The sequence below is a fragment of the Tympanuchus pallidicinctus genome, unplaced genomic scaffold (assembly GCF_026119805.1).
Source record: "Tympanuchus pallidicinctus isolate F22 unplaced genomic scaffold, pur_lepc_1.0 scaffold99, whole genome shotgun sequence".
NCBI classification, from domain to species: Eukaryota; Metazoa; Chordata; class Aves; order Galliformes; family Phasianidae; genus Tympanuchus; species Tympanuchus pallidicinctus.
The window spans coordinates 1-106,867 of record NW_026294823.1 but is presented as its reverse complement, the minus strand read 5'-3'; the positions used below and the strand labels follow the sequence as shown (position 1 = coordinate 106,867).

Here is a 106,867-nt window from a genome sequence, read left to right as displayed (position 1 = left end):
GTTTTGTGGGGTTATGGGGTTATGGGGGAGGTTATGGGGTCATGGGGTTTTTGGGGGTTATGGGGTCATGGGGGTTTATGGGGTTATAGGGGGTTTAGGGGTTATGGGGTCATGGGGGGGTTATGGGGTTTGTTGGGGGGTTTGTGGGGTTTATTGGGTTTGGGGGGCTTATAGGGTTTGGGGGGTTATGGGGGATTTGTGGGGTTATGGGGTTATGGGGTTTGGGGGGGGTTGTGGGGTCATGGGGGGTTATGAGGTTTGGGGGGGTTATGGGGTGTGGGGGGGGTTATGGGGTCATGGGGGGTTATGGGGGATTTGTGGGGTTATGGGGTCATGGGGGGTTATGGGGTTTGGGGGTGTTATGGGGTCATGGGGGGGTTTATGGGGTCATGGGGGTTTATGGGGTTTGGGGGGGGTTATGGGGTTTTGGGGGGGGTTTATGGGGTTTGGGGGGGGTTATGGGGTTTTATGGGGTAATGTGGTTTGGGGTGGGTTATGGGGTTTGGGGGGTTATGGGGTCATGGGGGGTTATGGGGTTTGCAGGGCATTATGGGGGGTTATGGGGTTATGGGGTTATGGGGTTATGGGGGGTTATGGGGTTTGGGGGGGTTATGGGATTTTGAGGGTTATGGGGTTTTGTGGGGTCATGGGGTTATGGGTGATTTGTGGGGTTATGGGGTTTTGGGGGGTTTTGGGTTTTGGGGGCTTGGGGGGGGGTTATGGGGTTTTCTGTGGGTTTATGGGGTTTTTGTGGTTATGAGGTTATGGGGGGATTATGGGGTTATGGGGGTTTATGGGGTTTGGGGGGGGTTATGGGGTCGGGGGGGGTGTGGAATCATAGGGGGTTATGGGGTCATGGGGGTTTATGGGGTTATAGGGGGTTATGGGGGGTTATGGGGTTTGGGGGGTTATGGGGTCATGGGGGGGTTATGGGGTTTGGGGGGTTATGGGGTCATGGGGGGGTTATGGGGTTTGGGGGGTTATGGGGTCATGGGGGGTTGTGGGGTTTGGGGGGTTATGGGGTCATGGGGGGTTGTGGGGTCATAGGGGGTTATGGGGTTTGTTGGGGGGTTTTTGGGGTTTATGGGGTTTGGGGGGGGGTTATGGGGTTTTTAGGGGTTTATGGGGTTTTTGGGGTTATGAGGTTATGGGGGGGTTATGGGGTTTGGGGGGGGTTATGGGGTTTGGGGGGGGTTACGGGGTTATGGGGGGTTATGGGGTCATGGGGGGGTTATGGGGTTTGGGGGGGGTTATGCGGTCATGGGGGGGGTTATGGGGTTTGGGGGGGGTTACGGGGTTATGGGGGGTTATGGGGTCATGGGGGGGTTATGGGGTCATGCGGGGGGTTATGGGGTTTTGGGGTTATGGGGTTTTGGGGGGGGTTATGGGGTTATAGGTGGTTATGGGGTTTTATGGGGTTATGGGGTTTTATGGGGTTATGGGGGGTTATGGGGTTTGGGGGGTTATAGGGGGTCATGGGGGGTTATGGGGTTATGGGGGTTTATGGGGTTTTTAGGGGGTTATGGGGTCATGGGGGGTTTTGGGGTTTGGGGGGAGTTATGGGGTCATGCGGGGGGTTATGGGGTTTTGGGGGGTTATGGGGTTTGGGGGGGGGTTATGGGGTTTGTGGGGTTATGGGGTCAGGGGGGGGTGTGGAGTCATAGGGGGAGGTTATGGGGTTTGGGGGGTTATGGGGTCATGGGGGGGGTTATGGGGTTTGCGGGCGGTTATGGGGTCATGGGGGGTTATGGGGTCATGGGGGGGGTTATGGGGTTTGGGGGGGGTTATGGGGTTTGGGGGGGGTTATGGGGTTTGGGGGGTTATGGGGTTATGGGGGGTTGTCGGGTCATGGGGGGTTATGGGGTTTTCTGTGGGGTTATGGGGTTTTTGGGGTTATGGGGTTTGGGGGTGTTATGGGGTCATGGGGGGTTGTGGGGTCATAGGGGGTTATGGGGTTTGTTGGGGGATTTGTGGGGTTTATGGGGTTTGGGGGGGTTTTGGGGTTTGGGGGCTTGGGGGGGGTTATGGGGTTTGGCAGTGGTTATGGGGTTATGGGGGGTTGTGGGGTCATGGGGGGTTATGGGGTTTTGGGGTTATGGGGTTATGGGGTTTTGGGGGGCCTTATGGGGTCATGGGGGGTTATGGGGTCATGGGGGGGTTATGGGGTCATGGGGGGTTATGGGGTTTGTTGGGGGGTTTGTGGGGTTTATTGGGTTTGGGGGGCTTATGGGGTTTGGGGGGTTTTGGGGGATTTGTGGGGTTATGGGGTTATGGGGTTTGGGGGGGGTTATGGGGTCATGGGGGGTTATGGGGGATTTGTGGGGTTATGGGGTCATGGGGGGTTATGGGGGATTTGTGGGGTTATGGGGTCATGGGGGGTTATGGGGTTTGGGGGGGTTATGGGGTGTGGGGGGTTATGGGGTCATGGGGGGTTATGGGGATTTGTGGGGTTATGGGGTCATGGGGGGTTATGGGGTTTGGGGGGGTTATGGGGTTTGGGGGGGGGTTATGGGGTCATGGGGGGTTATGGGGGATTTGTGCGGTTATGGGGTCATGGGGGGTTATGGGGTTTGGGGGGGTTATGGGGTGTGGGGGGTTATGGGGTCATGGGGGGGGTTATGGCGTTATGGGGTCATGGGGTTTTATGGGGTTATGGGGTTTTGGGGGGGTTATGGGGTCATGGGGGGTTATGGGGGATTTGTGCGGTTATGGGGTCATGGGGGGTTATGGGGTTTGGGGGGTTATGGGGTTGGGGGGTCATATGGGGTTTATGGGGTTTTGGGGGGGTTATCGGGTTATGGGGGGTTATGGGGTTATGGGAGGCTATGAGATTTGGGGGGGTTATGGGGTTTTTGGGATTATGGGGTTTGGGGGGGGGTTATGGGGCGTTATGGGGTTTTTGGGGGTTATGGGGTCATGGGGTTTATGGGGTTATGGGGGGTTGTGGGGTCATGGGGGTTTATGGGGGGTTATGGGGTTTGGGGGGTTATGGGGATTTGCGGGGGTTATGGGGTTATGCGGTATTATAGGGTTATGGGGTTTTGGGGGGGTTAAGGGGTTTTGGGGGGTATGAGGTTATGGGGGATTTGTGGGGTTATGGAGTAGGAGGCGGTTTGTGGGGTCTATGGGGTTATAGGGGATTTATGGGTTATGGGGCAGGGGTGATTTGTGGGGTCTGTGGGGTTATGGGGCTTTTGTGGGGATATGGGGCAGGGGGGGGTCTGTGAGGTTATGGGGGATTTATGGGGTTATGGGGCGGGGGGGGGGCTTGGGGTTATGGGGGATTTGTGGGGTTATGGGGTGCAGATCTGTGGGGTTTGTGGGGCTCTGTGGGGCGCTATGGGGTGGCGGGGGGGGGGGGGGTGGGGTGGGGATGTGGGGCAGGAATGGGCGAATATCAGCAGGCCCCCCCCAGCCCCACAGCACCCCATAGCACCCCATAGCACCCCATAGCCACCCCATAGCCACCCCATAGCCACCCCATAGCACCCCATAACCACCCCATAGCACCCCATAGCCACCCCATAGCCACCCCATAGCACCCCATAGCCACCCCATACCCACCCCATACCCACCCCACAGCACCCCATAGCACCCCATAGCCACCCCATAGCCACGCCATAGCACCCCATAGCCACCCTATAGCACCCATAGCCACCCCATAGCACCCCATAGCCACCCCATAGCCACGCCATAGCCACCCCATAGCCACCCTATAGCACCCCATAGCCACCCCATAGCACCCCATAGCACCCCATAGCACCCCATAGCACCCCACAGCCACCCCATAGCCCCCCATAGCCACCCCATAGCACCCCATAGCACCCCATCACCCCCATCACCCCATAACCCCCTACAGCCCCCCATCACCCCCCATCTCTCCATCACCCCACAGCCCCACATCTCCCCATAACCCCATAACCCCCCATAACCCCACAACCCCATCACCCCCCATCTCCCCCCCACCCCACATCTCCCCATCACCCCACAGCCCCACATCTCCCCATCACCCCATAACGCCCCATAACCCCACAACCCCATCACCCCCCATCACCCCACAGCCCCACATCTCCCCACATTTCCCCATCACCCCATAACACCCCATAACCCCACAACCCCATCACCCCACATCTCCCCATAACCCCATCACCCCCCACCACCCCACAGCCCCCCATCACCCCATAACCCCACAGCCCCACAACTCCATCTCCCCATAACTCCCCATCACCCCCCATCTCCCCATCGCCCCATAACCCCACAGCCCCACATCACCCCACATCTCTCCATAACCCCCCATCACCCCATCACCCCATCACCCCCCATCTCCCCCCCACCCCACATCTCCCCATAACCCCCCATAGCCCCCCATCTCCCCATCACCCCACAGCCCCCCACCACCCCACATCTCCCCATAACCTCCCACCACCCCCCAGCCCCACAAGTGACCCCACACCCCGCTGTGCCCCACAGACGTTTCGGTGCCGCTGCCGGATTCCTACAGCCCCACATCACCCCATAACCCCCCATAACCCCATCACCCCCCATCTCCCCATCACCCCATAACCCCACATCTCCCCATAGCCCCCATAACCCCATAGCACCCCATAACCCCATCACTCCCCATCTCCCCATCACCCCACAACCCCACATCTCCCCATAACCCCATAACACCCCATAACCCCATCATCCCCCATCTCCCCATAACCCCCCATCTCCCCATAACCCCCCATTGCCCCATCACCCCACATCTCCCCATCTCCCCATAACCCCCCATAACCCTACAACCCCATCACCCCACATCTCCCCATAACTCCCATAACCCCATAACCCCCATCACCCCATAACCCCCTACAGCCCCCCATCACCCCCCATCTCCCCGCCACCCCACATCTCCCCATCACCCCACAGCCCCCCCCCACCCCACATCTCCCCATAACCCCACATCTCCCCCCCACCCCACATCTCCCCATAACCCCCCACCACCCCCCAGCCCCACAAGTGACCCCACGCCCCGCTGTGCCCCACAGACGTTTCGGTGCCGCTGCCGGATTCCCACAGCCCCACATCACCCCACATCTCCCCATAGCCCCCATAACCCCATAGCACCCCATAACCCCATAGCACCCCATAACCCCATCACTCCCCATCTCCCCATCACCCCACAACCCCACATCTCCCCATAACCCCATAACACCCCATAACCCCATCATCCCCCATCTCCCCATCACCCCACATCTCCCCATAACCCCCCATTGCCCCATAACCCCACATCTCCCCATCTCCCCATAACCCCCCATAACCCTACAACCCCATCACCCCACATCTCCCCATAACTCCCATAACCCCATAACCCCATCACCCCACATCTCCCCATCACCCCACAACCCCATAGCACCCCATAGCACCCCTTAACCCCCCATAGCACCCCATAACCCCCATCATCCCATAACCCCCTACAGCCCCCCATCACCCCCCATCTCCCCCCCACCCCACATCTCCCCATCACCCCACAGCCCCCCCCCACCCCACATCTCTCCATCACCCCATAACCCCCCATCTCCCCCCCACCCCACATCTCCCCATAAGCCCCCATGACCCCACATCTCTCCATAACCCCCCATCACCCCATAACCCCCCCATGACCCCATAACCCCCCCCAAACCCCATAACCTCCCCCCATGACCCCATAACCCCACAAATCCCCCATAACCCCCCATGACCACATAAGGCCCCATAACCCCAGTTTGGGGGGGGTTATGGGGTCATGGGGGGGGTTATGGGGTTTGGGGGGGGTTATGGGGTTTTGGGGGGGTTAAGGGGTTTTGGGGGGTATGAGGTTATGGGGGATTTGTGGGGTTATGGGGTAGGAGGCAGTTTGTGGGGTCTATGGGGTTATAGGGGATTTATGGGTTATGGGGCAGGGGTGATTTGTGGGGTCTGTGGGGTTATGGGGCTTTTGTGGGGATATGGGGCAGGGGGGGGTCTGTGAGGTTATGGGGGATTTATGGGGTTATGGGGCTGGGGGGGGCTTGGGGTTATGGGGGATTTGTGGGGTTATGGGGTGCAGATCTGTGGGGTTTGTGGGGCTCTGTGGGGCGCTCTGGGGTGGCGGGGTGGGGATGTGGGGCAGGAATGGGCGAATATCAGCAGCCCCCCCCCAGCCCCTCAGCACCCCATAGCACCCCATAGCACCCCATAGCCACCCCATAGCACCCCATAGCACCCCATAGCACCCCATAGCACCCCATAGCCACCCCATAGCCACCCCATAGCCACCCCATAGCACCCCATCACCCCCATCACCCCATAACCCCCTACAGCCCCCCATCACCCCCCATCTCTCCATAACCCCACAGCCCCACATCTCCCCATAACGCCCCATAGCCCCACAGCCTCCATCACCCCCCATCTCCCCATAACCCCCCAAAGCCCCATAACCCCACAAGCCCATCACCCCACATCTCCCCATAACCCCACAGCCCCCCATCACCCCACATCTCCCCATAACCCCCACAGCCCCATAACCCCACAACCCCATCACCCCCCATCTCCCCATCACCCCCCATCACCCCATAACTCCCCACAACCCCATCAACCCACAACCCCACATCACCCCATAACCCCCCATCTCCCCACATCACCCCATAACCCCCATAACCCCACAGCCCCCCATCACCCCACATCTCCCCATCACCCCATAACACCCCATAACCCCATAACCCCCCATCACCCCACAACCCCATAGCACCCCATAGCACCCCATAGCACCCCATAACCCCCTACAGCCCCCCATCACCCCCCATCTCCCCATCACCCCACAGCCCCACATCTCCCCACATCTCCCCATCACCCCACAACCCCCCATAACCCCACAACCCCACCACCCCATATCACCCCATAACCCCCCTTCACCCCCCATCTCCCCATAACCCCATAACCCCCCACCACCCCCCAGCCCCACAAGTGACCCCACACCCCGCTGTGCCCCACAGACGTTTCGGTGCCGCTGCCGGATTCCTACAGCCCCACATCACCCCATAACCCCCCATAACCCCACAACCCCATAACCCCCCATCTCCCCCCCACCCCACATCACCCCATAACCCCCCATCACCCCACATCTCCCCATAACCCCCCATCACCCCATAACTCCCCACAACCCCATCACCCCATAACCCCCCATTGCCCCATAACCCCACATCTCCCCATCACCCCATCACCCCCCATAACCCTACAACCCCATCACCCCACATCTCCCCATCACCCCACAGCCCCACATCTCCCCATAACCCCCCATCACCCCACAGCCCCCCATCACCCCACATCTCCCCACAGCCCCCCATAACCCCACATCTCCCCATAACCCCACATCTCCCCCCCACCCCCCATCACCCCATCACCCCCCATCTCGCCCCCACCCCACATCTCCCCATAACCCCATCACCCCACATCTCCCCATAACCCCACAGCCCCCCATCACCCCACATCTCCCCATAACCCCATAACCCCCCACCACCCCGCAGCCCCACAAGTGACCCCACGCCCCGCTGTGCCCCACAGACGTTTCGGTGCCGCTGCCGGATTCCTACAGCCCCACATCACCCCACATCTCCCCATAACCCCCCATAACCCCACAACCCCACAACCCCATCACCCCCCATCACCCCACAGCCCCACATCTCCCCACATTTCCCCATCACCCCATAACACCCCATAACCCCACAACCCCATCACCCCACATCTCCCCATAACCCCATCACCTCCCACCACCCCACAGCCCCCCATCACCCCATAACCCCACAGCCCCACAACTCCATCTCCCCATAACTCCCCATCACCCCACATCTCCCCATCGCCCCATAACCCCACAGCCCCACATCACCCCACATCTCCCCATCGCCCCATAACCCCACAGCCCCACATCACCCCACATCTCCCCATCACCCCCCATCACCCCCATCTCCCCATCACCCCCCATCACCCCATAACTCCCCACAACCCCATCAACCCACAACCCCACATCACCCCATAACCCCCCATCTCCCCACATCACCCCATAACCCCCATAACCCCACAGCCCCCCATCACCCCACATCTCCCCATAACCCCCCATAGCCCCCCATCTCCCCATCACCCCACAGCCCCCCATCACCCCACATCTCCCCATAACCCCCCATCACCCCAACTCCATCACCCCCCATCTCCCCCCCACCCCACATCTCCCCATAACCCCACAGCCCCACATCTCCCCTCATCACCCCATAACGCCCCATAACCCCACAACCCCATCACCCCCCCATCTCTCCACAGCCCCCCATCACCCCATAACTCCCCACAACCCCATCACCCCCCATCTCCCCCCCACCCCACATCTCCCCATAACCCCCCATCACCCCACAGCCCCACATCTCCCCACATCTCCCCATCACCCCATAACCCCCCTTCACCCCCCATCTCCCCATAACCCCACAGCCCCCCTCCACCCCACATCTCCCCATAACCCCCCACCACCCCCCAGCCCCACAAGTGACCCCACACCCCGCTGTGCCCCACAGACGTTTCGGTGCCGCTGCCGGATTCCTACAGCCCCACATCACCCCATAACCCCCCATAACCCCACAACCCCATCATCCCCCATCTCCCCATCACCCCACATCTCCCCATAACCCCCCATCACCCCATAACCCCCCATTGCCCCATCACCCCACATCTCCCCCCCACCCCACATCTCCCCATCACCCCACAGCCCCCCCCCACCCCACATCTCCCCATAACCCCACATCTCCCCCCCAACCCCATCACCCCATAACCCCCCATCTGCCCCCCACCCCACATCTCCCCATAACCCCCCCCCACCCCACATCTCCCCATAACCCCATAACCCCCCACCACCCCCAGCCCCACAAGTGACCCCACACCCCGCTGTGCCCCACAGACGTTTCGGTGCCGCTGCCGGATTCCTACAGCCCCACGTCACCCCATAAGCCCCCATACCCCCCGGAACCCCACATCTCCCCATAACCCCCCATCACCCCACAACCCCCCACAGCCCCATAACCCCACAGCCCCACATCTCCCCACATCTCCCCATAACGCCCCATAACCCCACAACCCCATCACCCCCCATCTCCCCACAGCCCCCCATCACCCCATAACTCCCCACAACCTCATCACCCTCCATCTCCCCCCCACCCCACATCTCCCCATCACCCCATAACCCCCCATCTGCCCCCCATCTCCCCATCACCCCACAGCCCCACATCTCCCCATAACCCCCCATCACCCCACAGCCCCCCATCACCCCACATCTCCCCACAGCCCCCCATAACCCCACATCTCCCCATAACCCCACATCTCCCCCCCACCCCCCATCTCCCCATCACCCCACAGCCCCCCACCACCCCACATCTCCCCATAACCCCCCACCACCCCCCAGCCCCACAAGTGACCCCACGCCCCGCTGTGCCCCACAGACGTTTCGGTGCCGCTGCCGGATTCCTACAGCCCGCGTTACGTGGAGGCGGCCTGGTACAGCTGGTGGGAGAAGGAGGGATTCTTCAAGCCGGAGTATGGGGTCAGCGCCTGCCCCACGGCTGCCCCATACATGACCTATAGCTGCCCCATACATGACCCATAGCTGCCCCATAGCTGCCCCATACAGGACCCATAGCTGCCCCATAGCTGTCCCATAGATGACCCATAGCTGCCCCATTGAAACCCCACGGCTGCCCCATAGAAACCCCACGGCTGCCCCATACATGACCCATAGCTGCCCCATAGATGACCCATAGCTGCCCCATAGAAACCCCACGGCTGCCCCATAGAAACCCCATAGCTGCCCCATAGATGACCCATAGCTGCCCCATAGAAACCCCATAGCTGCCCCATAGAAACCCCACGGCTGCCCCACAGATGACCCATAGCTGCCCCATAGAAACCCTACGGCTGCCCCATAGAGACCCTATGGCTGCCCCATAGAAACCCCATAGAAACCCCATAGAAACCCTATGGCTGCCCCATAGATGCCCCATAGAAACCCCATGGCTGCCCCATAGAAACCCCACAGCTGCCCCATAGGAACCCCATAGCTGCCCCATAGAGGCCCTATGGCTGCCCCATAGAAACCCCACGGCTGCCCCACAGATGACCCATAGCTGCCCCATAGATGACCCATAGCTGCCCCATAGAAACCCTACGGCTGCCCCATAGAGACCCTATGGCTGCCCCATAGATGACCCATAGCTGCCCCATAGATGACCCATAGCTGCCCCATAGAAACCCTACGGCTGCCCCATAGAAACCCCACGGCTGCCCCATAGATGACCCATAGCTGCCCCATAGAAACCCCATAGCTGCCCCATAGAGACCCTATGGCTGCCCCATAGAAACCCCATAGCTGCCCCATAGATGACCCATAGCTGCCCCATAGAAACCCCATAGCTGCCCCATAGATGACCCATAGCTGCCACATAGATGACCCATAGCTGCCCCATAGATGACCCATAGCTGCCCCATAGAAACCCCATAGCTGCCCCATAGATGACCCATAGCAGCCCCATAGAAACCCCACGGCTGCCCCATAGATGACCCATAGCTGCCCCATAGAAACCCCATGGCTGCCCCATAGATGACCCATAGCTGCCACATAGATGACCCATAGCTGCCCCATAGAAACCCCACGGCTGCCCCATACATGACCCATAGCTGCCCCATAGCTGCCCCATAGAAACCCCATAGCTGCCCCATAGAAACCCCACGGCTGCCCCATAGATGACCCATAGCTGCCCCATAGATGACCCATAGCAGCCCCATAGCTGCCCCATAGAAACCCCATAGCTGCCCCATAGATGACCCATAGCTGCCCCATAGAAACCCCACGGCTGCCCCATAGATGACCCATAGCTGCCCCATAGAAACCCCATAGCTGCCCCATAGATGACCCATAGCTGCCCCATAGATGACCCATAGCAGCCCCATAGCTGTCCCATAGATGACCCATAGCTGCCCCATTGAAACCCCACGGCTGCCCCATAGAAACCCCACGGCTGCCCCATACATGACCCATAGCTGCCCCATAGAAACCCCATAGCTGCCCCATAGAAACCCCACGGCTGCCCCATAGATGACCCATAGCTGCCCCATAGATGACCCATAGCACCCCATAGCCACCCCACAGCCACCCCACAGCCACCCCATAGCACCCTATAACCACCCCATAGCCACCCCATAGCCATCCCACAGCACCCCATAGCACCCCATAGCACCCCATAGCCACCCCCTAGCACCCCATAGCACCTCATAGCCACCCCATAGCCACCCCACACCCCCCCCATTTCCCCCCCCGCTCAGCCCCATTTCTCTCCCTCTGCCCCACAGCGCAGTGGCATCTCGGAGCCGAACCCCCACGGCCCCATAGCACCCCATAGCACCCCATAGCACCCCAAAGCATCCCATAGCCTCCCCATAGCATCCCATAGCATCCTATAGCCACCCCCCTGTGCCCCATAGCCACCCCATAGCACCCCATAACCACCCCATAGCAACCCCATAGCACCCCATAGCACCCCATAGCACCCCATAACCACCCCCCTGTGCCCCATATCACCCCATATCACCCCATAGCACCCCATAGCACCCCATAGCCTCCCCATAGCCACCCCACAGCCACCCCATAGCCACCCCATAGCCACCCCACAGCCACCTCACAGCCACCCCATAGCCACCCCACACCCCCCCCCCGTTTTCCCCCCCTGCTCAGCCCCATATTTCGCCCTCTGCCCCACAGCGCAGCGCCATCTCGGAGCCGAACCCCCACGGCCCCATAGCACCCCATAGCCACCCCATAGCCACCCCATAGCCACCCCATAACCACCCCATAGCACCCCATATCACCCCATACCCACCCCATAGCACCCCATAGCCACCCCACAGCCACCCCATAGCCACCCCGTAGCACCCCATAGCCACTCCATAGCACCCCATAGCACCCCACAGCCACCCCATAGCACCCCACAGCCACCCCATAGCCACCCCATAGCACCCCATATCACCCCATAGCACCTCATAGCCACCCCGTAGCACCCCATAGCACCCCATAGCCGCCCCATAGCACCCCATAGCACCCCATAGCCACCCCATAGCCACCCCGTAGCACCCCATAGCCACTCCATAGCACCCCATAGCACCCCACAGCCACCCCATAGCACCCCATAGCCACCCCCTAGCACCCCATAGCACCCCATAACCACCCCCCTGTGCCCCATATCACCCCATAGCACCCCATAGCGCCCCATAGCCTCCCCATAGCACCCCAAAGCATCCCATAGCCTCCCCATAGCATCCCATAGCATCCTATAGCCACCCCCCTGTGCCCCATAGCCACCCCATAGCACCCCATAACCACCCCATAGCCACCCCACAGCCACCCCACATCCCCCCCGTTTTCCCCCCCGCTCAGCCCCATATTTCGCCCTCTGCCCCACAGCGCAGCGCCATCTCGGAGCCGAACCCCCACGGCCCCATAGCACCCCATAGCACCCCATAGCCTCCCCATAGCACCCCATAGCCACCCCATAGCACCCCATAGCACCCCATAGCCACCCCATAGCACCACATAGCCACCCCACAGCCACCCCACCCCCCCACCATTTCCCCCCCCCCCGCTCAGCCCCATATTTCGCCCTCTGCCCCACAGCGCAGCGCCATCTCGGAGCCGAACCCCCACGGCCCCATAGCACCCCATAGCACCCCATAGCACCCCATAGCCTCCCCATAGCACCCCAAAGCACCCCATAGCCTCCCCATAGCACCCCATAGCCACCCCATAGCCACCCCACAGCCACCCCACCCCCCCCACCTTTTCCCCCCCCCCGCTCAGCCCCATATTTCGCCCTCTGCCCCACAGCGCAGTGCCATCTCGAAGTTGAACCCCCACAGCCCCATAGCACCCCATAGCACCCCATAGCACCCCATAACCACCCCCCTGTGCCCCATAGCACCCCATAGCACCCCCTAGCACCCCATAGCGCCCCATAGCCACCCTATAGCACCCCATAGCACCCCATAACCACCTCCCCGTGCCCTATAGCCACCCCATAGCCACCCCACACCCCCCTCCATTTCCCCCCCCACACTCAGCCCCATATTTCGCCCTCTGCCCCACAGCGCAGCGCCATCTCGGGGCCAAACCCCCACAGCCCCATAGCACCCCATAGCCACCCCATAGCACCCCATAACCACCCCATAGCCACCCCATAGCACCTCATAGCACCCCATAGCCACCCCATAGCACCACATAGCCACCCCATAGCCACCCCCACACCCCCCTCCATTTCCCCCCCCCCCCTCAGCCCCATATTTCTCCCTCTGCCCCACAGCGCAGCGCCATCTCGAAGTTGAACCCCCACAGCCCCATAGCACCCCATAGCCACCCCATAGCACCCCATAGCACCCCATAGCACCCCATAGCACCCCATAACCACCCCCCTGTGCCCCATATCACCCCATAGCACCCCCTAGCACCCCATAGCGCCCCATAGCCCCCCCATAGCCACCCCATAGCCACCCCATAGCACCCCATAGCACCTCATAGCCACCCCATAGCACCCCATAGCACCCCCCTATGCCCCATAGCGCCCCATAGCCACCCCATAGCACCCCATAGCCTCCCCATAGCCACCCCACAGCCACCCCATAGCCACCCCATAGCCTCCCCATAGCCACCCCATAGCACCACATAGCACCCCATTGCCACCCCACAGCCACCCCCCCCCCCCCCCCCTTTTTCCCCCTCCTGCTCAGCCCCATATTTCGCCCTCTGCCCCACAGCGCAGCGCCATCTCGGAGCCGAACCCCCACGGCCCCATAGCACCCCATAGCACCCCATAGCCACCCCATAGCCACCCCATAGCACCCCATAGCCACCCCATAGCACCCCATAGCACCCCATAACCACCCCCCTGTGCCCCATATCACCCCATAGCACCCCATAGCGCCCCATAGCCTCCCCATAGCACCCCATAGCCTCCCCATAGCATCCCATAGCATCCTATAGCCACCCCCCTGTGCCCCATAGCCACCCCGTATCACCCCATAGCGCCCCATAGCCTCCCCATAGCACCCCAAAGCATCCCATAGCCTCCCCATAGCATCCCATAGCATCCTATAGCCACCCCCCTGTGCCCCATAGCCACCCCATAGCACCCCATAACTACCCCATAACCACCCCACAGCCACCCCACATCCCCCCCGTTTTCCCCCCCGCTCAGCCCCATATTTCGCCCTCTGCCCCACAGCGCAGCGCCATCTCGGAGCCGAGCCCCCACAGCCCCATAGCACCCCATAGCCACCCCATAGCACCCCAAAGCACCCCATAGCCTCCCCATAGCACCCCATAGCCACCCCATAGCACCCCATAGCACCCCATAGCCACCCCATAGCCACCCCACAGCCACCCCACCCCCCCCACCTTTTCCCCCCCCCGCTCAGCCCCATATTTCGCCCTCTGCCCCACAGCGCAGTGCCATCTCGAAGTTGAACCCCCACAGCCCCATAGCACCCCATAGCACCCCATAGCACCCCATAACCACCCCCCTGTGCCCCATAGCACCCCATAGCACCCCCTAGCACCCCATAGCGCCCCATAGCCACCCTATAGCACCCCATAGCACCCCATAACCACCTCCCCGTGCCCTATAGCCACCCCACAGCCACCCCACACCCCCCCCCGTTTTTCCCCCCCCCCCTCAGCCCCATATTTCGCCCTCTGCCCCACAGCGCAGCGCCATCTCGGAGCCGAACCCTCTGGGGGTGTTCATGATGTGCGTCCCCCCCCCCAACGTCACCGGGACGCTGCACCTCGGCCACGCGCTCACCAGCGCCATCCAGGACGCCCTGACCCGATGGTGAGCCCACGGCTGCCCCATAGCTGCCCCATAGCTGCCCTATAGCTGCCCTATGGCTGCCCTATAACTGCCCTATGGATGCCCTATAGCTGCCCTATGATTGCCCTATACTTGCTTTATGGATGCCCTATGATTGCCCTATGGATGCCCTATAGCTGCCCTATAAGTGCCCTATAGCTGCCACATAGCTGCCCCATAGCTGCCCTATAGCTGCCCTATAACTGCCCTATAGGTGCCCCATAGCTGCCCCATAGCTGCCCTATAGCTGCCCTATAACTGCCCTATTACTGCCCTATGATTGCCCTATAGCTGCCCCACATCTGCCCCATAGCTGCCCTATGGCTGCCCTATAGCTGCCCTATAATTGCCCTTCAACTGCCCTATAGCTGCCCTAAGATTGCCCTATACTTGCCCTATAGCTGCCCTATAGCTGCCCCATAGCTGCCCTATAGCTGCCCTATGGATGCCCTATAACTGCCCTATGGATGCCCTATGGCTGCCCTATAGCTGCCCTATAGCTGCCCTATGGCTGCCCTATAGCTGCCCTATGGATGCCCTATAGCTGCCCTATGATTGCCCTATAGCTGCCCTATAGCTGCCCCATAGCTGCCCTATAACTGCCCTATGGATGCTTTATAGCTGCCCTATGATTGCCCTATACTTGCCCTATGGATGCCCTATAGCTGCCCTATAGCTGCCCTATGGATGCCCTATAACTGCCCTATGGATGCCCTATAGCTGCCCTATGATTGCCCTATACTTGCTTTATGGATGCCCTATGATTGCCCTATGGATGCCCTATAGCTGCCCTATAACTGCCCTATAGCTGCCCCATAGCTGCCCCATAGCTGCCCTAAGATTGCCCTATAACTGCCCTATTACTGCCCTATGATTGCCCTATAGCTGCCCCACATCTGCCCCATAGCTGCCCTATGGCTGCCCTATAGCTGCCCTATAATTGCCCTTCAACTGCCCTATAGCTGCCCTAAGATTGCCCTATACTTGCCCTATGGCTGCCCTATAGCTGCCCCATAGCTGCCCTATAGCTGCCCTATGGATGCCCTATAACTGCCCTATGGATGCCCTATGGCTGCCCTATAATTGCCCTTCAACTGCCCTATAGCTGCCCTAAGATTGCCCTATAGCTGCCCTATGGCTGCCCTATAGCTGCCCTATGATTGCCCTATAGCTGCCCATAGCTGCCCTATAACTGCCCTATGATTGCCCTATAGGTGCCCTATGATTGCCCTATAATTGCCCTATGGCTGCTCTATAGCTGCCCCATAGCTGCCCTATGGCTGCCCCATAGCTGCCCCATAGCTGCCCTATAGCTGCCCTATGGATGCCCTATGGATGCCCTATAGCTGCCCTATGATTGCCCTATAGCTGCCCTATAGCTGCCCTATGGATGCCCTATAACTGCCCTATGGATGCCCTATAGCTGCCCTATAGCTGCCCTATAGCTGCCCTATGATTGCCCTATAGCTGCCCTATGATTGCCCTATACTTGCCCTATAGCTGCCCTATAACTGCCCTATGGATGCCCTATAGCTGCCTTATGATTGCCCTATACTTGCCCTATGGCTGCCCTATAGCTGCCCTATAGCTGCCCTATAACTGCCCTATAGCTGCCCTATGGATGCCCTATAACTGCCCTATAGCTGCCCTATGGCTGCCCTATGATTGCCCTATACTTGCCCTATAATTGCCCTATGGCTGCCTGATAGCTGCCCTATAGCTGCCCCATAGCTGCCCTATGGCTGCCCTATAGCTGCCCCATAACTGCCCTATATCCCACCCCATAACTGCCCCATATCCCACCCCATAGCGCCCCATATCCAACCCCATAACTGCCCCATATCCCACCCCATAACTGCCCCATATCCCACCCCATAGTGCGCCATATCCCACCCCAAATCCCACCCCATATCCACCCCATATCCCACCCCATAACTGCCCCATATCCCACCCCATAGTGCCCCATATCCCACCCCATATCCCACCCCATAGCGCCCCATATCCCACCCCATAGTGCCCCATATCCCACCCATAGTGCCCCATATCCCACCCCATAACTGCCCCATATCCCACCCCATAGTGCCCCATATCCCACCCCATAACTGCCCCATATCCCACCCCATAACTGCCCCACATCCTCTCCATAGCGCCCCATATCCCACCCCAAATCCCACCCCATATCCACCCCATATCTGCCCCATATCCCACCCCATATCCACCCCATATCCACCCCATATCCCACCCCATAGTGCCCCATATCCCACCCCAAATCCCACCCCATATCCACCCCATATCCCACCCCATAGTGCCCCAAATCCCACCCCATAACTGCCCCATATCCCACACCAAATCCCACCCCATATCCACCCCATATCCCACCCCATATCCCACCCCATATCCACCCCATATCCCACCCCATGACTGCCCCATATCCCACCCCATAGCACCCCATATCCCACCCCATAACTGCCCCATATCCCACCCCATATCCCACCCATAGCGCCCCATATCCCGCCCCATAACTGCCCCATATCCCACCCCATGACTGCCCCATATCCCACCCCATAGTGCCCCATATCCCACCCCATAACTACCCCCATATCCCACCCCATAGCGCCCCATATCCCACCACATAACTACCCCATATCCCACCCCATAGTGCCCCATATCCCACCCCATAACTGCCCCATATCCTACCCCATAGCGCCCCATATCCCACCCCATAGCGCCCCATATCCCGCCCCATAACTACTCCATATCCCACCCCATAGTGCCCCATATCCCACCCCATAAATACCCCATATCCCACCCCATAGTGCCCCATATCCCACCCCATATCCCACCCCATAGCGCCCCATATCCCACCCCATAGTGCTCCATATCCCGCCCCAAATCCCACCCCATATCTACCCCATAGCACCCCATATCCCACCCCATAAATACCCCATATCCCACCCCATAGTGCCCCATATCCCACCCCATATCCCACCCCATAGCGCCCCATATCCCACCCCATAGTGCGCCATATCCCACCCCAAATCCCACCCCATATCCACCCCATATCCCACCCCATAACTGCCCCATATCCCACCCCATAGTGCCCCATATCCCACCCCATATCCCACCCCATAGCGCCCCATATCCCACCCCATAGTGCCCCATATCCCACCCCATAGTGCCCCATATCCCACCCCATAACTGCCCCATATCCCACCCCATAGTGCCCCATATCCCACCCCATAACTACCCCATATCCCACCCCATAACTGCCCCATATCCCACCCCATAGCGCCCCATATCCCACCCTATGTTGCCCCACACCCTGCCCCACATCTCGCCCCCCAGGCACCGGATGTGCGGGCAGACGACGCTGTGGAACCCCATAGTGCCCCATAGTGCCCCATATCCCACCCGAAATCCCACCCCATATCCCACCCCATAACTGCCCCATATCCCACCCCATGGCACCCCATATCCCACCCCATAACTGCTCCATATCCCACCCCATAGTGCCCCATATCCCACCCCATATCCCACCCCATAACTGCCCCATATCCCACCCCATAGCACCCCATATCCCACCCTATGTTGCCCCCACACCCTGCCCCACATCTCGCCCCCCAGGCACCGGATGTGCGGGCAGACGACGCTGTGGAACCCCATAGTGCCCCATAACTGCCCCATATCCCACCCCATAGTGCCCCATATCCCACCCCATATCCCACCCCATAACTGCCCCATATCCCACCCCATAGCTGCCCCATATCCCACCCCAAATCCCACCCCATAACTGCCCCATATCCCACCCCATAGCACCCCATGTCCCACCCTATGATGCCCCACACCCTGCCCCACATCTCGCCCCCCAGGCACCGGATGTGCGGGCAGACGACGCTGTGGAACCCCATAGTGCCCCATAACTGCCCCATATCCCACCCCATAACTGCCCCATATCCCACCCCATAGTGCGCCATATCCCACCCCAAATCCCACCCCATATCCACCCCATATCCCACCCCATAACTGCCCCATATCCCACCCCATAGTGCCCCATATCCCACCCCATAACTGCCCCATATCCCACCCCATAACTGCCCCACATCCTCTCCATAGCGCCCCATATCCCACCCCAAATCCCACCCCATATCCACCCCATATCTGCCCCATATCCCACCCCATATCCACCCCATATCCACCCCATATCCCACCCCATAGTGCCCCATATCCCACCCCAAATCCCACCCCATATCCACCGCATATCCCACCCCAAATCCCACCCCATATCCACCCCATATCCCACCCCATAGTGCCCCAAATCCCACCCCATAACTGCCCCATATCCACACCAAATCCCACCCCATATCCACCCCATATCCCACCCCATATCCACCCCATATCCCACCCCATGACTGCCCCATATCCCACCCCATAGCACCCCATATCCCACCCCATAACTGCCCCATATCCCACCCCATATCCCACCCCATAGCGCCCCATATCCCGCCCCATAACTGCCCCATATCCCACCCCATAGTGCCCCATATCCCACCCCATATCCCACCCCATAGCGCCCCATATCCCACCCCATAGCGCCCCATATCCCACCCCATAACTGCCCCATATCCCACCCCATAGCGCCCCATATCCCACCCCATATCCCCCCCCACACCCCCACCCCATATCCCACCCCAAATCCCACCCCATATCCACCCCATATCGCACCCCATATCCCACCCCATAGCACCCCGTATCCCACCCTATGTTGCCCCACACCCTGCCCCACATCTCGCCCCCCAGGCACCGGATGTGCGGGCAGACGACGCTGTGGAACCCCATAGTGCCCCCATATCCACCCCAAATCCCACCCATAGCACCCCATATCCCACCCTATGTTGCCCCACACCCTGCCCCACATCTCGCCCCCCAGGCACCGGATGTGCGGGCAGACGACGCTGTGGAACCCCATAGTGCCCCATAACTGCCCCATATCCCACCCCATAGTGCCCCATATCCCACCCCATATCCCACCCCATAACTGCCCCATATCCCACCCCATAGCTGCCCCATATCCCACCCCAAATCCCACCCCATAACTGCCCCATATCCCACCCCATAGCACCCCATGTCCCACCCTATGATGCCCCACACCCTGCCCCACATCTCGCCCCCCAGGCACCGGATGTGCGGGCAGACGACGCTGTGGAACCCCATAGTGCCCCATAACTGCCCCATATCCCACCCCATAACTGCCCCATATCCCAACCCATAGTGCGCCATATCCCACCCCAAATCCCACCCCATATCCACCCCATATCCCACCCCATAACTGCCCCATATCCCACCCCATAGTGCCCCATATCCCACCCCAAATCCGACCCCATATCCACCCCATATCCCACCCTATGGTGCCCCATATCCCACCCCAAATCCCACCCCATATCCCAACCCATAGTGCCCCATATCCCGCCCCAAATCCCACCCCATATCTACCCCATATCCCACCCCATAACTGCCCCATATCCCACCCCATGGCACCCCATATCCCACCCCATATCCACCCCATATCCCACCTCATGACTGCCCCATATCCCACCCCATAGCACCCCATATCCCACCCCATAACTGCCCCATATCCCACCCCATAGCGCCCCATATCCCACCCCATAACTACCCCATATCCCACCCCATAGTGCCCCATATCCACCCCATAACTGCCCCATATCCCACCCCATAGCGCCCCATATCCCACCCCATATCCCCCCCACACCCCACCCCATATCCCACCCCATAACTACCCCATAGCACCCCATATCCCACCCTATGGTGCCCCACACCCTGCCCCACATCTCGCCCCCCAGGCACCGGATGTGCGGGCAGACGACGCTGTGGAACCCGGGCTGCGACCACGCTGGCATCGCCACGCAGGTGGTGGTGGAGCGGAAGCTGCAGAGGGAGCGAGGAGTGGGGAGGCTGCAGATGGGCAGGGAGCGATTCCTGCACGAGGTCTGGAGATGGAAGGAGGAGTGAGTGACCCATAGAGACCCATAGATACCCCATAGAGACCCATAGGGACCCATAGATACCCCATAGATACCCCATAGGGACACATAGGGACACATAGGGACCCATAGGGACCCCACAGAGCAGTTCCTGCACGAGGTCTGGAGGTGGAAGGAGGAGTGAGTGACCCATAGCGACCCATAGATACCCCATAGATACCCCATAGATACCCCATAGATACCCCATAGGGACACATACATCCCATGGAGATCCATATGGACCCATAGATACCCCATAGAGACCCATAGGGACCCATAGGGACCCCACAGAGCAGTTCCTGCACGAGGTCTGGAGCTGGAAGGAGGAGTGAGTGACCCATAGCGACCCATAGCGACCCATAGAGACCCATAGGGACACATAGGTACACATAGGGACCCATAGGGACCCATAGGGACCCCACAGAGCAGTTCCTGCACGAGGTCTGGAGATGGAAAGAGGAGTGAGTGACCCACAAGTACCCCATAGGGACCCATAGGGACCCATAGAGACCCATAGGGACCCATAGGGACCCATAGGGACCCATAGATACCCCATAGGGACCCATAGGGACCCCACAGAGCAGTTCCTGCACGAGGTCTGGAGCTGGAAGGAGGAGTGAGTGACCCATAGCGACCCATAGAGACCCATAGGGACCCATAGGGACACATAGTGACCCATAGGGACACATAGGGACACATAGGGACCCATAGGGACCCATAGGGACCCCACAGAGCAGTTCCTGCACGAGGTCTGGAGGTGGAAAGAGGAGTGAGTGACCCATAGCGACCCATAGATACCCCATAGGGACCCATAGCGACCCATAGCGACCCATAGAGACCCATAGGGACCCATAGGGACCCATAGAGACCCATAGGGACCCCACAGAGCAGTTCCTGCACGAGGTCTGGAGCTGGAAGGAGGAGTGAGTGACCCATAGCGACCCATAGAGACCCATAGGGACCCATAGGGACCCATAGAGACCCTTAGAGACACATAGGGACCCATAGGGACACATAGGGACCCATAGGGACCCCATAGGGACCCCACAGAGCAGTTCCTGCATGAGGTCTGGAGCTGGAAGGAGGAGTGAGTGACCCATAGATACCCCATAGAGACCCATAGGGACCCCATAGAGACCCATAGATACCCCATAGAGACCCATAGGGACCCATAGAGACCCATAGGGACCCATAGGGACCCCACAGAGCAGTTCCTGCACGAGGTCTGGAGCTGGAAGGAGGAGTGAGTGACCCACAAGTACCCCATAGGGACACATAGGGACCCCATAAGTACCCCATAGGGACACATAGATACCCCATAAGTACCCCATAGGGACCCACAGAGACCCATAGGGACACATAGGGACCCATAGAGACCCATTGGAACCCCATAGGAGCCCACAGAGACCCATAGGGACACATAGGGATACATAGGGGCACATCATGACTATAGGGATCCATAGGGACCCATAGGGATCCATTGGGACCATAGAGACCCATAGAGACCCATAGCGACCCATAGGGACCCATAGAGACCATAGAGACCCATTGGAACCCCATAGGGACCCACAGAGACCCATAGGGACCCATAGGGACCCATAGGGACCCATAGGGACCCCATAGTGACCATAGAGACACACAGGAACCCCATAGACACACATAGGAACCCCATAGGGACCCCATAGATACCCCATAGGGACCTATTGCGACCCATAGAGACCCATGGGGACCCATAGGGACCCATAGGGACACATAGGGACCCCATAGTGACCCATAGGGACCCATAGGGACACATAGCGACCCATAGGGGACCCCCACAGAGCTGTTCCTGCACAAGGTCTGGAGGTGGAAGGAGGAGTGAGTGACCCATAGATACCCCATAAGTACCCCATAGGGACCCCATAGTGTTTCACAGTGCCCCATAGACACCTATAGTGCCCCATAGACATCCCATAGCGCCCCACATTGCCCCATAGACACCCTATGGTGCTCCATAGGTACCCATGGTATCCCATAGGTACCCCCACTCTGTTGCACCCTATAGAAACCCCATAACGCCCCCACAGTGCCCCATAGACACACAAGAGTGCCCCATAGGTGCCCCACAACGGCTCCCCCAGCTGCCCCCACATCTCCCCACAGGAAGGGCGACCGCATCTACCAGCAGCTGCGCCGCCTGGGAGCCTCCATGGACTGGGACCGAGCCTGCTTCACCATGGACCCGGTGTGTGGGGCGCTATGGGGTGCTATGGGGTGGCTGTGGGGCTGTAAGGGGTGCTATGGGGTGGGTATGGGGCAGCTATGGGGTGCTATGGGGTGGCTGTGGGGCTGTAGGGGGTGCTATGGGGTGGCTATGGGGCAGCTATGGGGTGCTATGGGGTGGCTGTGGGGGCTGTAGGGGGTGCTATGGGGTGGCTATGGGGTGCTATGGGGTGGCTGTGGGGCTGTATGGGCATTATGAGGTGCTGTGGGGTGGCTATGGGGCACTATGGGGTGCTATGGGGTGGCTATGGGGTGCTCTGGGGTGGCTGTGGGGCTGTATGGGCATTATGGGGTGCTGTGGGGCAGCTATGAGGCTGTATGGGGTGCTATGGGGTGGCTGTAGGGCAGTATGGGGCTCTATGGGGTGCTATGGGGTGGCTGTGGGGTTGTATGGGGCATAATGGGACACTATGGGGTGGTTTGTGGGGCAGCTATGGGGTGCTATGGGGTGGCTGTGGGGCTGTATGGACATTATGGGGTGCTGTGTGGTGGCTATGAGGCTGTAGGGGGTGCTATGGGGTGCTGTGGGGCTGTATGGGGCAGCTATGGGGTGCTATGGGGTGGGCTGTGGGGCACTATGGGGTGCTATGGGGTGGCTGTGGGGCTGTAGGGGGTGCTATGGGGTGGGTATGGGGCAGCTATGGGGTGCTATGGGGTGGCTGTGGGGCTGTATGGGCATTATGGGGTGCTGTGGGGTGGATATGAGGCTGTAGGGGGTGCTATGGGGTGCTGTGGGGCTGTATGGGGCAGCTATGGGGTGCTATGGGCTGGCTGTGGGGCAGCTATGGGGTGCTATGGGGTGGCTATGGGGCTGTATGGACATTATGGGGTGCTGTGGGGCGGCTATGAGGCTGTATGGGGCACTATGGGGTGGCTATGGGGCTGTACGGGGCAGCTATGGGGTGCTATGGGGTGGCTGTGGGGCTGAATGGGCATTATGGGGTGCTGTGGGGCGGCTATGAGGCTGTATGGGGCACTATGGGTGGCTGTAGGGCTGTATGGGGCATCTATGGGGTGCTATGGGGGTGGCTATGGGGCACTATGGGGTGCTATGGGGTGGCTGTGGGGTTGTATGGGGCACTATGGGGTGCTATGGGGTGACTGTGGGGCACTATGGGGTGCTATGGGGTGGCTGTAGGGCGGGTATGGGGCACTATGGGGTGCTATGGGGTGGCTATGGGGCACTATGGGGTGCTATGGGGTGGCTGTGGGGGCACTATGGGGTGCTATGGGGTGGCTGTGGGGCTGTAGGGGGTGCTATGGGGTGGGTATGGGGCAGCTATGGGGTGCTATGGGGTGGCTGTGGGGCTGTATGGGCATTATGGGTGCTGTGGGGTGGATATGAGGCTGTAGGGGGTGCTATGGGGTGCTGTGGGGCTGTATGGGGCAGCTATGGGGGTGCTATGGGCTGGCTGTGGGGCAGCTATGGGGTGCTATGGGGTGGCTATGGGGCTGTATGGACATTATGGGGTGCTGTGTGGGGCGGCTATGAGGCTGTATGGGGCACTATGGGGTGGCTATGGGGCTGTACGGGGCAGCTATGGGGTGCTATGGGGTGGCTGTGGGGCTGAATGGGCATTATGGGGTGCTGTGGGGCGGCTATGAGGCTGTATGGGGCACTATGGGGTGGCTGTAGGGCTGTATGGGGCATCTATGGGGTGCTATGGGGTGGCTATGGGGCACTATGGGGTGCTATGGGGTGGCTGTGGGGTTGTATGGGGCACTATGGGGTGCTATGGGGTGACTGTGGGGCACTATGGGGTGCTATGGGGTGGCTGTAGGGCGGTATGGGGCACTATGGGGTGCTATGGGGTGGCTATGGGGCACTATGGGGTGCTATGGGGTGGCTGTGGGGTTGTATGGGGCATTATGGGACGCTATGGGGTGGCTGTGGGGCTGTATGGGGCGCTATGGGGTGGCTATGGGGCACTATGGGGCACTATGGGGTGGCTGTGGGGCTGTATGGGGCGCTGTGGGGCAGCTATGGGGTGTCTGTGGGGCTGTATGGGTTTCTATGGGTCCCTGTGGGTCCCTGTGGGGGTCCCTATGGGTCTCTGTGGGTTCCTATGGGGACCCTAAGGGTCCCTATGGGTCCCTATTGGTCTTTAAGGGTCCCTATGGGGTCACTTGGGTCCCCTATGTGTCCCTGTAGGTCCCTATGGGGTCCCTATTGGTCTCTTGGGTCCCTATGGGGTCCCTATGGGTCCCTATGGGGTCCCTATTGGTCTCTAAGGGTCCCGGTGGGTCCCTATGGGTCCCTATGGGTCCTTGTGGGTCTCTATGGGGTCCCTATTGGTCTTCAAGGGTCCCTATGGGGTCTCTTGGGTCTTTATGGGTCTCTGTAGGGCTCTGTGGGTCCCTATGAGTCCCTATGGCTTTCTGAGGGTCCCTGTGGGTCCCTATTGGTATCTAAGGGTCCCTATGGGTCTCTATGGGGTCTCTTGGGTTCCTATGTGTCCCTGTAGGTCCCTATGGGGTCCCTATTGGTCTCTAAGGGTCTCTGTGGGTCCCTGTGGGTCCCTATGGGTCTCTGTGGGGGTCTCTGTGTGTCCCTATAGGGTCCCTATTGGTCTCTGTGGGTCCCTATGGGGTCTCTGTGGGTCCCTATGGGTCTCTGTAGGTCTCTGTGGGTCCCTATGGCTCTCTAGGGACCCCGATGGCTTTCTTGGGGTCCCTATGCGTCTCTGTGGGTCCCTATGGGGTCCCTATGTGTCTCTGTGGGTCCCTATGGGTCCCTATTGGTCTTTAAGGCTCCCTATGGGGTCTCTTGGGTCCCTATGTGTACCTGCAGGTCCCTATGGGGTCTCTAAGGGTCCCTATGGGTCTCTGTAGGCCTCTGTGGGTCCCTATGAGTCCCTATGGCTCTCTGGGGATCCCTATGGCTTTCTATGGGTCTCTATGGGTCCCTGTGGGTCCCTATAGGGTCCCTATTGGTCTTTAAGGGTCCCTATGGGGTCTCTTGGGTTCCTATGTGTCCCTGTAGTCCCTATGGGTCCCTATTGGTGTCTAAGGGTCTCTGTGGGTCCCTGTGGGGTCCCTATGGGGTCCCTGTGGGTCCCTATGGGTCTCTATGGGGTCTCTGTGTGTCCCTATAGGGTCTCTATTGGTCTCTAAGGGTCCCTATGGGTCTCTGTAGGGCTCTGTGGGTCCCTATGGCTCTCTAGGGACCCCTATGGCTTTCTTGGGGTCCTTATGGGTCTCTACGGGTGCCTATGGGTCCCTATTGGTCTCTAAGGGTCCCAGTGGGTCCTATGGGTCCCTATGGGTCCTTGTGGGTCTCTATGGGGTCCCTATTGGTCTTCAAGGGTCCCTATGGGGTCTCTTGGGTCTTTATGGGTCTCTGTAGGGCTCTGTGGGTCCCTATGAGTCCCTATGGCTTTCTGGGGGTCCCTATGGGTCCCTATTGGTATCTAAGGGTCCCTATGGGTCTCTATGGGGTCTCTTGGGTTCCTATGTGTCTCTGTTGGTCCCTATGGGGTCCCTATTGGTCTCTGTGGGTCTTTGTGGGTCCTTTTGGGTCCCTGTGGGTCTCTGTGGGGTCTCTGTGTGTCCCTATGGGGTCCCTATTGGTCTTGAAGTGTCCCTATGGGTCTCTAGGGATCCCTATGGCTTTCTAGGGTCCCTATGGGGTCTCTGTGTGTCCCTATGGGTCCCTATGGGGTCCCTATTGGTCTTTAAGGGTCCCTATGGGTCTCTGTAGGTCCCTGTGGGTCCCTATGGCTCTCTAGGGATCCCTATGGCTTTCTATGGGTCCCTATGGGTCCCTATTGGTATCTAAAGGTCCCTGTGGGTCCCTATGGGGTCCCTATGGGTCCCTATGGGTCCCTGTGGCTTTCTAGAGGTCTCTATGGGTCCCTGTGGGTCTCTGTAGGTCCCTATGGGGTCACTTGGGTCCCTATGTGTCCCTGTGGGTCCCTATGTGTCCCTATTGGTCTCTAAGGGTCCCTATGGGTCTCTGTAGGTCTCTGTGGGTCCCTATGGGTCTCTATGGTTCTCTAGGGATCCCTATGGCTTTCTAGGGGTCCCTATGGGTCCCTATGGGGTCCCTATTGGTCTCTGTGGCTCCCTATGGATCCCTATGGCTTTCTAGGGGTCTCTATGGGGTCTCTGTGTGTCCCTATGGGTCCCTATGGGTCCCTATGGGGTCCCTATGGGGTTCGTGTGGGTCTGAGCCCCCTGTGTGCCGGCAGAAAATGTGCCGCGCCGTGACGGAGGCGTTTGTGCGGCTCCACGAGATGGGGCAGCTGTGGGGCACTATGGGTCGCTGTGGGTCTCTGTGGGTCCCTGTGGGGTCCCTGTGGGTCCCTATGGGTCTCTATGGGGTCTCTTGAGTTCCTATGTGTCCCTGTAGGTCCCTATGGGGTCCCTATTGGTCTCTAAGGGTCTCTGTGGGTCCCTGTGGGGTCCCTATGGGGTTCCTGTGGGTCCCTATGGGTCTCTATTGGTCTCTAAGGCTCCCTATAGGGTCTCTTGGGTCCCTATGTGTCCCTGTAGGTCCCTATGGGGTCTCTAAGGGTCCTTATGGGTCTCTGTAGGGCTCTGTGGGTCCCTATGAGTCCCTATGGCTTTCTAGGGGTCCCTATGGGTCCCTATGGGGTCCCTATTGGTCTTTAAGGGTCCCTATGGGTCTCTGTAGGTCCCTGTGGGTCCCTGTGGCTCTCTAGGGATCCCTATGGCTTTCTATGGGTCCCTATGGGTCCCTATTGGTATCTAAAGGTCCCTGTGGGTCCCTATGGGGTCCCTATGGGTCCCTATGGGTCCCTGTGGCTTTCTAGAGGTCTCTATGGGTCCCTGTGGGTCTCTGTAGGTCCCTATGGGGTCACTTGGGTCCCTATGTGTCCCTGTGGGTCCCTATGTGTCCCTATTGGTCTCTAAGGGTCCCTATGGGTCTCTGTAGGTCTCTGTGGGTCCCTGTGAGTCCCTATGGCTTTCTACGGGTCTCTATGGTTCCCTATTGGTCACTAAGGGTCTCTGTGGGTCCCTATGGGTCCCTATGGGTCCCTATGGGGTCCCTATTGGTCCCTATGGGGTTCGTGTGGGTCTGAGCCCCCCGTGTGCCGGCAGAAAATGTGTCGCGCCGTGACGGAGGCGTTTGTGCGGCTCCACGAGATGGGGCAGCTGTGGGGCACTATGGGTCGCTGTGGGTCTCTGTGGGTCCCTGTGGGGTCCCTGTGGGTCCCTATGGGTCTCTATGGGGTCTCTTGGGTTCCTATGTGTCCCTGTAGGTCCCTATGGGGTCCCTATTGGTCTCTAAGGGTCTCTGTGGGTCCCTGTGGGGTCCCTATGGGGTTCCTGTGGGTCCCTATGGGTCTCTATTGGTCTCTAAGGCTCCCTATAGGGTCTCTTGGGTCCCTATGTGTCCCTGTAGGTCCCTATGGGGTCTCTAAGGGTCCTTATGGGTCTCTGTAGGGCTCTGTGGGTCCCTATGAGTCCCTATGGCTTTCTAGGGGTCCCTATGGGTCCCTGTGGGTCCCTATTGGTCTCTAAGGGTCCCTGTGGTTCCCTATGGAGTCTCTGTGGGTCCCTATGGGTCCCTATGGGGTCCCTATTGATTTTTAAGGGTCCCTATGGGGTCTCTTGGGTCCCTATGGGTCCCTGTAGGTCCCTATGGGGTCTGTGTGGGTCCCTATGGGTCTCTGTATCTGTGGGTCCCTATGGGGTCCTTATGGGTCTTTTTGGGTCCCTGTCGGTCCCCTATGGGGTCTCTAAGGGTCCCTATAGGTCTCTATGGGTCCCTATGAGTCCCTATGGCTTTCTGGGGGTCCCTGTGGGTACCTATTGGTATCTAAGGGTCTCTGTGGGTCCCTATGGGGTCCCTATTGGTCTCTGTGGGTCCCTATTGGTCTCTAAGGGTCCCAATGGGTCCCTGTAGGTCCCTATGGGGTCTCTAAGGGTCCCTATGGGTCTCTGTAGGGCTCTGTGGGTCCCTATGAGTCCCTATGGCTTTCTAGGGGTCCCTATGGGTCCCTATGGGGTCCCTATTGGTCTTTAAGGGTCCCTATGGGTCTCTGTAGGTCCCTGTGGGTCCCTATGGCTCTCTAGGGATCCCTATGGCTTTCTATGGGTCCCTATGGGTCCCTATTGGTATCTAAAGGTCCCTGTGGGTCCCTATGGGGTCCCTATGGGTCCCTATGGGTCCCTGTGGCTTTCTAGAGGTCTCTATGGGTCCCTGTGGGTCTCTGTAGGTCCCTATGGGGTCACTTGGGTCCCTATGTGTCCCTGTGGGTCCCTATGTGTCCCTATTGGTCTCTAAGGGTCCCTATGGGTCTCTGTAGGTCTCTGTGGGTCCCTGTGAGTCCCTATGGCTTTCTACGGGTCTCTATGGTTCCCTATTGGTCACTAAGGGTCTCTGTGGGTCCCTATGGGTCCCTATGGGTCCCTATGAGGTCCCTATGGGGTCCCTATGGGGTTCGTGTGGGTCTGAGCCCCCTGTGTGCCGGCAGAAAATGTGCCGCGCCGTGACGGAGGCGTTTGTGCGGCTCCACGAGATGGGGCTCATCTACCGCAGCACCAGGCTGGTGAACTGGTCCTGCGCTCTGAGATCCGCCATCTCCGACATCGAGGTGAGAGGAGGGGGGATTGGGGGGGGTTATGAGGGGATAAGGGGAGATATGGGTGAGATATGGGGAGATATGGGGGGATATGGGGTGGTTTTGGGGGGATATGGGGGGATATGGGGTGGTTTTGGGGGGATATGGGGTGGTTATGGGGGGTTATGGGGTGGTTTTGGGGGTATATGGAGGGATATGGGGTGGTTTTGGGGGGATATGGGGGGATATGGGGTGGTTATGGGGGGATATGGGGTGGTTTTGGGGGGATATGGGGGGATATGGGGTGGTTATGGGGGGATATGGGGGGGTATGGAGGGGTTAGGGGGGGATATGGGGAGATATGGGGTGGTTATGGGGGGATGTGGGGGGATATAGGGTGGTTATGGGGGGATATGGGGTAGTTATGGGGGGATATGGGGTAGTTATGGGGGGATATGGGGAGATATGGGGGGGATATGGGGGGATATGGGGGGGATATGAGGGAATATAGGGGGGTTATGGGGTGGGTATGGGGGGTTATGGGGGGATATGGAGTGGTTTTGGGGGGATATGGGGTGGTTATGGGGGGATATGGGGTGGTTTTGGGGGGATATGGGGTGGTTGTGGGGGGATATGGGGGGATATGGGGGGATATGGGGTGGTTATGGGGGGATATGGGGGGGATATGGGGGGATATGGGGTGGTTATGGGGGGATATGGGGGGATATGGGGGGGATATGGGGGGATATGGGGGGATATGGGTGGTTATGGGGGGATATGGGGTGATTATGGGGAGATATGGGGGGGTATGGAGGGGTTAGGGGGGGATATGGGGAGATATGGGGTGGTTATGGGGGGATATGGGGAGATATGGTGGGGATGTGGGGGGATATGGGGTGGTTATGGGGGGATGTGGGGGGATATGGGTGGTTATGGGGGGATATGGGGTGGGTATGGGGGGGTATGGGGGGATATGGGGTGGTTGTGGGGGGATATGGGGGGGATATGGGGGGATATGGGGTGGTTTTGGGGGGATATGGGGTGGTTTTGGGGGTATATGGGGGGATATGGGGTGGATTTGGGGGCTATGGGGGAATATGGGGTGGTTGTGGGGGGATATGGGGGGATATGGGGGGATATGGAGTGGGTATGGGGGGATATGGAGTGGTTTTGGGGGTATATGGGGGGATATGGGGAGTTATGGGGTGATATGGGGGATATGGGGTGGTTATGGGGGGGTATGGGGGGATATGGGGTGGTTGTGGGGGGATATGGGGGGGATATGGGGGGATATGGGGTGGTTTTGGGGGGATATGGGGTGGTTTTGGGGGTATATGGGGGGATATGGGGAGTTATGGGGTGATATGGGGGATATGGGGTGGTTATGGGGGGATATGGGGGGATATGGGGTGGTTATGGGGGGATATGGGGTGGTTATGGGGGGATATGAGGGGGATATGGGGTGGTTGTGGGGGGATATGGGGGGATATGGGGTGGTTTTGGGGGGATATGGGGTGGTTATGGGGGGTTATGGGGTGGTTTTGGGAGGATATGGGGTGGTTATAGGGGCATTTGGGGGGATATGGGGGGGATATCAGGGAATATAGGGGGGTTATGGGGTGGGTATGGGGGGTTATGGGGGGATATGGTGGGGATGTGGGGGGTTAGGGGGGGATATGGGGTGGTTATGGGGGGATATGGGGTGGTTATGGGGGGATATGGGGTGGTTGTGGGGGGATATGGGGGGGTATGGAGGGGTTAGGGGGGGATATGGGAAGATATGGGGTGGTTATGGGGTGATATGGGGGGGATATGGCTGTGATATGGGGAGATATGGGGGGATATGGGGGGATATGGTGGGGATGTGGGGGATTAGGGGGGGATATGGGGTGGTTATGGGGGGATATGGGGGGATATGGGGTGGTTATGGGGAATATGGGGGGATATGGCGTGGTTGTGGGTGGTTGTGGGGGGATATGGGGGGGATATGGGGTGGTTATGGGGGTATATGGGGGGATATGGGGTGGTTATGGGGGGATATGGGGTGGTTATGGGGGGATATGGGGGGATATGGGGTGGTTATGGGGGGATATGGGGTGGTTATGGGGGGATATGGGGGGGATATGGGGTGGTTATGGGGGGATATGGGGGGATATGGGGGGGATATGGGGGGATATGGGGTGGTTGTGGGGGGATATGGGGGGATATGGGTGGTTATGGGGGGATATGGGGTGATTATGGGGGGATATGGGGGGGTATGGAGGGGTTAGGGGGGGATATGGGGAGATATGGGGTGGTTATGGGGGGATGTGGGGGGATATAGGGTGGTTATGGGGGGATATGGGGTGGTTATGGGGGGATATGGGGGGATATGGGGTGGTTATGGGGGGATATGGGGGGATATGGGGGGGATATGGGGGGATATGGGGTGGTTGTGGGGGGATATGGGGGGATATGGGTGGTTTTGGGGGGATATGGGGTGGTTATGGGGGGATATGGGGGGATATGGGGTGGTTATGGGGGGATATGGGGGGGTATGGAGGGGTTAGGGGGGGATATGGGGAGATATGGGGTTGTTATGGGGTGATATGGGGGGGATATGGGTGTGATATGGGGAGATATGGGGGGATATGGGGGGATATGGTGGGGATGTGGGGGATTAGGGGGGGATATGGGGTGGTTATGGGGGGATATGGGGTGGTTATGGGGGGGATATGGGGGGATATGGGGTGGTTTTGGGGGGGTATGGGGTGGTTTTGGGGGGATATGGGGGGATATGGGGTGGTTATGGGGGGATATGGGGGGATATGGGGTGGTTATGGGGGGATATGGGGTGGTTTTGGGGGGATATGGGGTGGTTATGGGGGGATATGGGGTGGTTATGGGGGGATATGGGGTAGTTATGGGGGGATATGGGGAGATATGGGGGGATATGGGGGGATATGAGGGAATACAGGGGGGTTATGGGGTGGGTATGGGGGGTTATGGGGGGATATGGGGTGGTTATGGGGGGATATGGGGTGGTTGTGGGTGGTTTTGGGGGTATATGGGGGGATATGGGGTGGTTTTGGGGGGATATGGGGTGATATGGGGGATATTGGGTGGTTTTGGGGGTATATGGAGGGATATGGGGTGGTTTTGGGGGGATATGGGTGGTTTTGGGGGGATATGGGGTGGTTTTGGGGGGATGTGGGGTGGTTATGGGGGGATATGGGGAGATATGGGGGGGGTGGGGGGTTAGGGGGGGATATGGGGGGGATATGAGGGAATACAGGGGGGTTATGGGGTGGGTATGGGGGGGATATTGGGGGATATGGGGTGGTTATGGGGGATATGGGGGGATATGGGGGGGATATGGGGGGATATGCGGTGGTTATGGGGGGATATGGGGAGATATGGGGTGGTTATGGGGGGATATGGGGTGGTTATGGGGGGATACGGGGTGGGTATGGGGGGATATGGGGGGGATATGGGGGGATATGGGGTGGTTATGGGGGGATACGGGGTGGGTATGGGGTGATATGGGGTGGGTATGAGGGGATATGGGGGGATATTGGTCTCCATGTATTCTGTGGGTCCCTATGGGTCTCCATGTGTCCCTATGGGTCCCTATGGGTCTCCATGTGTCCCTATGGGTCGCTATGGGTCTCCATGTGTCCCTATGGGTCTCCATGGGTCCTTGTGGGTCCCTGTGGGTCTCCATGTGTCCCTATGTGTGCCTATGGGTCCCTATGGGTCCTTATGGGTCGATGTGGGTCCCTATGGGTCCCTGTGTGTCCCTATGGGTCCCTATGGGGCTCTATGGGTCCCTATGGGTCTCCATGGGTCCCTATGGGTCCCTATGGCTCCCTGTGGGTCGCTGTGGGTCTCCACGTGTCCCTATGCGTCCCTATGGGTCCCTATGGGTCGCTATGGGTCGCTGTGGGTTTCAATGGGTCCCTGTGGGTCTCCATGTGTCCCTATGGGTCCCTATGGGTCTCCATGTGTCCCTATGGGTCCCTATGGGTCCCTATGGGTCTCCATGTGTCCCTATGGCTCCCTATGGCTCCCTATGGCTCCCTGTGGGTCGCTGTGGGTCTCCATGTGTTCCTATGGGTCCCTATGGGGCTCTATGGGTCCCTATGGGTCCCTATGGGTCTCCATGTGTCCCTATGGCTCCCTATGGCTCCCTATGGCTCCCTATGGCTCCCTGTGGGTCGCTGTGGGTCTCCATGTGTCCCAGTGGCTCCCTATGGGTCGCTATGGGTCTCCATGTGTCCCTATGTGTCCCTATGGGTCGCAGTGGGTCGCTATGGGTCGCTGTGGGTCGCAGGTGGAGAAGCGGGAGCTGCGGGGCCGGACGCTGCTGCGGGTGCCGGGCTACGAGCAGCCCGTGGAGTTTGGGGTCCTGGTGGCCTTCGCGTATCCACTGGAGGGGGCCGGTATGTGGGGGGGGGTGGGGGGCAGGGGTGGGGGGCTGGGGGGTGGGGGGTGTGGGATGGGGGGCAAGGAGGGGTGTGGGGCTGGGGGGGAGTGGGGGATGGGGGGTTGGGGTTGTGGGTTGTGGGGCTGGGGGTGTGTGGGGCTGGGGAGGTGTGGGGTTGGGGGGGTGTGGGGCTGGGGCAGCTGGGGCTGGGGGGGCTGGGGGTGGGGTGTGAGTTGTGGGGCTGGGGGGGGTGTGAGGCTGAAGGATGTGGGGTGTGTGGGGTGGGATGTGGGGCTGGGGGGGGTGGGGTTGGGGGACTGGGAGGATGGGGGGCTGGGGGGGTTGGGGGGTGTGGGATGTGGGGCAAGGGGGGGTGTGGGGCTGGGGGTCTGGAAGTGGGGGGTGTGGGGCTGGGGGGGGCTGGGGGACTGGGGGGGTGTGGGGCTGGGGGAGGTTGTGGGGCTGGGGGGGGTGTGGGGCTGAGGGATGTGGGGTGTGCGGGGTGGGATGTGGGGCTGGGGGGGGTGTGGGGCTGGGGGGGGCTGGGGGACTGGGGGGGTGTGGGGCTGAGGGATGTTGTGGGGCTGGGGGCGGTGTGGGGCTGAGGGATGTGGGGTGTGCGGGGTGGGATGTGGGGCTGGGGGGGGTGTGGGGCTGGGGGTCTGGGGGTAGGGGGTGTGGGGCTGGGGGGGGACTGGGGGGCTGGGGGGGTGTGGGGCTGGGGGAGGTTGTGGGGCTGGGGGGGGTGTGGGGCTGAGGGATGTGGGGTGCGCAGGGTGGGATGTGGGGCTGGGGGGGGTGTGGGGCTGGGGGCGCTGGGGGGTGGGGGGTGTTGGTCTGGGGGGGGCTGGGGGACTGGGGGTGTGGGGCTGGGGGAGGTTGTGGGGCTGGGGGGGTGTGGGGCTGAGGGATGTGGGGTGTGCGGGGTGGGATGTGGGGCTGGGGGGGTGTGGGGCTGGGGGTCTGGGGGTGGGGGGTGTGGGGCTGGGGGGGGCTGGGGGACTGGGGGGGTGTGGGGCTGGGGGAGGTTGTGGGGCTGGGGGTCTGGGGGGTGGGGGGGTGTGGGGCTGGGGGGGACAGGGGGGGTGGGGGGGTGTGGGGCTGGGGGAGGTTGTGGGGCTGGGGGTCTGGGGGGTGGAGGGTGTGGGGCTGGGGGGGCTGGGGGGCAAGGGGGGGGGTGGGGGGCTGGGGGGGTGGGGGTGTGGGATGTGGGGCAAGGGGGGGTGTGGGGTGGGGGGTGTGGGGCTGGGGGTCTGGGCGGTGGGGGGTGTTGGTCTGGGGGACGCTGGGGGCTGGGTGGGGGGTGGGAGGAGTGGGGGGCTGGGGGTGATGGAGTGTGGGGCTGCAGGTTATGGGGTGTGGGGCTGCAGGTTATGGGGTGTGGGGCTGGAGGTTGTGGGGCTGCAGGTTATGGGGTGTGGGGCTGGAGGTTATGGGGTGTGGGGCTGCAGGTTGTGGGGTGTGGGGCTGGAGGTTGTGGGGTGTGGGGCTGCAGGTTGTGGGGTGTGGGGCTGCAGGTTGTGGGGTGTGGGGCTGCAGGTTATGGGGTGTGGGGCTGCAGGTTATGGGGTGTGGGGCTGCAGGTTGTGGGGTGTGGGGCTGCAGGTTATGGGGTGTGGGGCTGCAGGTTGTGGGGTGTGGGGCTGGAGGTTATGGGGTGTGGGGCTGGAGGTTGTGGGGTGTGGGGCTGGAGGTTATGGGGTGTGGGGCTGGAGGTTATGGGGTGTGGGGCTGCAGGTTGTGGGGTGTGGGGCTGCAGGTTATGGGGTGTGGGGCTGGAGGTTATGGGGTGTGGGGCTGCAGGTTGTGGGGTGTGGGGCTGCAGGTTGTGGGGTGTGGGGCTGCAGGTTGTGGGGTGTGGGGCTGCAGGTTGTGGGGCTGGAGGTTATGGGGTGTGGGGCTGCAGGTTGTGGGGTGTGGGGCTGCAGGTTGTGGGGTGTGGGGCTGCAGGTTGTGGGGCTGCAGGTTATGGGGTGTGGGGCTGGAGGTTATGGGGTGTGGGGCTGCAGGTTGTGGGGCTGCAGGTTGTGGGGTGTGGGGCTGCAGGTTGTGGGGTGTGGGGCTGCAGGTTGTGGGGCTGCAGGTTGTGGGGTGTGGGGCTGGAGGTTGTGGGGTGTGGGGCTGGAGGTTGTGGGGCTGCAGGTTGTGGGGTGTGGGGCTGGAGGTTATGGGTTGTGGGGCTGGAGGTTGTGGGGTGTGGGGCTGGAGGTTGTGGGGCTGGAGGTTGTGGGGTGTGGGGCTGCAGGTTATGGGGTGTGGGGCTGCAGGTTGTGGGGTGTGGGGCTGCAGGTTATGGGGTGTGGGGCTGCAGGTTGTGGGGCTGCAGGTTATGGGGTGTGGGGCTGGAGGTTGTGGGGTGTGGGGCTGCAGGTTGTGGGGTGTGGGGCTGCAGGTTGTGGGGTGTGGGGCTGCAGGTTATGGGGTGTGGGGCTGCAGGTTGTGGGGCTGCAGGTTGTGGGGTGTGGGGCTGGAGGTTATGGGGTGTGGGGCTGCAGGTTGTGGGGTGTGGGGCTGCAGGTTGTGGGGCTGCAGGTTATGGGGTGTGGGGCTGCAGGTTGTGGGGTGTGGGGCTGCAGGTTGTGGGGTGTGGGGCTGCAGGTTGTGGGGTGTGGGGCTGGAGGTTATGGGGTGTGGGGCTGCAGGTTGTGGGGCTGCAGGTTGTGGGGTGTGGGGCTGGAGGTTGTGGGGTGTGGGGCTGCAGGTTGTGGGGCTGGAGGTTGTGGGGTGTGGGGCTGCAGGTTATGGGGTGTGGGGCTGCAGGTTGTGGGGCTGCAGGTTGTGGGGTGTGGGGCTGGAGGTTGTGGGGTGTGGGGCTGGAGGTTGTGAGGTGTGGGGCTGGAGGTTGTGGGGTGTGGGGCTGCAGGTTGTGGGGTTTGGGGCTGCAGGTTGTGGGGCTGCAGGTTGTGGGGTGTGGGGCTGGAGGTTGTGGGGTGTGGGGCTGCAGGTTATGGGGTGTGGGGCTGCAGGTTGTGGGGTGTGGGGCTGGAGGTTGTGGGGTGTGGGGCTGCAGGTTGTGGGGTGTGGGGCTGGAGGTTGTGGGGTGTGGGGCTGCAGGTTGTGGGGTGTGGGGCTGCAGGTTGTGGGGCTGCAGGTTGTGGGGTGTGGGGCTGCAGGTTGTGGGGTGTGGGGCTGCAGGTTGTGGGGTGTGGGGCTGCAGGTTATGGGGTGTGGGGCTGGAGGTTGTGGGGTGTGGGGCTGGAGGTTATGGGGTGTGGGGCTGCAGGTTGTGGGGCTGCAGGTTGTGGGGTGTGGGGCTGGAGGTTGTGGGGTGTGGGGCTGCAGGTTGTGGGGCTGGAGGTTATGGGGTGTGGGGCTGCAGGTTGTGGGGCTGGAGGTTGTGGGGTGTGGGGCTGCAGGTTGTGGGGCTGGAGGTTGTGGGGTGTGGGGCTGCAGGTTGTGGGGTGTGGGGCTGCAGGTTGTGGGGCTGCAGGTTATGGGGTGTGGGGCTGCAGGTTGTGGGGTGTGGGGCTGCAGGTTGTGGGGTGTGGGGCTGCAGGTTGTGGGGCTGGAGGTTATGGGGTGTGGGGCTGCAGGTTGTGGGGTGTGGGGCTGCAGGTTGTGGGGCTGCAGGTTATGGGGTGTGGGGCTGCAGGTTGTGGGGTGTGGGGCTGGAGGTTGTGGGGTGTGGGGCTGCAGGTTGTGGGGCTGCAGGTTGTGGGGTGTGGGGCTGGAGGTTGTGGGGTGTGGGGCTGGAGGTTGTGGGGTGTGGGGCTGCAGGTTGTGGGGCTGGAGGTTATGGGGTGTGGGGCTGCAGGTTGTGGGGTGTGGGGCTGGAGGTTATGGGGTGTGGGGCTGCAGGTTGTGGGGCTGCAGGTTATGGGGTGTGGGGCTGCAGGTTGTGGGGCTGGAGGTTATGGGGTGTGGGGCTGCAGGTTGTGGGGTGTGGGGCTGCAGGTTATGGGGTGTGGGGCTGGAAGTTGTGGGGTGTGGGGCTGCAGGTTGTGGGGTGTGGGGCTGCAGGTTATGGGGTGTGGGGCTGCAGGTTGTGGGGTGTGGGGCTGGAGGTTGTGGGGTGTGGGGCTGCAGGTTATGGGGTGTGGGGCTGGAGGTTGTGGGGTGTGGGGCTGCAGGTTATGGGGTGTGGGGCTGCAGGTTATGGGGTGTGGGGCTGGAGGTGTGGGGTGTGGGGCTGCAGGTTGTGGGGGCTGCAGGTTATGGGGTGTGGGGCTGGAGGTTGTGGGGTGTGGGGCTGCAGGTTGTGGGGCTGGAGGTTATGGGGTGTGGGGCTGGAGGTTATGGGGTGTGGGGCTGCAGGTTGTGGGGTGTGGGGCTGCAGGTTGTGGGGCTGGAGGTTGTGGGGTGTGGGGCTGGAGGTTGTGGGGTGTGGGGCTGCAGGTTGTGGGGTGTGGGGCTGCAGGTTGTGGGGCTGGAGGTTGTGGGGTGTGGGGCTGCAGGTTATGGGGTGTGGGGCTGCAGGTTGTGGGGCTGGAGGTTGTGGGGTGTGGGGCTGCAGGTTGTGGGGTGTGGGGCTGCAGGTTGTGGGGTGTGGGGCTGCAGGTTGTGGGGTGTGGGGCTGCAGGTTGTGGGGTGTGGGGCTGGAGGTTGTGGGGCTGCAGGTTGTGGGGTGTGGGGCTGCAGGTTATGGGGTGTGGGGCTGCAGGTTGTGGGGCTGCAGGTTATGGGGTGTGGGGCTGCAGGTTGTGGGGTGTGGGGCTGCAGGTTATGGGGTGTGGGGCTGGAGGTTGTGGGGTGTGGGGCTGCAGGTTGTGGGGTGTGGGGCTGCAGGTTGTGGGGTGTGGGGCTGCAGGTTATGGGGTGTGGGGCTGCAGGTTATGGGGTGTGGGGCTGCAGGTTGTGGGGCTGCAGGTTGTGGGGTGTGGGGCTGCAGGTTATGGGGTGTGGGGCTGGAGGTTGTGGGGTGTGGGGCTGGAGGTTGTGGGGTGTGGGGCTGCAGGTTGTGGGGTGTGGGGCTGCAGGTTGTGGGGCTGGAGGTTGTGAGGTGTGGGGCTGGAGGTTATGGGGTGTGGGGCTGCAGGTTGTGGGGTGTGGGGCTGCGAGGTTGTGGGGCTGGAGGTTGTGGGGTGTGGGGCTGGAGGTTGTGGGGTGTGGGGCTGCAGGTTATGGGGTGTGGGGCTGCAGGTTGTGGGGCTGCAGGTTATGGGGTGTGGGGCTGCAGGTTGTGGGGCTGGAGGTTGTGGGGTGTGGGGCTGGAGGTTGTGAGGTGTGGGGCTGCAGGTTGTGGGGTGTGGGGCTGCAGGTTGTGGGGCTGCAGGTTATGGGGCGATGTGGGGCAGAGAGATGGACGCTATGGGGCAGAAATAGGGTCACAGTGTGGTGCTATGGGGCAGCACAGAGGCGCTGTGGGGCGGCACAGAGTCAGTATGGGGTGACACAGAGGCGCTATGGGGCAGCACAGAGGCGCTATGGGGCAGCACAGAGGCGCTGTGGGGTAGCACAGAGGCGCTATGGGGCGCTATGGGGTGACACAGAACGCTATGGGGCAGCACAGAGGCGCTATGGGGCGCTATGGGGCAGCACAGAGGCGCTATGGGGCGGCACAGAGGCGCTATGGGGCGCTATGGGGCAGCACAGAGGCGCTATGGGGCAGCACAGAGGCACTATGGGGCGCTATGCGGCGGCATAGAGGCGCTATGGGGCGGCACAGAGGCGCTATGGGGCGGCACAGAGGCGCTGTGGGGCGCTATGGGGCGGCACAGAGGCACTATGGGGAGCTATGGGGCAGCACAGAGGCGCTCTGGGGCAGCACAGAGGCTCTATGGGGCGCTGTGGGGCGGCACAGAGGCGGTATGGGGCAGCACAGAGGCACTATGGGGCGCTATGGGGCAGCACAGAGGCGCTATGGGGCAGCACGGAGGCGCTGTGGGGCGCTATGGGGTGGCACAGAGGCGCTATGGGGCAGCACGGTGGCGCTGTGGGGCGCTATGGGGCAGCACGGAGGCACTGTGGGGCGCTGTGGGGCGCTATGGGGCAGCACGGTGGCGCTGTGGGGCGCTATGGGGCAGCACAGAGGCGCTGTGGGGCGCTATGGGGCGGCACAGAGGCGCTATGGGGCAGCACGGTGGCGCTGTGGGGCGCTATGGGGCAGCACGGAGGCGCTGTGGGGCGCTATGGGACAGCACGGAGGCGCTGTGGGGCAGCACGGTGGCGCTATGGGGCGCTATGGGGCAGCACAGAGGCGCTGTGGGGCGCTATGGGGCGGCACAGAGGCGCTATGGGGCGCTATGGGGCAGCACGGAGGCGCTGTGGGCAGCAAGGCGCTGTGGGGCGCTATGGGGCGCTATGGGCCAGCACGGTGGCGCTATGGGGCGGCACAGAGGCACTGTGGGGCGCTATGGGGCAGCACAGAGGCACTATGGGGCAGCACGGAGGCGCTGTGGGGCGCTGTGGGGCGCTATGGGGCAGCACGGAGGCACTGTGGGGCGCTATGGGGCAGCACGGAGGCACTGTGGGGCGCTGTGGGGCGCTATGGGTCAGCACGGTGGCGCTATGGGGCGGCACAGAGGCACTATGGGGCGCTATGGGGCGGCACAGAGGCGCTATGGGGTGGCACGGAGGCGCTATGGGGCGTCACAGAGGTGCTATGGGGCAGCACAGAGGCACTATGGGGCGCTATGGGGCAGCACAGAGGCACTATGGGGCGCTATGGGGCAGCACGGAGGCACTGTGGGGCGCTATGGGGCAGCACAGTGGCGCTATGGGGCAGCACAGAGGCGCTGTGGGGCGCTATGGGGCAGCACGGAGGCACTGTGGGGCGCTGTGGGGCGCTATGGGGCAGCACGGAGGCACTGTGGGGCGCTATGGGGCAGCACGGAGGCGCTGTGGGGCGCTATGGGGCAGCACGGTGGCGCTGTGGGGCGCTATGGGGCAGCACGGTGGCGCTATGGGGCGCCGTGCATGCAGGCCGTGCCCCACACAGGGCCCGGCTCGGAGGTGGTGGTGGCCACGACGCGGCCGGAAACCATGCTGGGGGACGCCGCCGTCGCCGTGCATCCCGACGACCCCCGCTACCAGGTGGGCGGGACTTCCGGGAGGGGGGTGGGACTTCCGGTGGCGGGGAGGGGCGGGACTTCCGGGTGGGGCGGGGTTTTGGGTGGGCTGAAGGGGGATGGGGGGGTGATGCTTCTGTGGGTGGGAGCCATGGATCCCATAGAGATCCATAGATCCCATAGGGACCCATAGATCCCATAGGGACCCATAGATCCCATAGGGACCCATAGATCCCATAGGGACCCATAGATCCTGTAGGGACCTATAGATCCCATAGGGGCTCGTAGGGGACCCATCGATCCCATAGGGACCCACAGAGGTTCCCATAGATCCCATACAGACCCATAGATCTCATAAGGACTCATAGGGGTCCTATAGATCCCATAAGGACCCATAGATCCCATAGGGACTCATTGAGGGACCCATAGATCCCATACAGACCCACAGAGGGACCCATAGATTCAATAGGGATCCACAGAGGGACCCATAGATGCCATAGGGACCCATAGATTCCGTAAGGACCCATAGATCCCATAGGGACTCATAGATCCCATAAGGACCCATAGATCCCATAAGGACTCATTGAGGGACCCATAGATCCCATACAGACCCACAGAGGGACCCATAGATCCCATACGGACCCATAGATCCCATAAGGACTCGTAGGGGTCCTATAGATCCCATAAGGACCCATAGATCCCATAGGGACCCATAGATTCCGTAAGGACCCATAGATCCCATAGGGACTCGTAGGGAGACCCATAGATCCCATAGGGACTTATAGATCCCATAAGGACTCATTGAGGGACCCATAGATCCCATACAGACCCACAGAGGGACCCATAGATCCCATACGGACCCATAGATCTCATAAGGACTCGTAGGGGTCCTATAGATCCCATAAGGACCCATAGATCCCATAGGGACCCATAGATCCCATAGGGACTCGTAGGGGGACCCATAGATCCCATAGGGACTTACAGATCCCTTGAGGACCCATAGATCCCATAGAGATCTATAGATCCCATAGAGCCCCTTGGAGCCCAATGGAGTCCCATAGATCTCAAATCCAATAGAGACCCATAGCAACCCATAGATCCCACAGAGCCCCACTGAGTCCCACAGAGACCCATAGATCCCATAGCGACCCATAGATCCCATAGTGACTGATAGATCCCATAGGGCCCCTTGGAGCCCAATAGAGTCCCATAGATCCCATAAATCCCGTAGAGACCCATAGCAACCCATAGATCCCATAGAGATTTATAGATCCCATACAGACCCATAGATCCCCTAGAGCCCCTTGGAGCCCAATAGAGTCCCATAGATCCCATAAATCCCATAGATCCCATAGAGCCCCATAGATCCCATAAATCCCATAGATTCTGTAGCGACCCATAGATCCCATAGAGCCCCTAGATCCCATAGGGACCCATAGATCCCATAGAGCTCCATAGATCCTATAGCTACCCATAGATCCCATAGGGCCCCATAGATCCTATAGCGACCCATAGATCCCATAGAGCTCCATACATCCTATAGCGACCCATAGGTCCCATAGAGCCCCATAGATTCCATAGAGCTCCATAGGTCACATAGAGCCCCATAGATCCCATAGCGACCCATAGATCCCATAGAGCTCCATAGATCCCATAGAGCCCCATAGATCTCATAGATCCCATTGAGGCCCATAAAGGGACCCTTGGATCACATACAGACCCATAGAAGGACCCATAGAAACCATAGAGTCCCATTGAGACCCATAGATCCCATAGAGCTCCATAGATCCCATAGAGCCCCATAGATCCTGTAGCGACCCATAGATCCCACAGAGCCCCATAGATCCCATAGAGACCCATCGATCCCATAGAGCCCCATAGATCCTATCGCGACCTATAGATCCCATAGAGCTCCATAGATCCCATAGGGCCCCATAGATCCTATGGTGACCCATAGATTCCGTAGAGCCCCATAGAGCCCCATAGATTCTATAGTGACCCATAGATCCCATAGAGCCCCCTAGATCCCATAGAGAGCCCCATAGATCCTATGGTGACCTATAGATCCCATAGAGCCCCATAGATCCTATGGCGACCCATAGATCCCATAGAGCCCCATAGATCCCCATAGATCCTATGGCAACCTATAGATCCCATAGAGCCCCATAGATCCTATAGCGACCCATAGATCCCATAGAGCTCCATAGATCCTATAGAGCCCCATAGATCCTATAGCAACCCATAGATCCTATAGAGCCCAATAGATCCCATCAAGCCCCATAGGGCCCCATAGATCCTATAGCGACCCATAGATCCCATAGAGCTCCATAGATTCTATAGAGCCCCATAGATCCTATAGCGACCCATAGATCCCATAGAGCTCCATAGATTCTATAGAGCCCCATAGATCCTATAGCGACCCATAGATCCCATAGAGCCCAATAGATCCCATAGAGCCCAATAGATCCCATAGAGCCCCATAGGGCCCCATAGATCCTATAGCGACCCATAGATCCCGTAGAGCTCCATAGATCCTATAGAGCCCCATAGATCCTATAGCAACCCATAGAGCCCATAGAGCCCAATAGATCCCATAGAGCCCCATAGGGCCCCATAGATCCTATAGCGACCCATAGATCCCATAGAGCTCCATAGATCCTATAGAGCCCCATAGATCCTATAGCAACCCATAGAGCCCATAGAGCCCAATAGATCCCATAGAGCCCCATAGAGCCCCATAGATCCTATAGCAATCCATAGATCCCATAGAGCCCCATAGATCCCATAGAGCCCCATAGATCCTATAGCGACCCATAGATCCCATAGAGCCCCACAGGTCCTATAGAGCCCCATAGATCCTATAGCAACCCATAGATCCCATAGAGCCCCATAGATCCCATAGAGCCCCATAGGGCCCCATAGATCCTATAGCGACCCATAGATCCCATATAGCTCCATAGATCCTATAGAGCCCCATAGATCCTATAGCAACCCATAGATCCCATAGAGCCCCATAGATCCCATAGAGCCCCATAGGGCCCCATAGATCCTATAGCAACCCATAGATCCTATAGCAACCCATAGATCCCATAGAGCCCCCTAGATCCCATAGAGCCCCATAGATCCTATAGCGACCCATAGAGCCCCACAGGTCCCATAGAGCTCCATAGAGCCCCATAGATCCTATAGCAACCCATAGATCCCATAGAGCCCCATAGATCCCATCAAGCCCCATAGGGCCCCATAGATCCTATAGCGACCCATAGATCCCATAGAGCTCCATAGATCCTATAGAGCCCCATAGATCCTATAGCAACCCATAGATCCTATAGAGCCCAATAGATCCCATCAAGCCCCATAGGGCCCCATAGATCCTATAGCGACCCATAGATCCCATAGAGCCCCACAGGTCCTATAGAGCCCCATAGAGCCCCATAGATCCTATAGCAATCCATAGATCCCATAGAGCCCCATAGATCCCATAGAGCCCCATAGATCCTATAGCGACCCATAGATCCCATAGAGCCCCACAGGTCCCATAGAGCCCCATAGAGCCCCATAGATCCTATAGCGACCCATAGATCCCATAGAGCCCCACAGGTCCCATAGAGCCCCATAGATCCCATAGAGCCCCATGGCTTCTTGGTGACTCTCTGTAGGGCAGACCCACAGATCCCCGTTAATTGCCACCATTAATTGCCCCACTCATTACCCTAATGAGGTAAGGGATGGGGGGGGGGGGGCGAGTGCAGGAGCGATGGGCGGGACTTCCGGGTGCGGGATGAGGGCGTGGCCAATGGCTGACAGCCTTGCCCCGCTCCCAGCACCTGATTGGTCGGCGCGTGGTGCACCCGTTCACCGGGCAGAGCCTGCCAATCATCATGGACGCCTTCGTCGACCCCCAGTTTGGAACCGGTGAGGGGGCGGGGCTTGGGGAAAGGGGCGGGGCTTAAACGGAGCAGGGCTAGGGGAAGGGGCGGGGCTTGGAGAGGGGCGGAGCCATGTGTGGATGGGGGGGTTTGAAATGGGAGGGGTTTGAAGTGGGGCGGGGCTTGGAAAAGGGGCGGGGCTTGGAGAGGGGCGGAGCCATGTGTGGATGGGGGGGTTTGAAATGGGCGGGGTTTGAAGTGGGGGAGGGGCTTGGAAACGGGGCGGGGCTTGGAGAGGGGCGGAGCCATGTGTGGATGGGGGTTGAAATGGGCAGGGTTTGAAGTGGGGGCGGGGCTTGGAAAAGGGGCGGGGCTTGGAGAGGGGCGGAGCCATGTGTGGATGGGGGGGTTGAAATGGGCGGGGTTTGAAGTGGGGGCGGGGCTTGGAAAAGGGGCGGAGCTTGGAGAGGGGCGGAGCCATGTGTGGATGGGGGGGTTTGAAATGGGAGGGGTTTGAAGTGGGGGAGGGGCTTGGAAACGGGGCGGGGCTTGGAGAGGGGCGGAGCCATGTGTGGATGGGGGGGTTTGAAATGGGCGGGGTTTGAAGTGGGGGCGGGGCTTGGAAAAGGGGCGGGGCTTGGAGAGGGTGGGAGGGAAAGGGGGCGTGGCTAGAAGTGGGAGGAGCTTAAATTGGTGGTAGCAAAAGTGGGCGTGGCTTAAATGGAGGGTGAGGCCTGGAGTGAAGGAGGCGTGGAAAGGGGCGGAGCTTAAAGAGGAGGTGGGGTTTTAAAATGGGCGGAGCCAGAGGTGGGAGGAGCTTTGAATCGGCTGGAAGCAAAAGCAGGGTTTATAAAGGGGCGGGGTTTAGGAGGGGCGGAGCTTAAATGTGGGTGTGTGCTGAAGTGGGCGGGGCTTATAGAGGGGTGTGGAGCATGGCAAGGGGCGGGGCTTAGAGGGGGCGGGGCTTGGAAAGGGTAGGGGCTTATAGGGGGTGGAGCTTGGGAAGGGGAGGAGCTTATCTGGGGCGGAGCTTGGAGGTGAGACGCCTTGAAAAGGGCGGGGCTTATAGAGGGTGGGACGTGGAAAGGGGCGGAGCTTAGAGGGGGCGGGGCTTGCAAAGGGCGGGGCTTATTGCAGGGAGGGCTTGGAAGAGGGCGGGGCTTACGGAGGGGTAGAAAGGAGGAGGGTTTGGGAGGGGGTGGAGCTTAGGAAGGGGAGGAGCTTATAGAGGGTGGGGCTTGGAAAGGGGCGTGGCTTAAAAGGGGGTGGAGCCTGGACAATGCTTAAAGAGGGTTTGGGTGTGGAAATGGGTGGAGCCAAAAGGGGCGGAGCTTGGAGGTGGGTGGGTCCGGAAGTGGGCGGGGCTTTAAAGGGGGCGGAGCTTGCTGTGCACGTGGTGTAGAATGGGCGGAGCTTATGGAGGGGAGGAGCACAGGAAGGGGAGGGGCTTATAGAGGGGGAAGCTTATAGAGAGGTGGGGCTTGGGAAGGGGAGGAGCTTATAGGAGGTGGGGCTTGGGAGGGGGCGGGGCTTATAAAGGGGTGGAGCCTAGGGGTAGGAGGGGCTTATAGGGGGTGCGTCTGTGATTGGGGTGGGGCCAGAAGTGGGCGGGGCTTGAAAAAATGTGCTGGGTCTGAAGTGGGCGGGGTTTATTGAGGGGTGGGGGCGGGGCCAGAAGTGGGCAGCACTTGGAGATTGGTGGGATGACAAGTGGGCGGTGCTTACAGCAGGGTGGGATTTGATTGGAGGCAGGGCCAGAAGGCAGCGGAGGAGGGGGATGGGAGGGATGAGAAGTGGGCGGAGCTTAGGAAGGGGTGGAGCTTGGAGATGGGAGGGGCATAGAGGGGTGGGGGCGGGGCTTGGATAGCAAACGAGTCAGAAGCAGATGGGGCTCAGGAAGGGGTGGAGCTTACGGAAGGGTGGGTTGCGATGTGGGCGGGGCCAGAAGCGGGCAGAGCTTCCGGATTGGTTGGAATAGAAGTGGGCGGAGCTTAGGAAGGGGTGGAGCTTGGGGGTGGGAGGGGCTTAGAGGGGTGGGGGCGGGGCTTGGGTCAGAAGCAGATGGGGCTCAGGAAGGGGTGGACCTTATGGAAGCGTGTGTTGCGATGTGGGCGGGGCCAGAAGCGGGCAGAGCTTGCAGATTGGTTGGAATAGAAGTGGGCGGAGCTTGGGAAGGGGTGGAGCTTGGGGGTGGGAGGGGCTTATAGGCTGGGGGCGGGGCTTGAGAAGCAGGCTGGTCAGAAGCAAGTGGGGCTCAGGAAGGGGCGGAGCTTACAGAAGCGTGAGTTGTGGTGTGGGCGGGGCCAGAAGCGGGCAGAGCTTGCAGATTGGTTGGAATAGAAGTGGGCGGAGCTTGGGAGGGGTGGAGCTTGGAGATGGGAGGGGCATAGAGGGGTGGGGGCGGGGCTTGGATAGCGAACGAGTCAGAAGCAGATGGGGCTCAGGAAGGGGCGGAGCTTACGGAAGGGTGGGTTGTGGTGGGGGGGCGGGGCCAGAAGTGGGCAGGGCTTGCGGATTGGATGGAATAGAAGTGGGCGGAGCTTGGGAGGGGTGAAGCTTGGAGGTGGGAGGGGCTTAGAGGGGTGGGGGCGGGGCTTGGAAAGCGAACGAGTCAGAAGCAGATGGGGCTCAGGAAGGGGCGGAGCTTATGGAAGGGTGGGTTGTCAAGTGGGCGGGACCAGAAGCAGGCGGAGCTTGCAGATTGGGTGGAATAGAAGTGGGCGGAGCTTAGGAAGGGGTGGAGCTTGGGGGTGGGAGGGGTTATAGGGGTGGGGGCGGGGCTTGAGAAGCAGGCAGGTCAGAAGCAGATGGGGCTCAGGAAGGGGCGGAGCTTACGGAAGGGTGGGTTGCGGTGGGGGGGCGGGGCCAGAAGCAGGCAGGGCTTGCGGATTGGTTGGAATATAAGTGGGCGGAGCTTAGGAAGGGGTGGAGCTTGGGGGTGGGAGGGGTTATAGGGGTGGGGGCGGGGCTTGGGTCAGAAGCAGGCGGGGCTCCAAAAGGGGCGGAGCTTACAGAAGGCTGGGCTGCGGTGTGGGTGTGGTGAGAAGCGGGCAGAGCTTGCAGATTGGATGGAATAGAAGTGGGCGGAGCTTAGGAAGGGGTGGAGCTTAGAGGTGGGAGGGGCTTAGAGGGGTGGGGGCGGGGCTTGGAAAACGAACGAGTCAGAAGCAGATGGGGCTCAGGAAGGGGCGGAGCTTACGGAAGGATGGGTTGCGATGTGGGCGGGGCCAGAAGCTGGCAGAGCTTGGAGATTGGTTGGAATAGAAGTGGGCGGAGGTTAAGGAGGGGTGGAGCTTGGGGGTGGGAGGGGCTTAGAGGATGGGGGCGGGGCTTGAGAAGTGGGCATGGCTCCGAAAGGGGCGGAGCTTACGGAAGAATGGGTTGTGTTGGAGGGGCGAGGCCAGAAGCGGGCAGGGCTTGCGGATTGGTGGGATGTGGAGTGGGCGGAGCTTAGGAAGGGGTGGAGCTTGGAGGTGGGCGGGGCTTATAGGGGTGGGGGCGGGGCTTGGGTCAGAAGCAGATGGGGCTCAGGAAGGGGTGGAGCTTATGGAAGTGTGTGTTGCGATGTGGGCGGGGCCAGAAGCGGGCAGAGCTTGGAGATTGGTTGGAATAGAAGTGGGCGGAGCTTAGGAAGGGGTGGAGCTTGGGGGTGGGAGGGGTTATAGGGGTGGGGGCGGGGCTTCGGTCAGAAGCAGGCAGGGCTCAAAAAGGGGCGGTTGGGTGTGGGCGGGGCCAGAAGCGGGCGGAGCTTGCAGATTGGTTGGAATAGAAGTGGGCGGAGGTTGAGGAGGAGTGGAGCTTGGAGGTGGGAGGGGCTTATAGGGATGGGGGCGGGGCTTGGAAAGCGAATGAGTCAGAAGCAGATGGGGCTTCGGAAGGGGCGGAGCTTATGGAAGGATGGGTTGCGATGTGGGCGGGGCCAGAAGTTGGCAGAGCTTCCAGATTGGTTGGAATAGAAGTGGGCGGAGGTTGAGGAGGGGTGGAGCTTGGGGATGGGAGGGGCTTATAGGGGTGGGGGCGGGGCTTGGAAAGCGAATGAGTCAGAAGCAGTTGGGGCTCAGGAAGGGGCGGAGCTTACGGAAGGGTGGGTTGCGGTGGGGGGGCGGGGCCAGAAGCGGGCAGGGCTTGCGGATTGGTGGGATGTGAAGTGGGCGGAGCTTGGGAGGGGTGGAGCTTGGGGTGGGAGGGGCTTATAGGGGTGGGGGCGGGGCTTGGAAAGCGAATGAGTCAGAAGCAGATGGGGCTCAGGAAGGGGCGGAGCTTACAGAAGAATGGGTTGTGTTGGAGGGGCGGGGCCAGAAGCGGGCAGAGCTTGCAGATTGGTTGGAATAGAAGTGGGCGGAGCTTGGGGAGGGGTGTGGCTGGGGGTCCCTGATCTGCCCCCCCCCCCCCAGGAGCGGTGAAGGTGACCCCGGCCCACGACGCCACCGACTTCGATGTGGGGCAGCGGCACCAGCTGCCATTGCTCAGCATCATTGGCGAGGACGGCAGGCTGCTCAACGTGCCCCCCCCCTTCCTGGTGAGATGGGGGGCCGCTGTGGGGCGCTATGGGGCGGCTATGGGGCACTATGGGGTGGCTATGGGGTGCCTATGGGGTGCCTATGGGGCGCTATGGGGTGGCTATGGGGCGCTATGGGGCTGTATGGGGCAGATATGGGGCGCTATGGGGTGGCTATGGGGTGCTGTGAGGCGCTATGGGGCAGATATGGGGCACTATGGGGTGGCTATGGGGCGCTGTGAGGCACTATGGGGCAGATATGGGGCACTATGGGGTGGCTATGGGTGCTGTGAAGCTCTATGGGGCAGATTTGGGGCACTATGGGGTAGCTATGGGGTGCTGTGAGGCACTATGGGGCAGATATGGGGCACTAATGGGTGGCTATGGGGTGCTGTGAGGCACTATGGGGCAGATATGGGGCACTATGGGGTGGCTATGGGGTGCTGTGAGGCACTATGAGGAGGATATGGGGCACTATGGGGCGCTGTGGGGCGCTATGGGGTGGTTATGGGGTGCTATGGGGCTGTATCAGGCAGATACGGGGCGCTATGGGGTGGCTATGGGGTGCTGTGAGGCACTATGGGGTATGGGGTGGCTATGGGGTGCTATGGAGTGCTGTGGGGTGGCTATGGGGTGCTGTGAGGCACTATCAGGCAGATACGGCGCACTATGAGGAGCTATGGGGTGTTGTGGGGCACTATGGGGCAGATTTGGGGCGCTATGGGGCGCTATGGGGCAGCGGCACCAGCTGCCATTGCTCAGCATCATTGGTGAGGACGGCAGGCTGCTCAACGTGCCCCCCCCCTTCCTGGTGAGACGGGGGGCCGCTGTGGGGCGCTATGGGGTGCCTATGGGGCGCTATGGGGTGCTATGGGGCACTATGGGGCTGTATGGGGCAGATATGGGGCGCTATGGGGTGGCTATGGGGTGCTGTGAGGCACTATGGGGTATGGGGTGGCTATGGGGTGCTATGGGGCGGCTATGGGGTGGCTATGGGGTGCTATGGGGCACTATGGGGTGGTTATGGGGCGCTATGGGGTGGCTAAGGGGCGCTATGGGGCTGTATCAGGCAGATATGGGGCGCTATGGGGTGGCTATGGGGTGCAGTGAGGCACTATGGGGCAGATATGGGGCACTATGGGGTGGCTATGGGGTGCTGTGAGGCACTATGAGGAGGATATGGGGCACTGTGGGGCGCTATGGGGTGGTTATGGGGTGCTATGGGGCTGTATCAGGCAGATACGGGGCACTATGGGGTGGCTATGGGGTGCTGTGAGGCACTATGGGGTATGGGGTGGCTATGGGGTGCTATGGGGCACTATGGAGTGGTTATGGGGCGCTATGGGGTGGCTATGGGGTGCTATGGGGCTGTATGGGGCAGATATGGGGCGCTATGGGGTGGCTATGGGGTGCTGTGAGGCGCTATGGGGCAGATATGGGGCACTATGGGGTGGCTATGGGGCACTATGGGGTGGCTATGGGGCACTATGGGGTGGCTATGGGGTGCTGTGGGGTACTATGGGGCAGATATGGGGCAGTATGGGGTGGCTATGGGGTGCTGTGAGGCACTATGGGGCAGATATGGGGCACTATGGGGTGGCTATGGGGTGCTATGGGGCACTATGGGGTGGTTATGGGGCGCTATGGGGTGGCTAAGGGGCGCTATGGGGCTGTATCAGGCAGATATGGGGCGCTATGGGGTGGCTATGGGGTGCTGTGAGGCACTATGGGGTATGGGGTGGCTATGGGGTGCTATGGGGCGGCTATGGGGTGGCTATGGGGTGCTATGGGGCACTATGGGGTGGTTATGGGGCGCTATGGGGTGGCTAAGGGGCGCTATGGGGCTGTATCAGGCAGATATGGGGCGCTATGGGGTGGCTATGGGGTGCTGTGAGGCACTATGGGGTATGGGGTGGCTATGGGGTGCTATGGGGCACTATGGGGTGGTTATGGGGCGCTATGGGGTGGCTATGGGGTGCTATGGGGCACTATGGGGCAGATATGGGGCACTATGGGGTGGCTATGGGGTGCTATGGGGCACTATGGGGTGCTATGGGGCACTATGGGATGGCTATGGGGTATTGTGAGGCGCTATGGGGCAGATATGGGGCACTATGGGGAGCTATGGGGCGCTGTGAGGCGCTATGGGGCAGATATGGGGCACTATGGGGTGGCTATGGGGTGCTGTGGGGCACTATGAGGCAGATTTGGGGCAGACATGGGGTGGCTATGGGGTGCTATGGGGCACTATGGGGTGGTTATGGGGCACTATGGGGTGGCTATGGGGTGCTGTGGGGCACTATGGGGCAGATATGGGGCGCTATGGGGTGGCTATGGGGTGCTGTCAGGCATTATGGGGTATGGGGTGGTTATGGGGCAGATAGGGTGGCTATGGGAGCTGTGGGGCGCTATGGGGCGGCTATGGGCTGGCTATGGGGCACTATGGGGTGCTGTGGGGTGGCTGTGGGGTGGTTATGGGGCAATATAGGGTGGCTATGGGGTGCTGTGGGCACTATGAGGAGGATATGGGGCACTATGGGGCGCTATGGGGTGCTGTGAGGCGCTATGGGGTGGCTATGGGGTGTTGTGGGGCACTATGGGGCAGATATGGGGCGCTATGGGGTGGCTATGGGGCGCTGTGGGGCACTATGGGGCAGATATGGGGCGCTATGGGGTGGCTATGGGGCGCTGTGGGGCACTATGGGGCAGATATGGGGCGCTATGGGGTGGCTATGGGGTGCTGTGGGGCACTATGGGGTGCTGTGGGGTGGCTGTGGGGTGGTTATGGGGCAATATAGGGTGGCTATGGGGCGCTGTGGGCACTATGAGGAGGATATGGGGCACTATGGGGTGATGTGAGGCACTATGGGGTGGTTATGGGGCAATATAGGGTGGCTATGGGGTGCTGTGAGGCACTATGGGGCAGCTATGGGGCGCTATGGGGCAGGGCGCTATGGGGCAGGGCTGTATGGGGCGCTATGGGGCAGGGCTCTATGGGGCGCTATGGGGCAGCAGTGACTCCGTGCCCCACAGGGGATTCGGCGCTTCGAGGCCCGTGGGGCAGGGCTGTATGGGGCGCTATGCAGCTCTATGGGGCGCTATGGGGCAGGGCGCTATGGGGCGCTATGGGGCAGCAGTGACTCCGTGCCCCACAGGGGATGCGGCGCTTCGAGGCCCGTGGGGCAGGGCTGTATGGGGCGCTATGCAGCTCTATGGGGCGCTGTGGGGCAGGGCACTATGGGGCGCTATGCAGCTCTATGGGGCGCTATGGGGCAGGGCTCTATGGGGCGCTATGGGGCAGCAGTGACTCCGTGCCCCACAGGGGATGCGGCGCTTTGAGGCCCGTGGGGCAGGGCTGTATGGGGCGCTATGCAGCTCTATGGGGCGCTATGGGGCAGGGCGCTATGGGGCAGAGCCCTATGGGGCAGGGCTCTATGGGGCGCTATGGGGCAGGGCTCTATGGGGCGCTATGGGGCAGCAGTGACTCCGTGCCCCACAGGGGATGCGGCGCTTCGAGGCCCGTGGGGCAGGGCTGTATGGGGCGCTATGGAGCTCTATGGGGCGCTATGGGGCAGGGCGCTATGGGGTGCTATGGGGCAGGGCTCTATGGGGCGCTATGGAGCAGCAGGGACTCCGTGCCCCACAGGGGATGCGGTGCTTCGAGGCCCGTGGGGCAGGGCTGTATGGGGCGCTATGCAGCTCTATGGGGCGCTATGGGGCAGGGCGCTATGGGGCAGAGCCCTATGGGGCAGGGCTCTATGGGGCGCTATGGGGCAGGGCTCTATGGGGCGCTATGGGGCGCTATGGGGCAGCAGTGACTCCGTGCCCCACAGGGGATGCGGCGCTTCGAGGCCCGTGGGGCAGGGCTGTATGGGGCGCTATGGGGCAGGGCTGTATGGGGCGCTATGGGGCACTATGGGGCAGCAGTGACTCCGTGCCCCACAGGGGATGCGGCGCTTTGAGGCCCGTGGGGCAGGGCTGTATGGGGCGCTATGCAGCTCTATGGGGCGCTATGGGGCAGGGCTCTATGGGGCGCTATGGGGCAGGGCTCTATGGGGCGCTATGGGGCAGCAGTGACTCCGTGCCCCACAGGGGATGCGGCGCTTCGAGGCCCGTGGGGCAGGGCTGTATGGGGCGCTATGGGCGCTATGGAGCGCTATGGGGCAGGGCGCTATGGGGTGCTATGGGGCAGGGCTCTATGGGGCGCTATGGAGCTCTATGGGGCACTGTGGAGCTCTATGGGGCAGGGCTCTATGGAGCTCTATGGGGCAGGGATCTATGGGGCACTATGGAGCTCCATAGGACAGAGTGCTATGGGGCAGGGTGCTATGGGGCTCTATGGGGCAGGGCTCTATAAGGCACTATGGAGCTCTATGGGGCAGGGTGCTATGGGGCAGGGCGCTATGGGGCAGGGCAATATGGGGTGCTATGGGGCAGGGCTCTATGGGGCACTATGGAGCTCTATGGGGCAGGGCACTATGGGGCGCTATGGGGCAGCAGTGACTCTGTGCCACACAGTGGATGCGGCGCTTCGAGGCCCGTGGGGCAGGGCTGTATGGGGCGCTATGCAGCTCTATGGGGCGCTATGGGGCAGGGCGCTATGGGGCGCTATGGGGCAGCAGTGACTCCGTGCCCCACAGGGGATGCGGCGCTTCGAGGCCCGTGGGGCAGGGCTGTATGGGGCGCTATGCAGCTCTATGGGGCGCTGTGGGGCAGGGCACTATGGGGCGCTATGCAGCTCTATGGGGCGCTATGGGGCAGGGCTCTATGGGGCGCTATGGGGCAGCAGTGACTCCGTGCCCCACAGGGGATGCGGCGCTTTGAGGCCCGTGGGGCAGGGCTGTATGGGGCGCTATGCAGCTCTATGGGGCGCTATGGGGCAGGGCGCTATGGGGCAGAGCCCTATGGGGCAGGGCTCTATGGGGCGCTATGGGGCAGGGCTCTATGGGGCGCTATGGGGCAGCAGTGACTCCGTGCCCCACAGGGGATGCGGCGCTTCGAGGCCCGTGGGGCAGGGCTGTATGGGGCGCTATGGAGCTCTATGGGGCGCTATGGGGCAGGGCGCTATGGGGTGCTATGGGGCAGGGCTCTATGGGGCGCTATGGAGCAGCAGGGACTCCGTGCCCCACAGGGGATGCGGTGCTTCGAGGCCCGTGGGGCAGGGCTGTATGGGGCGCTATGCAGCTCTATGGGGCGCTATGGGGCAGGGTGCTATGGGGCAGGGCTCTATGGGGCGCTATGGGGCAGCAGTGACTCCGTGCCCCACAGGGGATGCGGCGCTTCGAGGCCCGTGGGGCAGGGCTGTATGGGGCGCTATGCAGCTCTATGGGGCGCTATGGGGCAGGGCGCTATGGGGCAGAGCCCTATGGGGCAGGGCTCTATGGGGCGCTATGGGGCAGGGCTCTATGGGGCGCTATGGGGCAGCAGTGACTCCGTGCCCCACAGGGGATGCGGCGCTTCGAGGCCCGTGGGGCAGGGCTGTATGGGGCGCTATGGAGCTCTATGGGGCGCTATGGGGCAGGGCGCTATGGGGCAGGGCTCTATGGGGCGCTATGGGGCAGCAGTGACTCCGTGCCCCACAGGGGATGCGGCGCTTCGAGGCCCGTGGGGCAGGGCTGTATGGGGCGCTATGCAGCTCTATGGGGCGCTATGGGGCAGGGTGCTATGGGGCAGGGCTCTATGGGGCGCTATGGGGCAGCAGTGACTCCGTGCCCCACAGGGGATGCGGCGCTTCGAGGCCCGTGGGGCAGGGCTGTATGGGGCGCTATGCAGCTCTATGGGGCGCTATGGGGCAGGGCGCTATGGGGCAGAGCCCTATGGGGCAGGGCTCTATGGGGCGCTATGGGGCAGGGCTCTATGGGGCGCTATGGGGCAGCAGTGACTCCGTGCCCCACAGGGGATGCGGCGCTTCGAGGCCCGTGGGGCAGGGCTGTATGGGGCGCTATGGAGCTCTATGGGGCGCTATGGGGCAGGGCGCTATGGGGCAGGGCTCTATGGGGCGCTATGGGGCAGCAGTGACTCCGTGCCCCACAGGGGATGCGGCGCTTCGGGGCCCGTGGGGCAGGGCTGTATGGGGCGCTATGCAGCTCTATGGGGCGCTATGGGGCAGGGCGCTATGGGGCAGGGCTGTATGGGGCGCTATGGAACTCTATGGGGCAGGGCACTATGGGGCGCTATGCAGCTCTATGGGGCAGGGCTCTATGGGGCGCTATGGGGCAGCAGTGACTCCGTGCCCCACAGGGGATGCGGCGCTTCGAGGCCCGTGGGGCAGGGCTGTATGGGGCGCTGTGGAACTCTATGGGGCAGGGCACTATGGGGCGCTATGCAGCTCTATGGGGCAGGGCGCTCTGGGGCGCTATGGGGCAGGGCTCTATGGGGCGCTATGGAACTCTATGGGGCAGGGCTCTGTGGGGCAGGGTGCTATGGGGTGCTATGGAGCAGGGCTCTATGGGGCACTATGGGGCAGGGCGCTATGGGGCAGGGCTCTATGGGGTGCTATGGGGCAGGGCGCTATGGGGCAGGGCGCTATGGGGCAGGGCTCTATGGGGTGCTATGGGGCAGGGCTCTATGGGGCGCTATGGGGCAGGGTGCTATGGGGCAGGGCTCTATGGGGCACTATGGGGCAGGGCGCTATGGGGCAGCAGTGAGTTTGTGCCCCACAGGGGATGCGGCGCTTCGAGGCCCGCGGGGCAGGGCTGTATGGGGCGCTATGCAGCTCTATGGGGCGCTATGGGGCAGGGCTCTATGGGGCGCTATGCAGCTCTATGGGGCGCTATGGGGCAGGGCGCTATGGGGCGTTATGGGGCAGCAGTGACTCCGTGCCCCACAGGGGATGCGGCGCTTTGAGGCCCGTGGGGCAGGGCTGTATGGGGCGCTATGCAGCTCTATGGGGCGCTATGGGGCAGGGCTGTATGGGGCGCTGTGGGGCAGGGCGCTATGGGGCAGCAGTGACTCCGTGCCCCACAGAGGATGCGGCGCTTCGAGGCCCGTGGGGCAGGGCTGTATGGGGCGCTATGGGGCAGGGCGCTATGGGGCAGGGCGCTATGGGGCAGGGCGCTATGGGGCGCTATGGGGCGCTATGGGGCAGCAGTGACTCCGTGCCCCACAGGGGATGCGGCGCTTCGAGGCCCGTGGGGCGGTGGTGGCGGCCCTGCAGCGGCTGGGGCTGTTCAGGGGGGAGAGCGAAAACCCCATGGCTGTGCCCATATGCAGGTAAGGGGGCGGAGATGTGGGGCAGGATGTGGGTCAGGATGTGGGGCGGGATGTGGGGCAGAGATGTGGGGCGGAGATGTGGGGGGGGGTGTGGGGAGGAGATGTGGGGTGGAGATGTGGGGCGGGATGTGGGGCGGAGATGTGGGGCGGGATGTGGGGTGGAGATGTGGGGCGGGATGTGGGGCGGAGATGTGGGGCAGGATGTGAGGCAATGATGTGGGGCGGATGTGGGGCGGGATATGGGGCGGATGTGGGGCGGAGATGTGGGGCTGTGGAGGGGCACTGTGGGTCGCTGTGGGGATCTATGGGGTTCTGTGGGTCCCTATGGGTCCCTATGGGTCTGTATGGATCCTTATGGGTCCCTATGGATCTCTATGGATCTCTATGGGTCTTTATGGGTCCCTATAGATCCCTATGAGGTATCCCTATAGGGTCCCTGTGGGTTGTCCCTATGGTGTCCCTATGGTGTCCCAATGGGGTCCGTGTGAGGTCCCTATGGGGCGTCGCTATGGGGCATCGCTATGGGGCGTCCCTATGGTGTCCCTATGGGGTCCCTATGGTGTCCCTATGGGGTCCCTATGGGGTCCCTATGGGGTGTCACTATGGGGCATCGCTATGGGGCGTCCCTATGGAGTCCCTATGGGGTGTCCCTGTGGCTTCCTATGGGACCCTATGAGATCCCTATGGGGTGTCCCTTTGGGTTCCTATGTGTCCCTATGGGGCATCCCTATAGGGTCCCTATGGTGTCCCTATGGGTCCCTATGGGGTCGCTATGGGGCGTCCCTATGGGGCATCCCTATACGGCATCCCTATGTGTCCCTATGGGTCCCTATGGGGCATCCCTATGGTGTTCCTATGGGGCATCCCTATGGTGTCCCTATAGTGTCCCTATGGGGCATGCCTATGGGGTGTCCCTATGGGGTGTCGTTATGGGTTCCTATGGGACCCTATGAGATCCCTATGGGGTGTCCCTTTGGGTTCCTATGTGTCCCTATGGGGCATCCCTATGGGGCATCCCTATGTGTCCCTATGGGTCCCTATGGGGCTTTGCTATGGGGTCGCTATGGGGCTTCGCTATGGGGCATCCCTATGAGGCGTCCCTATGGTGTCCCTATGGTGTCCCTATGGGGTTCCTATGGGGCATCCCTATGTGTCCCTATGGGGCATCGCTATGGGGCGTCCCTCTGGTGTCCCTATTGGGTCCCTATGGTGTCCCTATGGTGTCCCTATGGGGCTTCCCTATGGGGTGTCCCTATGGGGTGTCCTTATGGGTTCCTATGGGACCCTATGAGATCCCTATGGGGTGTCCCTTTGGGTTCCTATGTGTCCCTATGGGGCATCCCTATAGGGTCCCTATGGTGTCCCTATGGGACATCCCTATGAGTTCCTATGCGTCCCTATGGGGTCCCTATGGGGCATCCCTATGAGGCATCCCTATGCGGTGTCCCTACGTGTCCCTATGGGGTCCCTATGGGGCATTGCTATGGGGCGTCCCTATGGTGTCCCTATGGGTCCCTATGGGGTCGCTATGGGGCGTCCCTATGGGGCATCCCTATACGGCATCCCTATGTGTCCCTATGGGGTCCCTATGGGGCTTTGCTATGGGGCGTCCCTATGGGGTGTCCCTATGGGGCATCCCTATAGGGTCCCTATGGGTCCCTATGGGTCCCTATGGGGCTTTGCTATGGGGTCACTACGGGGCGTCCCTATGGGGCATCCCTATGAGGCATCCCTATGTGTCTCTATTGGGTCCCTATGGGGCTTTGCTATGGGGTCCCTATGGGGCTTCCCTATGGGGTCCCTATGGGGTCCCTATGGGGTGTCCCTATAGGGCATTCCTATGTGGCATCCCTATATGGCGTCCCTATGGGGTCGCTACGGGGCGTCGCTATGGGGCATCTCTATGGGGCATCCCTGTGGGGCTTCCCTATGGTGTCCCTATGGTGTCCCTATGGAGCATCCCTATGGGGCATCCCTATGGGGCATCCCTGTGGTGTCCCTATGGGGTTGCTATGGGGCATCCCTATGAGGCATCCCTATGTGTCCCTATGGGTCCCTATGGGGCTTTGCTTTGGGGTCGCTATGGGGCTTCCCTATGGGGTTCCTATGGGGCATCCCTATGGGGTGTCCCTATGGTGTCCCTATGGAGCATCCCTATGGGGCATCCCTATGGTGTCTCTATGGGGTTGCTATGAGGCATCCCTATGAGGCATCCCTATGTGTCCCTATGGGTCCCTATGGGGCTTCGCTATGGGGTCCCTATGGGGCTTTGCTATGGGGCATCCCTATGGGGCGTCGCTATGGGGTTCCTATGGGGCATCTCTATGAGGCATCCCTATGAGGCATCCCTATGTGTCCTTATGGGGCATCCCTATGGGGCATCCCTATGTGTCCCTATGGGTCGCTATGGGGCTTCCCTATGGTGTCCCTATGGGGCGTCCCTATGGGGCGTCCCTATGCGGCATCCCTATGGTGTCCCTATGGGTCCCTATGGGGCTTTGCTATGGGGTCACTACGGGGCGTCCCTATGGGGCATCCCTATGGGGCATCCCTATGTGTCCCTATGGGGTCCCTATGGTGCTTTGCTATGGGGTCCCTATGGGGCTTCCCTATGGTGTCCCTATGGTGTCCCTATGAGGCATCCCTATGTGGCATCCCTATGTGTCCCTATGGGGTCCCTATGGGGCTTTGCTATGGGGCTTTGCTATGGGGCGTCCCTATGGGGCATCCCTAAGGGGCATCCCTATAGGGTCCCTGTGGGGCGTCCCTATGGGGCTTCGCTATGGGGCAGCCCTATGGGGCATCCCTATGGGGCATCCCTATGAGGCATCCCTATGTGTCTCTATTGGGTCCCTATGGGGCTTTGCTATGGGGTCCCTATGGGGCTTCCCTATGGGGTTCCTATGGGGCATCCCTATGCGGCATCCCTATGGGGTGTCCCTATGGTGTCCCTATGGGGCATCCCTGTGGTGTCCCTATGGGGTCCCTATGGGGTGTCCCTATAGGGCATTCCTATGTGGCATCCCTATATGGCGTCCCTATGGGGTCGCTACGGGGCGTCGCTATGGGGCATCCCTATGGGGCATCCCTGTGGGGCTTCCCTATGGCGTCCCTATGGGGTTGCTATGGGGCATCCCTATGGGGCATCCCTATGGTGTCCCTATGGGGTTGCTATGGGGCATCCCTATGAGGCATCCCTATGGGGCATCCCTGTCCATATGGGTCTCAGTGGGGCAGTTATGGGTCTCTATGGGTCCCTATGAGTCCCTATGGGTCTCTATGGGGCAGTTATGGGTCTCTGTGTGTCCCTGTGGGTCTCTATGGATCCTTATGGGTCCCTATGGGTCTCTGTGTGTTTCTATGGGTCCATATGGGTCCCTGTGGGTCCCTATGGGTCTCAGTGGGGCACTATGGGTCCCCATGAGTCTCTATGGGTCCCTATGGGTCTCTGTGGGTCCCTATGGGTCCCTATTGGTCTGTATGGATCCTTATGGGTCTCTATGGGTCCGTATGGGTTACTATAGGGCATCCCTATGTGGCGTCCCTATGGGGTCGTTACGGGGCGTCGCTATGGGGCATCCCTATGGGACCCTATGAGATCCATATGGGGTGTCCCTTTGGGTTCCTGTGTGTCCCTATGGGGCATCCCTATGGGGCATCCCTATGGCGCATCCCTATGTGTCCCTATGGGTCCCTATGGGGCTTCGCTATGGGGCATCCCTATGGGGCATCCCTATGGGGCATCCCTGTGGTGTCCCTATGGGGTTGCTATGAGGCATCCCTATGAGGCATCCCTATGTGTCCCTATGGGTCCCTATGGGGCTTCGCTATGGGGTCCCTATGGGGCGTCGCTATGGGGTTCCTATGGGGCATCCCTATGTGTCCCTATGGGTCGCTATGGGGCTTTGCTAGGGGGCTTTGCTATGGGGCGTCCCTATGGGGCATCCCTGTTGGGCATCTCTGTGGTGTCCCTATGGGGTTGCTATGGGGCATCCCTATGAGGCATCCCTATGGGGCATCCCTATGTGTCCCTATGTGTCCCTATGGGGCTTCGCTATGGGGTCGCTATGGGGCTTCGCTATGGGGTGCCTCCGTTGTTCCGGCAGCCGCACGCAGGACGTGGTGGAGCCGCTGCTGTGCCCGCAGTGGTTCCTGCGCTGCGCCGAGTTGGCGCGCGGGGCCAGCGCCGCCGTCAGGAAGGGCGAGCTGAGGCTGCGGCCCCCCCAGCACACCAGGACCTGGTTCGCGTGGATGGACAACATTCGGTGAGCGCCGCGCCGGGGGATCCCGCGGATCCCATCCTGAGCACATCCAGAACCCACAGATCCCATCCAGATCCCGTCCAGATCACATCCAGATCGCATCCGGGTCCCATCCAGATCCCATCCAGATCACACAGATCCCATCCAGATCCCATCCAGATCACATCCAGATCCCATCCAGATCCCATCCAGATCACATCCAGATCGCATCCAGATCACATCCGGGTCCCATCCAGATCCCATCCAGATCCCATCCAGATCACATCCAGATCACATCCGGGTCCCATCCAGATCACATCCAGATCACACAGATCCCATCCAGACCCTTGGAAACCCCAGGCAGATCCCACAGATCCCATCCAGATCCCGCAGATCCCATCCTGATCACATCCGGGTCCCATCCAGATCACATCCTGGTCCCATCCAGATCCCATCCAGATCACATCCAGATCACATCCGGGTCCCATCCAGATCACATCCAGATCACATCCGGGTCCCATCCAGATCCCATCCAGATCCCATCCAGATCACACAGATCCCGCGGATCCCATCCAGATCCCATCCAGATCACACAGATCCCAACCAGATCCCAACCAGATCACACAGATCCCATCCAGATCCCATCCAGATCACACAGATCCCATCCAGATCCCGCTGATCCCATCCAGATCCCATCCAGATCCCATCCAGATCACATCCAGATCCCATCCAGATCCCATCCAGATCCCATCCAGATCACACAGATCCCGCGGATCCCATCCAGATCCCATCCAGATCACACAGATCCCAACCAGATCACACAGATCCCATCCAGATCCCATCCAGGTCCCATCCAGATCCCATCCAGATCACACAGATCCCATCCAGATCCCGCTGATCCCATCCAGATCCCATCCAGATCACATCCAGATCACATCCAGATCCCATCCAGATCCCATCCAGATCACACAGATCCCGCGGATCCCATCCAGATCCCATCCAGATCACACAGATCCCAACCAGATCACACAGATCCCATCCAGATCCCATCCAGGTCCCATCCAGATCCCATCCAGATCACACAGATCCCATCCAGATCCCGCTGATCCCATCCAGATCCCATGCAGATCCCATGCAGATCCCATGCAGATCCCACGGATCCCATCCAGGTCCCATCCAGATCCCATCCAGGTCCCATCCAGATCCCATCCAGATCACACAGATCCCATCCAGATCCCGCTGATCCCATCCAGATCCCATCCAGATCACATCCAGATCACATCCAGATCCCATCCAGATCCCATCCAGATCACACAGATCCCGCGGATCCCATCCAGATCCCATCCAGATCACACAGATCCCAACCAGATCACACAGATCCCATCCAGATCCCATCCAGGTCCCATCCAGATCCCATCCAGATCACACAGATCCCATCCAGATCCCGCTGATCCCATCCAGATCCCATGCAGATCCCATGCAGATCCCATGCAGATCCCACGGATCCCATCCAGGTCCCATCCAGATCCCATCCAGGTCCCATCCAGATCCCATCCAGATCACACAGATCCCATCCAGATCCCGCTGATCCCATCCAGATCCCATCCAGATCACATCCAGATCACATCCAGATCCCATCCAGATCCCATCCAGATCACACAGATCCCGCGGATCCCATCCAGATCCCATCCAGATCACACAGATCCCAACCAGATCACACAGATCCCATCCAGATCCCATCCAGGTCCCATCCAGATCCCATCCAGATCACACAGATCCCATCCAGATCCCGCTGATCCCATCCAGATCCCATGCAGATCCCATGCAGATCCCATGCAGATCCCACGGATCCCATCCAGGTCCCATCCAGATCCCATCCAGGTCCCATCCAGATCCCATCCAGATCACACAGATCCCACAGATCCCATCCAGAATCCACAGATCCCATCCAGATCACACAGATCCCATCCAGATGACACAGATCCCATCCAGATCCCATCCAGATCCCATCTAGATCCCATCCAGATCACATCCAGATCACACAGATCCCATCCAGATCCCATCTGCATCCCATTCAGATCCCATCCAGATCCCATCCAGATGACACAGATCCCATCCAGATCCCATCTAGATCCCATCCAGAACCCACAGATCCCATCCAGGTCCCATCCAGATCCCATCCAGATCACACAGATCCCATCCAGATCCCGCTGATCCCATCCAGATCCCATCCAGGTCCCATCCAGATCCCATCCAGATCACACAGATCCCACAGATCCCATCCAGAACCCACAGATCCCATCCAGATCACACAGATCCCATCCAGATCCCATCCAGATGACACAGATCCCATCCAGATCCCATACAGATCCCACAGATCCCATCCAGATCCCACAGATCCCATCCTGACGATTAGAAACCCCAGGTAGATCCCAGAGATCCCACAGATCCCATCCAGACCATTAGAAACACCAGGGAGATCACACAGATCCCATCCAGATCCCACAGATCCCATCCTGACCATTGGAAACGCCAGGGAGATCTCACAGATCCCACAGATCCCATTCCAACCCTTAGAAACGCCAGGGAGATCCCACAGATCCCACCCAGATCCCACAGATCCCACAGATCCCGTACAGATCCCACAGATCCCATCCAGACCCTTAGAAACCCCAAAGAGATCCCACAGCTCTCAGATCCCATCGAGATCCCATCGATCCCATCCAGACCATTGGAAACCCCATAGAGATCCCACAGATCCCCTCGCTATAGGGCCACCTTACACCCTTATAGGGCCACCCCCACCCCTTATAGGGCCACCCTACACCCTTATAGGGACACCCTACACCCCTATAGGGCCACCCCCCCCCCCCCTTATAGGGCCACCCTACAGCCTTATAGGGCCGCCCCACAACCCTTTAAAGCCCATCTCTCCCCTTATAGGGCCACCCTACACCCTTATAGGGTCACTCCTCCCCTTATAGGGCCACCCCCACCCCTTATAGGGCCACCCTACACCCTTATAGGGTCACCCCTCCCCTTATAGGGCCACCCCCACCCCTTATAGGGCCACCCTACAGCCTTATAGGGCCGCCCCACAACCCTTTAAAGCCCATCCCACCCCTTATAGGGCCACCCTACACCCCTATAGGGCCACCCTACACCCTTATAGGGCCACTCCCTCCCTTATAGGGCCATCCTACATCCCTATAGGACCACCCTACAGCCTTATAGGGCCACCCTACAGCCTTATACGGACACCCCCACCCCTTATAGGCCCACCCCCCCCCATAGGGCCACCCTACAGCCTTATAGGGCCGCCCCACAGCTCCTATAGGGCCACCCTACACCCCTTTAGGGCCACCCTACACCCCTATAGGGCCACCCTCCCCGCCTTATAGGGCCACCCCACCCCTTATAGGGCCACCCCCCCACCCCCATAGGGCCACCCTACACCCTTATAGGGCCGCCCCCAGCACTTATAGGGCCGCCCTACACCCTTATAGGGCCACCCTACAGCCCTATAGGGCCGCCCCCAGTGCTTATAGGGCCGCCCCCTTCCCCCCCATTATCAGGCCACCCTACACCCTTATAGTGCCACCCTACACCCTTATAGGCCCAGCCCCCCCCTTTATAGGGCCACCCTACACCCTTATAGGGCCGCTCCCAGTGCTTATAGGGCCACCCTCGTTATAGGGCCACCCTACAGCCCTATAGGGCCGCCCCCAGTGCTTATAGGGCCGCCCCCTTCCCCCCCCATTATCAGGCCACCCTACACCCTTATAGGGCCACCCCCCCCCTTATAGGGCCACCCTACAGCCTTATAGGGCCGCCCCACAACCCTTTAAAGCCCATCTCTCCCCTTATAGGGCCACCCTACACCCTTATAGGGTCACTCCTCCCCTTATAGGGCCACCCCCACCCCTTATAGGGCCACCCTACACCCTTATAGGGTCACCCCTCCCCTTATAGGGCCACCCTACACCCCATAGGGCCACCCTACACCCTTATAGGGCCACCCCACCCCTTATAGGGCCAACCCCCCCACCCCCATAGGGCCACCCTACACCCTTATAGGGCTGCCCCACAACCCTTTAAAGCTCATCCCACCCCTTATAGGGCCACCCTACACCCCTATAGGGCCACCCTACACCCTTATAGGGCCACTCCCTCCCTTATAGGGCCATCCTACATCCCTATAGGACCGCCCTACAGCCTTATAGGGCCACCCTACAGCCTTATAGGGACACCCCCACCCCTTATACGGCCCACCCCCCCCCATAGGGCCACCCTACAGCCTTATAGGGCCGCCCCACAGCTCCTATAGGGCCACCCTACACCCCTATAGGGCCACCCTACACCCTTATAGGGCCACCCTCCCCGCCTTATAGGGCCACCCCACCCCTTATAGGGCCAACCCCCCCACCCCCATAGGGCCACCCTACACCCTTATAGGGCCGCCCCCAGCGCTTATAGGGCCACCCTCGTTATAGGGCCACCCTACAGCCCTATAGGGCCGCCCCCAGTGCTTATAGGGCCGCCCTCTTCCCCCCCCATTATCAGGCCACCCTACACCCTTATAGGGCCACCCCTGTTATAGGGACACCCTACACCCCTATAGGGCCACCCCCCCCCACCTTATAGGGCCACCCTACAGCCTTATAGGGCCGCCCCACAACCCTTTAAAGCCCATCTCTCCCCTTATAGGGCCACCCTACACCCTTATAGGGCCACCCCTGTTATAGGGCCACCCTACAGCCTTATAGGGCCACCCTACAGCCCTATGGGGCCGCCCCCAGTGCTTATAGGGCCGCCCCTTATAGGGCCACCCCCCCCCCCTTATAGGGCCACCCTACACCCTTATAGGGCCACCCCTGTTATAGGGCCACCCTACAGCCTTATAGGGCCACCCTACAGCCCTATGGGGCCGCCCCCAGCGCTTATAGGGCCGCCCCTTATAGGGCCACCCTACAGCCTTATAGGGCCGCCCTACAGCCCTATAGGGCCACCCTACAGCCTTATAGGGCCACCCTACACCCTTATAGGGCCACCCCTTATAGGGCCACCCTACCCCCCTTTATAGGGCCACGCCCCCCCCCCTTGTTATAGGGCCACCCTACAGCCTTATAGGGCCGCCCCCACCCCATAGGGCCACCCTACAGCCTTATAGGGCCACCCTACCCCCCTGTTATAGGGCCACCCTACACCCTTATAGGGCCACCCTTGTTATAGGGCCACCCTACACCCTTATAGGGCCGCCCTACAGCCTTATAGGGCCACCCTACAGCCTTATAGGGCCGCCCTACAGCCTTATAGGGCCACCCTACACCCTTATAGGGCCACCCCTGTTATAGGGCCACCCTACAGCCCTATAGGGCCGCCCGCAGCGCTTATAGGGCCGCCCGGTGTCCCCGCAGGGACTGGTGCATCTCGAGGCAGCTGTGGTGGGGGCACCGCATCCCGGCCTACCGCGTGCGCGGCCCCAATGCGGTGAGCGGGGATGGGGGGCCAGGGGTCCTTATGGGGTTAGGGGGTCTTTATGGGGTTGGGGGGTCCTTATGGGGTCCTTATGGGGTTGGGGGGTCCTTATGGGGTTGGGGGGGCCTTGGGGGGTTGGGGGGTTGGGGGGTCCATGGGGTGGCTGTGGGGTTTTGGGGTCCATATGGGGTTGTGGGGTTTTGGGGTCGATGGGGGGCTGTGGGGTTGTGGGGTCCTTATGGGGTTGGGGGGTCCTTATGGGGTCGGGGGGGCCTTATGGGGTTGTGGGGTCCTTATGGGGATGGGGGGTCCTTATGGGGTTGGGGGGTCCTTATGGGGTTGGGGGGTCCTTATGGGGTTGTGGGGTCCATGGGGGGCTGTGGGGTTGGGGGGTCCTTGTGGGGTTGGGGGGTCCTTATGGGGTTGTGGGGTCCTTATGGGGTTGGGGGGTCCTTGTGGGGTTATGGGGTCCTTATGGGGTTGTGGGGTCCTTATGGGGTTGTGGAGTGGCTGTGGGGTTGTGGGGTGGATGGGGGGTTGTGGGGTTTTGGGGTCCTTATGGGGTTGTGGGGTTGTGGGGTGGATGTGGGGTTGTGGGGTTGTGGGGTCCTTATGGGGTTGTGGGGTTGTGGGGTCAATGGCGGGTTGTGGGGTTGTGGGGCGGATGTGGGGTTGTGGGGTTTTGGGGTGGATGGGGGGTTGTGGGGTCCTTGTGGGGTTGTGGGGTTGTGGGGTCCTTATGGGGTTGGGGGGGCCTTGTGGGGTTGGGGGGGCCTTGTGGGGTTGGGGGGTTGGGGGGTCCATGGGGTGGCTTTAGGGTTTTGGGGTCCATATGGGGCTGTGGGGTTGTGGGGTTGTGGGGTCCTTATGGGGTTGTGGAGTGGCTGTGGGGTTGGGGGGTTGTGGGGTCCTTATGGGGTTGGGGCGTCCTTATGGGGTTGGGGGGTTGTGGGGTCCTTATGGGGTTGGGGGGTCCTTATGGGGTTGGGGGGTTGTGGGGTCCTTATGGGGTTGGGGGGTCCTTATGGGGTTTTGGGGTTGGGGGGTCCTTATGGGGTTGGGGGGTTGTGGGGTCCATATGGGGTTGTGGGGTCCTTATGGGGTTGTGGGGTTGGGGGGTCCTTATGGGGTTGTGGGATCCTTATGGGGTTTTGGGGTTGGGGGGTCCTTATGGGGTTGGGGGGTTGTGGGGTCCATATGGGGTTGGGGGGTCCTTGTGGGGTTGTGGGGTCCTTATGGGGATGGGGGGTCCTTGTGGGGTTGTGGGGTCCTTATGGGGTTGTGGGGTTGTGGGGTCCTTATGGGGTTGGGGAGTTGTGGGGTTGTGGGGTCCTTATGGGGTTGTGGGGTCCATATGGGGTTGAGGGGTTCTGGGGATGTGGGGTGGATGTGGGGTTGTGGGGTTTTGGGGTCCTTATGGGGTTGGGGGGTCCTTGTGGGGTTGGGGGGTCATTATGGGGTTGGGGGGTCTTTATGGGGTCAGGGGGTCCTTATGGGGTTGTGGGGTCCTTATGGGGTTGGGGGGTCCTTATGGGATCCATGGGGGGTTGTGGGGTCCATGGGGGGCTGGGGGGTTGGGGGGTTGTGGGGTCCTTATGGGGTTTTGGGGTCCTTATGGGGTTGGGGGGTCCTTATGGGGTTGGGGGGTTGTGGGGTCCTTATGGGGTTGGGGGGTCCTTATGGGGTTGGGGGGTTGTGGGGTCCTTATGGGGTTGTGGGGTCCTTATGGGGTTGGGGGGTCTTTATGGGGTTGTGGGGTCCTTATGGGGTTGTGGGGTTGTGGGGTCCTTATGGGGTTGGGGGGTTGTGGGGTCCTTGTGGGGTTGGGGGGTCCTTATGGGGTCGGGGGGGCCTTATGGGGTTGGGGGGTCCTTATGGGGTCAGGGGGGCCTTATGGGGTTGGGGGGTCCTTATGGGGATGGGGGGTCCTTATGGGGTTGGGGGGTTGTGGGGTCCTTATGGGGTTGGGGGGGCCTTATGGGGTTGGGGGGTCCTTATGGGGTCGGGGGGGCCTTATGGGGATGCGGGGTCCTTATGGGGTTGGGGGGTCCTTATGGGGTTGGGGGGTTTTGGGGTCGATGGGGGGTTGTGGGGTCCTTATGGGATTGTGGGGTTGTGGAGTGGCTGTGGGGTTGTGGGGTCCTTATGGGGTTGGGGGGTCCTTATGGGGTTGTGGGGTCCTTAAGGGGTTGTGGGGTCAATGGGGGGCTGTGGGGTTGTGTTGTCCATATGGGGTTGTGGGTTGGGGGGTCCTTATGGGGTTGGAGGGTCCTTGTGGGGTTGTGGGATCCTTATGGGGTTATGGGGTTGTGGGGTCCTTATGGGGTTGTGGGGTTGTGGGGTCCATATGGGGTTGTGGGGTCCATATGGGGTTGTGGGGTCCTTATGGGGTTGTGGGGTTGGGGGGTCCTTATGGGGATGGGGGGTCCTTATGGGGTTGGGGGGTCCTTATGGGGTTGGGGGGTTGTGGGGTGGCTGTGGGGTTGTGGGGTCCTTATGGGGTCAGGGGGTCCTTATGGGGTTGGGGGGGCCTTGTGGGGTTGGGGGGCCTTATGGGGTTGGGGGGTTGTGGGGTCAATGGGGGGTTGTGGGGTTGTGGAGTGGCTGTGGGGTTGTGGGGTCCTTGTGGGGTTGGGGGGTCCTTATGGGGTTGGGGGGCCTTATGGGGTTGGGGGGTTGTGGGGTCAATGGGGGGCTGTGGGGTTGTGGGGTCCATATGGGGTTGTGGGTTGGGGGGTCCTTATGGGGTTGTGGGGTCCTTGTGGGGTTGTGGGATCCTTATGGGGTTTTGGGGTTGCGGGGTCCATATGGGGTTGTGGGGTTGGGGGGTCCTTATGGGGATGGGGGGTCCTTATGGGCTTGTGGGGTCCTTATGGGGTTGGGGGGTCCTTATGGGGTTGTGGGGTCCTTATGGGGTTGGGGGGTTGTGGGGTGGCTGTGGGGTTGTGGGGTCCTTATGGGGTCGGGGGGTCCTTGTGGGGTTGTGGGGTCCTTATGGGGTTGGGGGGTCCTTATGGGGTTGTGGGGGCCTTGGGGGTTTGGGGGGTTGGGGGGTCCATGGGGTGGCTGTGGGGTTTTGGGGTCCATATGGGGTTGGGGGGTTTTGGGGTCGATGGGGGGTTGTGGGGTCCATGGGGGGTTGTGGGGTTGTGGGGTCCTTATGAGGTTGGGGGGTCCTTATGGGGTTGGGGGTTCCTTATGAGGTTGGGGGGTCCTTATGGGGTTGTGGGGTCCTTATGGGGTTGTGGGGTTGTGGGGTCAATGGCGGGTTGTGGGGTTGTGGGGCGGATGTGGGGTTGTGGGGCTTTGGGGTCGATGGGGGGTTGTGGGGTCCTTGTGGGGTTGTGGGGCTGTGGGGTCCTTATGGGGTTGTGGGGTTGTGGAGTCGATGGGGGGTTGTGGGGTTGTGGGGTCAATGGGGGGTTGTGGGGTTGTGGGGTCCTTGTGGGGTTGTGGGGTTTTGGGGTCAATGGGGGGTTGTGGGGTGGATGGGGGGTTGTGGGGTTGTGGGGTCCTTGTGGGGTTGTGGGGTTTTGGGGTCAATGGGGGGTTGTGGGGTTGTGGGGTGGATGGGGGGTTGTGGGGTTGTGGGGTCCTTATGGGGTTGTGGGGTTGTGGGGTCAATGGCGGGTTGTGGGGTTGTGGGGCGGATGTGGGGTTGTGGGGTTTTGGGGTCCTTATGGGGTTGTGGGGTTGTGGGGTCAATGGGGGGCTGTGGGGTTGTGGGGTCTTTGTGGGGTTGTGGGGTTTTGGGGTCCTTGTGGGGTTGTGGGGTTGTGGGGTGGATGGGGGGTTGTGGGGTTGTGGGGTCCTTGTGGGGTTGGGGGGTTGTGGGATCCTTGTGGGATTGTGGGGTTTTGGGGTCAATGGGGGGCTGTGGGGTTGTGGGGTCCTTATGGGGTTGTGGGGTCCTTATGGGGTTGGGGGGTCCTTATGGGGTTGTGGGGTCCTTATGGGGTTGGGGGGTCCTTATGGGGTTGTGGGGTCCATATGGGGTTGTGGGGTCCTTATGGGGTTGTGGGGTTGGGGGGTCCTTATGGGGATGGGGGGTTGTGGGGTCCATGGGGGGCTGGGGGGTTGGGGGGTTGTGGGGTCCTTATGGGGTTGGGGGGTCCTTATGGGGTTGGGGGGTCCTTGTGGGGTTAGGGGGTCCTTATGGGGTCGGGGGTCCTTATGGGGTTGTGGGGTCCTTATGGGGTTGGGGGGTCCTTATGGGGTTGGGAGGTTGTGGGGTCGATGGGGGGCTGTGGGGTTGTGGGGTACTTGTGGGGTTGGGGGGTTGGGGGGTCTATGGGGTGGCTTTAGGGTTTTGGGGTCCATATGGGGCTCTGGGGTTGTGGGGTTGTGGGGTCCTTATGGGGTTGTGGAGTGGCTGTGGGGTTGGGGGGTTGTGGGGTCCTTATGGGGTTGGGGGGTCCTTATGGGGTTGTGGGGTCCTTATGGGGTTGGGGGGTTGTGGGGTCCTTATGGGGTTGTGGGGTCCTTGTGGGGTTGGGGGGTCCTTGTGGGGTTGGGGGTCCTTATGGGGTTGTGGGGTTGTGGGGTCCTTATGGGGTTGGGGGGTCCTTATGGGGTTGTGGGGTCCTTATGAGGTTGGGGGGTCCTTATGGGGTTGTGGGGTTGTGGGGTCCTTATGGGGTTGTGGGATCCTTGTGGGGTTGTGGGGTTGTGGAGTCGATGGGGGGTTGTGGGGTTGTGGGGTCCTTATGGGGTTGGGGGGTTGGGGGGTCCTTGTGGGGTTGTGGGGTTGTGGGGTCAATGGGGGGTTGTGGGGTTGTGGGGTCCTTGTGGGGTTGGGGGGTTTTGGGGTCAATGGGGGGTTGTGGGGTGGATGGGGGGTTGTGGGGTTGTGGGGTCCTTATGGGGTTGTGGAGTGGCTGTGGGGTTGTGGAGTGGATGGGGGGTTGTGGGGTTGTGGGGTCCTTATGGGGTTGTGGGGTCAATGGCGGGTTGTGGGGTTGTGGGGCGGATGTGGGGTTGTGGGGCTTTGGGGTCGATGGGGGGTTGTGGGGTCCTTATGGGGTTGTGGGGTCAATGGCGGGTTGTGGGGTTGTGGGGCTTTGGGGTCGATGGGGGGTTGTGGGGTCCTTATGGGGTTGTGGGGTCGATGTGGGGTTGTGGGCTTGTGGGGTCCATATGTTGTTGTGGGGTTGTGGGGTGCATGTGGGGTTTTGGGGTGGATGTGGGGTTTTGGGGTTTGGGGATCCATATGGGGTTGTGGGGTTGTGGGGCTGATGTGGGGTTGTGGGGTTGTGGGGTTGTGGGGTCGATGGGGGATTGTAGGGCGGCTGTGGGGCAGATGGGGGGCTGTGGGGTGGCTGTGGGGGCTGTGGGGTTGTGAGGCCTTAGGGTGGCTTATGGGGCAGCTGTGGGGTTGTGGGGTCAATGGGGGGTTGTGGGGTTTTGGGGCAGTTGTGGGGCTGTGGGGCTGTGGGGTTGTGAGGCCTTAGGGTGGCTTATGGGGCAGATGTTGACTTATGGGGCTTTGTGTCCCTATGGCTCTCTGTGGGTCCCTATGGGTCCTTATGGGTCCTTATGGGTCGCTGTGGGTCCCTATGGGTCCCAATGGGTCTCTATGGGTCGGTGTGGGTCTCTATGGGTCCCTATGGGTCCTTATGGGTCGGTGTGGGTCCCTATGTGTCCCTATGGGTGCCTATGGGTCTCTATGGGGCCCTATGGGTCCCTATGGGTCCTTATGGGTCGCTGTGGGTCCCTATGGGTCCCAATGGGTCTCTATGGGTCGGTGTGGGTCTCTATGGGTCCCTATGGGTCCTTATGGGTCCCTATGGGTCCCTATGGGTCCCTGTGTGTCTCTATTGGTCCCTATGTGTCCCTATGGGTCCCTATGTGTCCCTATGGGTCCCCATGGGTCCTTATGGGTCGCTGTGGGTCTCTATGGGTCCTTATGGGTCGGTGTGGGTCCCTATGGGGCCCTATGGGTCCTTATGGGTCGGTGTGGGTCCCTATGGGTCCCCTATGGGTCCTTATGGGTCGCTGTGGGTCCCTATGGGTCCCTATGGGTCCTTATGGGTCGGTGTGGGTCCCTATGTGTCCCTATGGGTGCCTATGGGTCTCTATGGGTCCCTATGGGTCTCTGTGGGTCCGTATGGGTCCCTATGGGTCCTTATGGGTCCTTATGGGTCGCTGTGGGTCCCTATGGCTCCCAGTGGGTCTCTATGGGTCGGTGTGGGTCTCTATGGGTCCTTATGGGTCGGTGTGGGTCCCTATGGGTCCCTATGGGTCCTTGTGTGTCCTTATGGGTCCCTATGGGGCTCTATGGGTCCCTGTGTGTCCCTATGGGTCCCCATGGGTCCTTATGGGTCGGTGTGGGTCCCTATGGGTCCCTCTGGGTCGGTGTGGGTCCCTATGGGTCGGTGTGGGTCCTTATGGGTCACTGTGGGTCTCTATGTGTCCTTATGGGTCGGTGTGGGTCCCTATGGGTCGGTGTGGGTCCCTATGGGTCCCTATGGGTCCTTATGGGTCGCTGTGGGTCTCTATGGGTCCCTATGGGTCCTTATGGGTCGCTGTGGGTCTCTATGGGTTCCCATGGGTCCTTATGGGTCGGTGTGGGTCTCTATGGGTCCCCATGGGTCCTTATGGGTCGGTGTGGGTCCCTATGGGTCCTTATGGGTCGGTGTGGGTCTCTATGGGTCCCTATGGGTCCCTATGGGTCTTTATGGTTCTTTGTGTCTCTATGGGTCCCTATGGGTCCCCATGGGTCCTTATGGGTCGGTGTGGGTCCCTATGGGTCCCTATGGGTCCTTATGGGTCGGTGTGGGTCTCTATGGGTCCCTATGGATCCCTATGGGTCTTTATGGTTCTTTGTGTCTCTATGGGTCCCTATGGGTCCCCATGGGTCCTTATGGGTCGGTGTGGGTCCCTATGGGTCCCTATGGGTCCTTATGGGTCGGTGTGGGTCCCTATGGGTCCCTGTGTGTCCCTATGGGTCCCCATGGGTCCTTATGGGTCGGTGTGGGTCCCTATGGGTCCCTATGGGTCCTTATGGGTCGGTGTGGGTCCCTATGGGTCCCTATGGGTCCTTATGGGTCGCTGTGGGTCTCTATGGGGCAGGGCAGCCCCGATGGCGACGGCCCGTGGTTCTGCGGTCGGACGGAGGAGGAGGCGAGGAACAAAGCGGCCAAAGAGCTGGGAGTGCGGCCTGAGAGCCTCAGCCTGGAGCAAGGTGGGGGGGGGAGGGGGTGTGGGGCAGGGCGGGGGGATGTGGGGCCATGTGGGGCAGGGTGGGGCGCCGTGGGGTGGGGTGGGATGATGTGGGGTGGTATGGGATGCTATAGGGTGGTGTGGGGAGATGTGGGGCACTATGGGCGCTATGGGGTGCTGAGGGGTGGAGAGATGTGGGGCACTATGGGCGCTATGGGGTGCTGTGGGGTGGGGTGGGATGATGTGGGGTGGTATGGGGTGCTATAGGGTGTTGTGGGGAGATGTGGGGCACTATGGGCGCTATGGGGTGCTGTGGGGTGGGGCGGTGTGGGGTGCTGTGGGGTGGGGAGATGTGGGGCACTATGGGGTGCTGTGGGTGGGGAGATGTGGGGCACTATGGGCGCTATGGGGTGCTGTGGGGTGGGGAGATGTGGGGCACGTTGGGGTGCTATGGGGTGCTGTGGGGTGGGGAGATGTGGGGCACTATGGGCGCTATGGGTGCTGTGGGGTGGGGATGATGTGGGGCACTATGGGTGCTAAGGGGTGCTGTGGGGTGGCGAGATGTGGGGCACTATGGGTGCTATGGGGTGCTGTGGGGTGGGGTGGGATGATGTGGGGTGTTATGGGATGCTATAGGGTGGTGTGGGGAGATGTGGGGCGCTATAGGCACTATGGGGTGCTGTGGGGCGGGGAGATGTGGGGCACTATGGGCGCTATGGGGTGCTGTGGGGTGGGGAGATGTGGGGCGCTATGGGGTGCTGTAGGGTGGGGAGATGTGGGGCACTATGGGCGCTATGGGGTGCTGTGGGGTGGGGTGGGATGATGTGGGTTGGTATGGGATGCTATGGGGTGGTGTGGGGAGATGTGGGGCACTATGGGCGCTATGGGGTGCCGTGGGGTGGGGCATTGTGGGGTGCTGTGGGGTGGAGAGATGTGGGGCACTATGGGGTGCTATGGCGTTCTATGGGGTCGGGAGATGTGGGGCGCTATGGGCGCTATGGGGTGCTGTAGGGTGGGGAGATGTGGGGCACTATGGGTGCTATGGGGTGCTGTGGGGTGGGGTGGGATGATGTGGGGTGTTATGGGATGCTATAGGGTGGTGTGGGGAGATGTGGGGCGCTATAGGCGCTATGGGGTGCTGTGGGGCGGGGAGATGTGGGGCACTATGGGCGCTATGGGGTGCTGTGGGGTGGGGAGATGTGGGGCGCTATGGGGTGCTGTGGGGTGGGGAGATGTGGGGCACTATGGGCGCTATGGGGTGCTGTGGGGTGGGGTGGGATGATGTGGGTTGGTATGGGATGCTATGGGGTGGTGTGGGGAGATGTGGGGCACTATGGGCGCTATGGGGTGCTGTGGGGTGGGGAGATGTGGGGCACTATGGGTGCTATGGGGTGCTGTGGGGTGGGGTGGGATGATGTGGGGTGTTATGGGATGCTATAGGGTGGTGTGGGGAGATGTGGGGCACTATGGGCGCTATGGGGTGCCGTGGGGTGGGGAGATGTGGGGCACTATGGGCGCTATGGGGTGCTGTAGGTGGGGAGATGTGGGGCACTATGGGGCGCTATGGGGTGGGCTGCAGTGTAGTGATGTGGGGCCCATTGGGGTGCCCATTGGGGTGCTGTTGGGTGGGGAGATGTGGGGCACTATGGGGTGCTATGGGGTTCTATGGGGTCGGGAGATGTGGGGCGCTATGGGCGCTATGGGGTGCTGTGGGGTGGAGATGTGGGTGCACTATGGGGTGCTGTGGGGTTCTATGGGGTCAGGAGATGTGGGGCACTATGGGTGCTATGGGGTGCTGTGGGGTGGGGTGGGATGATGTGGGGTGTTATGGGATGCTATAGGGGTTCTATGGTGTGGGAGATGTGGGGCACTATGGGTGCTATGGGGTGCTGTGGTGTGGGGAGATGTGGGGCACTATGGGCGCTATGGGGTGCTGTGGGGCGGGGAGATGTGGGGCACTATGGGCGCTATGGGGTGCTGTGGTGTGGGGAGATGTGGGGCACTATGGGCGCTATGGGGTGCTGTGGGGTGGGGAGATTTGTGGTGATGTGGGGCACGTTGGGGTGCTGTGGTGTGGGGAGATGTGGGGCAGGATGGGTGCTATGGGGTGGGGTGGGATGATGTGGGGCACTATGGTCGCTATGGGGTGGGGTTGGGCACTATGGGGTGCTATGGGGCGGGGTGGAGAGATGTGGGGCACCATGGGCGCTATGGGGTGCTGTGGGGTGGGGTGGGATGATGTGGGGTGGTATGGGATGCTGTGGGGTGGTGTGGGGAGATGTGGGGCACTATGGGCGCTATGGGGTGCTGTGTGGTGGGGAGATGTGGGGCACTATGGGCGCTATGGGGTGCTATGGGGTGGAGTTGGGTGCTAAGGGGTGCTGTGGGGTGGCGAGATGTGGGGCACTATGGGTGCTATGGGGTGCTGTGGTGTGGGGTGGGATGATGTGGGGTGGTATGGGATGCTATAGGGTGCTGTGGGGAGATGTGGGAAGATGTGGGCGCTATGGGGTGCTGTGGGGTGGGGAGATGTGGGGCACTATGGGCGCTATGGGGTGCTGTGGGGTGGGGAGATGTGGGGCGCTATGGGGTGCTGTGGGGTGGGGAGATGTGGGGCACTATGGGCGCTATGGGGTGCTGTGGGGTGGGGTGGGATGATGTGGGTTGGTATGGGATGCTATGGGGTGGTGTGGGGAGATGTGGGGCACTATGGGCGCTATGGGGTGCCGTGGGGTGGGGCATTGTGGGGTGCTGTGGGGTGGAGAGATGTGGGGCACTATGGGGTGCTATGGGGTTCTATGGGGTCGGGAGATGTGGGGCACTATGGGCGCTATGGGGTGCTGTAGGGTGGGGAGATGTGGGGCACTATGGGTGCTATGGGGTGCTGTGGGGTGGGGTGGGATGATGTGGGGTGTTATGGGATGCTATAGGGTGGTGTGGGGAGATGTGGGGCACTATGGGCGCTATGGGGTGCTGTGGGGTGGGGAGATGTGGGGCACTATGGGCGCTATGGGGTGCTGTGGGGTGGGGAGATGTGTGGTGATGTTGGGCACGTTGGGGTGCTGTGGTGTGGGGAGATGTGGGGCAGGATGGGTTCTATGGGGTGGGGTGGGATGATGTGGGGCACTATGGTCGCTATGGGGTGGGGTTGGGCACTATGGGGTGCTATGGGGCGGGGTGGAGAGATGTGGGGCACCATGGGCGCTATGGGGTGCTGTGGGGTGGGGTGGGATGATGTGGGGTGGTATGGGATGCTGTGGGGTGGTGTGGGGAGATGTGGGGCACTATGGGGTGCTGTGGGTGGGGAGATGTGGGGCACTATGGGCGCTATGGGGTGCTGTGGGGTGGGGATGATGTGGGGCACTATGGGATGCTATGGGGTGGTGTGGGGAGATGTGGGGCACTATGGGCCCATTGGGGTGCTGTAGGGTGGCGAGATGTGGGGCACTATGGGGTGCTATGGGGTGCTGTGGGTGGGGAGATGTGGGGCACTATGGGTGCTATGGGGTGCTGTGGGGTGGGGAGATGTGGGGCACTATGGGTGCTATGGGGTGCTGTGGGGTGGGGTGGGATGATGTGGGGCACTATGGGCGCTATGGGGTGCTGTGGGGAGATGTGGGGCACTATGGGCGCTATGGGGTGCTGTGGGTGGGGAGATGTGGGGCACTATGGGCGCTATGGGTGCTGTGGGGTGGGGAGATGTGGGGCGCTATGGGGTGCTATGGGGTTCTGTGGGGTGGGGAGATGTGGGGCACTACGGGCGCTATGGGGTGCTATGGGGTGGGATGGGATGATGTGGGGTGGTATGGGATGCTGTGGGGTGGTGTGGGGAGATGTGGGGCACTATGGGGTGCTATGGGGTTCTATGGGGTCGGGAGATGTGGGGCACTATGGGCGCTATGGGGTGCTGTAGGGTGGGGAGATGTGGGGCGCTATGGGGTGCTATGGGGTGGGGTGGGAGATGTGGGGCGCTATGGGCGCTATGAGGTGCTGTGGTGTGGGGAGATGTGGGGCGCTATGGGGGCGCTATGGGGTTCTATGGGGTCTGGAGATGTGAGGCACTATGGGCGCTATGGGGTGCTGTGAGGCGGGGTGGGGAGATGTGGGGCACTATGGGCGCTATGGGGTGCCATGGGATGGGGAGATGTGGGGCACTATGGGCGCTATGGGGTGCTGTGGGGTGGGGAGATGTGGGGCACTATGGGCGCTATGGGGTGCTGTGGGGTGAGGTGGGATGATGTGGGGCACTATGGGTGCTATGGGGTGCTGTGGGGTGGGGAGATGTGGGGCACTATGGGCGCTATGGGGTGCCGTGGGGTGGGGAGATGTGGGGTGCTATGGGCGCTATGGGGTGCTGTGGGGTGGGGAGATGTGGGGCACTATGGGGTGCTATGGGGTGCTGTGGGGTGGGGTGGGATGATGTGGGGCACTATGGGGTGCTATGGGGTTCTATGGGGTCGGGAGATGTGGGGCACTATGGGCGCTATGGGGTGCTGTGGGTGGGGAGATGTGGGGCGCTATGGGCGCTATGGGGTGCTGTGGGGTGGGGAGATGTGGGTCGCTATGGGGTGCTATCGGGTTCTATGGGGTCGGGAGATGTGGGGCACTATGGGCGCTATGGGGTGCTGTGGGGTGGGGAGATGTGGGGCACTATGGGCGCTATGGGGTGCTGTGGGGTGGGGAGATGTGGGGCACTATGGGCGCTATGGGGTGCTGTGGGGTGGGGAGATGTGGGGCACTATGGGGCGCTATGGGGTGCTGTGGGGTGGGGAGATGTGGGGCACTATGGGCGCTATGGGGTGCTGTGGGGTGGGGAGATGTGGGGCACTATGGGCGCTATGGGGTGCTGTGGGGTGGGGAGATGTGGGGCACGTTGGGGTGCTATGGGGTGCTGTGGTGTGGGGAGATGTGGGGCACTACGGGCGCTATGGGGTGGTGTGGGGTGGGATGGGATGATGTGGGGTGGTATGGGATGCTGTGGGGTGGTGTGGGGAGATGTGGGGCACTATGGGGTGCTATGGGGTTCTATGGGGTCGGGAGATGTGGGGCGCTATGGGCGCTATGGGGTGCTGTAGGGTGGGGAGATGTGGGGCGCTATGGGGTGCTATGGGGTTCTATGGGGTCGGGAGATGTGGGGCGCTATGGGCGCTATGAGGTGCTGTGGTGTGGGGAGATGTGGGGCGCTATGGGGTGCTATGGGGTTCTATGGGGTCTGGAGATGTGAGGCACTATGGGCGCTATGGGGTGCTGTGGGTGGGGAGATGTGGGGCACTATGGGCGCTATGGGGTGCTGTGGGGTGGGGTGGGATGATGTGGGGTGGTATGGGATGCTGTGGGGTGGTGTGGGGAGATGTGGGGCACTATGGGCGCTATGGGGTGCCGTGGGGTGGGGAGATGTGGGGCACTATGGGCGCTATGGGGTGCTGTGGGGTGGGGAGATGTGGGGCACTATGGGGTGCTATGGGGTGCTGTGGGGTGGGGAGATGTGGGGCACTATGGGGTGCTATGGGGTGCTATGGGGTGGGAGATGTGGGGCACTATGGGCGCTATGGGGTGCTGTGGGTGGGGAGATGTGGGGCACTATGGGCGCTATGGGGTGCTGTGGGGTGGGGTGGGATGATGTGGGGTGTTATGGGATGCTATAGGGTGGTGTGGGGAGATGTGGGGCACTATGGGCGCTATGGGTGCTGTGGGGTGGGGAGATGTGGGGCACTATGGGCGCTATGGGGTGCTGTGGGGTGGGGTGGGATGATGTGGGGTGGTATGGGATGCTATAGGGTGGTGTGGGGAGATGTGGGGCGCTATGGGCGCTATGGGCGCTATGGGGTGCTGTGGGGTGGGGAGATGTGGGGCACTATGGGGTGCTATGGGGTGCTGTGGGGTTGGGCACTGTGGGTCACTTATGGGATGCTGTGGGGCACTGTGGGTCAATTCTTGGGCACTGTGGGTCACTTATGGGGCGCTATGAGGTGCTGACGGGTTACTTATGGGGCACTGTGGGTCACTTATGGGGCGCTATGGGATGCTGACGGGTCACTTATGGGGCACTGTGGGTCACTTATGGGGCGCTATGGGGTGCTGACGGGTCACTTGTGGGACACTTATGGGGCGCTATGGGGCGCTGTGGGTCACTTGTGGGGCACTTATGGGGCGCTGTGGGGCGCTGACGGGTGACTTGTGGGTCGCAGACGAGGACGTCCTGGACACGTGGTTCTCCTCTGGGCTTTTCCCATTCTCCATCTTCGGGTGGCCGGAGCAGGTGGGTCGGGGGGGGGGGGGGCTGCCCCACTGATCCCATTGATCCCATTGATCCCATTGATCCTGTGATCCCATTGATGATGCTGTGCCCCATTGATCCCATTGATCCCACTGATCCCATTGATCCCAATGATGACGCTGTGCCCCATTGATCCCACTGATCCCATTGATCCTGTTGATCCCATTGATCCCACTGATCCCATTGATCCCATTGATCCCATTGATGACGCTGTGCCCCATTGATCCCATTGATCCCATTGATCCTGTTGATCCCATTGATCCCGTTGATCCCATTGATCCCATTGATCCCATTGATCCCATTGATCCTGTGATCCCATTGATGATGCTGTGCCCCATTGATCCCATTGATCCCACTGATCCCATTGATCCCATTGATGACGCTGTGCCCCATTGATCCCATTGATGACGCTGTGCCCCATTGATCCCATTGATCCCGTTGATCCCATTGATCCCACTGATCCCATTGATCCCATTGATCCCATTGATGACGCTGTGCCCCATTGATCCCATTGATCCCATTGATCCCATTGATCCCATTGATCTTATTGATGACGCTGTACCCCATTGATCCCATTGATCCCATTGATCCCATTGATCCCATTGATCCCACTGATCCCATTGATCCCATTGATGACGCTGTACCCCACTGATCCCATTGATCCCATTGATCCCATTGATCCCATTGATCTTATTGATGACGCTGTACCCCATTGATCCCATTGATCCCATTGATCCCATTGATGACGCTGTACCCCATTGATCCCATTGATCCCATTGATGACGCTGTTCCCCATTGATCCCATTGATCCCACTGATCCCATTGATGACGCTGTACCCCATTGATCCCATTGATCCCATTGATGACGCTGTTCCCCATTGATCCCATTGATCCCATTGATCCCATTGATCCCACTGATTCCACTGATCCCATTGATCCCATTGATCCCATTGATCCCATTGATGACGCTGTTCCCCATTCATCCCATTGATCCCATTGATCCCATTGATCCCACTGATCCCATTGATCCCACTGATCCCATTGATCCCATTGATCCCATTGATGACACTGTACCCCATTGATCCCATTGATCCCATTGATGACGCTGTACCCCACTGATCCCATTGATCCCACTGATCCCATTGATCCCACTGATCCCATTGATCTTATTGATGATGCTGTACCCCATTGATCCCATTGATCCCATTGATCCCATTGATGACGCTGTGCCCCATTGATCCCATTGATCCTGTTGATCCCATTGATGATGCTGTGCCCCATTGATCCCATTGATCCATTGATCCCATTGATGCCACTGATCCCATTGGTCCCATTGATGACTCTGTGCCCCACTGATCCCATTGATCCCATTGATCCCACTGATCCCACTGATCCCATTGATCCCATTGATGACTCTGTGCCCCATTGATCCCATTGATCCCGTTGATCCTGTTGATCCCATTGATGACGCTGTGCCCCACTGATCCCATTGATCCCATTGATCCCATTGATCCTATTGATCCCATTGATGACGCTGTACCCCATTGATCCCATTGATCCCATTGATCCCATTGATCCCATTGATGACGCTGTACCCCATTGATCCCATTGATCCCATTGATCCCATTGATGACGCTGTGCCCCATTGATCCCATTGATCCCATTGATCCCATTGATGACGCTGTTCCCCATTGATCCCATTGATCCCATTGATCCCATTGATGACGCTGTGCCCCATTGATCCCATTGATCCCATTGATCCCATTGATGACGCTGTGCCCCATTGATCCCATTGATCCCATTGATCCCATTGATGACGCTGTTCCCCATTGATCCCATTGATCCCATTGATCCCATTGATCCCATTGATGACACTGTACCCCATTGATCCCATTGATCCTATTGATCCCACTGATCCCATTGATCCCATTGATCCCACTGATCCCAGTGATCCCATTGATCCCACTGATCCATTGATCCCATTGATCCCATTGATGACACTGTACCCCATTGATTTCATTGATCCCATTGATGACTCTGTTCCCCATTGATCCCATTGATCCCATTGATCCCATTGATTTCATTGATCCCATTGATGACGCTGTTCCCCATTGATCCCATTGATCCCATTGATCCCATTGATCCCATTGATGACGCTGTTCCCCGTTGATCCCACTGATCCCATTGATCCCATTGATCCCACTCATCCCATTGATGACGCTGTTCCCCATTGATCCCATTGATCCCATTGATCCCATTGGTGACGCTGTGCCCCACAGATGACATTGGGGTCAGAGGTGACATTTAAGGGGGGGGGGGGGGGGGAATTCAGGTGACCCCTGGGGGTGACCCTTGACCCCGACCCCCCCCCCTATCCTCCCCCCCCCCCCCCCCCCCCCCAAGAGCGAGGAGCTGTCGGTGTTCTCCTGGGGGGGGGGGGGGGGGTGGCAGATGACCTCAGATGACCTTGGGGTCAGAGCCGACACTTAAGGGGGGGGGGGGGGAGATGAAATGACCCCGGAGCGGGGGCAATGAGGTGACCTTTGACCCCGACCCCCCCTCCCCAATTCCCCCCCCCTCCCCCTCCCCAGAGCGAGGAGCTGCCTGTGTTCCACCGGGGTGGGGGGGGGAGGGGGTGGCAGATGACCTCAGATGACCTCAGATGACCTTGGCTTCAGAGCCGACACTTAAGAGGGGGGGGGGGGGGGGAGATGAAATGACCCCGGGGGGGGGGGGCAATGAGGTGACCTCTGACCCCGACCCCCCCCCCCCCAATTTGCCCCCCCCCCCCTCAGAGCAAGGAGCTGCCTGTGTTCCACTGGGGGGGGGGGGGGGGGGTGTTGCAGATGACCTCAGATGACCTCAGATGACCTCAGATGACCTCAGATGACCTTGGGGTCAGAGGCAACCTTTAAAGGGGGGGGGGAGATGAAATGACCCCGGAGGGGGGGCATTGAGGTGACCTTTGACCCCGACCCCCCCCCCCCCAATTTCCCCCCCCTCCCCAGAGCGAGGAGCTGCCTGTGTTCCACTGGGGGGGGGGTGGCAGATGACCTCAGATGACCTCAGATGACCTCAGATGACCTTGGCTTCAGAGCCGACACTTAAGGGGGGGGGGGGGAGATGAAATGACCCCGGGGGGGGGGCATTGAGGTGACCTTTGACCCCGACCCCCCCCCCCCAATTGTGTCCCCCCCCCCAGAGCGAGGAGCTGTCGGTGTTCTACCCTGGGACGCTGCTGGAGACGGGTCACGACATCCTGTTCTTCTGGGTGGCCCGCATGGTGATGCTGGCGCTGGCGCTGACCGGGAAGCTGCCATTCCGAGAGGTGGGGGGATTTGGGGGGGGGGCTTTATTTTGGGGGGGGGGGGGCTTTAGGGAGGGGGGATTGGAGGGGTGGTTTGGGGTGGGGGTCTTTGGGGGGGGGGGGCTTTGGGGAGGGGGGTTTGGGAGGTGGTTTGGGGTGGGGGTGATGCTGGCGCTGACCGGGAAGCTGCCATTCCGAGAGGTGGGGGGATTTGGGGGGGGGGCTTCTTTGGGGGGGGGGAGGGGGCTTTGGGGAGGGGGGATTGGAGGGGTGGTTTGGGGTGGGGGTCTTTGGGGGGGGGGGCTTTGGGGAGGGGGGATTGGAGGGGTGGTTTGGGGTGGGGGTCTTTGGGGGGGGGGTCTTTAGAGAGGGGGGGTTGGGGGGGTGGTTTGGGGTGGGGGTCTTTGGGGGGGGGGGGGCTTTGGGGAGGGGGAGGGTTGGGGGGTGGTTTGGGGCGCTGACCGGGAAGCTGCCATTCCGAGAGGTGGGGGGATTTGGGGGGGGGGCTTCTTTGGGGGGGGGGGGGGGAGCTTTTGGGGGGGGGGGGGGGCTTTTTAAGGTGGGGGAGGCCTTTTTGGGGGGGGGGGCTTTTGGGGAGGGGGGTCTTTGGGGGGGGATTTGGGGAGGCTGGGGAGGGGGGTTTAGGGAGGGGGGGGCTGGGGGGGGGTGTTGGGGGTTTGGGGGGGGGCTTTTTGGGGAGGGGGGTCTTTTGGGGAGGGGAGGGGGTCTTTGGGGAGGGGGGGTCTTTGGGGAGGCTGGGGGAGAAGGTGTTTAGGGAGGGGGGGTTGGGGGGTGTTGGGGGTTTGGGGGGAGGGGTTTTTCGGGGGGGGTCTTTGGGGGGAGGAGTTTTGGGGGGGAGTCTTTGGGGGGGGGCTTTTGGGGAGGGCTGGGGGCTTTGGGGAGGGGGGTCTTTGGGGAGGCTGGGGAGGGGGGGGTTTAGGAGGGGGGTGTTTGGGGTTTGGGGGGGTTTGGGGGGAGGGGTTTTGGGGGGGGCTTTTTGGGGAGGGGGGTCTTTGGGGGGAGGAGTTTTGGGGGGGGTCTTTGGGGAGGGGCTTTTGGGGAGGGGGGGTCTTTGGGGAGGTGGGGTTTGGGAGGTGGTTTGGGGTGGGGGTGATGCTGGCGCTGACCGGGAAGCTGCCATTCCGAGAGGTGGGGGGATTTGGGGGGGGGGGGCTTTATTTTGGGGGGGGGGGGGGGGGCTTTGGGAGGGGGGGGGAAAGCTTTGGGGTGGGGGGATTGGAGGGGTGGTTTGGGGTGGGGGTCTTTGGGGGGGGGGGGCTTTGGGGAGGGGGGATTGGAGGGGTGGTTTGGGGTGGGGGTCTTTGGGGGGGGGGGGTCTTTAGAGAGGGGGGGTTGGGGGGGTGGTTTGTGGGGGGGGCTTTTTGGAAAGGGGGGCTTTGGGGAGGGGGGGTTTGGGGGGAGGGGTTTTGGGGGGGGCTTTTTGGGGAGGGGGGTCTTTAGGGAGGGGGGGTTGGGGTGGTTGGGGAGGGGGGTTGGGGGGGGCTTTGGGGGGGCTTTTTGGGGAGGGGGGGCCTTTGGGGGGAGGGGTTTGGGGGGGGGTGGTTTGGGGGGTGGTTTTGGGGGGGGGCTGGGGATGGGGGTGTTTGGGGAGGGGGGGGCTTTGAGGGGGGTGGTTTGGGGGGGGGCTTTGAGGGGGGGGCTATTTGGGGAGGGGGGGGCTTTGGGGGGGGTCTTTGAGGGAGTTGGTTTGGGTGGGGGGCTTTATGGGGGGGTGGTTGGGGGGGGGGGGTTTTGGGGTGTAGCTTTGATGGGGGGGCTTTGATGGGGGTGGTTTGGGGGGGGGCTTTGGGGGGGCTATTTGGGGAGGGGGGGTCTTTAGGGAGGGGGGGTTGGGGGGGGGTGGTTTGGGGTGGGGGGCTTTGGGGGGGGGGGGCTTTGGGGAGGGGGGGTTTGGGAGGTGGTTTGGGGCGCTGACCGGGAAGCTGCCATTCCGAGAGGTGGGGGATTTGGGGGGGGGGCTTCTTTGGGGGGGGGGGGGAGCTTTTGGGGGGGGGGGGGCTTTTTAAGGTGGGGAGGCCTTTTTGGGGGGGGGGGCTTTGGGGAGGGGGGGTTTGGAGGTGGTTTGGGATGGGGGTGATGCTGGCGCTGACCGGGAAGCTGCCATTCCAAGAGGTGGGGGGATTTGGGGGGGGGGCTTCTTTGGGGGGGGGGGGAGCTTTTGGGGTGGGGGGGCTTTTTAAGGTGGGGGAGGCCTTTTTGGGGGGGGGGGCTTTTGGGGACGGGGGTCTTTGGGGGGGGATTTGGGGAGGCTGGGGAGGGGGGTTTAGGGAGGGGGGGCTGGGGGGGGGTGTTGGGGGTTTGGGGGGGGGCTTTTTGGGGAGGGGGGTCTTTTGGGGAGGGGAGGGGGTCTTTGGGGAGGGGGGTCTTTGGGGAGGCTGGGGAGGGGGGGTTTAGGGAGGGGGGGTTGGAGGGTGTTGGGGGTTTGGGGGGAGGGGTTTTTGGGGGGGGGTCTTTGGGGGGAGGAGTTTTGGGGGGAGTCTTTGGGGGGGGGCTTTTGGGGAGGGGTGGGGACTTTGGGGAGGGGGGTCTTTGGGGAGGCTGGGGAGGGGGGGTTTAGGGAGGGGGGGTTTGGGGGGGGTGTTTGGGGTTTGGGGGGTTTGGGGGGAGGGGTTTTGGGGGGGTCTTTGGGGAGGGGTCTTTGGGGGGAGGAGTTTTGGGGGGGGTCTTTGGGGAGGGGCTTTTGGGGAGGGGGGGTCTTTGGGGGGAGGAGTTTTGGGGGGGGCTTTTGGGGAGGGGAGGGGGTCTTTGGGGAGGGGGGTCTTTGAGGAGGCTGGGGAGGGGGTTTGGGTGGGGGGTTTTATGGGGGGGGTGGTTTGGGGGGGGGGGTTTGGGGTGTAGATTTGATGGGGGGGCTTTGATGGGGCTGGTTTGGCGGGGAGGTTTGGGGGGGGGGGCTTTGGGGTGGGGGTCTTTGTGGGGGGGGGGCTTTGGGGAGGGGGGTGGGGGGGGTGGTTTGGGGCGCTGACCAGGAAGCTGCCATTCCGAGAGGTGGGGGGATTTGGGGGGGGGGCTTCTTTGGGGGGGGGGCTTTTTTGGGGGGGGGGGGTGGGGGGGCTTTGGGGGGTCTCTGTGGGGATCTTTGGGGGGGGATCGGGGGATTTTGGGGGGGGTCCTGAGGTGACATGGTGCCCCCCCCCCCCCAGGTGTATCTGCACGCCATCGTGAGGGACGCCCATGGGAGGAAGATGAGCAAATCCTTGGGGAACGTCATCGACCCCCTGGATGTCATCGAGGGCATCAGTCTGCAGGTCTGGGGGGGGGGAATTGGGGGGGGGGACATGGGGGGCAAAGGGGGGGGATGGGGGGGGAATTGGGGGGCAAAGGGGGGGGGATGGGGGGGAAATGGGGGGCAAAGGGGGGGGATGGGGGGGGAATTGGGGGGCAAAGGGGGGGGGATGGGGGGAAATGGGGGGCAAAGGGGGGGGAAATGGGGGGCAAAGGGGGGGGATGGGGGGGAATTGGGGGGCAAAGGGGGGCGGATTGGGGGGCAAAAGGGGGGGAATTGGGGGGGGAAATGGGGGGCAAAGGGGGGGGGATTGGGGGGAATGGGGGGGGAATGGGGGCAAAGGGGGGGGCATGGGGGCTAAATGGGGGGGAAAATGGGGGCGGATTGGGGGGCAAAAGGGGGGGATGGGGGGGAATTGGGGGGGGAATGGGGGGCAGATTGGGGGGAAAAGGGGGGGGGGATGGGGGGGAATTGGGGGGGGATTGGGGGGCAAAGGGGGAGGATGGGGGGGGAATTGGGGGGGGAATGGGGGGCAGATTGGGGGCCAAAGGGGGGGAAATTGGGGAGGGGATGGGGGGGGATTGGGGGGGGAATGGGGGGCAAAGGGGGGCGGATTGGGGGGCAAAAGGGGGGGAATTGGGGGGGATGGGGGCAAAGGGGGGGACATGGGGGGGGAATTGGGGGGGAATGGGGGGCAAAGGGGAGGGGATGGGGGGAATTGGGGGGCAAAGGGGGGGGGATGGGGGGGAATTGAGGGGGGAATGGGGGGCAAAGGGGGGGGCATGGGGGGGATGGGGGGGGAATTGGGGGCGGATTGGGGGGCAAAAGAGGAGGGAAGGGGGGGAATTGGGGGGGGATTGGGGGGGCAAAGGGGGGGGATGGGGGGGGAATTGGGGGGGCAAAGGGGGGGCAGATTGGGGGGCAAAAGGGGGGGAAATTGGGGGGGAGGAATGAGGGGCAAAGGGGGGAATTGGGGGCAAAAGGCGGGGGGGTGGGGGGGGGGAATAGAGGGGAAATGGGGGGCTAAAGGGAGAGGGGGGAAGTGGGGGGGGAATTGGGGGGCAAAGGGTGGGGGATGGGGGGGAATTGGGGGGCAAAGGGGGGGCGGATTGGGGGGCAAAAGGGGGGGAATGGGGGGGAATTGGGGGGGGATTGGGGGCAAAGGGGGGGGATGGGGGGGGAATTGGGGGGCAAAGGGGGGCAGATTGGGGGGCAAAAGGGGGGGAAATTGGGGGGGGGGACATGGGGGGCAAAGGGGGGGGGATGGGGGGGGAATTGAGGGGGGAATTGGGGTGCAAAGGGGGGGGATGGGGGGGAATTGGGGGGCAAAGGGGAGCGGATTGGGGGGCAAAAGGGGGGGAAATTGGGGGGGGATTGGGGGGGGAATGGGGGGCAAAGGGGGGGGAATTGGGGGGGGAAATGGGGGGCAAAGGGGGGGGGATGGGGGGGGAATTGGGGGGGGAATGGGGGGCTAAAGGGAGAGGGGGGAAGTGGGGGGGGAATTGGGGGGCAAAGGGTGGGGGATGGGGGGGAATGGGGGGCAAAAGGGGGGGGGGATGGGGGGGGAATTGGGGGGCAAAGGGGGGGGATGGGGGGGAATTGGGGGGCAAAGGGGGGCGGATTGGGGGGCAAAAGGGGGGGAAATTGGGGGGGGGAATGGGGGGCAAAGGGGGGGGATGGGGGGGAATTGGGGGGCAAAAGGGGGGGGGATGGGGGGGGGAATGGGGGGCTAAAGGGAGAGGGGGGAAGTGGGGGGGGAATTGGGGGGCAAAGGGGGGCGGATTGGGGGGGGAATTGGGGGGAGATTGGGGGGCAAAGGGGGGGGATGGGGGAATTGGGGGGCAAAGGGGGGGAGGAGGGGAAATGGGGGGGAATTGGGGGGAGGAGGAGGGGAAATGGGGGGCAGGAGGAGGGAGGAATTGGGGGGCAAAGGGGGTGGAATTGGGGGGCAAAGGGGGGGGGAAGGGAGGAAGGGGGAGGGGGGGAAGTGGGGGGAAATGGGGGGCAAAGGGGGGAGTAAAAAGGGGGGGCAAAGGGGGGGAATTGGGGGGCAAAGGGGGGGGAATTGGGGGAAGGAGGAGGGGAAAAGGGGGGGAATTGGGGAGGAATTGGGGGGCAAAGGGGGGGGGGAGGAGGGGAAATGGGGGGCGGGAGGAGGGAGGAATTGGGGGGCAAAGGGGGTGGAATTGGGGGGCAAAGGGGGGGGAAGGGAGGAAGGGGGAGGGGGGGAAGTGGGGGGAAATGGGGGGCAAAGGGGGGGGGTAAAAAGGGGGGGCAAAGGGGGGGGAATTGGGGGGCAAAAGGGGGGGGAATTGGGGGGAGGAGGAGGGGAAATGGAGGGGAAAAGGGGGGGAATTGGGGGGCAAAGGGGGGGGAAGGGAGGAAGGGGGAGGGGGGGGAAAAGGGGGGAGATGGGGGGCAAAGGGGGGGGAATTGGGGGGCAAAGGGGGGGGAAGGGAGGAAGGGGGAGGGGGGGAAAAGGGGGGGGAATTGGGGGGCAAAAAGGGGGGGCAAAAAGGGGGGGGATGGGGAGGAGTTGGGGGGCAAAAGGGGGGAATTGGGGGGGATGGGGAGGAATTGGGGGCAAGGGGGGGGAATGGGGGGGCAAAAGGGGATGGGGGGGAATTGGGGGGCAAAGGGGGCGGATTGGGGGCAAAAAGGGGGGATGAGGGGGAATTTGGGGGCAAAGGGGGGGGGATGGGGGGGGAATTGGGGGGGGATTGGAGGGCAAAGGGGGGCGGATTGGGGGGCAAAGGGGGAGGGATGGGGAGGCAAAAAGGGGGGGATGGGGGGAATTGGGAGGAAAAGGGGGGGTGGAATTGGGGGGGAGGGGAAATGGGGGGGAATTGGGGGGCAAAGGAGGGGGATGGGGGGGCGAAAAGGAGGGGGATGGGGGAATTGGGGGCAAAGGGGGGGTGAAATTGGGGGGCAAAAGTGGGGAAATGGGGGGGCAAAGGGGGGGGGATTGGAGGGAAAAAAGGGGGGGAATTGGGGGCAAAGGTGGGGTGAAATTGGGGGGCAAAGGGGGGGGGATGGGGGGGCGAAGGGGGGGGGAGGAGGGGAAATGGGAAAAAGGGGGGCAATTGGGGGGCAAAGGGGGGGAGGAGGGGAAAGGGGGGGGAAGGGAGGAAGGGGGAGGGGGGAAATGGGGGGCAAAGGGGGGGGTAAAAAGGGGGGATGGGGGGAATTGGGGGGCAAAGGGGGGCGGATTGGGGGGCAAAAGGGGGGGCAATTGGGGGGCAAAGGTAGGGGAGGAGAGGAAATGGGGGGGAATTGGGGGGCAAAGGGGGGGGATGGGGGGCAAAGGGGGGGGAGGAGGGGGAAGGGAGGAAGGAGGAGGGGGGAAATGGGGGGGGAATTGGGGGGTAAAAAGGGGGGGGCAAAAAGGGGGGGGATGGGGGGGAGTTGGGGGGCAAAGGGGGGGGAAGGGAGGAAGGGGGAGGGGGGGAAGTGGGGGAGAATGGGGGGGAATTGGGGGAGAATGAGGGGGAATTGGGGGGCAAAGGGGGGGGATGGGGGGGAATTGGGGGGGGATTGGGGGGCAAAGGGGGGGGGAGGAGGGGAAATGGGGGGGGAATTGGGGGGCAAAGGGGGGGTAAAAAAGGGGGGGCAAAGGAGGGGAATTGGGGGGCAAAAGGGGGGGAAATTGGGGGGGGACATGGGGGGCAAAGGGGGGGAATTGGGGGGGGAATTGGTGGGAGAATGGGGGGCAAAGGGGGGGGGATTGGGGGGCAAAAGGGGGGGAATTGGGGGCGGATTGGGGGGCAAAAGGGGGGGGGAGGAGGGGAAATGGGGGGGGAATTGGGGGGCAAAGGGGGGGTAAAAAAGGGGGGGCAAAGGGGGGGAATTGGGGGCAAAGGGGGGGGGAGGAGGGGAAATGGGGGGGAATTGGGGGGCAAAGGGGAGGGAAATGGGGGGCAAAGGGGGGGGGAGGAGGGGAAAGGGGGGGAAGGGAGGAAGGGAGAGGGGGGGAAATGGGGGGGGGAATTGGGGGGCAAAAAGGGGGGGGCAAAAAGGGAGGGGATGGGGGGGAGTTGGGGGGCAAAGGGGGGGGAAGGGAGGAAGGGGGAGGGGGGGAAGTGGGGGAGAATGGGGGGGAATTGGGGGAGAATGAGGGGGAATTGGGGGGCAAAGGTGGGGCAGGGGAGGGCAAAACGGGGGGGGATGGGGAGGAATTGGGGGGCAAAGGGGGGGGAATGGGGGGGCAAAGGGGGGGGAATTGGGGGGCAAAGGGGGGGGGAGGAGGGGAAAGGGGGGGAAGGGAGGAAGGGGGAGGGGGGGAATTGGGGGGGGAATTGGGGGGCAAAAAGGGGGGGGATGGGGGGGGAATTGAGGGGGGAAGGGGGGGAGGAGGGGAGATGGGGGGTGAAATTGGGGGGGGAAGGGGGGGAGATGGGGGGTGAAATTGGGGGGGGAAGGGGGGGGGGGATCAGCCTGGAGGTGGGGGGGTAAAATGGGGGGGGGGCTGTTGGTTGTGGGGCGCTGTGACCCCCCCCCCCCCCCCCCCTTGCAGGGTCTCCATCAGCAGCTGCTCAACAGCAACCTGGACCCCGCTGAGCTGGAGCGAGCGAGGGAGGGGCAGGTGTGGGGCTGGGACCCACAAGTGGGGGGCGGGATCCCCATATGTGGGGTGGGATCCCTATGTGTGGGGCTGGGACCCACAAGTGTGGGGTGGGATCCCTATATGTGGGGCTGGGACCCACAAGTGGGGGGCGGGATCCCTATATGTGGGGCTGGGACCCACAAGTGTGGGGTGGGATCCCTATATGTGGGGCTGGCACCCACAAGTGTGGGGTGGAGTCCCCATATGTGGGGTGGGATCCCCATATGTGGGGTGGGATCCCTATATGTGGGGCTGGGACCCACAAGTGTGTGGTGGGATCCCTATATGTGGGGTGGGATCCCTATGTGTGGGGTGGGATCCCTATATGTGGGGCTGGGACCCACAAGTGGGGGGCGGGATCCCTATATGTGGGGCTGGGACCCACAAGTGTGGGGCGGGATCTGTTATATGTGGGGTGGGATTCCCTATGTGTGGCGTGGGATCCCTATATGTGGGGCTGGGACACTCTATATAGGGCTGGGACCCACAAGTGTGGGGTGGGATCCCTATATGTGGGGCTGGGACCCACAAGTGTGTGATGGGATCCCCATATGTGGGGTGGGATCCCTATATGTGGGGCTGGGACCCACAAGTGTGTGATGGGATCTGTTATATGTGGGGTGGGATCCCTATATGTGGGGCTGGGACCCACAAGTGTGGGGCTGGGACCCCCATATGTGGGGCTGAGCCCCCCAAGTATGAAGCTGAGCCCCCCAAGTGTGGGGCTGAGACCCCCATATGTGGGGCTGGGGACCCCCCAAGTGTGGGGCTGGGACCCACAAGTGTGGGTCTGAGCCCCCCAAGTGTGGGGCTGAGACCCCTAAGTGTGGGGCTGGGACCCCCAAGTGTGGGGCTGAGACCCTCATATGTGGGGCTGAGACCCCCAAGTGTGCGGCTGGGACCCACAAGTGTGGGTCTGAGCCCCCCAAGTATGAAGCTGAGCCCCCCAAGTGTGGGGCTGAGATCCCCAAGTGTGGGGCTGAGACCCCTAAGTGTGGGGCTGGGAACCCCATGTGTGGGGCTGAGACCCCCAAGTGTGGGGTCGGATCCCTATATGTGGCACTGGGACCCACAAGTGTGAGGCTGGGACCCCCATATGTGGGGCTGGGACCCACAAGTGTGGGTCTGAGCCCCCAAGTATGAAGCTGAGACCCCCAAGTGTGGGGCTGAGTCCGCCAAGTGTGGGGCTGGGACCCCCAAGTGTGGGGCTGGGACTTCTAAGTGTGGGTCTGAGCCCCCCAAGTATAAAGCTGAGCCCCCCAAGTGTGGGGCCAAGACCACCATATGTGGGACTGGAAACCCTATGTGTGGGGCTGGGACCCCCATATGTGGGGCTGAGACCCCCAAGTGTGGGGCTGGGACCCCCAAGTGTGGGGCTGACCCCCAACCCCCCCCCCTTTCTGCCCCACAGAAACGCGATTTCCCCAATGGGATTCCGGAGTGCGGCACCGACGCGCTGCGCTTCGCTCTGTGCGCCTACACGGCTCAGGGTGAGGCCCCACCGCTGCCCCATAGCTGCCCCATAAGTGCCCCACGGCTGCCCCATAAGTGCCCCATAGCTGCCCCACTGCTGCCCCATAACTGCCCCATAAGTGCCCCATAGCTGCCCCATAAGTGCCCATAGCTGACCCTTAAGTGCCCCATAGCTGACCCTTAAGTGCCCCACGGCTGCCCCATGAGTGCCCCATAGCTGCCCCATAAGTGCCCCATGGCTGCCCCATAACTGCCCCATAGCTGCCCCATAACTGCCCCATGGCTGCTTCATAAGTGCCCCATAGTTGCCCCATGGCTGCCCCATAGCTGCCCCATAGCTGCCCCATAAGTGCCCCACTGCTGCCCCATGGCTGCCCCATAAGTGCCCCATAGCTGCCCCTTAAGTGCCCCATGGCTGCCCCATAAGTGCCCCATGGCTGCTTCATAAGTGCCCCATTGCTGCTTCATGGCTGCCCCACTAGTGCCCCATGGCTGCTTCATAAGTGCCCCATGGCTGCCCCATAAGTGCCTCATGGCTGCCCCATAAGTGCCTCATGGCTGCTTCATAAGTGCCCCATGGCTGCCCCATGGCTGCCCCATAGCTGCCCCATAAGTGCTCCATGGCTGCCCCATAAGTGCCCATGGCTGCCCCATAACTGCCCCATGGCTGCTTCATAAGTGCCCCATAGCTGCCCCATAAGTGCCCCATGGCTGCCCCATAAGTGCCTCATGGCTGCTTCATAAGTGCCCCATGGCTGCCCATGGCTGCCCCATAGCTGCCCCATAAGTGCCGCATGGCTGCTTCATAAGTGCCCCACAGCTGCCCCATAAGTGCCCCACAGCTGCCCCATAAGTGCCCCATGGCTGCCCCATAAGTACCCCATAACTGCCCCATGGCTGCCCCATAAGTGCCCCATTGGCTGCTTCATAAGTGCCCCATGGCTGCCCCATAAGTGCCTCATGGCTGCCCCATAAGTGCCTCATGGCTGCTTCATAAGTGCCCCATGGCTGCCCCATGGCTGCCCCATAGCTGCCCCATAAGTGCTCCATGGCTGCCCCATAAGTGCCCATGGCTGCCCCATAACTGCCCCATGGCTGCTTCATAAGTGCCCCATAGCTGCCCCATAAGTGCCCCATGGCTGCCCCATAAGTGCCTCATGGCTGCTTCATAAGTGCCCCATGGCTGCCCCATGGCTGCCCCATAGCTGCCCCATAAGTGCCGCATGGCTGCTTCATAAGTGCCCCACAGCTGCCCCATAAGTGCCCCACAGCTGCCCCATAAGTGCCCCATGGCTGCCCCATAAGTACCCCATAACTGCCCCATGGCTGCCCCATAAGTGCCCCATGGCTGCTTCATAAGTGCCCCATGGCTGCCCCATGGCTGCTCCATAGCTGCCCCATAAGTGCCCCATGGCTGCCCCATAACTGCCCCATAGCTGCCCCATAACTGCCCCATGGCTGCTTCATAAGTGCCCCATAACTGCCCCATAAGTGCCCCATGGCTGCTTCATAAGTGCCCCATAGCTGCCCCATAAGTGCCCCATAGCTGCCCCATAAGTGCCCCATAACTGCCCCATAAGTGCCCCATGGCTGCTTCATAAGTGCCCCATAGCAGCCCCACTGCTGCCCCATAACTGCCCCATAAGTGCCCCATGGCTGCCCCATAACTGCCCCATGGCTGCCCCATAAGTGCCCCATAGCAGCCCCATAAGTGCCCCATAGCTGCCCCATAAGTGCCCCATAGCTGCCCCATAACTGCCCCATAGCTGCCCCATAAGTGCCTCATGGCTGCTTCATAAGTGCCCCATAGCTGCCCCATAAGTGCCCCCATGGCTGCCCCATAAGTGCCCCATAGCTGACCCTTAAGTGCCCCACGGCTGCCCCATGGTTGCCCCATAGCTGACCCATAAGTGCCCCACAGCTGCCCCATATCAGCCCCAAATCCACCCCAAACCCCTCATTTCTGCCCCATATCTGCCCCACATCACCCCATAGTGCCCCACATCTGCCCCATATCTGCCCCATATCCGCCCACATCGCCCCACATCCACCCCCAACCCCCCCTCACCCCCCCATCTCCCCCCGCAGGCCGTGACATCAACCTGGACGTGGGGCGCGTTTTGGGCTACCGCCATTTCTGCAACAAAGTGTGGAACGGCGCCAGGTTCACCTTGAGGGCGCTGGGACCCCAATACCGACCCCCCCCCGCCATGGAGGTGTGGGGCCATCTGTGGGGCTGGGGGGCATCTGTGGGGCTGGGGGGCATCTGTGGGGCTGGGGGCATCTGTGGGGCTGGGAGCATCTGTGGGGCTGGGGGGGCATCTGTGGGGCTGGGGCATCTGTGGGGCTGGGGGGGCATCTGTGGGGCTGGGGGGGATCGATGGGGCTGAGGGTGTTGTATGGGGCTGGGGGGATCTATGGGTCTGGGGGGCATCTGTGGGGCTGGGGGGATCTATGGGGCTGGGGGGCATCTGTGGGGCTGGGGGGATCTGTGGGGCTGGGGGGATCTATGGGGCTGGGGGTGATCTGTGGGGCTGGGGGCATCTGTGGGGCTGGGGGCATCTGTGGGGCTGGGGGGGATCGATGGGGCTGAGGGTGTTGTATGGGGCTGGGGGGATCTATGGGTCTGGGGGGCATCTGTGGGGCTGGGGGGATCTGTGGGGCTGGGGGGATCTATGGGGCTTGGGGTGATCTGTGGGGCTGGGGGCATCTATGGGGCTGGGGGTGATCTGTGGGGCTGGGGGGATCTGTGGGGCTGGGGGCATCTATGGGGCTGGGGGATCTATGGGGCTGGGGGTGATCTGTGGGGCTGGGGGCATCTATGGGGCTGGGGGTGATCTATGGGGCTGGGGGGCATCTGTGGGGCTGGGGGGGATCGATGGGGCTGAGGGTGTTGTATGGGGCTGGGGGGGGATCTATGGGGCTGGTGGGATCTATGGGGCTGGGAGTGATCTATGGGGCTGGGGGGATCTATGGGGCTGGGGGGCATCTGTGGGGCTGGGGCGATCTATGGGGCTGGGGGGATCTATGGGGCCGGGGGGCATCTATGGGGCTGGGGGCATCTATGGGGCTGGGGTGTTCTGTGGGGCTGGGGGTGATCTATGAGGCTGGGTGGCATCTATGGGGCTGGGGGTGATCTATGGGGCTGAGGGATCTATGGGGCTGGGGGGCATCTATGGGGCTGAGGGATCTATGGGGCTGGGGGCATCTATGGGGCTGGAGGCATCTATGGGGCTGGGGCGATCTATGGGGCTAGAGGGATCTATGGGGCTCGGGGTGTTCTATGGGGCCGGGGGGCATCTATGGGGCTGGGGGCATCTATGGGGCTGGGGTGTTCTGTGGGGCTGGGGGTGATCTATGAGGCTGGGTGGCATCTATGGGGCTGGGGGTGATCTATGGGGCTGAGGGATCTATGGGGCTGGGGGGCATCTATGGGGCTGGGGGGCATCTATGGGGCTGGGGTGATCTATGGGGCTGGGGGGCATCTATGGGGCTGGGGGTGATCTATGGGGCTAGAGGGATCTATGGGGCTGGGGGTGTTCTCTGGGGCTGGGGTGATATGTGGGGCTGGGGAGTTCTATGGGGCTGGGGGTGATCTGTGGGGCTGGGGGGCATCTATGGGGCTGGGGGGCATCTATGGGGCTGGGACGATCTATGGGGCTGGGGGTGTTCTATGGGGCTGGGGGGGATCTATGGGGCTGGGGTGATCTATGGGCTGGAGGGCTTCTATGGGGCTGGGGGGCATCTATGGGGCTGGGACGATCTATGGGGCTGGGGTGATCTATGGGGCTGGAGGGCTTCTATGGGGCTGGGGGGATCTATGGGGCTGGGCTGTTCTATGGGGACGGGCTTTTCTATAGGGCCGGGGGGTTCCTATGGGGTCAGGCTGTTTTATAGGGCCAGGGTTTTCCTATGGGGCCGGGGGTTTTTCCTATGGGGCCGATCCTTCCCTATGGGGCCGCTCCTTCCCTATGGGGCCGATCCTTTCCTATGGGGCCGATCCTTTCCTATGGGGCCGATCCTTTCCTATGGGGCCGATCCTTCCCTATGGGGCCGCTCCTTCCCTATGGGGCCGATCCTTTCCTATGGGGCCGATCCTTCCCTATGGGGCCGCTCCTTTCCTATGGGGCTGCTCCTTCCCTATGGGGCCGATCCTTTCCTATGGGGCCGATCCTTCCCTATGGGGCCGATCCTTCCCTATGGGGCCGCTCCTTTCCTATGGGGCCGCTCCTTCCCTATGGGGCCGCTCCTTCCCTATGGGGCCGATCCTTCCTATGGGGCTGCTCCTTCCCTATGGGGCCGATCCTTCCCTATGGGGCCCATCCTTCCCTATGGGGCCGATCCTTCCCTATGGGGCCGATCCTTTCCTATGGGGCCGGGGGTTTTCCTATGGGGCCGCTCCTTCCCTATGGGGCCGATCCTTTCCTATGGGGCCGCTCCTTTCCTATGGGGCCGATCCTTCCCTATGGGGCCGCTCCTTCCCTATGGGGCCCATCCTTCCCTATGGGGCCGATCCTTCCCTATGGGGCCGCTCCTTCCCTATGGGGCCGATCCTTTCCCTATGGGGCCCATCCTTCCCTATGGGGCCGCTCCTTCCCTATAGGGCCGATCCTTTCCCTATGGGGCCGATCCTTTCCTATGGGTCCGATCCTTCCCTATGGGGCCGATCCTTCCCTATGGGGCCGATCCTTCCCTATGGGGCCGATCCTTCCCTATGGGGCCGATCCTTTCCTATGGGGCTGCTCCTTCCCTATGGGGCCGATCCTTTCCTATGGGGCCGCTCCTTCCCTATGGGGCCGCTCCTTCCCTATGGGGCCGATCCTTTCCTATGGGGCCGCTCATTCCCTATGGGGCCGGGGGTTTTCCTATGGGGCCGCTCCTTCCCTATGGGGCCGCTCCTTTCCTATGGGGCCCATCCTTCCCTATGGGGCCGCTCCTTCCCTATGGGCCGATCCTTCCCTATGGGGCCGATCCTTTCCTATGGGGCCGGGGGTTTTCCTATGGGGCCGATCCTTTCCTATGGGGCCGCTCCTTCCCTATGGTGCCGCTCCTTTCCTATGGGGCCGCTCCTTTCCTATAGGGCCGCTCCTTTCCTATGGGGCCGCTCCTTCCCTATGGTGCCGCTCCTTCCCTATGGGGCCGATCCTTCCCTATGGGGCCGCTCCTTTCCTATGGGGCCGATCCTTTCCCTATGGGGCCGATCCTTCCCTATGGGGCCGCTCCTTCCCTATGGGGCCGATCCTTTCCTATGGGGCCGCTCCTTCCCTATGGGGCCGATTCTTTCCTATGGGGCCGCTCCTTCCCTATGGGGCCGCTCCTTCCCTATGGGGCCGGGGGTTTTCCTATGGGGCCGATCCTTCCCTATGGGGCCCATCCTTTCCTATGGGGCCCATCCTTCCCTATGGGGCCGCTCCTTCCCTATGGGGCCGCTCCTTCCCTATGGGGCCGCTCCTTCCCTATGGGGCCGATCCTTCCCTATGGGGCCCATCCTTTCCTATGGGGCCCATCCTTCCCTATGGGGCCGCTCCTTCCCTATGGGGCCGCTCCTTCCCTATGGGGCCCATCCTTCCCTATGGGGCCGATCCTTCCCTATGGGGCCGATCCTTTCCTATGGGGCCGCTCCTTCCCTATGGGGCCGATCCTTCCCTATGGGGCCGCTCCTTTCCTATGGGGCCGCTCCCTTCCTATGGGGCCCATCCTTCCCTATGGGCCGATCCGTCTCTATGGGGCCGCTCCTTCCCTATGGGGCCGATCCTTCCCTATGGGGCCGCTCCTTCCCTATGGGGCCGATCCTTCCCTATGGGGCCGCTCCTTCCCTATGGGGCCGATCCTTCCCTATGGGGCCGCTCCTTCCCTATGGGGCCGATCCTTCCCTATGGGGCCGATCCGTCTCTATGGTGCCGCTCCTTCCCTATGGGGCCGGTCCGTTCCTATTGGCCCGATCCGTCTCTATGGGGCCGCTCCTTCCCTATGGGGCCGATCCTTTCCCTATGGGGCCCATCCTTCCCTATGGGGCCGATCCTTTCCTATGGGGCCGCTCCTTCCCTATGGGGCCGATCCTTTCCCTATGGGGCCGCTCCTTCCCTATGGGGCCGCTCCTTCCCTATGGGGCCGATCCTTTCCTATGGGGCCGCTCCTTCCCTATGGGGCCGCTCCTTTCCTATGGGGCCGATCCGTCTCTATGGTGCCGATCCGTTTCTATGGGGCCGTTCCTTCCCTATGGGGCCGGGGGTTTTCCTATGGAGCCGATCCTTCCCTATGGGGCCGATCCTTTCCCTATGGGGCCGCTCCTTCCCTATGGGGCCGATCCTTTCCCTATGGGGCCGATCCTTTCCTATGGGGCCGATCCGTCTCTATGGGGCCGATCCTTCCCTATGGGGCCGATCCTTCCCTATGGGGCCGCTCCTTCCCTATGGGGCCGATCCTTTCCTATGGGGCCGATCCGTTCCTATGGGGCCGCTCCTTCCCTATGGGGCCGATCCTTCCCTATGGGGCCGATCCTTTCCTATGGGGCCGGGGGTTTTCCTATGGGGCCGCTCCTTCCCTATGGGGCCGATCCGTTTCTATGGAGCCGATCCTTCCCTATGGGGCCGCTCCTTCCCTATGGGGCCGATCCTTCCCTATGGGGCCGATCCTTCCCTATGGGGCCGATCCTTTCCCTATGGGGCCGATCCTTTCCTATGGGGCCGATCCTTCCCTATGGGGCCGCTCCTTCCCTATGGGGCCGATCCTTTCCTATGGGGCCGATCCTTCCCTATGGGGCCGCTCCTTCCCTATGGGGCCGATCCTTCCCTATGGGGCCGATCCTTTCCTATGGGGCCGCTCCTTCCCTATGGGGCCGATCCTTTCCCTATGGGGCCGCTCCTTCCCTATGGGGCCGTTCCTTCCCTATGGGGCCGTTCCTTCCCTATGGGGCCGATCCTATCCTATGGGGCCGATCCTTCCCTATGGGGCCCATCCTTTCCTATGGGGCCGCTCCTTCCCTATGGGGCCGATCCTTCCCTATGGGGCCGATCCTTTCCCTATGGGGCCGATCCTTCCCTATGGGGCCGCTCCTTCCCTATGGGGCCGGGGGTTTTCCTATGGGGCCGATCCTTTCCTATGGGGCCGATCCTTTCCTATGGGGCCGCTCCTTCCCTATGGGGCCGATCCGTCTCTATGGGGCCGATCCTTCCCTATGGGGCCGATCCTTCCCTATGGGGCCGATCCGTTCCTATGGGGCCGATCCTTCCCTATGGGGCCGATCCGTTCCTATGGGGCCGATCCTTCCCTATGGGGCCGATCCTTCCCTATGGGGCCGATCCTTCCCTATGGGGCCGATCCTTTCCTATGGGGCCGCTCCTTCCCTATGGGGCCGATCCGTTCCTATGGGGCCGATCCTTCCCTATGGGGCCGATCCTTCCCTATGGGGCCGCTCATTCCCTATGGGGCCGGGGGTTTTCCTATGGGGCCGATCCTTCCCTATGGGGCCGATCCGTTTCTATGGGGCCGATCCTTCCCTATGGGGCCGGAGGTTTTCCTATGGGGCCGATCCGTCTCTATGGTGCCGATCCGTTTCTATGGGGCCGTTCCTTCCCTATGGGGCCGGGGGTTTTCCTATGGAGCCGATCCTTCCCTATGGGGCCGATCCTTTCCTATGGGGCCGATCCTTCCCTATGGGGCCGCTCCTTCCCTATGGGGCCGATCCGTCTCTATGGTGCCGCTCCTTCCCTATGGGGCCGCTCCTTCCCTTTGGGGCCGCTCCTTCCCTATGGGGCCGCTCCTTCCCTATGGGGCCGCTCCTTCCCTATGGGGCCGATCCGTCTCTATGGTGCCGCTCCTTCCCTATGGGGCCGCTCTTTCCCTATGGGGCTCCGTCTCTATGGTGCCGCCCCTCCCGGCCCGGTGCCGCTGCAGCCCCGCCTCCCTCCTCCCCCCGCAGCTCCGCGGGCGGCCCGGGGTCGCCGAGCGCTGGATCCGCAGCCGCCTGAGCCGCGCCGTGGCCGCGTGCGGAGCCGCTTTGGGCCGCTTCGATTTCCCGGCAGCCACTTCGGCCGTGCACGGCTTCTGGCTTTACGACCTGTGCGACGTCTACCTGGTACGCGGGGTCACGTGGGGTCACGCGGGGGGGGTCACGTGGGGTCACGTGGGGTCACTTGGGGTGGTTTGGTTATGGGGTCATATGGGGTTATGGGGTGGTTATGGGGTCATATGGGGTTATGGGGTCGTTATGGGGTCATATGGGGTTATGGGGTGGTTATGGGGTCATATGGGGTTATGGGGTCGTTATGGGGTCATATGGGGTCATATGGGGTTATGGGGTGGTTATGGGGTCATATGGGGCTGTATGGGGTTATGGGGTGGTTGTGGGGTCATATGGGGTTATGGGGTGGTTATGGGGTTATGGGGTGGTTGTGGGGTCATATGGGGTTATGGGGTGGTTATGGGGTTATGGGGTGGTTGTGGGGTCATATGGGGTTATGGGGGGGTTGTGGGGTCCATATGGGGTTTGGTTATGGGGTCATATGGGGTTATGGGGTGGTTATGGGGTCATATGGGGCTGTATGGGGTTATGGGGTCATATGGGGTCATATGGGGCTGTATGGGGTTATGGGGTGGTTGTGGGGTCATATGGGGTTATGGGGTGGTTGTGGGGTCATATGGGGTTATGGGGTGGTTATGGGGTTATGGGGTGGTTATGGGGTTATGGGGTGGTTATGGGGTGGTTATGGGGTGGTTATGGGGGGGTTGTGGGGTCTGTGGGGTGGTTTTGGGGTCATTATGGGGTGGTTATGGGGTGATGTGGGGTGGTTATGGGGTGGTTATGGAGTCATATGGGGCTGTATGGGGTTATGGGGTGGTTATGGGGTGATTATGGGGTCTGTGGGGTCGTTATGGGGTCTGTGGGGTGGTTATGGGATCATATGGGGTCATATGGGGTTAAGGGGTCATATGGGGTTATGGGGTCGTTATGGGGTGGTTATGGGGTCATATGGGGCTCTATGGGGTTATGGGGTCATATGGGGTTATGGGGTCGTTATGGGGTGGTTATGGGGTCATATGGGGCTGTATGGGGTTATGGGGTGGTTATGGGGTGATTATGGGGTCTGTGGGGTCGTTATGGGGTCTGTGGGGTGGTTATGGGGTCATATGGGGTCATATGGGGTTAAGGGTCATATGGGGTTATGGGGTCGTTATGGGGTGGTTGTGGGGTTATGGGGTGGTTATGGGGTGATATGGGGTGGTTATGGGATCATATGGGGCTGTATGGGGTTATGAGGTGGTTATGGGGTCATGTGGGGTCATATGGGGTCATATAAGGCTCTATGGGGTTATGGGGTGGCTATGGGGTCATATGGGGGGGTTATGGGGTGGTTATAGGGTTATGGGGTGGTTAGGGGGTGATGTGGGGTGGTTATGGGGTGGTTATGGGGTCATATGGGGCTCTGTGGGGTTATGGGGTGGTTATGGGGTTATGGGGTGGTTATGGGGTGGTTATGGGGTGGTTATGGGGTGATTATGGGGTCTGTGGGGTCGTTATGGGGTCTGTGGGGTGGTTATGGGGTCATATGGGGTCATATGGGGTTAAGGGGTCATATGGGGTTATGGGGTCGTTATGGGGTGGTTATGGGGTCATATGGGGCTCTATGGGGTTATGGGGTCATATGGGGTTATGGGGTGGTTATGGGGTGGTTATGGGGTCATATGGGGTCATATGGGGTTAAGGGGTCATATGGGGTTATGGGGTCGTTATGGGGTGGTTATGGGGTCATATGGGGCTCTATGGGGTTATGGGGTCATATGGGGTTATGGGGTCGTTATGGGGTGGTTATGGGGTCATATGGGGCTCTATGGGGTTATGGGGTGGTTGTGGGGTCATATGGGGTGGTTATGGGGTTATGGGGTGGTTATGGGATCATATGGGGCTGTATGGGGTTATGAGGTGGTTATGGGGTCATGTGGGGTCATATGGGATCATATAAGGCTCTATGGGGTTATGGGGTGGTTATAGGGTGGTTATGGGGTTATGGGGTGGTTATGGGGTGCACGGCTTCTGGCTTTACGACCTGTGCGACGTCTACCTGGTACGCGGGGTCACGTGGGGTCACGCGGGGTCACGTGCGGGGGTCACGTGGGGTCACGCGGGGTCACGGGGGGTGGTTTGGTTATGGGGTCATATGGGGTTATGGGGCGGTTATGGGGTGGTTATGGGGTGGTTATGGAGTCTGTGGGGTTATGGGGTCATATGGGGCTCTATGGGGCGGTTATGGGGTTATGGGGTGGTTGTGGGGTTATGGGGTGGTTATGGGGTGCTATGGGGTGATGTGGGGTGATATGGGGTGGTTATGGGGTGATGTGGGGTCATATGGGGCTGTATGGGGTTATGGGGTGGTTATGGGGTCATATGGGGTTATGGGGTGCTTATGGGGTGCTTATGGGGTGATGTGGGGTCATATGGGGCTGTATGGGGTTATGGGGTGGTTGTGGGGTTATGGGGTGGTTATGGGGTGGTTATGGGGTCATATGGGGCTCTATGGGGTTATGGGGTGGTTATGGGGTGGTTATGGGGTGATATGGGGTGGTTATGGGGTCATATGGGGTGGTTATGGGGTCATATGGGGTCATATGGGGTCATATGGGGCTGTATGGGGTTATGGGGTGGTTATGGGGTCTGTGGGGTGGTTATGGGGTCTGTGGGGTCGTTATGGGGTCTGTGGGGTGGTTATAGGGTCATATGGGGTCATATGGGGCTCTATGGGGTTATGGGGTGGTTATGGGGTGCTGTGGGTCCCTATGGGGTCCCTGTGGGGTCCCTGTGGGTCCCTGTGGGTCCCTATGGGGTCTCTGTGTGTCCCTATGGGTCCCTATGGGGTGCTGTGGGTCCCTATAGGTCCCTATGGGATCCCTATGCGTCCCTATGGGTCCCTATGGGGTGCTGTGGGTCTCTATAGGGCTCTATGGGTCCCTATGGGTCCCTATGGGTCCCTATGGGTCTCTGTGGGTTTACGGCTCACTGTGGGATACTGTGGGTCTCTATGGGTCCCTATGGGTCCCTATGGGGTGCTGTGGGTCCCTATAGGGCTCTATGGGTCCCTATGGGTCCCTGTGGGATCCCTATGGGTCCCTGTGGGGTCCCTATGGGTCCCAATGGGTCTCTATGGGTCTCTATGGGATTACGGTCCTCTGTGGGATACTGAGGGTCCCTATGGGGTGCTGTGGGTCCCTATGGGTCCCTGTGGTTCCCTGTGGTTCCCTATGGGTTCCTATGCGTCTCTATGGGTCTCTATGGGTCTCTGTGGGTCATTATGGGGTGCTGTGGTTCCCTGTGGTTCCCTATGGGTCCATATGGGGTGCTGTGGGTCCCTATAGGGCTCTATGGGTCCCTATGGGTCCCTGTGGGATCCCTATGGGTTCCTTTGGGTCCCTATGGGTCTCTATAGGTCTCTATGGGGTTACGGCTCACTATGGGATACTGGGGCCCTATGGGTCCCTATGGGTCCCTATGGGTCCCAATGGGTCTCTATGGGTCTCTATGGGTCTCTATGGGATTACGGTCCTCTGTGGGATACTGAGGGTCCCTATGGGGTGCTGTGGTTCCCTATGGGTCCCTATGGGCCCCTATGGGTCCCTATGGGTCTCTATGGGTCTCTATGGGGTTATGGCTCACTGTGGGATACTGTGGGTCCCTATGGGGTGCTGTGGGTCCCTATGGGTCCCTATGGGTCCCTATGGGTCTCTATGGGTCTCTATTAGTCTGTATGGGTCTCTGTGGGGTTATGGCTCACTGTGGGGCCCTGTGGGGTGCTCTGGGTCCCTATGGGTCCCTATGGGGTGCTGTGGGTCCCTATGGGTCCCTATGGGGTGCTGTGGGTCCCTATGGGGCTCTATGGGATCCCTATGGGTCCCTGTGGGTCCCTATAGGTCCCTATGGGTCCCTATGGGGTCTGTGTGGGTTTACAGCTCACTGTCGGATACTGTGCGTCTCTATGGGTCCCTATGGGTCCCTATGGGGCGCTGTGGGTCCCTATGGGTCCCTATGGGTCCCTGTGGGATCCCTATGGGTCCCTATGGGTCTCTATGGGTCCCTATGGGTCTCTATGGTTCTCTATGGGGTTATGGCTCACTGTGGGATACTGTGGGTCCCTATGGGGTGCTGTGGGTCCCTATGGGTTCCTATGGGTCTCTATGGGTCTCTATTAGTCTGTATGGGTCTCTATGGGGTTATGGCTCACTGTGGGGCTCTATGGGGTGCTGTGGGTCCCTATGGGTCCCTATGGGTCCCTATGGGGTGCTGTGGGTCTCTATAGGGCTCTATGGATCCCTATGGGTCCCTATGGGTCTCTGTGGGTTTACGGCTCACTGTGGGATACTGTGGGTCTCTATGGGTCCCTATGGGTCCCTGTGGGATCCCTATGGGTCCCTGTGGGGTCCCTATGGGTCCCTCTGGGTCTCCATGGGTCTCTATTAGTCTGTATGGGTCTCTATGGGGTTATGGCTCACTGTGGGGCCCTATGGGGTGCTGTGGGTCCCTATGGGTCCCTATGGGTCCCTACGGGGTGCTGTGGGTCTCTATAGGACTCTATGGGTCCCTCTGGGTCCCTATGGGTCCCTATGGGTCCCTATGGGTCCCTATGGGTCTCTATTGGTCTCTATGGGGTTGTGGCTCACTATGGGATATTGTGGGTCCCTATGGGGTGCTGTGGGTCCCTATGGGTCCCTAATGGGTCTCTATGGGTCTCTATTAGTCTGTATGGGTCTCTATGGGTTTACGGCTCACTGTGGGATACTGTGGGTCTCTATGGGTCCCTATGGGGTGCTGTGGGTCCCTATAGGGCTCTATGGGTCCCTACGGGTCCCTGTGGGATCCCTATGGTCCCTATGGGTCCCTGTGTTATCCCTGTGAGTCCCTATGGGTTCCTATAGGTCCCTATGGGTCCCTGCGGGATCCCTATAGGTTCCTATGGGTCTCTATGGGTCCCTATGGGGTGCTGTGGGTCTCTATAGGGCTCTATGGGTCCCTATGGGTCCCTGTGTTACCCCTGTGAGTGCCTATGGGTCCCTATAGGTCCCTATGGGTCCCTATGGGTCCCTATGGGTCTCTGTGGGTTTATGGCTCACTGTGGGATACTGTGGGTCTCTATGGGTCCCTATGGGTCCCTATGGGGTGCTGTGGGTCCCTATAGGGCTCTATGGGTCCCTATGGGTCCCTGTGGGATCCCTATGGTCCCTATGGGTCCCTGTGTTATCCCTGTGAGTCCCTATGGGTTCCTATAGGTCCCTATGGGTCCCTATGGGTCCCTGTGGGATCCCTATAGGTTCCTATGGGTCCCTATGGGTCCCTATGGGGTGCTGTGGGTCTCTATAGGGCTCTATGGGTCCCTATGGGTCCCTGTGTTACCCCTGTGAGTCCCTATAGGTCCCTATGGGCCCCTATGGGTCCCTATGGGGTGCTGTGGGTCCCTATAGGGCCCTATGGGTCCCTATGGGTCCCTGTGGGATCCCTATGGGTCCCTATGGGTCCCTATAGGTTTCTATAGGTCCCTATAGGCCCCTATGGGTCCCTATGGGGTGCTGTGGGTCCCTATAGGGCCCTATGGGTCCCTATGGGTCCCTGTGGGATCCCTATGGGTCCCTATGGGTCTCTATGGGTCTCTATGGGGTTGTGGCTCACTGTGGGATGTGGGATACTGTGGGTCCCTATGGGTCCCTGTGGGATCCCTATGGGTCTCTATGGGTCCCTATGGGTCCCTATGGGTCCGTATAGATCCCTGTGGGTCCCTGTGGGATCCCTATGGGTCCCTATGGGTCCCTATGGGTCCCTATAGATCCCTATAGGTCCCTATGGGTCCCTATGGGTCCCTATGGGTCCCTATGGGGTGCTGTGGGTCCCTATAGGGCTCTATGGGTCCCTTTGGGTCCCTATGGGTCCCTATGGGTCCCTATGGGTCCCTATAACCTCACCCCACTCTTCTCTCCCCCCCCCCCCCCCCCCACCCCCCCAATCTGCCCCATAGGAATGCGTGAAGCCCATCCTGGCCCGCGTCAGCAAGGCTGGGGGGGGAGGCGCAGACCCCCCCCCCTTCCCCCACCCCCCAAAACCCCGCCGCCCCCCGCAGCCCCACGGATGAACCGGCGGGGGGGGAACCTGCGGAGGAAGAGGAAGAGGAAGAGGAAGGGGAAGAGGAAGAGGAAGAGGAAGAGGAGGAAGAAGGGGGGGGGGACGCGGAGGGGCGAGCGGCGGCGGTGCGGGATGCGCTGCACTGCTGTATGGAGGGGGGGCTGCGGCTCCTGGCCCCCTTCATGCCCTTCGTCAGCGAGGAGCTGTGGCAGCGGCTGCCCCACGCCCCCCCCGCGCCCCCCAGCCTCTGCGTGTGCCCCTATCCGCAGCCTGAGACGGTGAGTTGGGGGGGGGGGGGGA

The 106,867-nt window shown here is 61.4% G+C and overlaps 1 protein-coding gene and 9 long non-coding RNA genes across 15 annotated transcripts; 8 read left to right on the top strand and 2 right to left on the bottom strand.

Annotated features, from left to right (window-relative positions):
- Positions 1–9,451: 9,451 nt before the first annotated feature.
- Positions 9,452–106,845, top strand: VARS1 (valyl-tRNA synthetase 1; the record flags this gene model as incomplete). Its single annotated transcript, XM_052670826.1, has 22 exons — positions 9,452–9,574; positions 14,776–14,903; positions 20,780–20,944; positions 23,102–23,183; positions 29,665–29,784; positions 34,064–34,172; positions 41,034–41,128; positions 44,928–45,018; positions 49,367–49,491; positions 56,579–56,682; positions 60,789–60,947; positions 66,341–66,413; positions 73,473–73,584; positions 79,751–79,821; positions 83,042–83,167; positions 86,311–86,415; positions 90,907–90,975; positions 92,408–92,486; positions 94,558–94,685; positions 100,391–100,546; positions 106,464–106,499; positions 106,678–106,845. Coding segments are annotated over 22 exons (2,424 nt in total), but the record flags the coding sequence as incomplete, so codon positions are not given.
- LOC128074747 (uncharacterized) lies at positions 21,291–22,868 on the top strand. Its single transcript, XR_008203439.1, has 4 exons — positions 21,291–21,342; positions 21,581–21,629; positions 21,754–21,862; positions 22,797–22,868. It is a non-coding gene; the product is annotated as an uncharacterized LOC128074747 (long non-coding RNA).
- On the top strand, positions 26,875–29,590 carry LOC128074748 (uncharacterized). 2 transcript variants are annotated; one of them, XR_008203440.1, is made up of 4 exons: positions 26,875–27,172; positions 27,686–27,806; positions 28,447–29,245; positions 29,497–29,590. It is a non-coding gene; the product is annotated as an uncharacterized LOC128074748 (long non-coding RNA). The 2 variants fall into 2 exon arrangements; XR_008203441.1 differs by lacking the exon at positions 29,497–29,590 and adding an exon at positions 29,316–29,366 and having other exon boundaries at positions 28,447–29,215.
- Positions 43,698–44,813, top strand: LOC128074746 (uncharacterized). Of its 2 annotated transcripts, none has more exons than XR_008203438.1 (3): positions 43,698–43,939; positions 44,561–44,636; positions 44,685–44,728. It is a non-coding gene; the product is annotated as an uncharacterized LOC128074746 (long non-coding RNA). The 2 variants fall into 2 exon arrangements; XR_008203437.1 differs by having other exon boundaries at positions 43,699–43,939; positions 44,723–44,813.
- On the bottom strand, positions 51,209–51,794 carry LOC128074753 (uncharacterized). Its single transcript, XR_008203449.1, has 3 exons — positions 51,719–51,794; positions 51,408–51,541; positions 51,209–51,296 (listed from the first exon to the last, which is right to left on the bottom strand). It is a non-coding gene; the product is annotated as an uncharacterized LOC128074753 (long non-coding RNA).
- On the top strand, positions 51,702–52,351 carry LOC128074754 (uncharacterized). The gene is made up of 3 exons (XR_008203450.1): positions 51,702–51,756; positions 52,031–52,051; positions 52,331–52,351. It is a non-coding gene; the product is annotated as an uncharacterized LOC128074754 (long non-coding RNA).
- Positions 79,844–81,841, bottom strand: LOC128074751 (uncharacterized). Of its 3 annotated transcripts, XR_008203447.1 has the most exons (4): positions 81,720–81,841; positions 80,909–81,004; positions 80,402–80,450; positions 79,844–79,883 (listed from the first exon to the last, which is right to left on the bottom strand). It is a non-coding gene; the product is annotated as an uncharacterized LOC128074751 (long non-coding RNA). The 3 variants fall into 3 exon arrangements; XR_008203445.1 differs by lacking the exons at positions 79,844–79,883; positions 80,402–80,450 and adding an exon at positions 80,713–80,762; XR_008203446.1 differs by lacking the exons at positions 79,844–79,883; positions 80,402–80,450 and adding an exon at positions 80,814–80,907 and having other exon boundaries at positions 80,956–81,004.
- LOC128074752 (uncharacterized) lies at positions 91,465–92,397 on the top strand. The gene is made up of 3 exons (XR_008203448.1): positions 91,465–91,486; positions 91,759–92,133; positions 92,177–92,397. It is a non-coding gene; the product is annotated as an uncharacterized LOC128074752 (long non-coding RNA).
- On the top strand, positions 93,152–94,303 carry LOC128074750 (uncharacterized). The gene is made up of 3 exons (XR_008203444.1): positions 93,152–93,191; positions 93,862–93,938; positions 94,192–94,303. It is a non-coding gene; the product is annotated as an uncharacterized LOC128074750 (long non-coding RNA).
- On the top strand, positions 104,420–106,104 carry LOC128074749 (uncharacterized). 2 transcript variants are annotated; one of them, XR_008203442.1, is made up of 4 exons: positions 104,420–104,608; positions 105,404–105,443; positions 105,866–105,956; positions 105,997–106,104. It is a non-coding gene; the product is annotated as an uncharacterized LOC128074749 (long non-coding RNA). The 2 variants fall into 2 exon arrangements; XR_008203443.1 differs by lacking the exon at positions 105,997–106,104 and having other exon boundaries at positions 105,866–105,972.
- Positions 106,846–106,867: the final 22 nt, after the last annotated feature.